At 45.6% G+C, this 121896-nt stretch overlaps 2 protein-coding genes across 3 annotated transcripts; both read right to left on the bottom strand.

Moving 5' to 3' along the window:
• Positions 1 to 18972: 18972 nt before the first annotated feature.
• Positions 18973 to 31338, bottom strand: LOC126953094 (MHC class I polypeptide-related sequence B-like). The gene is made up of 6 exons (XM_050788451.1): positions 31234 to 31338; positions 23190 to 23432; positions 22642 to 22920; positions 21785 to 22063; positions 21546 to 21686; positions 18973 to 19211 (listed from the first exon to the last, which is right to left on the bottom strand). The coding sequence occupies exons 1-6, from the start codon at positions 31322 to 31324 to the stop codon at positions 19084 to 19086; spliced, it is 1161 nt and encodes a 386-aa protein (XP_050644408.1). The 5' UTR covers positions 31325 to 31338; the 3' UTR covers positions 18973 to 19083.
• Positions 18973 to 117947, bottom strand: LOC126953096 (MHC class I polypeptide-related sequence B-like). Of its 2 annotated transcripts, XR_007725127.1 has the most exons (7): positions 117545 to 117947; positions 109924 to 110178; positions 109376 to 109654; positions 108510 to 108788; positions 108258 to 108407; positions 105244 to 105384; positions 18973 to 19070 (listed from the first exon to the last, which is right to left on the bottom strand). XR_007725127.1 is itself a non-coding variant. In XM_050788455.1 (6 exons), exons 1-6 carry the CDS (start codon positions 117612 to 117614, stop codon positions 105317 to 105319), a joined length of 1101 nt encoding a protein of 366 aa, XP_050644412.1. In that variant the 5' UTR covers positions 117615 to 117947; the 3' UTR covers positions 105091 to 105316. The 2 variants fall into 2 exon arrangements, 1 of the variants encoding a protein (XP_050644412.1); XM_050788455.1 differs by lacking the exon at positions 18973 to 19070 and having other exon boundaries at positions 105091 to 105384.
• Between the last annotated feature and the right edge of the window lie 3949 nt (positions 117948 to 121896).

Genomic DNA, 121896 nt, shown 5'->3' with positions numbered 1-121896 from the left:
GCTTATTTCACTTAACATAATGTCTTCCAGGTTCATCCATGTTGTCACAAATGACAGACTTTTGTTTTTCAAGGCTGAATAGTATTCCATTTTTTATATATACCACATTTTCTTTATCTATTCATCCATTGATGGACACTTAGGTAGATTCCATATCTTGGCTATTGAGAATAATGCAGCAGCCCAGTGCAGTGTCTTGTGCCTATAATCCCAGCTAATTGGGAGGCTGAGACTTGAGGCCAGGAGTTCAAGACAACCCTGGGCAAAATAGAGAGACTCTGTCTCTAAAGAAAAAAGAAAAAAAGAATAACGATGCAATGAACATGGGAGTGCAAATATCTCAACATACTGATTTTGTATCCTTTGGATATATACCCATTAGTGGGATTGCTGGATCATGTGGTATTTCATTTTTAAAATTTTTGCAGAACCTCCATATCGTTTCCCACAATAGCTACGCTAATCACCACTCTCTCTTGATTACTGTGGCTTTATAGGAAGTCTTGAAGTCAGGTAGTGGTGGTACTTTGACTTTATTTTTCTTCTGTATTGTGCTGGCTAGGTCTTTTGCCTCACCATATAAAGTTTGAATCAGTTTGTTAATATCCACAAAATAACTTACTGAGGTTTTTTTATTGAGATTGCATTCATTCTACAGATCAAGTTGGAAAGAACAGATATATTAACAATATTGAGCCTTCGTGACTATGAACATGGAACTTCTCTCCATTTGTTTAGTTCTTTGATTTCTTTTGTTGGAGTTTTGTAGTTTTCTTCATATAGATCTTGCACATATTTTGTTAGATTTGTACCTAAGTGTTTCATTTTTAGGGGTGCTAACGTAAGTGGTATTGTGTTTTAAATGGCAAATTCTGGGCCAGGAGTGGTGGCTCACGCCTGTAATTCCAGCACTTTGGGAGGCCGAGGCAGGTGGATCAGGAGGTCAAAAGTTCGAGATCAGCCTGGACAACATGGTGAAACCCCGTCTCTACTAAAAATACAATAATTAGCTGGGCATGTTGGGACACGCCTGTATCCCAGCTACTTAGGAGGCTGAGGCAGGAGAATTGCTTGAACACGGGAGGCGGAGGTTGCAGTGAGCTGAGATGGCGCCACTGCACTCTAGCCTGGGCGACAGAGCAAGACTCCATCTTGAACAAAAAAAAAATTAAATGGCAAATTCTACATGTTCATTGCTGATACATAGAAAAGTGATTGGCGGCCGGGCGCGGTGGCTCAAGCCTGTAATCCCAGCACTTTGGGAGGCTAAGACGGGTAGATCACGAGGTCAGGAGATCGAGACCATCCTGGCTAACACGGTGAAACCCCGTCTCTACTAAAAAATACAAAAAAACTAGCCGGGCGAGGTGGGGGGCGCCTGTAGTCCCAGCTACTCAGGAGGCTGAGGCAGGAGAATGACGTGAACCCGGGAGGCGGAGCTTGCAGTGAGCTGAGATCCGGCCACTGCACTCCAGCCTGGGTGACAGAGCAAGACTCTATCTCAAAAAAAAAAAAAAAAAAAAAGAAAAGTGATTGGCTTTTACATATAAACTTTATATCCTGCAACTTTGCTATAATTGCTTGTTAGTTCCAGGAGTTTTTTATGTGTGGATTCTTTTTGATTTTCTACATAGACAATCATATCATCTGTGAACAAAGACAGTTTTGTTTCTCGTTCCAAATTTGTATGCCTTTTAGTTCCTTTTCTTGTCTTACTGCATTAGCTAGGACTTCCAGTACAATGTTGAAAAGCTGTGTTGAGAGGGTCATTCCTGCCTTGTCCTGATCTCAGCAGGCAAGCTTTTAGTTTCTCACCATTAAGTGTGATGTTAGCTGTGGATGTTTTGTGGATGTTGTTTATCAAGTTGAGTAAGGTCTTCTCTATTCCTAGCTTCCTAAGAGATTTTTTTTTTTTAAATCATCATGAATGAGTGTTGGATGTTGTCAATTGCTTTTTCTACCTCTGTTGATATGATCATGTGATTTTCTTCTTTAGCCAGTTGACATAATGGATTACATTGATTGATTTTCAAATGTTGAAGTAACTTTGCATACCTAGGATAAATTCCACTTAGTCATGGTGTATTGTTCTTTTCATACATTGTGGATTTGATTTGCTAGCATTTTGCTGAGGATTTTTGCATCTATGTTCATGAGAGATATTGGTCCGTGGTTTTCTTTTTTTGTAAAGTCTTCATCTGATTTTGGTATTTGGCAAATGCTGGCCTCATGGAATTAGTTAGAAAGTATTCCCTCATGGAATCCCGGCCTCATGAAATGAGATAGAAAGTGTCTGTCTTGGCTTTGCAGACGCCACCCCCAGGAGCCCTGTACTATCAACCATGGTCAACCCCACCGTGTCCTTCGACATCGCCGTCAATGGCGAGTCCTTGGGCTGCATCTCCTTCAAGCTGTTTGCAGATAAGTTTCCAAAGACAGCAGAAAACTTTCATGCTCTTAGCACTGGAGAGAAAGGATTTAGTTATAAAAGTTCCTCCTTTCACAGAATTATTTCAGGGTTTATGTGTCAGGGTGGTGATTTCACATGCCATAATGGCACTGGTGGCAAGTCCATCTATGGAGAGAAATTTGATGACGAGAACTTCATCCTAAAGCAGACAGGTCCTGGCATCTTGTACATGGCAAATGCTGGACCCAACACAAATGATTCCCAGTTTTTTTTTTTTTTTTTTTCTTTTTTTTTGAGATGGAGTCTCACTCTGTCACCCAGGCTGGAGTGCAGTGGCAGGATCTTGGCTCACTACAACCTCCACCTCCCGGGTTCAAGCAATTCTCCTGCCTCAGCCTCCTGAGTAGCTGGGATTACAGGCATGCGCCACCACACCTGGCTAATTTTTGTATTTTTAGTAGAGACGGAGTTTCACCATGTTGGTCAGGCTGGTCTCGAACTCCTGACCTCAGGTGATCTGCCTGCCTCGGCCTCCCAAAGTGCTGAGATTACAGGTGTGAGTCACCAGGCCCGGGCGATTCCCAGTTTTTCATCTGCACTGCCAAGACTGAGTGGTTGGATGGCAAGCACGTGGTCTTTGGCAAGGTGAAAGATGGCATGAATACTGTGGAGGCCATGGAGTGCTTTGGGTCCAGAATGGCAAGACCATCAAGAAGATCACCATTGCTGACTGTGAACAACTTGGCTAAGTTTGACTTGTGTTTGTTTTTTTGGGTTTTTTTGAGACTGAGTTTCGTTCTTGTTGCCAGACTGGAGTGCAATGGCACCATCTCGGCTCACTGAAACCTCTGCTTCCTGAGTTCAGGCGATTCTCCTGCCTCAGCCTCCCGAGTAGCTGGGATTACAGGCATGAGCCACCACACCCAGTTAATTTTGTACTTTTAGTAGAGATGGGGTTTCTTCATGTTGGTCAGGCTGGTCTCGAACTCCTGACCTCAGGTGATCCCATCTGCGTCAGCCTCCCAAAGTGCTGGGATTACAGGTGTGAGCCACCACGCCTGGCCTGACTTGTGTTTTATCTTAACCACTAGACCATTCCTTCCGTAACTCAGGAGAGCACCCTCCACCCATCTGCTTGTAGTAGCCTAGAAACTTTGTGCTCTCGCTGCAGTTCCCTTTGGGTTCCATGTTTTCCTTGTTCCCTTCCATGCCTAGCTGGATTGCAGCATTAAGTTTATGATTATGAAATTAAAACTAAATAACAACAGCAGCAAAAGAAAGTATGGCTTCTGGAAGAGATTATAGAAAATTGGTATAATTTTTTTCCTTAAATGTTTGGTAGAATTTATCAGTAAACCCATTTGCGGGCTGATGTTTTCTGTTTCTGAATGTTATTAATTATTGATTTAATTTATTTAATATATGTCTATTCATTTCACTTTTTATATTAAAAATTGTTTTATAGAGACAAGGTCTCACCATGTTGCCCAGGCTTCTCTCAAACTCCCGGGTTTAAGGAATCCTTCTGTCCTGGCTTCCCAAAAGGCTGGGATTACAGGCATGAGCTACTGTGCCTAGCTTAATTTCACTTTAAATTCAATTTGTTTTGAATAATAATAGATTTAACTTTGGGAGGCTGAGGTGGGCGGATCACCTGAGGTCAGGAGTTTGGGACCACCCTGGTCAACATGGTGAAACCCCATCCCTACTAATAATACAAAAAGTAGCTGGGCATGGTGGCAGGCACCTGTAATCCCAGTTACTCGGGAGGCTGAGGCAGGAAAGTCACCTGAATCCAGGAGGTGGAGGTTTCAGTGAGCTGAGATCGCGCCATTGCACTCCAGCCTGGGTGACAGAGCAAGACTCCATCTCAAAAACAAAACAAAACAAAACAAAACAAAAAATAACAATAACAATAATAGATTTAAAGAGTTGCAAAGCTAGAACACAGAGTTTCCATAAACTCCAGCTTTCCTTAATGTTAACATCTAACAAAATTATGTCAAGACTAAGAAACTAAGAAATTAACATTGCTATAATACTATTTGCTAAACTGTAGACTTTATTTGGACTTCACCTGTTTTTCCAGGGCCCATTAATGCATTTAGCTTTTGAGTCTCTCTAGTCTTTCTGATCTGTGAGTTTCTCAGTCTTTACCTATTTTCATGACCTTGAAAGTTTCGAAGAATACTGGACAGATAATTTGTAGAATGTCCCTCACTTTGGGTTTGTCTGATGCTTCCTTATGATGATTAGATTGGGGTTATGGGATTAAGGGAAGAATACTATAGAGGGGGAGTGTCCTCATCACATCATTTCTGGGGTGCAAGATGTTAACATGACTGATTGCTTGGTTAAGGTAGTGTCTGCTACATTTTTCCACTGTAAAGTTATTGTTTTTCCCTTTTCATACTCTAGTCTTTGGAAGCAAGTCGGTAAGTCCAGCCTGTATTCAAGGTGAGAGAAATAAAATTCCGTCTCCTGGAATGGAGATTCTTGTAATATATTTTTTGAAATTCTTCTGTAAGGAAGATTTGTTTCTTCTTCCCTATTTATTTATTTAATTATTTTTGATTAAATAAATCAGTGTGGAATGAATATTTATTTATATTTTGGGTTATAATCCAATACTATTGTACTTTGTTGCTCAGATTATTCCAGTTTTGTCTTTCAGGTTGACTCCTGTGTCCCTCTGACATGCCCTTATTTTTTGGTGGTGAGGGCTGGGAGATGGGTGGGGGTTACTTTCCGGCATTACAAGATGTTCCAGGCTCATCTTATGTTTTTGCTATCCCAGCCCTAGAATCAGCTGTTTCTCTAAGGAGCCCTGCCTCCTTTTATCGGAGAATGACGTATCATAACCAAGGTCTGGGCAATGGGTGCTTATTTCACTCTTCTAAGGAGGATACAGAGGTCCCAAGACCTGTCTGAGACCTGCCTGAGCTCACACAGGCACATAAATGGCTCTCACTTCAGCACCACTTTAGAGCTGATTCAGCTGGGCGCAGTGGCTCACACCTGTAATCCCAGAACTTTGGGAGGCTGAGGCGGGCAGATCACCTAAAGTCAGGAGTTTGAGACCAGCCTGGCCAACATGGTGAAACCCCATCTCTGCTGAGAAATACAAAAATTAGCTGGGTGTAGTGGTGCATGCCTGTAATCCCAGCTACTTGGGAGCCTGAGACAAGAGAATTGCTTGAGTCGGGGAGGCAGAGGTTGCAGTGAGCTGAGATCACACTACTGCACCCCAGCCTGGGTGACAGAGCAAGACTCTGTCTCAAAAAAAAAAAAAAAAAAAAAAAAAGAAAGAAAAAAGAGCTGATTCAGCGCAGACTTTGACATCCCCGACTTAATGACCAATTCTCCATGCAGGTCTTTATTTCTTAAAGCTTCTGTTTTTCAGTATGCAGGGCTTAGACCCTAATAATTTTATTCCCTAATATTTGGAGACTTTCCTAAAAGAAACATTTAACATTTTGGTAACATGATTCACTTACAGAATTGACCAGAATAGGCAAGAGGAAGAAGACGGTGGAGGAAGGAGTCACATTGTTCTTTCCTGTGGAGTATGTCCCAATTCCTGCTGCTCCTTCCACGTCCCTGGGCCTGGCAGCAGGATGGCACTCTTTGACCATGACAGAAAAATGGTGATTTGGAAACACCTGCCTTTTCTGTCTCCCCAGCCTTCCATTTCAGTGCCCATTCTCCCTCCCAACCCAGGCCCGTGAGCTTTTCCTTCTCCTAGCCTCTCACCTAGTGCTGGCTCCTCAGAGGGAAGTGAACCATCACCCCCTGGAGGGTGGAACTGGGGAGAGAGAGGTCAGAGCCTGGGGCTGGGGCAGAAGCTGCAGCAGGAAGGAAGGAGGTTAGAGAGACAGATGAGGGGTGAGATGTGAGTGCTCAGAGGGAGAATGAGGACATCCCCAGCATCTCCATAGAGGAGGGAGGAAGGGGCCTTGAGTGCTGAGGCAGAGAGGGGGGCAGGGTCTGGATGGGATGCCCCTCCCTCAGCCCCTGGTCCTCTGACAACACCTCACCTAGTCACACTGAGGGGCTTCTCTAGGCCCAGGGGCACCTGCAGGCAGGTGTATCTCATGCCTTCTCTGGGAGGGTCCCCCACAGCTGCCCAGCCCTGGTATGTCTCATCTCCCTGGGTCTGGTCCCCTTGAGCCTTGAGTCCAGAGTTGGCTCCTTCCCTTCCTACAGCCAGGTCAGAGTGAGGTTGGCAAGTGAGAAGCCAGGTGCTCTGCATGGCAAGGTGTGGTTGCCCTCAGGGTCCTCCTTGTCAGTGGCCACAACTCTGGGGAAGTCTGGGAGGCACCGGGTGCAGGAGAGAGAGAACAGAGAGGTGGAGTGAGGGTGGGACACACTTCAGCCTCCCCCTCCTCTCCTCATCTTCCTCCACATGCCAGTGCATTTCCCTCCCCAACTCCAGAACTTCTAACAGCCACAGCAGGAAAGGGAGACCCAAATCCCCATCACTCTGCCACAGTCTCTGTGAGTGTGGCCACCTCCATTTCTACTGCAGCTTTAGGGTCTGCCCCAGGGCAGAGTCCTGGGTATGCTTACAGCGGGATACTGGAAGGTTCTTCCTTCAAATATCTGCATAGCTGTTTCCTCCTCAGGTCTGCTCACATGGCCCCTCCACGAGGCCCACCCTGACCATCCTATATGTATGTATGTATGTATGTATGTATTTATTTATTTATTTATTGAGACAGGGTCTCACTCTGTCACCCAGGCTGGAGTGCAGTGGTGTGATCTCGGCTCACTACAACCTCCGCCTCCCAGGTTCAAGTGATTCTCCTGCCTCAGCCTCTTGAGTAGCTGGGATTACAGGTGCGCATCACCACTCCCAGCTAATTTTTGTATTTTTAGAAGAGATGGGGTTTCACCATGTTGATCAGGCTGGTCTCAAACTCCTGACCTCGTGATCCGCCTGTCTTGGCCTCCCAAAGTGCTGGGATTACAGGCATGTGCCACCGTGACTGGCCCAATTTTTGTATTTTTAGTAGAGATGGGGTTTTGCCATGTTGGCCAGGCTGATCTTGAACTCCTGACCTCAGGGAATCTGCCCACCTAGGCCTCCCAAAGTGCTGGGATTACAGGCATGAGCCCCCGCACTCGGCCCTGACCATACTATTTAAAAATGCCACCTGTGTGACTTTGCATTAATTCTCTACTTTGTATTATTGTTTTTCTTATCTCCTATCTCTTTCTAAGTATGCAAATGTCTTTTTCCAAAGATGGCTTCACCAATGTCTTCGATCCCACATGCTCTTTAGCAATGTGACCTTGCCATCCTCTATCAAGACCTGAGCCTAATCCCCCTACTCCCTGACTCTTGGATCTGAGACTGGTTTTGGTGACTAGAACATGGGGATCATGATACTGCCTGACTTCTGAGGTTCTTACAAAAGATCCCTTGTGGTTCTGACTAGATATCTTGAAACACCCCCTCTGAAGCCCAGGGATGGAGCAGGGAGCAACCTAGCCACGTGGAGCAGTAGGTGGAGGAGAACTCAGACAACCGAGTTAACAGCCCCAGTAAGCCTCTTGAATGCTCTGGGCCCCTCAGGCTCCAGATGATGGCAGCTTTTGCCTATGTCACATGGAGCAGAAGAGCTGCCTGGCTGAGCCCAGTCAACCCAGAGAAAGAGAGAACATATAAAGTCTGTTGTTTTATTTTAAGATTTTTTTACTGGAACACATCCATGTAACCCACTACTGTTATTATGCTTTTATTTATTGTCTGTCTTTCAGATTGTAAGCATCAGGGAGCAGGTGTTTGTCTTTTATTGATTAAATGATCACCAGGCCTAGAACCATGCCTAGCACAGAGGCACTCACTAAATATTTGTTAAGGCATGATTAATGCCGGGCGCGGTGGCTCACGCCTGTAATCCCAGCACTTTGGGAGGCCGAGGCGGGCGGATCATAAGGTCAGGAGATCGAGACCATGGTGAAACCCCGTCTCTACTAAAAATACAAAAAATTAGCCGGGCGCAGTGGCAGGCGCCTCTAGTCCCAGCCACTCAAGAGGCTGAGGCAGGAGAATGGCGTGAACCTGGGAGGCGGAGCGTGCAGTGAGCCGAGATAGCGCCACTGCACTCCAGCCTGGGCGACAGAGCGAGACTCTGTCTCAAAAAAAAAAAAAAAAAAAAAAGCATGATTAAATGCTGTGATCTTAAAGCTGGGTCTGAGACTGGAAAGGGGGAGTTACTGGTATTTGGTTTTGGGGATTGCCTTAGTCATCTTGCACTGTAACTGAACTCAGGTCTGGCTACTTGCTGCTTGCAAATTCAGATAACAAGCAGGAGGGCTGGTAGTAAGAAAGTAACTTTATTAACCAAAACTAGTAGTGGGGAAGTGGCCAAATTCCCATCCAAAGTAAATACTTCAAATTTCTAGGGAGAAGGCCAAGGTTTATAAAGGGGGACTTGGTGTGACTGGCTTGCAGGGAAGGGGTAAGGAGGTGTGAGGTCTACGTGACTTGTTTGATGGCTTATCTATTGAGTGGTCCGATTGGCACCATTGTGGGCAGAACTAGGTTGTAAATTGACCATTGTCTCAAAGCAATCTCCTGGTGGGGGAGAGTTCTGGAGGTTCCTGGTTTGTTTTAAGGTTTGGTCCCTAGAACTTCTTCTTGTTTTTTTGTTTTTTTTTTTTTTTTCTGAGACAGAATTTCACTCTTGTTGCCCAGGCTGAAGTGCAGTGGTGTGATCTCACCTCACTACAACCTTCGCCTCCCGGGTTCAAGCGAGTCTCTTGCCTCGGCCTCCTGAGTAGCTGGGATTATAGGCACCCACCACCACACCCAGCTAATTTTTGTATTTTTAGTAGAGATGGTGTTTCACCATTTTGGCCAGGCTGGTTTTGAACTCCTGACCTCAGGTGATCCACCCACCTTGGCCTCCCAAAGTGATGGGATTATAGGTATGAGCCTGCTGGTCCCTGGAACTTCTAAGCCCACACATAGGTAAGCTTGCAGTGTAGGGAGTGTCTGGGAGAGAGAAGGTAAAGGTTATAATTGCATTCTTAAAGAGCTAAGTAAGAGGCGAACACACAGGGAAAAAGAAAAAAGGTAAAGATAATTTTAAGGAAAATGGGGTACTCAGTTACAGGGCTGCCATAACAGAACACAACAGATGGGTGGCTTAAATGACAAAAATTCGTTTCTCACAAATCTTGTGGCTGGAAGTCTGAGATCAGGGTGCCAGCAGATTCAGTTCGGGGTGAAGTCCCTCTTCCTGCCTGGGAAACAGCGGCCTTCTTGCCATATCCTCATGTGGTGAAGAGAATGAGAGCTCCAGTCTCCTCCTTTTCTTATAAGGACACTAATCCCATCATGGGGTCAATCTCTTGACCTCATCTGAATCTAATAACCTCCCAAAGGTCCACCTCTTAATACCATCATGCTGGGAATTAGAGCTTTGACATATGAATTTGACACACGAACATTCATTCAATAACAAAATCTTAAGATCAAAGTACTGGAAAATTTCGTTTCCGGTTAGTGGGGGCTCTTTTCCTGGTTTGTAGATGACCATCTTCTCACTATGTCCTCCTATGGCCTTTCCTCCGTGTGCTTGCAGAAAGAGAGACATTTCTATGTCTTCCTCTTAGAAACACCAGTCCCAGCAGATTAGGGCCCCACCCTGTGACCTTATTTAACTTTATCTTATTTATTTATTTATTTGTTTATTTGAGACAGGGTCTCGCTCTGTCACCTAGGCTGGAGTGCAGTGGCACGATCTCGGCTCACAGCAACCTCGGCCTCCCGGGTTCAAGCGATTCCCCTGCCTCAGCCTCCCGAGGAGCTGGGACTACAGGCACGTGCCACCATGCCCAGCTAATTTTTTTTTATTTTTAGTAGAGACAGGGTTTCACCATGCTGGCCAGGGTGATCTCGAACTTCTGACCTTATGATCTGCCTGCCTCAAAAGATCGGTTTGCCAGCCACAAATTCCTAGTTTGATGTTGGTTCTTCCCTCAGCTTGTGAATGCCAGTGTCTCTTCTGGCTACTGGGGCTGACAGGGAGAGACATCAGCTACACTCCAATCCAGTTGCATTTTAAATGATCTGTTGGCCGGGCCTCGTGACTCACATCTGTAATCCCAGCACTATGGGAGGCCGAGGCGGATGGATCATTCGAGGTCAAGAGTTTGAGACCAGCCTGACCAACAAGGTGAAACCCTGTCTCTACTAAAAATACAAAAATGAGCCAGGCGTGGTGGTGTGCACCTGTCATCCCAGCTACTTGGGAGGCTGAGGCAGAATTGCTCGAACCTGGGAGGCAGATGTTGCAGTGAGCCGAGATGGCACCATTGCACTCCTGCCTGGGCAATAGAGCAAGACTCCATCTAAAAAAAAAAAAAATTAGGCCGGGCGCGGTGGCTCAAGCCTGTAATCCCAGCACTTTGGGAGGCCGAGACGGGCGGATCACGAGGTCAGGAGATCAAGACCATCCTGGGTAACACGGTGAAACCCCGTCTCTACTAAAAAAAAAACTAGCCGGGCGACGTGGCTGGCGCCTGTAGTCCCAGCTACTCGGGAGGCTGAAGCAGGAGAATGGCGTAAACCCGGGAGGCGGAGCTTGCAGTGAGCTGAGATCCGGCCACTGCACTCCAGCCTGGGCAACAGAGCCAGACTCCGTCTCAAAAAAAAAAAAAAAAAAAAAAAAAAAAAAAAAATAAATAATGATCTGTTTCTTTTTATTTTATTTTTATTTTTTTGAGATAGAGTCTTGCTCTGTTGCCCATGCTGGAGTGCAGTGGTGCGATCTCGGCTCACCGCAAGCTCTGCCTCCTGGGTTCAAACTATTTTTCTGCCTCAGTCTCCCGAGTAGCTAGGACTACGGGTTCAAGCGATTTTCCTGCCTCAGTCTCCTGAGTAGTGGGGACTACAGGTGCGCACCCCCACGCCCAGCAGATTTTTTTGTATTTTTAGTAGAGACTGGGTTTCACCGTGTTGGCCAGGATGTTCTCAATCTCCTGATCTCGTGATCCGCCCACATCGGCCTCCCAAAGTGCTGGGATTACAGGCGTGAGCCACCGCGCCCGGCCAGATCTGTGTTTCTTCTATGGCCACTTTAAAGATCACTGTTTGTCTTTACCATCTGAAGTTCCAGTGCGGTCTGAGTTGATGTGAATCTCCTTTCATTCATGGGGCTGTGTATATCTTTACTTAATTGTTTGCCATATCTCCTTATGGAATGCCGCCTTGTAATTACTTACCTTTCATCTTCTAGGAGTTTAATTAGACTAATGTTAAATCTCATTCAGCCACCATATAATTATAATAGGCAGAATAATGGCCCCACAAATATATTCAAACTCTAAGCTCCGGAACTTTTGGATGTGTGATCTTACACAACAAGATGAACTGCAGATATTGTTAAGGGTATGGACACTGAGAGGCGAGACTGCCCTGGATTATTATTATTATTATTATTTTGAGACAGAGTCTCGCTCTGTTGCCCAGGCTGGAGTACGGTGGTACGATCTTGGCGCACTGCAAGCTCCATCTCCCAGGTTCACGCCATTCTCCTGCCTCAGCCTCCTGAGTAGCTGGGACCACAGGCGCCTGCCAAGACGCCCAGCTAATTTTCTGTATTTTTAGTAGAGACAAGGTTTTACCGTGTTAGCCAGGATGGTCTTGATCTCCTGACCTCGTGATCCACCCGCCTCGGCCTCCCAAAGTGCTGGGATTACAGGCGTGAGCCACCGCGCCCGGCCATTGTCCTGGATTATTTAGGTGGGCTCAACCTGATCAGGAATTCTTTTTTTCTTTTTTCTTTTCGACTTTTTAGGTTCAAGGGATACATATTCAGGTTTGTTACATGGGTAAATTGTGTATCATGGGTGTTTGGTGTGCAGATAATTTTGTTACTCAGGTAATCAGCACTATACTGGATAGGTAGTTTTTTTTTAATCTTCCCCCTCCTCCCACCCTCTACCCTCAAGGATGCTCCAGTGTCTATTGTTCCCTTCTTTGGGTCCATGTGTACTCAAGGTTTAGCTCCCACTTATAGGTAAGAATATGTGGTACTTGGTTTTCTGTTTCTACATTAATTTGCTTAGAATAATGGTCTCCAGCTTCATCCACGTTGCTGTGAAGGACATGATTTTGTTCTTGTTTTTTGGCTGGGTAGCATTCCATGGTGTATATGTACCACATTTTTCTTTATCCGTTCCACTGTTGATGGGCGTCTAGGTTGATTCCTTGTCTTTGCTATTGTGAATAGTGCTGCACTGATCACGAATTCTGCGGAGTCTGCTCTGTCGCCCATGGAGTGCAGTGGCGCGATCTCGGCTCTGCAAGCTTTCATTTTTTCAGCCTTTTTTACAGGCGCCCACAACCGCGCCCGGCTTTTTTTTTTTTTAGTAGAGACGGGTTTCAGTGGTCTCGATCTCCTGACTGTGATCCGCCCGCCTCCCTCCCAAAGTGCTGGGATTACAGTGCCACCGTGCCCGGCCTTGATCACGAATCTCGAGACGGAGTCTCGCTCTGTCACCCAGGCTGGAGTGCAGTGGCCGGATCTCAGCTCACTGCAAGCTCCGCCTCCCGGGTTCACGCCATTCTCCTGCCTCAGCCTCCCAAGTAGCTGAGACTACAGGCGTCCGCCACACGCCCGGCTAGTTTTTTGTATTTTTTTTTTTAGTAGAGACGGGGTTTCACCATGTTAGCCAGGATATCTGTCTCGTGATCCACCTGGCCTCCCACTGGGATTACAGGCTTGAGCACGAATTCTTAAAAGTAGAGATAACTGAAGAAATGTAGGTCAGGTGTAGTGTTGGATTTCATCTACAGTGATTTCTACATCTAGTGAACTATGATGATCTCTTTCTGAATTATTGAATTAAGTGTTAAAATGCATTAAAAGATTTAAAGTTTAAATATTCTTGCATTCTCGGGATTCATAACTTGGTCAAGATATTTGTTTATAGCACACTGATGGACACAGTCTACTTTTTTCTCATCTATTTTTCATCTAATTATTAATAGTGATTTTCCTATCATGTTTCTTTATTATTTGTTCTCTGACTTTAGAATTAACATTATTCATATCTGATAAAGTGAGTTGTCTAGCTTTTCATATTTTGCCCCATTCTCTTGAATATATATATATTTTTTGAGACTGAGTCTGGCTCTGTCGCCCAGGCTGGAGTGCAGTGGCCGGATCTCAGCTCACTGCAAGCTCCGCCTCCCGGGTTTACGCCATTCTCCTGCCTCAGCCTCCCGAGTAGCTGGGACTACAGGCGCCCGCCACTTCGCCCGGCTAGTTTTTTGTATTTTTTTTTTTAGTAGATACGGGGTTTCACCGTGTTAACCAGGATGGTCTCGATCTCCTGACCTCGTGATCCACCCGTCTCGGCCTCCCAAAGTGCTGGGATTACAGGCTTGAGCCACCGCACCTGGCCTCTCTTGAATATTTTAAATAAGTCCAATAACCTTCTTTGAAGGTTTAGTAGGACTTCCCTGTGAAACAATCTGGATATAGTTGGGCAGAAATACAATTTTTACAACTGTTTTAACTTCTTTACTTGCAATAAGTCTTTTCCATCAACATTTTTTTTTTTTAAATAATTTCAAGATTGTTTACATCTCTACTATAGCTGCAGTGGCATATTTATCTGTCGTAACACTGTCTTGCTCTTAATTAGCATTGTCTGTTTTTTTTTTCTCTGTTCAAAGAAACAGCTGCTTTTACCAGGCTAGGTCCTCAGCAGTGGCAGCTGCCAGGTCAGCCCTGGTGAGTGGCGACTCAATTGCTGTGCCCATGCAGTGTCCATCGCAGCCACCATGGCCACTTCATGCACGAACTCCATGAGCAAGCCCTGTGCGACTGAGTGGCATCGTCCATCAAGCCATCTCGCCCAACTGGTTACAGGGAGCCCCAGCCCTTGGAGACCCTCTGGTGGGCATCTACATGCAACCTCTATCTTCACACGCTCTTCCCATGGAAAGAGGTGAATGCACACTTCTCTCTTCTACCCCCCAATTTTCCAACTTTATTTTCCCCAAGTTCCAGACTGGCCAGGCAACCCGCGAGCCACTGCCCATGACTCATTCATTCATGCACTGCTGGGGCGTCATTTCTACCCTCCACCTCCTGTGGTCCTGTTTGAGTTTTGATTCCTAGTTCCTGGCTGGACAGCCATTTCCAAAGCTGTTCTGGTGTCAGCTCCCAAGCCGACTGCTCTTGTGGTAGATTCTCCTTTTTATATCTGAGTCACAGGTGTTTATTTCCTGGAATTAAAAAAAAATTTCACTGGTATTTCCAATGCAGCATTTCTAAGGACTTGGAGTAGGAGAAATTCTATTAGCTTAGAGAGAATTGTTTCAAAACACCAGAAATGTAAACTTGAATGAAAGACATCATGCGGGCCGGGCACGGTGGCTCAAGCCTGTAATCCCAGCACTTTGGGAGGCCGAGACGGGCGGATCACGAGGTCAGGAGATCGAGACCAGCCTGGCTAACACGGTGAAACCCCGTCTCTACTAAAAATACAAAAAACTAGCCGGGCGAGGTGGCGGGCGCCTGTAGTCCCAGCTATTTGGGAGGCTGAGGCAGGAGAATGGCGTAAACCTGGGAGGCAGAGCTTGTAGTGAGCTGAGATCTGGCCACTGCACTCCAGCCTGGGTGACAGAGCGAGACTCTGTCTCAAAAAAAAAAAAAAAAAAGACATCATGCGGCCGGGCGCGGTGGCTCAAGCCTGTAATCCCAGCACTTTGGGAGGCCGAGGCGGGCGGATCACGAGGTCAGGAGATCGAGACCATCCTGGCTAACCCAGTGAAACCCCGTCTCTACTGAAAAATACAAAAAACAAAAACAAAAACAAAAAACTAGCCGGGCGAGGTGGCGGGCGCCTGTAGTCCCAGCTGCTCGGGAGGCTGAGGCAGGAGAATGGCGTGAACCCGGGAGGCGGAGCTTGCAGTGAGCTGAGATCCGGCCACTGCACTCCAGCCTGGGCAAGAGTGAGACTCCGTCTCAAAAAAAAAAAAAAAAAAAAAAGAAGACATCATGCATGGAGGAAGGGGGACAAATCACAGGTGAGCAGTGGGTTTTGACCAAGTAAAATCTCAGATAAACAACACCTTCATCAAGCAACATCATGTCCACCCTCCAAGAAACACCTTGGAATCCTACTCACTCATAAACCACCCTCCCCCACCCTACAGTAGCCACTGTATTGATTTGTAACACAGTAGATTAGTTCTGTCGGTTCTGATCGAATGAAATTAAAAGTTGTTTTCATGTGGTCGGGCTCATCATCTTTGTTGGGCTCATCATCTTGCTATGTGTGGTCATAGCCTATTCTCTCCCATGGCCGTCAAGTGCTCCACTTTATTTATTTACTTATTTTGAGACGGAGTTTCACTCTTGTCGCCCAGGCTGCAGTGCAATGGTGCGATCTCGGCTCACTGCAACCCCCGCCTCCCGGGTTCAAGCAATTCGTCTACCTCCGCCTCCCGAGTAGCTGGGATTACAGGCATGAGCCGCGTCCGGCCAAGGATAAATCTCTTATTTCAGAAATTATTCAGCTAGTAAATGAGGAAGGAATGAGAGACTGAGACTATAATTCTTTTGCAACCCATAACGAATTAACAGATTTAGCCATTGAAAAGCAATGGCAATTAAAAGTAGAGTAAAAGTGCCGGTCGCGGTGGCTCACGCCTATAATCCCAGCACTTTGGGAGGCCGAGGCGGGCGGATCACGAGGTCAGGAGATTGAAACCATCCTGGCTAATACGGTGAAACCCTGTCTGTACTAAAAATACAAAAAATTAGTTGGGCGTGGCGGGCGCCTGTGGTCCCAGCTACTCGGGAGGCTGAGGCGGAAGAGTGGCGTGAACCCGGGAGGCGGAGCTTGCAGTGAGCTGTGATCGCGCCACTGCACTCCAGCCTGGGCGACAGAGACTCCATCTAAAAAAAAAAAAAAAAAAAAAGAAAGAAAGAAAAAAGTAAAGTATAAATAATCAGTACTAAGTTCTTCCTCTTGATGGAAGAATACAATGGAGTGCCATAAAGTATTCAAGAAGAAAATCAAGTCTGCCTATAAGCAAATATCTGCAGCCAAGTACCAATTTATAGAAAGTACAGATAAAACCGGTCCATATTAAACTATGCCTTGGGATGGAGACAGCAAAATGCAAACTATGGAAAACTCAACCAGGACAATATAAATTTCAAGGAGGAGCATAGAGAGAAAAAGAGAACAGGCCAGGCTGCGGTTGCTCACGCCTGTAATCCCAGCCCTTTGGGAGGCCGAGGCAGGCAGATCATGAGGTCAGGAGATTGAGACCATCCTGGCTAACACGGTGAAACCCCGTTTCTACTAAAAATACAAAAAAATTAGCTGGGCATGGTGGCACGCGCCTGTAGTCCCAGATTCTCGGGAGGCTGAGGCAGGCGAATCGCTTGAATCCAGGAGGCGGAGGTTGCAGTGAGCCGAGATCGCGCCACTGCACTCCGGCCTGGGTGACAGATTGAGACTCCATCTTAAAAAAAAAAAAAAAAGAAAAAAAAGAGAACAAAATTTATATATCCCAAGGTAAAACTAAACTACAATTTCAGATGATGAAAATATAAAATAGAACAAAGAAGCGATGATCATAAAGGTCAGGCTGTGATTTTATGCAGAGGAGGGAAGCCTTTATCACTGAGTTGGGGCAAATGATGGGGTTTCTGGGCTGGTTGACAAACTTCTGTATCTCTGGTGGTTGAAGGGTATTTATCTTTTATTATTATTATTAAAGGGAAACATTTTCAGACAGTTTTTCTTTTTGAGTAACTTTTATTTTATGACAAAAAGCTAATGAAGAATAAAATAATTTATAGGTCATGATTACTGTTTTGCACAAAGCCTACTCTCCACGCCCCTCTGCAGACACTGAGTTCCCAAAACAAGTGGCAGCCCCAGGACCCCCTGGTAGGGCCACCTCACTTCCGGGTGTGTTCATGTCACTGAAGGCAGTGTCCCAGGTCTATTCCTTGATGCCTGGAAGAACCTGATAGGACACAGTTGAGGGGAAGCCTTCTCTGTCACCTGCAGGTTCTTGGCTGTCACTGTAGAGGGAGCGGGTCCTCACCTCTCCCACAGGCCGGTCACAGCCAGAACCTCCTCTCCGCATGGGGAGTCAGGCTTGGTCCTTTCCCTGAACACAGTGACAAAGATCTCTGTGTCATCACAAGAGGCTCCAGCTCTTCAGAGCAGATGTTCCCCCACAAGGTCAGCCCCTGAATGTTGGTGAAAGATGTCCCACCTCCATCCCTTCCCAGTCCTTTCTGTTCTGCTATGAATCTGTCAGTCATTGGGAACTAGCAGGGAAAGGGAAAGAGGAGGGGAGATGGCTTTGATGCTGGCTCAGGGCATTGAGACACACCTCTTCTTCTTCTCTCTGAACCTCACACTTTATCCGCTCCCAGACGCATGAAATAAAACACAGACCAGAAATGTCTATTTAAAGAGTAAACATCTATGGTATAAAATTATGCACATATAATATTAGACACAGAGTAATGCATAACAGTGTGACGGGGTGAGGGGACCTCAAGGTGACAAGAAAGCTGGTCTGGAGTCATCACCAAGATACTCACAAAGCTTACCTATGATAACCTAATTACTACACATGTAATATATTAAAATATATTAAAACGTAAGAAAATAGGATAGGCATGGTGGCCAATATAATAAAATATATTAAAATACAATAAAATAGGCCAGGCACGGTGGCTCATGCTTGTAATCCCAGCACTTTGGGAGGCTGAAGCAGGTGCATCACCTGAGGTCAGAAGTTTGAGACTAGGCTGGCCAATTTGGCAAAACCCCGTCTCTACAAAAAATACAAAAATTAGCTGAGTGTGGTGGTGCCTGTCTGTAATCCCAGCTATTCGGGAGGCTGAGGTATGAGAACTGCTTGAACCTGGGAGGCAAAGGTTGCAGTGAGCTGAGATCAAGTCAGTGAGCTGCAGTCTGGGTGACAGAGATTCCGTCTCAAAATAAAAAAAAACAAAAAAACAAAACACACACACACACAACAGAAATAATGATACCAATTAATATGGCACTGTTAAGGGCCCCACAACCCTGTACTGGACTGAACGAAAGATGAACGTGGGAATAAAGACAAAGACAAAAGAGTATATTTGGAACAAGGGGTCAGGGGGCTCCTTGCTTCTCGCGAACAAGGGCTCCCTGATCTTCCACAGCCCTTCGTATTTATTGGTATAGGAGATAGCGAGAAGAGGGGTGGAAGGAGTCAGCTGCTGGGTCCAGAGTAGGCTTGCAAGACTGCATTCCTCGAACAATAGGCTCTAGATGACCCAGTAGATAACCTCAATGAGCACCATGGAGTGATTGTCCTCAGCAAACCTTCTGTCGGCAGGAGGCAGGAGCAGTCCTGAGTTTGCCCACATCCTGCATTCATGATAAGCGGTTTGCTGTTTGATCATATAGCCTCCAAAGGAATGTTGAGTTGGTCATGATCTCTTTGCCGCTCTCTATATGGCAGAGATGCAAACACCTCATATCCACTAACACTTTGCAGCATCCAATAACAATAAATAAGTGCTGATATTTTCTCTGTTTCATAGGTCAGGAAACAGAGGGAAAGTGCTGGTGAGATCCAGACAGGGAGTTGAATCCCGGCCGCCTGTTTGTAGAATCTAGGCACCCTCAGTAGAGCCAGTGGACCCAGGAGCTGACATCAGAGGCTGAGATCCGAGCTGTGTGGCATCCCTGTGGTCTCCCGTCCCAACCGGGTGTTGATCCAGGGTCTGCAGGCTCACGAGCTCTGGAGAAAAGAGGGAAACGGGTAAATGCTCCACTGGGTGCAGTGTTCTGTTTATTCCCTGAGGACTTTTCTCTCTTCAGTTGCTCCAAAACCAGATTCACCCTTTCTCTGAGGGAAGATGAGGCCCCCACTTTTTTCTTCCTCCCTCCCTGCTTTTCCCAGCTCCTGCCAGTTCCCTCCCATCACTCCATCAACATCAGCCCCTGCCCTGCCCACCACCCATCGTTGAAAGGGCCACAAGACTAAAGGACAAGACCCAAGAGGGAACCTCTCATCACTCCATCAACATCAGCCCCTGCCCTTGCCCACCACCCATCGTGCACGGAGTGAAAGGGCCACAAGACTAAAGGACAAGACCCAAGAGGGAACCCAGTACCTTCCCCTCCTCTCAGACCTGACCAGTCCTGTTACAGCGAGAGGCCTCCCCAAAGAGAGGTCCTGACCCTTGCTCTCAGTCCCCAGGCCCTTCTCTCCTGCAGAGGCACCTGCACACCAGGGCAGGCCCTGCCCACTGTGGGCTCTGCCCTCTATCTGCAGCTCAGTGCTCCTCCTCTCCCAGCCCTGAGCAGACAGCTCCTAACTGGGAATCCCATCAGGAAGGCTGGGGGGCCCAGCAGGCCCAGCATGGAAAGACGTGGCTGCCAGAGAATCCGCACCTGACGTGACCCTGGGACCCCACCTTGCTCGAGAAGGCCTGGCCTCTCCTGACCCTCAGCACCCACCGAGGCCTGTGACCTGCTCTTGAGTCACCACTGCTCCTGCCTGGTCCACTTACTCCACCCCAGGGCTGCTGCTTGGTGAGGCTGCGAGGCCTTCCTGCTCTGTCCCTAGCAGGGATTCCACCTAGGCCACTGCCCTTGCAATCTAAAAGGGATTTTCTCCATGTGAAGTAGGGGAGTCCCCTTAGCCTGAGGCTGCCTCCGCCCACCCTCTGCACCTGGGAACTGCCACTGCCACAGCCACCATCTCCCACACAGATTCTCCTGGAGAGGGGGCTCCAAATTTGAGTTCCTGTTTTATTTAATATGCTTTACAACAGCAGTATTAGAGGAAATCCTATTAAGATTATAGAGCTGAAATTATGAACATTTTTATTGGACATCAACATTGAAAGCAGGAATTTTGAGCAATTGGCACGTGAATTTCATACCCTTTTCCTGGCCAAAACCCCAGTGACCTACGAGGAAACCATTCCTGCCCACAGGAAAGCAGAACCGACAATCCCTCTACGGGAGACACTGCAGGTGAGAGCAGGAGCGACCACAGACCTGCGCTGCCCCTGCTGTGGGTGCCTCCTGGACGGGGCCCTCTTGCTGCAGGGCAGGGATGAACCTTCCCATCTGCTCAGGCCTGAGGGGCCGACTGATAGTGCAATTAGGTTCAAGGATGAGAAACCAGCGCCCCTACCGCTAGACACACAGAAGTGGGGAAATGACAGAGACTCAGGTCTCCTGGACACCCCAGCCTCTCATTGTCCCCTGCATGGCCTGTTTTTGCAGAAACACAAAACTTCCTGCTGTCTCTTTTCATCTCCCATCAAACAACCTGACTGGGGGAGAAAAGATTCTGACCGTCCCTTACTCCAAATTTACCAGGCAGTGACTACCTTGAGAAAGGGAAGTTGGCTCAGGGAGGGCAAGGTGAGGCCACAGAGCACAGAACAAAGCCCCCAAAAGATGGTGCCTGGGGACTGTGTCCCTCAGGGACTGGAGAACAAAACACTCGGAGGTGGGATGAAAACAGGGACCACAGCTGCCCTGATGAGGGGCTGGGCCCCGCTCCTCAAATGGCCCAGGAACATCTGCTTATCTATTCATCCATGTCATCTGCAAGGAAACTCTAGGAGGCCAGGTGGTGGGAACCTGGAAAGTGCCTCCTGGAGGAGGCACATAGGGGAGGCACTGCCTCTCCTTGGATTCCTCTCCAGTTTCTGGCCCTCCCCAGATCACAGCTGCCTTTACTATTTGCTCCCTCTGAGGCCATGATCATCCATCAGCATGTGATTCCCAACTCACCCCACCTGGACGCACTCTCGTGAGCCTGAGAGACAGAGAGGCCGGGACGGGGACAGAGCAGGCGCTGCAGCCCTCCCTGCTGCCCACTCCACCTGCAGCAGGAGGAGGCCACAGCTGGACGTTCGAGGGCCTTTCCCCAGTCCTGGCTTGGGAAGGACTTACGGGTGTAGATGGGAATGTGGCTCCCATTCCCCTCCCAAATACCCAACTTCCATCCCCTGTTCCAGCCTTGTCACCTACATCCTATCAGGAGCAATGAGGGGACCCTGCTGCCCAGACAGGAGCCTTGTCATCTCCAGAAACTGCCTCCTTTTCTCACCTGGACCCTCTGCCGCTGATGTTTTCTTCTTCTTGCAACAATGAACACAGATAATAATAAATGCTGTAACGACAGCAACAGCAACAGCAACAAGAACATACAGAAGGTTTAGCCGTTCACTCTGAAGCACCGGTGGCTTCCCTGAAAAAAGGGACTTGTTATACACTGGGCAGAGAACTACAGCCTTCCCTGTTGTCCCTACCCTGGCCTGACCCTCTCCAGGGTCACCCCAGCCTCACCAGAGGGCACAGGGTGAGTGCTGTGATTCCCGCTGTGTTCCATGTAGCAGGCGAACCTCTGCTCCTCTCCTTGGCGAATCCTGGTGGCCACCCAGGTCTGGTAGGTTCCATTCCAATCAGGCAGGACATCCCCCCACTGCTGGGCGTCATGGCTCAAAGATACTCCATCCTGACGCCAGGTCAGTGTGATATTCCCAGGATAGAAGCCGGAAGCCCTGCATGTCACGGTGATGTTGCCCTCTGAGGCCTCGCCGTGGGTGACGTTCACCATGGGGGGCACTGGAGAAGAAAGGGCAGAGCCAGTGAAGCCCTGCTCCCCACAAAGGGAGATGCGGGGAACAGGTCTGCTCCTCTCCACTGTTCCCACTCTGGCTGAATCCCTCACAGATCCCGGACCTTCTGTAAGTCTGTCCTCAACCTGTGGCCAAATTACTCCAGGCTAGCTGGAGGATGGGCCTTGGGACTGTGGCCTCAGGCTCTGGGATCCCCACATTGATGCTGAGGAGGGGGATGTCGAGGTGGACTCCTGGGTCATGGGGCCAGGAGGGAACTCTCCAGGATGGGCAGGCTGGGAGGCAGAGGGGGCAGCCCTGGCCCTGAGGGCTTCCTCTCCTGCCTAACTCCCACCCCAGGCTCAGGCTTCTGTCGCAGGGCCCGCCGCTTTCCCAGATTACAACACTGGATGGTTCAGTCCCTGACCCACTGTCTTTATCCAGTGGCTCTAACGATAGAGGAAATCAGACACAATATGAAATGCTAATCATAGCACAGGGAGGGTTTCCCTGGAAAGAGTTGGGAGGTGGAGGCAACTCTAGCAGAATTGGAGGGAGAGGAGAGCCCCTGGCCAGGGTTGGTACCTGTTCTCCTGACGGCCACCCTGGATTTCTGATATCGCCGTAGTTTCTTCAGGCAGTCTGCCCGCATAGCGCGATAGTGTGTGTTGGTCTTCATGGTATCTTCCTTCCAGAAATTCATAGCCAAGGTCTGAGCTCTGGAGGACTGGGCCACTGTCCATTTCTGAGTCTCCAGGTTTAGGGAGAGGAAGAGCTCGCCATCGTAGTAGAAATGCCAGAAGCCCCCGGTGCTGCCGTCTTCATAGATCTCACAGATCTTAATCTTCTGGAGGGAATGCAAACCTGCCCCCACCCAGCAGTGACTTCTCCATTCCCGAAACCGTCACCTTTCTACTCAGGTGAGGAACTCAGCCCAGCAGGGACACCTCCCTGGCCCTCCTCCATGCCTCCCTGTGTGGGCTGAGTGCCGACTCACCTCCCTGCTGAGCCCCACTGACCTACTCCTCACCCCCACCCCCAGCCAGAACCAGCAGGAAGAGACGGGTCCTGCTCTCTGCCTCCAACTCTCTTGGAGAAGGCCTCCCATTACTCTTGCCCCTGCCCGCACTCACCTCCTTTCTGGCCCTCAATATGAGTCAGAGTCCTCCTGAGGTCCTGCGCATTCTCTGTCAAGTCCTCGGTCTCTTGGTCTCCCAGGACTGCTTCTGCCCACTGTCCCTGGGGCCTTGCCCTGCGCGTCTCCCTGTCATAGCGCACGAAGAGCTGACCATCCAGATGTCCCTCAGCAAGAAACTCTGACTGCACAGATCCATCCCGGGACAGCACCGTGACGTTGTAACGAAGACTGTGGAGCTCTGGGGAAGAGGAAATCACAGATGAAACTTCTTCCTGGAAATAACTTAACATCGATGTTTAACACACAGGTCTGCTGTCCCAAGCTTCCTGAGGAGGCAGGAAATGCACACGGGCAAAGGGACAAGAACGAGGATTTCAGATACAAGGAAAACTGTGAGGGTGGGAGGACAGAGGAGGGGACTGACGAACAGAAGAAGGGGGAATGGAGATGGCAAACTTGTAGGCCAGGTGCCAGGACTGGGTGGCCACAAGCCCCCTAAGGGAATAGGGGCCATGGGGTGAGGCTGCCCTGAAGGGGCAAGGGAAGGCAGCGGTGGAAGGAAGGTCTTGCCAGAGGGGACGGGGGGAATGGGAAGGGACTCAGGCTCAGGGGGACCCATGTCCAGTGTGGCTGTGGTGCACAGGTGAGGGTGAGATGGAGGCAAGGGGAGCTGCCTCGAGAAAAGACTCATCATGGGCATGGCGGGGACAAGGGAGGGGGTGGTCATGAGGCACAAGGGTAGGAAGGTTGTAGCCCCAGGGAAGCTTATAGTGGGGTCAGTATCCCAGAGGGGAGCAATGGTGTGGGCTTGGGTCCAAAGTGGAGGAGTGGCATGACAAGGCCCCAGGACAGCAATTGGACGGACCAGCTAGTGTCCACCGGGGTGAGCAGGTGACAGGTCTCAAAGAGTCAGTCCATCTTTTCAGCAAATAGTGTTGGGGGCACTGGATGTTCAAATAAAATAAAATTGGACCCTTAATTTGTACTATATACAAAAGTTAACTCAAAATGAATCAAAGACCTAAACTCTACACTCAAGAACTAAAACTTAAAAATATCTTAGAAAAAAACATTGGGGATAATTTTCATGACACAGTATTTGACAGTGCTTTCATGGATATGACGCCAAGGCACAGATAGAATAGAAAGAACTGACAAACTGGACTCACGAATATTCAAAACATCTGTGCATCAAAGGGCACAATCAGAGTGAAAAAGCAATCAACCTCTGAAATGAAATAAATATTGCAAGTCATATATCTGATAAGATATTAGCTTCCAGAAGGCCAGGCGCGGTGGCTCATGCCTGTAATCCCAGCACTTTGGGAGGCCGAGGCAGGCGGATCACGAGGTCAGGAGATCAAGACCATCCTGGCTAACATGGTGAAATTCCGTCTCTACTAGAAAAAATACAAAAAAAGTAGCTGGGCATGGTGGTGGGCACCTGTAGTCCCAGCTACTTGGGAGGCCGAGGCAGGAGAATGGCGTGAACCGAGGAGGCAGAGTTTGCAGTGAGCTGAGATGGCGCCACTGCACTCCAGCCTGGGTGACAGAGGGAGACTCTGTCTCAAAAAAAAAAAAAAAAAAAAATTAGCCGGGCATGGTGGCAGGAGCCTGTAGTCCCAGCTACTAGGGAGGCTGAAGCAGGAGAATGGCGTGAACCTGGAAGGCAGAGCTTGTAGTGAGCCGAGATCGTGCCACTGCACTCCAGCCTGGGCGACAGAGCAAGACTCCGTCTCAAAAAAGAAACCAAGAAATTAGTTTTCAGAATATATAGAATATAAAAAAGTCTGACAAAAACAACAAAACAGTCAACCCACTCAAAAATGGGCAAAGTAGCCATGAGAAGCTATGTGGGGGAGAAAAATAGGCAAAAGACTTGAATGGCCAATTCTTCAAAGAAAATATACAAATGATCAATAAACACATGAAAAGATGCTCAATATCAGTAGTTACTAGGAAAATACAAATCAAAACCACAATGAGATAATGAGATACTACCTCAAACCAATCAGGATGGCTATTATCTCTCTCACACACACACACACACACACACAACACACACACACACACACACACACAAATAGCAAGTTTGGCAAGGAGGTAGAGAAACTGAAGCCCCTGTATACTGCTTCTGGAAATATAAAATGGCACACCTGCAATGGAAAACACTATGGTGATGCCTCTAAAAATTAAAACATGAAATACTGTATGGTCCAACAATTCTATTTCTGGATATATACCCAAAAGAAATAAATATATACCCAAGAGAAATGAAATATTTGCCAATATCCAAAAGGTAGAAATAACCCAAGTGTCCACTGTCTGAGGAATGGATAACCAAGACGTGGTACATACATATCATGAGTATTATTCATCATTAAAAGGAATGAAATTCTGACCCATACTACAACCTGGATGAACCTCAAAATATTATAAGTGAAATAAGCCAGAAACAAAAAGACAAACATTACATGATTCTACTTAAATGAGGTACCTAGAGTGTCAAATTCATAGAAACAAAAAGTAGAATGGTGGTTACCAGGGGCCAGAGGTAGCGAGGAATGCGGAGTTACCGATTAATGGGTACAGAGTTTTGGGTTGCACAAAAATGTGAATGTAGCTAATGCCACCGAGTATACACTTAAAAGTGGTTAAAACAGTAAAATTTATGTAATGTATACTTTACCACAATTAAACATTTAAAGAACAAGAAATACCAGTCCTATTCAAATTGTTCTGAAAAATAGAGGAGGAAGGAATACTTCCAAACTCATTTTACAAAGCCAGGAATATCCTGATACCAAAACCAGGCAAAGACACATCAAAAAAAGAAAACTACAGGCCTATATCCCTGGTGAACACTGAGGCAAATATTGTCAATGAAATACTAGCAAACCAAATTCAACAATACATTAACAAGATCATTCTTCATGATCAAGTGGAATGTATTCCAAGTATGCATCTACAAATTAATCAATGTAATAAATCATATCAACAGAATAAAGGACAAAAGCCATATCACCATTTCAACTGATACTGAAAAAGCATGATAAATTTAACATTCCTTCATGATAAAAACTCTAAAAACACTGAGTATACAATGAAAAGACCTCAATATAATAAAAGTCATATATGACAAACTCACAGCTAGTAACATACTGAATGGGGGAAAACTGAGAGCCTTTTCTCTAAGATCTGGAACAAGACAAGGATGACTACTTTCACTACAGTTATTCAACACAATACTGCAAGTCCTAGCTAGAGCAATCAGACAGGAGAAGGAAATAAAGGGCATCAAAATTGGAAAAGAAGAAGTCAGATTATCCTTGTTTGTACATCATGTGGTCTGATATTTGGAAAAACCTAAAGACTCCACCAAAAACCTAATAGAACTGAAGAACAAATTCAGTAAAGTTGCAGGATACAACATCAACATGAAGAATCAGTAGCATTTCTATGTGCTAACAGCAAATAATCTGAAAAAGAAATCAAGAAACTAATCCCATTTAGCTACAAATAAAATAAAATACCTAGGAATAAACTGTGGGGAAAAGAAAGAGATTAGCCTGTTACTGTGTCTATATAGAAAGAAGTAGACATAAGAGACTCCATTTTGTTCTGTATTTGAGATGCTGTTAATCTGTGATCCTACCCCCAACCTTGTCCTTGCAAGAGACATGTGCTGTGGTGACTCAAGGTTTAATGGATTTTGGGCTGTGCAGGATGTGTCTTTGTTAAACAAATGCCTGAAGGCAGCTTGCTGGTTGAAAGTCATCACCATTCTCTTAATTTCAACTACCCAGGGACACGTACACGGCCAAAGGTCGCAGGGACCTCTGCCTAGGAAAGCTAGGTATTGTCCAAGGTTTCTCCCCATGTGATAGGCTGAAACAATGCTGCTAAAAGGTTTATGGAGATGTTTGCATATGCATCTCAAGGCACAGCATTTTCCTTTAAACTTATTCACGTCACAGAGATTTTTGTTCTTATGTCTTACTGCTGATTTCCTCCCTACAATGATCCTATTGTCCTGCCACTCCCTTATCTTTAAGATGGTAAAGATAATTATCAATAAATACTAAGGGAACTCAGAGACCGGTGCCGGTGTGGGTCCTCTGTAAGCTGAGCGCCGGTCCCTTGGGCCCCGTTTTTCTTTCTCTATACTTTGTCTCTGTGTCTTATTTCTGGTGTGGAGGGGCAGGCCACCCCTTCAATAAACTTAACTGAAGAAGTGAAAGATCTCTCCAATAAAAACCATAAAACACTGATGCGGAGCCGGGCGCGGTGGCTCAAGCCTGTAATGCCAGCACTTTGGGAGGCCGAGACGGGCGGATCACGAAGTCAGGAGATCGAGACCATCCTGGCTAACACGGTGAAACCCCGTCTCTACTAAAAAAAAAATACAAAAAACTAGCCGGGCGCGGTGGCGGGTGCCTGTAGTCCCAGGTACTTGGGAGGCTGAGGCAGGAGAATGGCGTGAACCCGGGAGATGGAGCTTGCAGTGAGCTGAGATCCGGCCACTGCACTCCAGCCTGGGCGACAGAGCGAGACTCTGTCTCAGAAAAAACAAACAAACAAACAAAAAAAACAAAACACTGATGCAAAAAACTGAAGAGGACACAATAAAATGGAAAAGGCATTCCATGTTCATGACCTGGAATAATCAATTTTTTTTTTTTCTGAGACGGAGTTTTGCTCCCGTTGCCTGGACTGGAGTGCAATGGCGCGATCTCAACTCACCGAGACCTCTGCCTCCTGGGTTCAAGCGGTTCTCCTGCCTCAGCTTTCCTGAGTAGCTGGGATTACAGGCATATGCTACCATGCTCGGCTAATTTTGTATGTTTAGTAGAGGCGGGTTTTCTCCATGTTGATCAGGCTGGTCTTGAACTCTCGACCTCAAGTGATCTACCCGCCTCGGCCCCCCAAAGTGCTGGGATTACAAGTGTGAGCCACTGCGCCCAGCCAGAATAATCAATTTTGTTAAAATATCCATCCTACCCAAAGCAATCTATAAATTCAATGCAATTCCTATCAAAACACCAATGACATTCTTCACAGAAATAGAAAAACAATTCTAAAATATATATGGAATCACAAAAAACCCAGAATAGATAAAGCTACCCTGAGCAAAAAGAACAAAACTACAGGAATCACATTATTTGACTTCAAATTATACTACAGAGCTACAGTAATCAAAACAGCATGGTAGTGGCATAAAAACAGACACACAGACCAATGAAACAGAATAGAGAACCCAGAAACAAATCCATACATCTACAGTGAACTCATTTCTAACAAAGGTACCCATAACACATACTGGGCAAAGGAGAGTCTCTTCAATAAATGATTCTGGGGAAACTGGATATCCACATGCAGAAGAATGAAACTAGACCCTATCTCTCACCATATACAAAAATCAAATCAAAAAGGATTAAAGACGTAAATCTATGACCTCAAACTAAGAAACTATAGTATCTAATAATCCAATTTAAAAATAAGCAAAAGATCTGAATAATCATTTCTCAAAAGAAGACATACAAATGGCAAACAGGTATATGAAAAAGTCCTCAACATCATGCGTCATCAGATGAAGGCAAATCAAATCATCCCACCCTTATCCAGAAGACAGGCAATAAGGTGGCGAGGATGTAGCAAAAGGGAACCCTTGTACACTGTTGGTGGGAATGTAAACTAGTACGACCACTATGGGAAACAATGTGGAGGTTCTTCCAAAAACTAAAAATATAATAGAACTGTCATATGCTCCACACTCCCACTGTTAGGCATATACCCAAAAGAAAGGAAATCGGTGTATTAAACAGTTGCCTACATTTCCATGTTTATTGCAGCACTATTCAAAACAGCCAAGATCTGCAAGCAACCTAAGTGTCCATCAACAGACGAATGAAGAAAGAAAATGTGGCGTACGTGTGTACGTGGAGTACTATTCAGCCATAGTGTCATTTGCAAAGAACTGGAGGTCATTATGTGAAGTGAAATAAGCCAGGCCCAGACAGACAAACTTTGCATGTTCTCACTTATTTGTGAGAGCCAAAAATTAAAGCAGTTGATCTCATGGGGAGAGGCAATAGAATGATGATTACCAGAGGCTGAGAAGGGTAGTGGGGAGTGGGGGAGTGGGATGGTTAATGGGTACAAAAATATAGTTAGAACGAATAAGATCTAGTAGATAGCACAGCAGGGTGGGTACAGTCAACAATAATTTATTGTACATTTAAAAATAACTGAAAGAGCATAATGGGTTTGTAGCACAAAGAAAGGATAAATGCTTGTTGTGATAGATACTGCATTTACCCTGATGTGATTATTACATATTGTAGGCCTGTGTTAAAATATCCCAGGTACCCCATAAATAAATACATAATATCTACTACATACCCAAACAAAAGTTAAAAATTAAAAACAAAGTAAGGGGTGGGAGTGCTGGCCAGAGAGAGAAAACCAAGGTAGAGGGAGAGATTCTCAGCCTGAGGAAGGGCCTGCCAAAAGGAGTAGTGCTGGAGGGGGAACAGTGGCACCCCAAGGGCAGGCAAAACAGATTTTAGATATGTGATGTAGGGAGTGAGAGCCCACTGGGGTCAAGGAACCAAAAGAAAAGAATGAAGGTCAAGGAGCAGTTGGCCCAACAGCCTGTTTTAGGTCTGGGTTGGGGAGGGGAGATGGGCAGAGCAAGAACTGGAGGGCGGCATGACCATGGGGCAGGAGTAACTGTGGGAGAACTTGAGGTAGGGTGAGGACAGGAGGGGAGGGTGGGACTTGGGAAAGATGAGAACTTGCTGAGGGCCCAAGGCAGCTGGGCAAGAAGTGGGAGCAGTGCAAGGTCCCAAGGTGGAGAGGGGCGGAGGGACCCGGGAGGGATGGTTCAGCACCTGTGGGCTGGAGGGTGGGGTCCTCAAGAAGGTGAGGCTGAGGATGAAGAAGTGGGGAAGGGGCCACCGTGAGGCAGAGTCCAGAGGAGGCACCTGCGCTAGAGAGGAGGGGGCATCTGCACTGCCCTGTGCCCTGCCTAAGGCCCAACTGCCATTAGCACCAGGGCTCCCCTTGGGTGGTCTGGAGGGGAGTGGGATGGAGGGAAGACCCCCAGAAAAAAGGCAGCACCAGAAAGTTAGGGTCAGGGACAGTTGGGAGTGGGAGGCATAGGGGCAGCACTGGGTGAAGGCTGCTTGTAGGAAAGGCCCATAAGGGAGGCAGGAGGGACCTTCGGTGGCGGGGGCAGGGGATGAGGGCAGAGGACACCCTAGAAATGGATCAGAGAACAGCACACAGGAAGGGGTAGCAGGGAGCTGGGAGGGCAACAGCACCCAGCGGGCCTTGAGATGGGCAGGGAGGAGGTAGGAGGGAATCTGGTGTCCTTAGATCATTGGTCATTAGTAGGAGTGGGATGCGAGAGAGGAGAGGACTCCCGGAAGCCGGAGGCGAGGGGAGAATGAGCTGGGGATGAGAGAAGTCGCAGGAAGAATCCTCTGTCCGGAGCCTGCAGACTCCAAACCCCCACAGTACCCACAACAGCAGGAAGCACCAGCTCCGGGTCCCAAGAAAGGAGGGCTCCAAATCCAGGAGCTGTGGCCCAGGAGCTGAGAACACGTCAGCTCCGGGAGAGGACAGGACTTCAGGGACCTGAGAGCCGCCCCGAGCACCGGGGGTTGTGGCTGCCTCAGTGGCCGAGCTGGAAGAGCCCTCGAATGCCATTCACAGGAGCAGCCCCGGAGGCAGCCCGGGAACCCATGGGCCTCAGAAGGACTGGTTTGTCCGAAAAGTGAGAGGAAGCGGAGGAGAGGCGAGGAGAGCAAGCGCAGGAGGAGATCAGAATAGGCAGGTGATGCGGGATCCCGAGGACTGAAAAGAGACGGGAAAGCAGGCTGAAGTGTGGCGGCAACGGCCGCGTCCGGCTCCCCGCACCACCGACAGCGCACCTGAGCCCCGCCCTGACACACAGCGCTCGCCGCGACCCACCCGACCCCCCGAAACGCCCCGCTGCTCCCGCTCCGCCGAGGACCGCCAGGAACGCCACTCACCAGCAGCGGCTCCCGGACGTGTAAAAGAGAATATGCTGGCCAGAAACAGCAAGACCCAGCCCAGAAACAGCAAGACCCGGCCCAGTCCCATGGCCCCGACGTCCCCACCCTCTCAGCGGCTCAAGCAGAGGCGAACTGAGCTAAGCCCGGGGGGAAAGCGCGGCGGAAACCTAATCACCTGGCCCGGCCCCGACCGCTCATCCAATGAAACTGGGGCCCGGAACTTAGGACCAATCAGGAGCGGAGAGGGCGGGGCCACGCTCGGAAGAGAAAATTCCAGTGGGCTGGAGACTTGGGGAGATTTAGAAGGCGGGACTTGGCTCCCAGAAAAGGGGAGCACGCGGGAGCGCAGCCTAAAGCAGGGACGAGCTTCGAGTAGCTGAGAGAACAGCTCCAACTTCATGAGCACGGCCAGGGCCCTGCCCGCCCTCCCGGCATCGCGACCACCCATCCCCACACCCCCACCCCTAGGAGCGCGGGCCTCACCAAGCCCCATTCGCCGGCCGCCCCATCAGATCGGCTCTCGCTGGCTTGTTCCTTCCGGGACGGACAATGCGTGGCTATTCTCCCAACACACTCCCTTAACCGCGCACAGCGTCACTGGCCAGATTTGCAGACCTGTTTCCAGATCTCAGCCACCTCTGTCTCTCAAAAGTACCTGCCCCAGTAGAACAGCTCAGACCACAAACTCTCTTAGACGTTTCAGCTTTATAATCTCCTTCTCCTCCCTTTGACTCAAAGCCAGGCCCCCCTTTCACCCCTTTATATCCTTTAAGTGTCTGAGGTCTCCCAGGGCCGCCTCTCTATTCAGTCCCTGGTTGATCACAGGGCCAACGAGGAGGCTCCCCATGGTTCACTACACCAAGCTCTCTCCAGACTCCCTTTTCCAGCCTGTTTTAGGACATCTGTACCTCTGGGACCATAGTCCCCTCCAATGTGGCAGATCTACAAGGACTCTCTACACATCTCCCACCACATCATCCTCTCTTCCTCCTCAGTTTCTCTTAAAAACATCACCATCCTTGGTCCTTTCTGATTTCCTCTTTCCCCTTCATCTCCGGGAATCAAAGTCAGCTCCTCCAACCCTATTTCAATCCCACAGCCACAATGTTAGTCTGGGCTTTCCCCTCCCTTCAGCCTAGATTACTGCACAGGCTTCCTAAACACTGTGCCTGCCTCAGTTACAACCAGAGTGCTCCAAGCTACCCACAGCGCCCCATCTGCTGAATGTCACACATGATGGATGCTTCTACTCTATCATGGAAACCACAGCTGCCACAACCTGCTGTCTGGCACCACCCCCATTTCTCTGGTGACATCTCCCCAGGGTTGCAGTAAAAGTGGGCTCTGGGATCTCCTCACCCTATCCCACCAGAATGCCACTTCTCAAGCAGTTTCCCTCTTCCAGGTTACTGTCACCTCTGACTTGGAACCCATCAGACCACACCATAGCCTTAAAATCTTCCCAATTAGGCTGGTCTGAGTGCAGTGGTGTTTACAACTAATTGATCACAACTAGTTACAGATGTCTTTGTTTCTTCTTCACTCCCAGTGTTTCACTTGACTAGCCTTTAAAAGAAAAAGAAAAGAAAAAAGAAAAAAAGGAAAAAAATCTTCCAGGGTAGATAGTGGTGACAGTGGCACAACCTTGTGATTATGCTAAAAGACACTGAGCTGTACACTTTAAAAGGATAAATTGTGTGGCATATGAATTCTCAATTCTCAATAGTAAGAATGCTGTCCGGAAAGCCTCTTTCTACTAAGAGAATTGCCTTGTCCCCAAAGTGCATCTCTTAGTCGCTGGGACATCTAGGCAGTGGTCTTCAAACCTAGCCACTGCATAGAACCACCTGGAGTTTTCAATATCCATGTTCCCAAGCCACAGCCACAACCTAGGTTGTTAAATCAGTAAACCTAGGTTGGACCTAAATCTTAGTATCTTTTAAAGTTCCCTACGTGTTTCCAATGTATAGTCGTTTTAGAACTACAGATTTAGCCCGTGGTTTGAACTTTCCTAATAGTACTACTCACTGTGCCCTGCCTTGAATCTTTTTTTATTTATTTTATTTTTTTATTCCAACTGTCACCCAGTTGGAAAGCAGGGGCGTGATTATAGCTCACTGCAGCCTTGAATGCCTGGGCTCAAGCAATCCTCCCACCACAGCCTCTTGAGTAGCTGGGACTACAGGCGAGTGCCACCACACCCAGCTGTCATCTACCATCTTCTACCCTGTGAACCCTCCAAGATCAGGAAATGTGCCCATTTCTTCTTTGTCAGCCTCACAAACTTTTTTTGTTTTTAAGTTAAACTATACCTGTCATTACTAACTATTCCCCCATGATCCCTAGCCTATACTTTTCTGTGGATTAAAATGTAGCATATTTGAGAGTTTTAACAATTTCTTAGTTTTCCCATTCACATTCACTGATAATTTATTTTGATCCTCATAATTTATTGAGCACAGCAGGGACTGGAGTCCTTTCCCCGCTTCAGAGAGATTATTTTCACTGCTAAAGATCGTAAGCCTAGTGAGAGACAGAGAGGGAGATGGACCCAGCCCTTCCCTCCACAGTGTCTACCCTCCCTCCAGGACCTTCTCCCTGTGCCAGCTCCAGCAAAGCATCTCATTCAGCTCACCGCCAAAAAAGACTTAATAATTCAATAATAATAATAAATATGCAAGGTTTGTTCTAAGGCATTTAGAAGTGGTTTCAGGGAGACATGAAGCCAGTCCTCTCCGGGGCTGGGGGAGGCCAAGATGGTCTCAAGCTCCAGGGGAGTTGCTTCTTAGTGCCCAGGCCTGGGCATCCCTCTCCCACCAAGTCCCCCAGGTCTTCTGTCCAAAGCCCTCCCCCTCCACCCCACCACCAGCCCCGTCTGCTCTGCCCCGTCTGCTCTGTTGTGAGGGAGAAGACTACTACGTTTTCTCCCTCAGCACTTGCCTTATACCCCATGCACTCAGGAGCACAGAGGCGATTTCCTTCTTGCAGACTTTAGGTGCCACTGCAGGGTCCGGAAAAGAAAGAGAAACGGCCCAGCGCGGTCGCTCCCATAACCCAGGGCGGGGCTGCGCTCCGGCCCCGAAAGCTTTTTTTTTTTTTCCGACAGAGTTTTCCTTCCTGTTGCTCAGGCTGGAGTGCAATGGCGCGATCTCGGCTCACCGCAACCTCCGTCTCCTAGGTTTAAGCGATTCTCCTGCCTCAGCCTCCCTACTAGCTTGGATTACAGGCATTCACCACCATGCCCGGTTAATTTTGTATTTTTAGTGGAGACGGGGTTTCCCCATGTTGGTCAGGCTGGTCTCGAGCTCCCGACCTCAGGTGATCCGCCGGCCTCGGCCTCCCAGAGTGCTGGGATTACAGGCGAGAGCCACCGCGCCCGGCCTTGCCCGCAAGCGTTTTGAATTCTGCGGCCCGGAGTTCACTGCGAGGACTGGGATCACCCGTCACCCCGCCCTGGTCTACGGAAAACGAAACGTGTTCACTGATATAGAAACGGAATAACGGCGCTGCGGGCTGGGGAGGGCAGAGCTGCCTTCAGGCTTCTGGTCTCCAGCTGCGGGTCACTCTCACCTGCCGCTGTGAAATGCAGACCCGCGGGGCAGGAATTCCGAGTCCGGGCTGGAGCGCGATCTGGAATCTGAGTCGCTTGAAACAGCACTGCGGTGGATTCGGAGCCGGGTGAGTAGGGAAATGCGCCTCAGTTCCTCCCACGGGCCGCCCACGGATTCCAGGATCCGAAAACGCTTCCTGCTGCTCCGTCTCCCCGGGAAGGCAGCGCCCGCCTCTGGGCAGTTCTGATGGAAACGGTCTCCACCGCCCGCAGGAAAACCCACAACTAAGGGGCCAGGAAAAAGCCTCTCGGGGTCCTGCCACTTCAGTGAGGATCCTGATTTACGCCCCGAGTGTGGCCTCCATCAAAGACTGGAGTGACCTTCACTGAAATGATACAAGGGGCCCAGGTCGCTGCGGCTCTCAGAATGCGGTGACAGCGCCGCCTCGCGTCCCTTCCCTGACCTGCCCCCGGCGGACGCGGACACGTTTGTTGGCCTGGAGGCTGGAATACACCGGAAATCAAATGCAGAGAATGCAGAAAAGAGGGAAGGATAGGGGGACGCGTTGAGGAAAGGAGGGAAGAGATAGGAAGAAAAGGGGAGAGAAAAAGTCAAGGAGAGATTTATTTATGTGTTTATTTTTGAGACGGAGTCTCGCTCTGTCGCCCAGGCTGAAGTGTAGTTGCGGGATCTCACTGCAAGCTCCGCCTCCCGGGTTCACGAGTAGCTGGGACTACAGGCGCCCGCCACCACGCCCGACTAATTTTTTGTGTTTTAGTAGAGACGGGGTTTCACTGTTAGCCAGAATGGTCTCGATCTCCTGACCTCGTGATCTGCCCACCTCGGCCTCCCAAAGTGCTGGGATTACAGGCGTGAGCCACCGCGCCCGGCCGGAGAGATAAAATTTAAAAGACGCAGTTTCATTATTTCTTTTTTTTGCTCTTTATCTAGTTTTACTTATGAACATTTTTACAATAGCTTTCTCTCTCTGTGAATCTGTAAACATACTGCTATTATTGTTATTTCAGGGCCTGTGGAGGTAAGTTGCAGAGAGCATGACCCTCTACCTCTAGATGTGTCAGGGTGTGTCTCCTGGGCACAAGAACAAGGTTTTTGTTTTGTTTTGTTTCACATAAGCAAAGTACAAGCCTCAAAGAGGATAATATTTTTAAATCATCTTATTGGGGCATACTTTGCATGCAATAAACTGCATCTATTTAAAATGTTCAACTTGATGAATTTTAGCTGTTGCACACACCCACATCTCCTTTACCACAGTGAAGATAAAGAAGATTTCAGTCGTCTCCCAAAGAACAGCTACATGATAAAATTCTGTGCTGTCATTAAAAAGAGTAAGAGCCATTTTAAGTATTGCTATGAAAAGATATGCCAAGCATACTTTTAACCTTTTTTAAAAGGTTAAGGAGGCTGGGCACAGTGGCTCATGCCTGTAATCCCAGCACTTTGGGAGGCTATGGCGGGCATATAACCTGAGGTCGGAAGTTCAAGATCAGCCTGGCCAACATGGTGAAACCCTGTCTCTACTGAAAATACAAACATTAGCCAGGCGTGGTGGCGGGTGCCTGTAGTTCCAGCTGTTTGGGAGGCTGAGGCAGGAGAATCGCTTGAATCTGGGAGGCAGAGGTTAGAGTGAGCTGAGATCATGCCACTGCACTCCAGCCTGGGCGAAAATGCCACTAATACCACTTACATAATATTAATATATATTTTAAGTAGGGGAAAACCTGGAAGATTCCTCACGAAAGTTTTGACAGTGACTGCAGAGACTGGGATAACTTTGTGACTTTCATTTCCTCTTAGATGTTGTGCTGGGGTCTGACCGGCAGACCCAGGCTGCACGATGGATGAATAACGTACTCAAGACACCGATATTCAGTGAAAGAGTGCGCCGGGGGCCGGGCCACTCACAGAAAGGGTTGTGGCAGCTGCATACCTTCACTAGCTGACCCTGTGGGCCTTTATTCAGCATAGATTTAATGACAAAGGCTTTGAGTCAACATATCTGTGGGTAATTAATCTGGTCGCCATCCCCCCGGAGAGAGCAGTACTACAAATGATCAAAGGTTGGTCTTAGGACCACATGAGTAAACATGCTCTTTAGATAAACTCCCTTACATGTCTTTGTACCTACTCGAAGCTATTAACTCAAGGTAAGAGGATTAGGCTGCTTTCAGCCATAACCCTATCCTGAGGCTTTTGCAAAACTTTCTGCCTTCCAAGAAGGTTTGTATCTATTACCTATAACTTTATCTTTATAATTATTCCCACCACCTGACCAATCCCCTACAATGTTGAAATTTTATCTTTTAGTATAAACTTGGATTTGGGTGGATTGCAGTGGTTCATGACTATAATCCCAGTTCTTTGGGAATCAGATGCAGAAGGATTGCTTAAGCCCAGGAGTTTCAGGCTGCAGAGAGCTCTGATTGTGCCATTGCACTCCAGCCTGGGTGACAGGAGGAGACCCTGTCCCCAAAACAGAAAAATAAATAAAAATTTAAAATAATAAAAATTATAAACTTGGATTTATGTGGAGGTTAAGGAAGAGAATATTTCAGTTTGAAAATATGAAGCTAAGCCCCACAACGAAATAGTTACAGAGTTTTAAAAACCAAAATGTTCATTAAAACCCACCACCAGAAACTCTCTTTCAAGAGGATCCTTCATATTTTCATGGCATTGAATCTTTCTTAAAGTGCCTTTGAAAGAGATGTTTACAATGGAATAGAGAGACGTGTAACAATATTTACAAAAGGGGTTGGCTGTAATAAAAAGGAAAACACAAATGAGTGTGGACACAGGGGACCCTTCCATTTATTCTCAAAGCACGTTTGAAAACTGCGTTGCCATAGCGTTCTTGGGTGGAGACAAAGCCGAGGCAGATCTTGTTCCTGGAGTATTGATTTGATTTTGGAACCGGTCAAAGGCTTTCAGAAATCAGGCTGACTTTCAGATCTAAAGTCTCAAGAGTGTTCGTTCTAGCAGTGAGCCTGTGGCAAGAATCTAGCCCATCTGGGCGATGCTCGCTCTGCTTCCACCTAGTGGCAGTGGTTGGAAGGACAGGGCACAGTGATACTGCATTGGTAGGTCTGAAGCCAAGATGAAACCGCCTTTGCAAAATTTTAACTAAGGAAATGATGACAGTGAAAGGTATCAGACCTAAGTGACCCCATCTTGCTTCTAACCGCTAAACTGCCCTTGTTCATTTCTAGGCATAGGCTGAACTAGCCTTGGGAAGGAATTTAGTTTATAGTTTAAAAGGAAACTGTTCTTGTAAAACGAAGAAAGGCCACCGGCCATTAAGTTAGGATGAGAGGGGCTGGAATTCTGAATATTACCAGCCATTATTCCGGAGGTCATAAGATTTGCAACTTATCCTGTTACTCTTGAAGGTAACATCACTATTGTGAACCTCAGAGCAGCCTTTTGAGATGTCTTTTCAGGTTTTTGCATTTCTAACAACTGGAGGGCCCGATCTGGACCTGCCAATCAGTCCTGTGGCCCCGACTCAGGAACTGACTCAGCCTGAGAGAATAGCCTCCACTCACTATGATTTCATACCGGAGCCAACCAATCAGCTCTCCCGATTCACTGGCCCCTCCATCCACCAAATTATCCTTAAAAACTGATCAGAGTTTTCAGGGAGACTGATTTGAGTAATAAAACTCTAGTCTCCCGCACGGAGGGCTCTGTATGAATTACTTTCTCTATTGCAATTATCCTGTCTTGGTAAATCGGTTTTGTCTAGGTAGCGGGCAAGATGAACCCACTGGATAGTTACAAAGGGAGTCCAGGCCAGTGTGCAGGATGCGCTTTGCTGTAGTGGGGTCCTGGTAGCAGAGGAAAGGCTAGGACACTCAGGGAATAAAGGGCAGAGGAAGAAGGAGCACAAGGGAGGACCCAAAGCCTCCAGATCTCTCCTTCCTTCCCTCCCTGTTAGGGTTGGAGAGGACCAGCACTGTCCCAGGAGGGGCGGCCAGTGGGGTGCAGAAAACACCCTGGTTGCAAAGGGGTGTCACGTGCCCCCCACAAGGATCCTGGCTGTCAGCTGCTACTGATGAGTTCAAACTAGGAGACTCACGCGTGTCCTCTGCAAAGTAGACTCTTATCTCCCACTCCGGCTGGTTTCCCAAATCCATTCTTATAAAGCACAAAAACCAAGAGCCAAATTCTGCCTGACTTTTCTGACAGCTGGAAGGTCCTCCCCCTCCCTATTCCTCACATGCTCCCTTCTTGCCCTGCCCCCTACACTTTGCCTCCACTTCCTCATCCTTTTTGCTCTCTGGACCCTGCTCCTAAGTATCTCCCGCCTTCTTCAGAGGACTTCCCCTCATGGAGTACAGATTCCTCCACCTCCAGGAAAAAGAGACAACGGCCATTGAGAGGGACCTGAGAAATGCCTGTGACCCCACCCCGAGGTCACCCTCTCCCTTAGCGCTGACTCTGGCTGTGTGTGTGTATGTATTTTGCTTTGTTTTGTTTTGTTTGTTTGTTTTTGAGACAGGGTCTCACTCTAATGGTCAAGCTAGAGCAGTGTCCCGATCACAGCCCCTTGCAGGCTTCAACTCCTGGACTCAGGTAATCCTCCCGCCTCAGCTTCTCGAGTAGCTGGGACTACAGATTGGAGCCACTACTGTGTGTGTGTGTGTGTGTATGCATGTACATCTATTTTTTCTTTTTTTTTTTTTTTTTGTAGAGACTGGGTCTTGCTTTGTTACCCAGGCTGGTCTTGAATTTCTGGCTTCAAGCACTTCTCATGCCTCAGCCTCCCAAAGTGCTGAGATTATAGGCATAAACCACAATGCCTGGCTCCTGTGTGTGTACATACAAAGTCAAAGTGCTAAACCTGGTGCCTAGAAAACATCCCCACTTTGGCATTGCTTGCAAGAGTCGGTATTTTGTGCACCTGTGATTTTATTTCAGGAGCTGGGACAATTATATTCATCAGAACAGCACAGTGTCAAGACCCTCACCCCCAGAAAGCTTACGGGACACTTTTATGGAGGAGAGTGAGATTGGAGGAGCCCTTGACTCCAAGTCTCCTGATCCTTCTTACACAAAGAGATGCTGAAAAAAAGTGCAGGACATTTCATTTCCTCCTGGAACCAGACAGGGAAGCCAGAGCCACCATGGATGTCAAATTCCAGCAAGGAAACACCAGTATAGCAAAATCTCCACGTCACATTTTAAAGCTCACACAATGGCTCAAAGAGAACCAACATCAAAAACCCGAATTCCTAGCTCAGGTGAGATCACCGAAGTTGCCTGTGAGGTTTCGTGGAACTGCAGGTAGAAAGGGCATCTTTATTGAGAGCTGCAGCCCAGTTGCTCCTGCATCTTGGGGCCCCTTGAAAGGACCCCCTCCCTTCAACAGCACGTCGTGAGGCCATTTCCGGGGAGAAATGTAGACTCTCCTTGGACTCCTGAGGTTTTTACACTTACTTGCTGACTCTGTGGACTTTGACTTCATCATTAAACATCTTATAATGATGTAATTTCCTTTGACTGTAAGTGTAGAACAGGATGCTGTTCCTGAATCAGGAAACAAGGGACTAGTGACCTGCACTGTCATCCCCCTCCGTGGTGCTCAGATGTAATGAAATCATGAGGCAACAAACCTATGGCTAGGTAAACAGAGAACTCCATTTCAGCAAATGTTTCAGATGTTCCTGCTTGCCTGGTAATGTTCTAGCCTTACCCCAGCCTTAATCTTTTAAAATGTATATTTTCCCTGGTGTTGATTTTAAAATAATTTGTATGTATTTATTACACTGGGTTTGTTGCAGTAAGCCACCTTGAAGGTTGCTGTAGAATTAAAGTAAGCAAATAAATGTGTGGTTCTCCATGGAGTTACTAACTCTAAAAAAAAAAAAAAAAAAAAAAGTCCAAATGTCCATTCCCAACTCAGCTTCAAGGAAAGTCCCCTCTAGAGTTCACAGGGTAGAAATTCCTCTTGATGGCAGCTTCAGAAGGTAAGAAAGGAACTCTTCCTCCACAATGCCTGACCCATCTTTGGGTTTTAGGCATTGGCCGACTGATAAAGGCAACACTGAGAGTACGAAGCATGTATAGTGTCTCACATGTGTCCGTATGAAGAGACCACCAAACAGGCTTTGTGTGAGCAACAAGGCTGTTTATTTCACCTGGGTGCAGGCGGGCTGAGTTCGAAAAAGGAGTCAGCAAAGGGTGGTGGATTATCATTAGTTCTTATAGGTTTTGGGATAGACAGTGGAGTTAAGAGCAATGTTTTGGAGGCAGAGGGTGGATCTCACAAAGTACATTCTCAAGGGTGGGGAGAATTACAAAGAACCTTCTTAAGGGTGGGGGAGACTACAAAGTACACTGATCAGTTAGGGTGGGGCAGAAACAAATCACAATGGTGGAATGTCATCAGTTAAGGCTATTTTCACTTCTGTGGATCTTCAGTTGCTTCAGGCCATCTGGATGTATACGTGCAGGTCACGGGGGATATGATGGCTTAGCTTGGGCTCAGAGGCCTGACATATAGATGACCGATTGTCATGTAATATGAATCTCACCACACCTGAGAGAGTGGGATAGATTCTCTCATTTTCATAGTTTGGGCATCAGAGTCCCTGAGAGCCTGAATGCCTGACATGGATTCTCCAAGAATGTTGGCCTTGAGACTCTAAAGGGCCCCAGGTCTCTTGTGAAGCCCCCTGTGCATGCACCACACCCGCAGAGGCCCCACACCCACCACACCCGCAGAGGCTCCACAACAGCGGGAAGAGCACCCAGGGTCAGAGCCCAGGCAAGTTCACACTTAGGGACCATCCACATCCAGGGCGTGCAGAGGAGGGGCCAAGGTGAGAGCCCAATCCCTGCCTAGGCTGTGGTGACAGGTGGGCTGCATGGGAGTCCCGGTGCTCCTGGAGCTATCATTCTTTACCTCCTGAAGACCCCGGACCTGCACATACCAAAACTCTGCATTTCTGGTGGAGCGGTCTTCTCTTTTGAGATGTAAACACTACTTCTCGGGCCGGGCGTGGTGGCTCAAGCCTGTAATCCCAGCACTTTGGGAGGCCGAGACGGGCGGATCACAAGGTCAGGAGATCGAGACCATCCTAACATGGGCCAACATGGTGAAACCCCGTCTCCACTAAAAAATACAAAAAACTAGCCGGGCGAGGTGGCAGGCGGCTGTAGTCCCAGCTACTCGGGAGGCTGAGGCAGGAGAATGGTGTAAACCCAGGAGGTGGAGCTTGCAGTGAGCTGAGATCGGGCCACTGCACTCCAGCCTGGGCAACAGAGCGAGACTCCGTCTCAAAAAAAAAAAAAAAAAAAAAAAAAAAATTAAAAAATTAGAAACACTACTTCTCGAATCTTAAAGCCAGCCATTGCCACTCCTAAGGGATAAGCCTCTAACTCCACTGAAATTAGCCTCAGAATTTCAGCTGAGGATTTGGAGCCACAGGCAGGAAGTCTGTGGGGTTTGTGCCTGGCTGATCTGGAAGGTGGTCCTGAAAGGTAGTGTGTGACTAAGTGGGCTCTGTGGGGCACGGATGTCCCTGAAGAGAGGAGGATGAGACAGATGGGAAGGTTCAAAAGTGAACTTTAGTGGGCCCTGTGCCCAGCACCAGGATTTGGAAAATCTTCTCCCAGCCACTTTTGGCCTGTGGGTTTTCATTCTGCTTTCCTGTCTGCCAGGCCATTGCAGGCAATCCCTTCATTTGGCAAACATTTATCAAATACCTACTGCGTGCCGGGCATTGTTTTAAGAGGAGCTGGGACTGAGGTAAGAGGAAATAAACCCTCCTTGCCTTCAAGGTGTGCCCAGTCTTGCTCAGGTAGAGATCAGTAAGGAAATTATAACACAAATTGAGAGAGGAAAAAGGAAGAAACTGGTCAGGTGGGCAGTTATGGTGGGTCCTCAGTTGAATTATTTCAAACAAAAGAACAGCCTGCAGGCACAGAAAAGGGAACTTGCACAGGGGGGCTTGCCTAAGACATGCCCACAGCTGCACAAATAAGAAAGGCTACACAGGAAACTTGCCCAGACATGCCCGCAGTGGAAAATTCTGTTCCCCAATACATGGGCAGTAAGGGAAACAAAGCAATGTGGAGTCAAGCTAAGGGTCCACATGGGCACTAGGAGGATGGGGTGGAGCTACCATAAATTCGTGCCTTATTCAAATGAGACACCCAGCCCTCATCAGCCTTTGCATTCAACTGTAAAAATGGCAACCCTCTTCCAAGCCCCCTCTCTGCAGGGGAGAGCTTTCTTTTTTTGCTTATTAAACTTTTGCTCCAACCTCACTCTTTGTATCCACGCTCCTTAATTCTCTTGGTGGTGAGACAAAGAACCCCAGGTAACACCTCACAAGAAGACACTGAGAGGCTGCTACATTGTGGTGCATTGGCAAGACTAACAAACTGGCTAGTGAGACATGCACACTTGCTTGGTAGACATATATGTAGATCTTCAGCTCTGACTAATGAAGGAATACCAAAAATCTCATAAAAGAAAAGAATATTATTTGAACTTTGTTTTGTGGTGTAAGTGGGAGCACCACAGACACCCAGGATAGGAGAGCTTTGCTCAGAATCCAGGAAGTGAACATCTTCCTCTGGGCCAGGCCAAGAATGAGAATAAGCGGATCAAGGAGCCTGGTGCTTCCTGGCAGAAAGGTTGTCTAACATCTGATTATCCAGAAGTCACAGTTATTCAATATTGAGACTTGAAACAAAGAGTGAGAGACAGAGAGAGAGAGAGAGAGAGAGAGAGAGAGAGAAAAGAGAGAGAGATCTGATTTGAAAAGCAGAATTCTGCTGGGGGCTTGTTAAAATGGAGAGTTTCTGATACAGTAGGTCCAGGCCAGGCCCTGAAGATTGCATATCTAAGTTCCCAGGTGATGCCAGTGCTGCTTCCCCCAGGACCACACTTTGCGAACCACCACCCTAAGGCAATGCGTGTTGATTTCTAATATCAGAAGAGGGCTGGGAGTGGGCTGGGAGGCAGAAGTGTAGGATCAATGAGACCACACCTGACCCATCCTGGACAGCTCCCCACCCCAAGCTTGCAGCATTTGATTTCCTTGGAGTCCCGGGAATATCAGACACCCAAGAAGGGACCAAATGTGGAGTCACAGAGTGATTCAAAGGCTCGGCTTCATACAGCACCTGGCAATCCCGCCACTCCACAACTGGTCCCCATACTCCCAGTGACACTGACCCCCCACTCCTCATGACACTGACCTCCAGACCTTCCTTGACTGTCCTTAGCTGGTTGGGCCTGGGATGTGACCCTAGGAGCTCTGAGTGTACCTTCTGATTCAAAGATAGGGTGACCTCGTATGACAAGTACTCAGATGGGCCTTTAATAGGACCTTGAACATTTGGCAAATGGCTTCAGTCATGTGTCCTTGAGAATTCCAGTGTTTTCTAGATATCACATCCATGAGCCCATATAAACACTAGAGGGCGTTGTGAACATACCGAAGCTGTAATTGTTGCACTGGATCCCCTAGAATGCCTTTCCCACTTAGACCAAGATTTGAACAAAATTTCCTTCACCAAACAAATTGCATTTAATTAATCATGCTGTTATTTTACGTTGTGTTGGAAAAAAGACAGATGTAAGGAAAAATAATGCAATTAAAAAGAAAACAACATACTGAATTAAAATGGTAGTAAACCTCCTTGTTAAAGGAATAATATAATATTTAGAAAATTTTTAAAATTTATTTTAATAAAGGTAAAAAAATTCTATTAGTTTTTAAAAGGTTTTGCATTTTGAATTTTCTTGGGTTTGTTTGGTCTCCCTAGGAATTATCTTTTATTTCTTGATATAGTTCAAAATTCAAAATTTAAAATGTTCAGAAGGTAAAATGTCTCTCTCTTAACCCTGTCTCATCCCCAACAGGCAACCAGGGATATCAACTTCTTGTTTATTCTTCCAAATATATTTTATGCATATGCAAGCAAATATAAATGTGTACATATATATCTTTGTCCCTTTTCACACAAATTTTAGCAGACTCTATATGTTATTCTACACCTTGCTTTATTTCTTCTTAATAATGTATCATAGAGACCATCCCGTGAGGGAATATGTCTTTTTTCTTTTGTGTAAAATGTTTGTAGACTCCACCGTGTAGATATGCAGTGCTTGTTTGGGTTTTCTTAGGAAGGTAGGGAGGCCTCCTTATGTTACCCAGAGTGGAGTAGAGTGGCTATTCACAGGTGAGTGCTACTGTGCCCAGCTTGCAATGCTTTTTTAACCAGTCCCCTAGTGACAGACATCTGGATTATTTTTTCTTTTATTTTTCATTTTCTTTCTTTCTTCTTTCCTTTTTGCTTTTACAAACAGGGTTGCAACATCTAATTCTGAATACAGTCATTTTTCAGGAATGCAGGGGTAGTTTTGGACACATTTCTAGAAGTGGGACTGCTGGGTGTATGCATTTTTAACTTAGACAGAAATCGCCATACTGCCTTTCCTGAAAACATTTCCAGTTTGCAGGCCCATCCGCAATATATCAGGGTACCTGTTTTGGTACCATTATCTTTTTGATTATAGAAATACGTAGAGATATATATTTGGGAGCCATCTGTGTCTAGACAATATTTAAAATCCTGGGAGTGGAGGACACTAGAGTGGTTGGGAGGCAGTAAACCCCAGAGTGCTCCAGCATCTACAACAAAAGGAGCCACTGAAGGGGGACTGAGGATGAGCAGTCAGTTGGGGAGGAAGAGAACTTGACCTGTAAAATATCAAATAAGATTTTAGAGGTGGAGTTGATACAACCTCTTCAGAGAACAATTTGACATCCTATAACATCATGTGGTAAAAGCACAGTAATCCCGTTCCTCCATCCATATCTTGGGGAACTCACACAGGGGACCAGAGAGAGATGACCCAGGATGTTCATCGTGGCAGTGTCTGTACCAGAAACAAGCTAAAGGTCTGTGGACAGGAGAAGAGATAAATTGTGGGATATTCCTCCCATGAATACTATCCAGCACTGAAAACAAATGAACTGTTTCTGTGGGTGTGGATTCACCTCATAGACCATGTTAAATGAAAAAGCAAGCCACAGAATGATGCATTCAACAAAAAACAATTTATACAAAGTCTAAAATCATGTCAAACAAAGGGATTTAAAAAACTTTGTAACATTATAAAGGCATTCACCAAATTCAAGACATCGCTCACTTCTCACTGGCAGTCCTTGCTTTACTCAGTACAGTATCAACTGAAACACATACATAACAGAACTGTGGAAAATCAGGGCTATCTACATATATTTCTATTATTTTCTATGTATACTACATATAGCCAATAATATTAAAATGTTACAAATGGACAAACCTGGGTAGTGGCTTCACAAAGATTTCTTTTAATTCTCCATTCTTCTAGCTAGAGCTACTTCATAATAACTAGCAGCAACATGGATGGAACTGGAGGTCAGTATGTTAAGTGAAATAGACCAGGCAAAGAAGGACAAATATCACATGTTCTCACTCACATGTGAGAACTGAAAAAAAGTTGATTTTATTGAGGTAGAGTAGAATAATAGTTACCAGAGGCTGGGAAACGTGTGTGGGGGGACCTGGGAGATAAAAGGAGGTAGCTTAATGGGTACAAAGATACAGTTAAATAGAAGGAATAAATTCTAATATTCGATAGCACAGCAGGCTGGCTATGGTTACAACAACGTATTGTATATTTCACAATAGCTAGAAGAGTGGATTTGAAATTCACCCAACACAAATAAATGGCACATGCTTGAGGTGATGAATATCCTAAATATCCCGACTCGATCATTTCACATTCTACACACGCATGAAAATATTAGTGTACCCCAAAATATGTACAAATATTATGTGCCAGTAATTTTTTTATTAAAAAACCAACAAGCGCAATACAATAAAGGATATCTTAAGATAATATAAAAATTATTTGTGTGATAATAATTTGGCAAATATTTCCTGTTTATTAACATCAATTTTTTTCTCCTGTAAGTATAAGGAGAATAATACCTACATAGCATCAGAAGTGGTTGCTTTCCTGAGAGAGAATTATTTTCCCAGTTAAAAGTAGAGAATCAGAATCACTATAGTAAATAGCACTCTGGAGAACTACATAGCACTGGGTCTTGCTGCCCTGGGGCAGCCAGGCTCAGGGAGGGCTCACCTTCCAGGGAAAACTAAACTTTGGCTTCCTTGTTTTGGTGGTGTTCTTACTGCAAGACCAACATTTCAAAATATCAACAGAGTCCAGCCAAAGGGTTGTATTCTCTTTTATTTCTTACAAAAGGCACTGCCAAGGATGGCACAGACTGTTATGGGCTAAACTGTGTCCCTCTACACATATTTTGAGGCCTATGTTGACAAGATAGAGGGAGAAGATGGCCATGTATCAGCCAAACAGAGAGGCCTCAGGAGCAATCAGCCCTGCAATACATTTGATCTTGGACCTGTAGCCTCCAGAACTGGGAGATGATACATTTCTATTGTTTAACTTACCCAGTCTGTGCCACTTTATTATGGAAGTCTTAGCAAATTAAAACAGAGATATCATCTTTTCTACCCTGCCCTGCATATGGAAATGAGATTATTCAAGAGTATGAATTATGTAGGATTCCAAAGCATAGAACAGATAGATTGAAAATTGACAAGGGAAAGTGATGTAGAGTTTGGGCGATGTAGGCTGGTTTCCAGACCTCTGTGGTCCCATGGTCACCACACGGAGGTGGAGATGTTCTCATTCCTTTTCATTTTCACTCAGAGCAAAACATGTGGGTCCACACTGGTATATGATCAGAAGATATACTTAACTGATTTGAGATATTGAGAGAGAAAGTCTTGCTGTACTTTTATAGAAAGATGAATGATAATTATCATCACTAAAGGGGATTTTAGGCAGGGCGTTGCTGGCATTATGTTTTCCTCCTACTTTTAAGATGCATGTTCCTAAACAGCCCTGTCTAGGAGTAAATGCCATCACTTAAATTTTTCTCTGCCTGTCAACCCATTGGTCCTCACTTCATTTCAGTAAGGTTACCGGAATGTCTGTGTTTATCCAGGGTTCACAGATGAATTTAAAAGTCCCTAGTGGTAGAGAGCTTCTCCTGAGGTCACACAGCAACCGAGTGTGGTGGAGCAATGACAGGCACATGGCAACCTTGGTCCGTACTCCAGTTCTCTAGGTGCCATGAGAATTGCAACCTTTGGTTCATTTTCTATGTTTTTTTTTTTTTTTTTTTTTTTTTCTGAATGAGTGAAGGAAAATGCATGTTGAGAACAAAGTGCCAGAGACCTAAGTCTGTTCCTTAAACCTACAGGGTTGGGGCCTGGAGAGAGAGAGTCTGCCACTGATCCTCTGAATTCCAGCTCCTGTTGTCAGTCATGTAGCTGAAAGTAGGAAGAAGCTTTCTCTTCTGCACTTGGAACAACAGGATAAAGATGACAGAGAGCCCCACATCTACCATGGAAAAGACAATGGTCCCTCCCACTCCCTGAATCATGCCAAGTTTTCTAATGACATGTGTTTTCCTGCAACATGTCACTATATCTCCTTCCTTCAAGCACCAGTTTTCACAGTACAAGCACAGCAACAGCACAAAGGAATGAATACTGAGCCTGAAGCTCTGATGGATGCTCTGAGTTGAGACTTTATTTTATACTTAGGTACCTGTGAGTCATTGCAGAATTTTGCCTGACTCCACCATGACCCAATTTGATCAAGGTATATCTGCTATGGGACCTCTCTAGTTCCTCATCAGAAATTACAGTGAATAACATGTCCAGCTCCTGGGGTGCCTGATGGCAATGAGTGGCAGCTCCTCTTGGGGCAACACTTTGGGGGCGACCAAGGCCTCATAGACTTTATTACTGCTGGGCTACATGGCCCAAGGCTCCTGGGCACAATGGATCAGTGGTCTTGGATTCACCTCTGACATTTAAGGACATTTGTTCTTGGGCTTTCACAAGTGGTCTCTGATTGGGATGGAAGGAAGGGATGCAGGGACACAAAATCTCTGACGGCCTAGGGACCACCGCCCCATACCGCCCCACTCCCCGGCCCTCACTTCCACTCAGAGACTACATGGCCGTTCCACTGAGTTCCTGAGGACATGGCCAACATGGGTAACAACACAGGGAAGTGCCTTAGACTGAGTTCCGTGGGAGGCTGGCTGGTGCCCTCTGGACCATTTACCTACACCTGTTGGGATTTCTCTAGAGTGAAATGCTCCAGAGGCAGTCATACCATAAGCTTGGATCCTCCAGCCATTGTGTGTGGGGGTGTTAGCCGTGGCTAAATGAGCACCGAATTCTAGAGAGACCAGGAGACCGTCTAAGTTCTGAATCCTGAGTCTTGAACCCTGGAAGTGGGCTTCCGGCCGGGGAGCCGGTGGCACTGCCTCTGATCCACAAAAGCAGCTCCGCAGCTCAAGATGCTCTTCTGGATTTCTGCCTCTCCTGGTTCCTGGCCAGGCAAATCTTCACTGCTTTGTTAGCCCATCCATTTGCTCAACCAGATTTTTCCAATATGTGTGTTTTCCTCCTTTTCCCATTGTACTCAGTGGAAGGAATGGTCTAAATTACCTAATCAGCAATTCCTGGAAACCAAGCCACCATGTACATACAAGCTTATACGTTAATGTCACATACAAGAAAGAAAATGCAGAGATACCAGTAGTGGCCACCTAAGCAGTGTAACATGGAGGTAATAAAAACAAATTGTTGGATAGTATCTATCTATGCCATGATTAAAATACATATCAATAAATTACAACTTCTAAGAAAATAATCTCTATATGTAATATATGACTGTGACTCTGAGAGACAAACCTCAGAGTATTGTCTGAAGACACTTCCCATCACCTTCACCTCCTGAGCCAGATGGTGTGAAATGAGAAGCAGAGATTTGAAATGTGTGGCAAGCCTCTCTGCAAGGCAGTAGAGTAACATTCTACATGAGCAAATGAAAACAATCTCACAAATGACATTGGATGTACGGTGTGGGATGTGTGTCCTTATTATAACGGAGTTAATCCTTTAAGTAGGTAATCTTTTTACAAGAATTGGATTCTAAATGACTTATTAGCTGTCAATTAGCCAGGAATTGTTCCCTTTACTAAAAGAGAGACCCTGCCATGAACCAGCATTTCCCAGGTGGAGGTCTCTGGCAGACACGAACTTCTAACAGGGTAAATGACCTGTTTCTTTAGTCAGGGAAAACTGACTTTCATACGTGGTCTCTGGTTGAGGGATCCCATTTTGAGTGGGGGATTTGCTGAGTCACTTCTCCCTGTTCCTGCTGGGGCTGGGGATGGTGAACCGAATGAAGACACAAACTCTGAGAGGGAACCAGGCAGACAGGCAGACTGACAGGGAGGGCACTGCCTGGTCTAGTTACCATTTACACCCAGTCAGAAGAGGTGAAGGGTGAGAGAGGAGGCTGCTGGGAACCAGAATATTGGCAGCCAGGAAGGCCGAGAAAGTGCAGACTGACAACACAGGCCAGAGGCTGGAGCCCCCAGGAGGGAGCTGTGTTGTTCCGTCTGAGCCCCACGGTGCAGGAGAGGGTCCTTTTCACCAGGGAACTTCAGCCTTCAGGATGATTTCTGAACTCTGCTCTCCACTGATCCTCCATCAGGACTTCAGACAGCAAGATGAGGTACCCAGGACCCTAGGAATCTGATTTTCATATCCCCTGAATTACCTTTACTAAAAATATCATCCCTGTGTTTTGTTTATTTCTTATAACATATAAAACATTAAACCAAACCATTGTACAGAATTTATTAATATGTAGATATGAGGTGTCTGGTGACAGATCCTCCAAGTTATTTATATTAGAGGAAGAAAGGGATCTGGCCCCATTCACAGATGAGAACGACAGGGTCGCAACACTCAGGACCATGATACTGGGTGCTCCCAACCCTGAAGGGAAGCGCCTCACTGCACACAGACGGCCAGGAGAGCGATCACAGGGTCCTGCGCTATCTCCTCCTCCTCCTCTCCTGGGTCCTGGGTTTCACTTCCAAATCTCAGCTAGTAGCAATATTAACTTGGTATTCAAGACCCTTGTGGACCCTCTTCACCACAGCATCTCATCGGGTTTCTTTCCTCATACGAATTCCAGCAGGGGTGTATTCTAGAAATATCACCACGGAAAGGGTGGCAGAGGCAGCTCATCTCTAACCCCTCGAATAGAGAGGATAGAACCACAGTCCTGTGCCTCACCCATCCCATGGTCCTGCCTCGAATACAGTCTCCTCCTGCAGGCTGCTGGGTCCTCTTTATTGTCATTCTCCAGAAGGTGACAGGGTCCCAGACAGACGTGCTCACAGCCTCCTTGGGGCCTGATGCCAACAGGAGTTGAGGCCAGGCAGCAGCTTTGGGCTGTAGGGATCTTCGGATTTGAAGGTAGGGGATGGTGATGGGCTGTCCATAATGCTCTGGGTTTCAAGGCTGAGAATGGCTGAGCTGAATCTGGTCATGACCATGTTCTCCACAGTTCGAGAGCTGCCTTGTGCAGACCAGCAAGACACAGATTGTTTTCAGTCCCCTTATATTTCTGTGGACCCTGACTTTTCTTCCCCCAGCTGCTGTCCTCCCAAGCATAGCTCCGGGAGGATGTAGGGAGAGGAACCCATTCTCCTGATGTTCCAGAACCCCTTGCATGTAATCCCAATATCCAGGCCTGGGGTCTCCTTCTTTGGATCAAACTTTCTTTTCTTGGAATGAAAGGCTTACAGGGTCTCCCTCCCAGATAGCCACTGTGACTCACTCACCCTAACTAGATGTCTAGCTCTATAGCTATCTTCTGTGTATTGTTTTCTGAAGATGCGATAAAGTATTATAAACCATTAATAAAACGTGGAGGTTAGGTTCTCTTTTTGGATTCTGAGGATCTGCTGTGTTGGGGAGAGAAGGGAAGGTGGAGAGGCAGGTGCTGAGTGGTGTGCAGCCTCGCTCTGTGCTCAGTAAGGCTCCCGCTGTGGTCATTTCTTGTGTATTTGTCTGGATCCCTCCATGTGCTGGGATTTGTGCCTGGTCTTTAGGGGCAGGTGCTGCTCCAGGTCGGAGGCCTCACACATCTCCAGACTGAGCCTTTCTCCAAGTCCATGGAGGTCAAGGGCTGAGAATGGCCAGTCCCACTCCTGCCTTGAGTTTCACTTTATTTGGCATATTTTTATATGTTGATCTGATCCTTCTCACAAGGGCTGTATATGAGCATTATTTCATAGGAGAGCCGCTATCATCCCCGCGTGCCATGCTCTGTCCCTGACACCAGCATCCTGTGTGCTTTGTTGTTGTTCACTATAGACCTGGGACAGTCTCTGCACGGGGGGCTTCTCAGATGACACAGACTGATGGTTCCCACCTTTGCCTTCTTTCCTGCTCCATTTCCACAATACTTCTATTTTTTTCTTTTATTATACTAAGTCAGATTTTCAAGTTAAGGGCTAGGGACAATGGCTCACTCCTGTAATCCTAGCACTTTGAAAGGCCAAGGCAGGGGGATTGCTTGAGGCCAGGAGTTGAAGACCAGCCTGGGCAACATAGCAAGACCCTGTCTCTAGGAAACAAATTGAATTAACACCATGAATAGATGTGTTATTGCCATGTCATAAATAAATTCTTGACACTTCTTCTGTGAGGCAGTCAGGGTCCTGGCAGGAAAGAGATGACAAAGAAGGAAGACACATTACAGAGGTGCTGGCAGGGCTAAGAAAACCACAAGGGGTGCTGAAGCTCCCTGGGATGATCAGTGGCAGGAAACTGTTTCCATCTCTGAGCTTGAAAAAACAAGGAAGAGGGAGCAGTTTCCAGAACCCAGGGAAATCTGTGGCTTTCACTAGGGGCAGCCCCGCATGCCTGTGGCTGTAGGTAGAGGGCGGCAATGATTACAGAACCACAGACCTGTCCAGAGGGAGTTAAGGAAATGAAAACCCTGAGTTACTTCTCCTGCCATGCTCCCATCTCCTGCAGACGCCTGTTCTCATCCACACTCAGCAGAAGCCAGGTGGTGCAGGAGCACAGGCCACGCTGTCTGTTGTGGTCGCCTCCCAGTGCAGGGGGCAGGATGGAGGAGAGTGAACCACAGCTCTGTGGAGGGGAAGCAGAGAATAACGCACTCACCTGCTTACGGTGTTCACATTCCTCAGGGAATTTACTTAAATAAACCAGAGTTTGTTTTAATCCAAAAGTATGACTTTAAAAAGAAGTATCTCACTTATAAATGCTTAGCAGGTAGTAAAATTGAGTATTACCTCACTCTCCTTCTCTTTCCCCACATGAGACTATATAACTCATAAATGAATAACTTGAATTTTTTTTTTTTTTTTTTTTTTTTTTGAGACGGAGTCTCGCTCTGTCGCCCAGGCTGGATTGCAGTGGCCGGATCTCAGCTCACTGCAAGCTCCGCCTCCCGGGTTCACGCCATTCTCCTGCCTCAGCCTCCCGAGTAGCTGGGACTACAGGCGCCCGCCACCTCGCCTGGCTATTTTTTTGTATTTTTTTAGTAGAGACGGGGTTTCACCGTGTTAGCCAGGATGGTCTCGATCTCCTGACCTCGTGATCCACCCGTCTCGGCCTCCCAAAGTGCTGGGATTACAGGCTTGAGCCACCGCGCCCGGCCCGAATAACTTGAATTATTATTGTTTTTTAAAATAACTTGAATTATTTGGGTGTAAGCCATAAAAGCAGAGTCTGGCTCAGATCAGCAAAGGGAAGATTTTGGGCAGCTGGGGGTTCAGTTCACAGAATCACAGATAGTTTCAAAGTACCAGGACAGCACTGAGGCAGCAAGACCTGACCAGTCTCATTGGACTAGACCATGGAGTGAAAGAATTGTCACTGATCAGGCCGGGCGCGGTGGCTCAAGCCTGTAATCCCAGCACTTTGGGAGGCCGAGACGGGCGGATCACGAGGTCAGGAGATCGAGACCATCCTGGCTAACATGGTGAAACGCCGTCTCTACTAAAACATACAAAAAACTAGCCGGGCGAGGTGGCAGGCGCCTGTAGTCCCAGCTACGCGGGAGGCTGAGGCAGGAGAATGGCGTGAACCTGGGAGGCGGAGCTTGCAGTGAGCTGAGATCCGGCCACTGCACTCTAGCCTGGGTGACAAAGCAAGACTCCGTCTCAAAAAAAAAAAAAAAAAAAAAAAAAAAAAGAATTGTCACTGATCCTTGTATCTTGTCGCTGCTGATGCTTTAAATTCTGAGACAGTTTACCCAAATATCTTAGTTTAGATTTCATGCATTTCTTATTTTCTTGTGATTTAGTTTCAGGGATAGACTCAATATCTTCCCTTAAGGGAAGCTCCTTTCCTCTGTTTATCTTGCTAAAATAGGGTGAAGGGGAAGAGTCTTTCAAGTTCCTATGGACCCATATACATCGTGACATCAATCTAAATGCTCTCATCCAGTGGTATGGTTTGGCTGTGTCCCCCTTCAAATCTCAACTTGAATGGTATCTCCCAGAATTCCCACATGCTGTGGGAGGGACCCAGGGGGAGTTAACTGAATCCTTGGGGCCAGTCTTTCCCGTGGTATTCTTGTGATAGTGAGTGAGTGAGTCTCATGAGATCTGATGGGTTTATCAGGGGTTTCTGCCTTTGTTTCCGCCTCATTTTCTTTTGCCACTGCCATGTAGGAAGTGCCTTTCACCTCCCACCATGGTTCTCCCTAGCCATGTGGAGCTGTAAATCCAATTAAACCTCTTTTTCTTCCCAGTATGTCTTTATCAGCAGCATGAAAATGGGTCATTGGGAGGGGCTATTTCCCCCACCACCAGTGGCACTGTGGGAGCTCTTCTGCACCCACATTCCAACTCAAACCCATTAAAAGGCAAATCAGAGAGCTGGGCTAAGGCATTTCCCTTCCCCACACTACAGGAATCCTAGTTGCGTTTCCCTTCTCTTTGATACACTTAAACCTAGATGGTCACCAAGCTGCTGTGTGGTCAAATTTTGGAGAGAAAGGAAAGCAGGGAGGAGTGAGGACCCTGGGACCCCGACTGCTGCCTGTGGGCACCCACACACTCGTGCTTCACTCTGACACTTACACACGTGTACACACACTCCAATTCCCACTTGTGCACACATGCACACACCTGTGCAGACACACACACACACACACACACTCAAGTCAGCACTGGAGCATGACAGTTACCGACACCCTCGTACCCACGTGCCATTCTCAGGGATTTGTGCAGCTGGAGGCGGGAGCTCCTGAGGAGGCACCACCAGGAACCACCTCCAGGGGGAGGGTTGAGTGAATGGGGTCCTGCCAAGGCACTGGCTGATGGGATGATACCTACAGGATACACTATCAGGGACAGACGTTTGCTCCAAGGCCATCTCCCTTCCATCTCCTCTTCCAGCTCAGGCTCATAGCCCTCACCTGAGGCCCCGCTAGAAAGGCAGAAGGCATTCTCCCACACAGAGCACACAGCTCCTTCCCTGCATCAGAGCCCTCAGTGGCACCATCAAGTTGGACAGATATAGTCAGGCAAGGTGGGGGGTCACTGCAGGGGACAAGAAGGTCCTGTCCTGGAATCTGCAGCCAAACACCTTTGGCCACAGACTGAAGGCTGCTCTGTCAGCTTCCCTACTTTTGAGGTTTTGGGACTTGGACTGATCCACCACTGGCTTTCTTGCACCTCAGCTTGCAGACGGTCTGTCGTGGGACTTCACTTTGTGATCGTGTGAGTAAATTCTCCTTAATAAACTCCCTTACATTGTACATGCGTCCTATTAGTTCTGTCCCTCTAGAGAACCCTGATTCATACAGTGGGTGAGGCAGGGAGCTGCGTGAGCTGCCCAACAGCCACCAGGAGCCATTCTCTCCAGGCTTTGGCCTCACTTCAGTGCCAGGCCCTGCCACAGCCCTTGCCCCCATCCTACTCTGCCATGCCCAGCTCCCTCCCAGCCTGGCCCTAGACAGAATCCAGAACAACTCCTGTTCCTGACCTGAAAAATGTTCTTGCCAGTTTAGGCAGAACTTGCTTTAGAGCACTGGTGTCCAACCCACCACAGGTCTTGTATCTGTTTCTCTTGGCACTGTGTCTTTTCTCACTTATTCTTCTGAAACTCTGCAAGGGAGGAATTATATCACTGGATATCCTTGTTAGTTTTCTGTCTCGTTGATCTGTCTAATAATGACAGTGGGGTGTTAAAGCCTCCCATTATTATTGTGCGGTAGTCTAAGTCTCTTTGTAGGTCTCTAAGGACTTGCTTTATGAATCTGGGTGCTCCTGTATTGGGTGCATATATATTTAGTATAGTTAGCTCTTCTTGTTGAATTGATCCCTTTGCCATTAGTAATGGCCTTCTTTGTCTCTTTTGATCTTTGTTGGTTTAAAGTCTGTTTTATCAGAGGTAGGATTGCAATCTCTGCTTTTTTTTTTTTTTTTTTTTTTTTTGCTTTCCATTTGCTTGGTGGATCTTCCTCCATCCCTTTATTTTGAGCCTGTGTGTGTCTTTACATGTGAGATGGGTCTCCTGAACACAGAACACCAATGGGTCTTGATTCTTTATCCAATTTGCCAGTCTGTATTTTTTAATTGGGGCATTTAGCCCATTTACATTTAAGGTTAATATAGTTATGTGTGAATTTGATCTTGTCATTATGATGCTAGCTGGTTATTTCGCCCATTAATTGATGCAGTTTCTTCATAATGTCGAAGGTCTTCACAGTTTGGCATGTTTTTACAGTGGCTGGTACTGGTTATTCTTTAGTTTAGCACATGTTTAGTGCTTCCTGTAGGAGTTCTTATAAGGCAGGCCTGGTGGTGACAAACTCTCTCAGCATTTGCTTGTCTGTAAAGGATTTTATTTCTCCTTCACTTATGAAGCTTAGATTGGCTGGGCACGAAATTCTGGGTTGAAAATTCTTTCCTTTAAGAATCTTGAATAGTGGCCCCCACTCTCTTCTGGCTTGTAGGGTTTCTGCCGAGAGATCCACTGTTAGTCTGATGGGCTTCCCTTTGTGGGTAACTCGACCACTGCCTACACTGCACCTGCCCCCATAAGCTGCAGGAGGCTGGAGAGCAGCACACAGCACACTGACTACTCTCTCCAACTTCATGACCCAAACCTCATGGGGAGCCCCTACCATGGCCAGCAATCACCCTCTCCACGCATGGTTCACCCTCAGCCTCCTGCTGGCCTGGGTGACTCTCACACACCTTCTCTCTGCTCACACATTCAACCCTCTATCTGCATTCTTACTTCAGCTAATGACCTTGCTTCCTACTTCACTGAGAAAACTGAACACACTAGAAGACAACTTCACAGATTCCATCTGCTCTTGCATTTGCAGCTGCGCTGCATACTGGGCCTTCTACCACGTGGATAGTTGTTGTGGGTTAACCTTCCTGCTCCCAGCCAGAGCCAGTCCCTCTACTGGTGTCCCAAACATCATCCCTTCTCATTTACTTAAAGGTATCAGTTCATCAGTTCATACCTTTTTCTCTTTTTTATCATCACCCTTTGTCCTTTCTCCCCACTGGATCATTGTGGCAGTCTTGAGAATGCACATCCCAGCCCCTCACCTAGAGGAAGCACAACTGATAATGCTCCAGCTGTTGCAGTCTGAAATCTGTTGCTACATTTGCTCTGAGACCACACTTGCCATAGGCTTCTTTAATTCAGTAATTGAGGGAAGAGGGGAAACTAAGACAGGAATGTTCCTCCTCTAAAGGCCCACTGAGGGTCCAGGGCTCACCCTTACTGAACTTCTCCTAACCTGCACTGGGTCTAGGATGCTTCCAGCCAAACTTCCTTCCCTCTCTCCTTCACTGGGGTTTAAACTCACATTGTAGTCTGGCCGGGCACAGTGGCTCACGCCTGTAATCCCAGTACTTTGGGAGTCCGAGGTGGGGAGATTAATTGAGGTCAGGAGTTTGAAACCAGCCTGGCTAACATGGTGAAAACCCACCTCTACTAAAAATACAAAAATTTGCCAGGTGTGGTGGTGTGTGCCTGTAATCCCAGCTACTTGGGAGGCCGAGGCATGAGAATCACTTGAACACAGGAGGTGGATGTTGCAGTGAGCTGAGATCGCTTAAAAAATAAAAACAAAAATAAAAGAGAAAGCCACTTGTGTCACAGTCTTATGGCTTTCCCAGTCTTTTCTGTCTTGCTCCCCAATTTCTTTCATGACTATTTCCCCTAATAAATCCTGGCACATTTAATTCTGTATTGCAGTCTGCTCCTCAGGGGATGCTAACCAACACAACTGGCTTCAGGAGTGGTCAATAAACACAGGCAAAAACGGGGATTGGGGCTGAGCTTGCCCACTGCCTGGCAGGCCGAGGATGCCATCCGCATTGGTGGGGGACACAGAAAGTCCACGGCACAAGGTGCAGCTGAAGCTGCTGCGGATCTCCCCAGCACTGACCTGAGAAGATGCCCTGGTTACCGGGTGCTAGGTGGGGTGATAGAAGCCTCTACACAATAATGACAGGGTGGGAGGGAGAACCTACAACAGGGAAGTTGGCTGGTTACTGCTCGGCTGTGTTGATGCCCTGTAAAAGGAGAATGAGAATCTAAGGGATTCTAACAGCTGTCACTGGCTACGTGTGAGGGCCTCTGCAGTGCCTCATGGAGAGGCCCTTATTTCCTGTGGAGAAAGGGTAGAGAGCATGCGATAGTAGCTGAAGACATTATTGTGAGGGTCACAGAACTCCAGAGATGTTTGACATTCAGCCAAGGCAGGCCTGTTGTGGAAAGTCAGGGCCCTGGTGGGGAAAAGTGAGATGCTGCAAACTAGGGCAGCATTATCTGATGGGTGCCCTCCAGGACCCTCTGGGCGTGCAGAGAAGGCCCGTCCTTCTCTAGTAATGGTTCCCACTTCCTATGCTGGGAGACGCTGCAGAAGCCTCCCCCTTACAACGCAGCGGGAATCCCTCTCAGGAGCTTTGCAGGAACCAGCCGGCGTGGCCACATAGGATTCCGGGGAGCACTTCTGGGATTGGAATTTGAGGGCGTTTGATCAAAGGGAGAGAATTTCAAGCTAGATAAATAAAACTCCTTTGACTTGGGAACACTTTCTCAAGGCATGATGTATTAGTCTGTTTTCATGTTGCTGATAAAGACATACCTCAGAATGGGCAATTTACCAAAAGAGGTTTAATGGACTCACAGTTCCATGTGGCTGGTGAGGCCTCACAATCACGGCAGAAGGCAAAAGGCATGTCTCACATGGCAGCAGATAAGAGAAGAATGAGAAGCAAGCGAAAGGGGTTTCTCCTTATAAAACCATCAGATCTCATGAGACTTACCCACTACCATGAGAACAGCATGGGAAAATTCTGCCCCCATGATTTAATTACCTTCCACAGAGTCCCTCCCACAACACGTGGAAATTTGAGATGAGATTTGGGTGAGGACACAGCCAAACCATATTACATGGGTTTTTCAAAGACCCCAGGGCATGGGGCAAACCCACTGCTGGGGTGATCCATGTAGACTGCAAAAAAATGATGCTGGACTCTCACAAACTAGACCAGACTTAGTTGCCCTGGAACACGTAGAGGATGGAATAATGAGGCTGAGGGAATTTGGCATGTGGGATGGAGACACTGGGTGAGGCCAGAAGGCTCACAAACCATGTGCTTTATAAGAGGACCCAGGGGCCCCACCTTCACCAGAGCCTCAGGAACGTGCTGGCGACAGGAACCTGCATCACTAACAAGTTTCGTTGTGCTGTTCTCTGAAGGCTGGGGGTGATGGTAGGAAAGGTTGTCTCAGAGTTGGGCTCATGAATATCTGTGGGTAGAGTGTGGCTCTGAAGAGATAGAGAATGAAGTGATGGCAGTGACCTGCAACAGCCAGAGGACACAGTTACCATGGCAACCCCAGAGGAGCAGCCGAGGGGGCTTGACCTGCCCGGAGTTGTGGGGAAGGTTAATAGAGGGTGGTGTTCCAGGGTCAGAACAGATGGGCAGCCAGCAAGAGTGCTGCTTGATATCTATGATAAGAAAGCAAGAATTGAGCAGGAGGGTGAGGGTGTTTGACCCAATACAAAATCATGATCCATTCTCAATGCCTAGATCTCAGCCAAGCTTCAGATTCAGACCCCAGTGACGGAGGAGGTGTCCATATTCCTAGGAGGGAGGACTGTGCAATCCCGTGGCAAGTATATGCTGGGTCAATTCCCTGAGCCGTTCTGCAAAGGGACCTACAGCCATTTACTTTAGAGACTGTACCCTGGGAAAGGGAAATAGGGAGAACCTGGGCGGGTCTGACTTTGGGTGTGAGATGACATTGATGCCCAGAGGCCCACAGCACCATCATGACCCCCATCACATTGGGGACTAAGGAGGCCACAAAATAAACCTGGACACATTATGGCTCATGATGGAATCACTGAGTCCATAGACCCAGCCCTAGTTATGTCCCCATTCTCCTAGTGCATATTTGACACTGATGCCCTGGCGGCTGGAGTCACCCCCACACTGGCTCCCTAGTCTGTGGAGTAAGGGCTCTCATTGTGCTGAAGGCCAAAGGGAAATCTCTGAAACCGCCTCCATTCTGGCCAAATCACAAATGATCATGTGTCCCAGGGTGAATCTTGTGGAGGGCACTGCAAGTGTTGTGGGATTAGCACCAAAATTAGAGAGCTGAAGGATGTGGGGTGGTGTTGGGTTGCCTATTCTCTCCATGTAATCTAGCAAATAAGCCTGATGCGGCCTAAGGAATGAATGGGACTCCTCCAGACGTAACTAAGTAGGAGTCCTGTTTGCAGCTAGCATGCCTATATATATAACGATATATGCGGCTAGATATATCTGGTAGAGCAGATTAATAAGGCCTCAGGCACACAGTGTGCAGCTGGGGATTTGGTGAGTGCATTCCTTTCCATTCCAATTAGAAGTGGATATAGGCCGGGCGTGGTGCTCATGTCTGTAATCCCAGCACTTCGGGAGGCAGAGGAGGGCAGATCACCTGAGGCTGGGAGTTTGAGACCAGTCTGACCAACATGGAGAAAATCCCTCTCTATTAAAAATACAAAATTAGCCGGGCGTGGTGGCGCATGCCTGTAATCCCAGTACTTGGGAGGCTGAGGCAGGAGAACCACCTGAACCTGGGAGGTGGAGGTTTGCGGTGAGCCGAGATTGTGCCATCGCACTCCAGCCTGGGCAAAAAGAGCAAAACTCCGTCAAAAAAAAAAAAAAAAAAAAAATTCCAAAAAGAACCAGCAACAAAATATTAGCCAGGCATGGTGGCGTGAGCCTGTAATCCAACCTGGGTGACAGAGCAAGACTCTGTAAAAAAAAAAAAAAAAAAAAAAAAAAAAAAAAAAGTGGATATAAGTGATTTATGTGGGATCCACAACACATTTATTTATAGTTTGCCTCTGTAATTCCCCAGTCCTCTATAGTACGGTCTTAAGAGATCTGGAGAACCTGGACATCCTATAGAATGTTAAATTTCTTTATTTCATTGACAACATCATGTTGACTGGGATGGATGAGCAAGAGGAAAAAAGTACACTGGAGGCTTTGGTAAAACATCTTCTCTCCAGAGGGTGAAGATAACCTAACAGAGATTCAGAAATGGCCACTGCAGTGAAGTTTTACGGCTCCAGTGTTTAGGGGCATCCAGGTGTGTCCCCTCCAAAGTAAATGACAAACTGCTGCATCTCGCATCCTCATGCAAGGAAGCAAGCACACTGCCTGGTGAGCCTGTTTGAGTTCTGACATCAAATTCCACATGTAGATATATTGCTTTGGCCCACACTCTAAGTGACATAGAAGGATGCCAGCTTTGAGTGGAGCCTCCACAGGAAAGGACACTGCAGTAGATCCAGGCCATGCTGCAGCCGCCATCCCTCAGACCCCCTGGTGCTGAAAGGGCCAGTGGTGGGGTAAGATTTGGGATGGAACCAAACCAAGCACCAGCAGGGGAGTCACAACGGAGGGCCTGGGATTCTGGAGTAAGGCCACGCCATTCACAGCAGAGACATATACCCCATCCAAAGCAGAGCAATATGTTAGAAGCAACTTTTGGCATGTTATAGACCCTGATGAGATAGAATGCTTGACCATAGGACACAAACGATCATGTGATTCCAAGTGCCCCTACAAATCAGCATCTGTGTAACTCATGAAGTCATACATTGGACATGCCCGAGAGCATCCATCATGAGATGGAAATGTTTCATGTGAGTTGAGCCTGAATCCCATGTTAACATCCACAGAAAACACCCAAACCTGAAATGGCCTTGAACCACCAAGCAGAAGCATTGAAATTAGCCAGCCTTCCCCATGGGTCAGCCAGGCCGGGTAGGATGGGTACATAAATGGAGCAAACACAGTGGCAGGGCTGAGGCTACCTATGGGTCCAACAGTACTGACTCCCTCCTACCAAGGCAGATCCAGATGCTGCTACCTCTAAATGTCCTACTCATCAGCATTTGAGGCCAATGATGTTACCTGGCAGGGCTCTATATTTTCAGGTGACCAACCAGACCCTAAGTGAGGAGTTGACTACATTGCACTCCTTCCATCCTGGAAGGGCCAGAGGTTCATCTTCACAGGGATAGGCACCTATTCTATAGGTGGGTTTTCCTATCCTGCTCTCAAACCTTCAGCCAGCACCGCTCTCTGGGGGCTGTGGATATTCCTGATCCACAGGCTTGGCATTGCTGTCCATGCAGTATCTTCATGGGGACCCACTTGACAGGGAAGGAGGTGCAGTGTGGCCATAGCTGTGGGACCCACTGGTCCTATCACCATCTGCACCAACCAAGGGCTGCTGGCCATAAAGAATGCTGAAAAGAGCTTCTATAGGCACAGCTCAGCGCCAGCTTGCAGGAAGCTCTCTGCAGGTGGGAGGGTGCCATCTTTCAGGACATGGTGCATTTTAAAAATCAAAGACATCTCTACGGTTCTGTGATCTCAGTAGGAAGAACACGTGGGTCCAGATACCAAGGGGTAGACGTGGATGTGGCTCCATATCCCATTCCTTCAACTCACCTACTGTGGGATTTTGCACTTCTCCTCTCCCAAAACCATGCTCTGCAGGGAAGAAGGTCCTGGATTCTAAAGGAAAGTACTCTTAAAAGGGGACAAATGAGTGCCCACCGAACTACACATTACAGCTGCCACAGGGGAATTTTGGACAGTGTGTGCCCAGAGACCAGCAGGTGAGAAGAGGAGTCCCCTTCTCAGAGGAGTTCGTGTGGAAACCAGGGATCCCCTTGGGGCCTCCTGGTTCCGCTTGTCCCTTTGTAAGTGTGAAGAGAATGATCCACCAACCCAGACTGAGAGGGTTTAACTTCCAAAAGCCCAAACCCCTCAGGAAGGAAGTTTTGAGCTGCATTTCCCAAGGCCTCGTTCCTGTGCTCTGACATCCTCAAGCTTCCTGCGGGTTGTTCCCACCAGTGAGGGTCACACCAGGGACACGAAAGCAGGACCATTCCTGGGACACAGAGGACTCCTTTGATGGCCAACGGTGGCTGCAGGACTCTTCCATGGCCTTGCTCAACTCTCCTTAGATTGCCTGTGTTCTAGAATGCATCCAAAACACCTTTTCACCTTCTGCCCATCACTTGGGGTCACACTTGCATCTCAGTCTGTTGCCTTTCCCAGGGTTTGCTGGCTCCCTTCCCACATTGTCTAACAGGTGCCTCCCCTAATAAAATGCTGCAACTTTCATCCCATGGTGGCATCTGCTTCTTGGAGGACTTGGACCAACAAAATCCTTTCCATCTGCACACCGGTGACCTCTTACTTATTCCAAATTGTAAACTCCTTTTGTTTATTTAACTTCTCCCACCTGCAGTGGCTCCAGTTTCAAGTTGTTTTACATTTAAGTTGTTTTAAGTCACTAAACTTGGGAGACGTCTGTTACACAGCAACAGACAACTAATGTAGCTCTCTTATGTCTCCACGATTCTAGAGTGGCTATCTATGTGTGTTTTATTTCCTCTGTTTTGATGGCCGGATCTCAGCTCACTGCAAGCTCCGCCCCGGGTACATTCTCCTGGTCATTTCCCGAGTTCTGGGACTACAGGCGCCCGCCACCTCGCCTGGCTAGTTTTTTGTATTTTTTTAGTAGAGATGGGGTTTCACCGTGTTAGCCAGGATTCTCTCTCCCGACCTCTGATCCGCCCGTCTTCCCAAAGTGCATTACAGGCTTGAGCCACCGTGCCCGGCCTTTATTTTCCTTCTATTTTGTCTTTGGTGTTTCCAGTTCCTCTACATCTATTCTCTTCTTGATTTCAGTTTGTCTTTTTGTCTTTGTTGCTTCTTTTCCTTCCCTTAGTTTTTTCTTCTGTCCCTCTCCCTCTCTCTTTCTTTTCTGTTTGAAACCTCCCTCCTTCCTTCCCTTCCTTCCTTCCATCCTCCCTCACTTCCTCCATATTTCCTTTTTATTATGAAACATTCCTAAGATGTAAAATAATCCTATGTGGTAATGCTCTAAGGAAGCATTTTCTGAATCTATGTTATAAGTACAATGCCACTGTATATGGGATACCAGTAAAGAGCAGGACGTTATTAACAGAGTCTGAATAAAAAATACCCATTTTAATTCTGCAGTCAAGACAGTGGCTTTTAACTCTTAATTCCTCACCTTTAAGCCAGTGTTTTCAGAAGACATCATCAACATCAGCTCTTCCACTGATGTAAAAGTTTCACTGTAAAAGTTTGAGTTGGTGCAATCAGTTTGAAAATCAAATTTTCATTATCTAGTATGGGTAAAGTCCATGCAACAGATCATCCAACCATCCCACTCCTGATCATGTACTCGGAACCTTCTTGCCTATGTGTCCAGGAGACATGCACACTAATGTTTATGACAAAAACTGGAGTCAACCACATATACATGAATAGAAAAGCAGCAAAATGATCGTATAACAATAAAATGTAAAGCTTCAGCAGTCTAAAAATGAATGGATGACAGCCGCCCACACCAAAGAGGACTCCTGCACAGAATGTGCATCCTGGAAACATAAATGCAGTATGAATTTACAGTACAGGAAGTTCCCAAACTGGCAAAACTAACTCATATTTTGTTTGGGGATATATAAACTTATTGTACACATTTCTATAAAAATACAAAGAAATAATAATCACAAGACTCAGGATGGAGGCTCTTTCTGGGGGATGGAATTGGGCAGCAGCCCAGGGTGGTCTCACAGGTTCTGTGTCTTATGCCAGTGCTGGGTGCCCAGTTAGTTACTTGATTATGACTTCTTAATTGGAACAAAGCCATAGCCAATAGTAAGGAGGCATGTGACAGAGAGGATCAGGATTTCATGAAAATGGCCTTGGCTAGAAATAGGTCATTTGATCCTTGGCTCACTGGCATCTCTCTAGATTTTCTGGTATACAATGTTCAATCTGATGTGCAAGCCAATTTCATCTTGCAAAGGATTTGATGTGTTATATATCACCACACATACACCTAAATTAAACTTTTACAGAATTGGAAATGCACATAAACCCAACAGAAAAAGGTTATATAGGAATAACCAGTGAGGGAACAGCAAATGACTGGAAAACACGATAGGGCTGCTTAAAAAAAAACTTCAGAAGCACATATTGAGGGAGTTACATAAAAACTAATAAATGTTAGAGATTCTCTACCCAGAAATATTTCCAAACACAAGAAAATATAAATATTAATATAAAACATCAGTGTGCACCCAGATCTTATGAGATCTTACAAACTTGGGTGTTTCAGTCCTAGTAAGAGACAATGCCGAGGGGAGATGTTTGAATAATCATTTCACCATCACACAATGCCACTCCGATAATCTAGAGTATGAACGGGGACAGGCAAAAGCTTCACGTAATATCATACTCTCAAGGGAATGGGTGGAAAGATGTTATTTACTAGTCCCTGGTACATTCAGCCACTCTGTCTACCAGGTACCAGATAAAGTTCTCATCTTGGATCACTGCTCCAAGAATTAAAATTTGTCATTCTTTTCCCACCCCTCACACTCCAGCACTTGAACTCTCTTACTACATCAGAATTCCACACTGTTGATAAAAAGAGTCAAACTCGTAACATATTTGAAGAGATTTATTCTGAACCAAATATGAGTGACCACAGCCCGTGACACAGCCCTCAGGAGACACTGAGAACATGTGCTCACCGTGGTTGGGGCACAGGTTGGTTTTATACATTTTAGGAAGATAAGAGACATCAATGAAATACATTTAAGATATACATTGGTTTGGTCCAGAAAAACAGGACAACTTGATTCAGGGTTGGGGAGGAGGAGCTTCTAGGTTTTAGGTAGATTTTAAAATGTTCTGATTGGCAATTGGCTGTTATCAATAGAAAGGAATGTCTGGGTTATGATAAGAGGTTGTGGAGACCAAAGTTTATCATGCCGATGATGCCTCCAGGTGGCAGGCTTCAGAGAGAATAATTCTGAAAGGGAAGAGACCATAATGAAGAATGTTCAGTGCCCCCTTGCCATCATGGCCTGAATTGGTCTTTCAGGTTAAATTTTGAGTGCCGCGGGTGAGGATAGTGTCCATTAAGAAGATGTTTGGGGTTGGGTTGGGGGTCTTTGAAGTTTATTTTTGCTTTATGACACTTAAAGTCTTGAGAGGAGACAGAAACCACTTCCCTCCCTGGAACAGAACAGTGCTCCAGTCACCCTGGCAGTTGGTCATGGACATGAGGCTTAGGCTCCACCAGTCAGACGACCACCTACGGGACCCCGACCCAGGACGAGGCTGTGACTGTGCAGAACGCATTTTAGTAAAGATGACTGAGTGACAGTGGTGATGTCCAGTTTCCAGGTGCAGCAGTGACATCTGTCCTAGTCTCAGGGCCCAGTGTCCAGCACCAGGGTGTCAGAGGTGTGAGCAGTGGCGTCTGTGCTCAGCAGCAGGGGCAGTTGTTTCTAGGAGGGACCTAGGGTGGACTGTGGATTCTGTCTCTGGGACAAATAAAAATGTAAAAATTTTACAGGTAAAATTTTTAATTTTTATAATTTTTGGTGATGCAGTTAAATTTTAATACACTCATATTTCATTGATTCAATCAACACAAATTAAATTAGTGCCTATGATGAACCAAGTGTGCCCTCATATGCTCATGTGCCTGACATTCTAGAAGCTTCACAAGACTGAGATGGAGCCACTGGAGTTTTTTTTTTTTTTTTTTTTTTTTTTTTTTTTTTTTTTTTTTTTGAGACGGAGTCTTGCTCTGTCGCCCAGGCTGGAGTGCAGTGGCACGATCTCGGCTCACTGCAAGCTCCGCCTCCCGGGTTCACGCCATTCTGCTGCCTCCGCCTCCTGAGTAGCTGGGACTACAGGCGCCCGCGACCACGCCCGGCTAATTTTTTTTGTATTTTTAGTAGAGACGGGGTTTCACCGTGTTCACCAGGATGGTCTCGATCTCCTGACCTCGTGATCCGCCCGCCTCGGCCTCCCAAAGTGCTGGGATTACAGGCGTAAGCCACTGCGCCTGGCCTACTGGAGTGTTTTATGTGAAGAAATAACACACTCCGTGACAGAGCAGGAGCATCACTATCTCTGATAAGCCCCTCATTCTAAAGTTCACCTTAATAAAAAACCGCCTAAATCCAAAGGGCATCAGCCTAACGGCTAAGGTCAGCACGACCATAAGCCACAAATAACATCTTCAACCAGAAACATTCCAAAGTCCTCCTGGACCAGAGACATGCTAGCTTCGAGAAAACGCCCCTCCGGCTGGCCGGGAAGATGTCTGCCCCAAGAGAAACTCACCTCCCCCAGAAACATTCCAACCCTGCCATAAAACTGAGGGGGATCACCTCCCCACAACACTTTTCTACCTTCCAGCACTTTCTTTCCTTAATCTGCTTATAGTGTATCTATCGTCTGCCTCTTTCCACTGGAACACATGCTCCACAAGGCCAAATATTTTTCTGAGTTTACTTCATTTATGTTCCCCAGATGCAGAACCACTCTGTCCTACGTCTGTCAGACAACAAAGGTCAGCTGAATGAATGATCACTTTAGAGGACCTCCCTATTCTAAAGGCAATAGCTTTATTAACATAGCCTTAGGCCAAATGCTGTTTTTTGTGACAGCTACAGCACAAGGTCCCCTCTCTGCCTTGATCTCTTGTATCTCCATCTCTTGATGGAGAATCATTTGTGTAAAAATGTAAAAATAAGATCATTTCTGCCTTGATTGTAATTGTAATCTGTAATTAAATATATGTGCAGATTTACCCCGCCGGTCGGGCCCCTCGCTCCTTCCCGCAGAGGCCGTTTCCCTCCCGACCCCGCACTCACCTGCGCAGATCTGGGTCAGGGCCAGGACCCCCGAGAGCAGCAGGAAGAGGGTTCGGGTCGCCATGAACCTTAAGGTTGGCGTCTGGGGAGAATGAGTCCCGATGGGCCGGCGAGGACTTTAAAACCAGGAACCACGGCGACGCTGATTGGCTGATCTAGGAACCCAACACCCAATGGAAGTGAGAACTGGGGCCGCGTCATGAGTATCCAGGAAAAAGGACCTGACACAGGTTGGGAAAGTTAGGGGAGAGAGAGGGGAGTTGGGTCCCAAGGCTGAGCCGCCCCACCCCAGACACCGCCCTCGGGGCCTGAAACCCAGAAAGCCAAGTCCCCGGGCCCTGGGACTTGGCTCTTACCCGCTTCTTTTATATCAAAGGCTCTGTCTCGATGTCTTCCCGAATCTTGGCCCCGGAGCTATCTGAGAAACCAGGGAAAAACCCTCGGCATGGGCTCAGTCCGTCTCCCGTCACTTTTCATCCCAGAATCCCCCTCCCTGAACTGGACTTCCTGCCTCCCACTCCTTGCCTGTCCCCTTGGACTCTTCTAGAAGAGAACTCACCCAGGAAGCTTGATGCCACAGAGTGAGCTTGTCCTGGGAATGGAGGTGCAAAGACAAGGGTTATTTTTTCTTTAAATCTGAAAAAGTTGTGCACCTGGGGATTTATTTATGTAGTCTTTTGTCTTTGCAGGTATTTGTTTAGGAACAAAAGAAAGGCAGTTTTTCCATGACTCAGATTAATCTGGAGCAAATCCCTGGAATACTGATCAGCAGTCCCCTTTGACCCCTGCAGCAGCCTTGGGCACTGTGACTTTTTCTCTCAGGCCTTGTTCTCTTCCTCACACTCAGTGTGTGGGGGGGTCTGATTCCCGCTCTTCTGAGTCCCTCGGCCTCCACTCAGGTCAGGACCAGAAGTCGCTGTTCCCCCCTCAGAGACTAGAACTTTCCAAGGAATAGGAGATTATCCCAGGTGCCTGTGTCCAGGCTGATGTCTGGGTTCTGTGCTCCCTTCCCCACCCCAGGTGTCCCGTCCATTCTCAGGATGGTCACGTGAGTGCTGCTGGAGTGTCCCATGAGGAGTACAAAGTGTCTGAATTTTCTGACTCTACATTTTTATTTGACCAGAGAAAGAATCCACAGTCCACCCTAGTTCCCTCCTAGAAACAGCGATATCTGCCTTACAGAAAGAGATAAGCACAGAAGCCTCTGTCTCTATGGAGATGGGGTGCACCATCCTCCCAGCACGTGGACATGTGGATGTGCTCACCAATTGGGAAGCTCTCCAAAACCCACTGTCTAGAGGTATCTATGGAATTTTCATTGTGTAGGCAAGATTGATTAAATCATTGGCCATTGATGACTGAGCTCAACTTCCAGCCCCCTTTTCTTTCCCAGAGGATGGGGGTGGCAGTGAAAGTTCCAATCCTCTAATCACAGCTGGTGTTTCTGGCAAGCAGCCCCCATCCTGAAGCTATCTAGGAGCCCCTCACCCCATAGTCATCTCATTGCCATATTAAAGTCATGCTTATCACTGAGGGGACTGCAAGCGTTTTAGGACCTGCCTGTCAGGGAACAGGAGCAAAGATCAAATATATTTATTGGACCACAGATCACTTCCTGCCTTTAACCACATTATCTCTTCTTATAATTTCTATTTATTTATTTATTATTTTATTTTAGAGACAATGTCTTGCTCTGTTGCCCAGGGTAGAATGCAGTGGCACAATCATAGCTTACTGTAACCTCAAATTCTTGGACTCAAGTGATCCTTCCGCCTCAGTCTCCTGAGTAGCTGGCACTACAGGTGCACACCACCATGCCTGACTAGTTTTTAAATATTTTGTAGAAATGCAGTCTCATTATGTGCCCCAGGCCGTTCTCAAACTCTTGGCCTCAAAAGCAATCTTCCTACCATGGCCTCTCAAAGTGGTGAAATTATAAATGTGAGCCCCTTTGCTTGGCTAACCACAGATCTCCTATAGCAGAAGAATCATAACAGTAAAAATATACTGGTGCATTACCAGAGTCCTGTTTAGTCATTATCAATTAGCCCATTGCCGTTCAAAAATAGCAATGGTCTCAGCAACATATGGCTGCAACCTTGCAGACACCTGGTAAAAATGAGATAAAAGACAATTCATCATTCGTTTATACCTCTTTTGAGGAGTTCATGTTATATTGGATTTTCCTCATTACATACCCCTTTTATTCATTCATTTCACCTCAGCTACTATTCTTCCTCTTCTGCATTTATACCAAATATTTCTCGTTTTGGAAGGGACATTAGATTCTCCTGCTGTGCTGGCCTTGCCTGCAGGGAGCTATACGTGCTATTAACAATGAGTGTCTTCCATCAGTCCATTTCAGTTCACAGAGGTTAGGGTTATGCAGGCAGAGAACTGGTTGGCTATCTGGCTTCCAGGCAATACAGTTTCATTTAATGTTAGCTCCAACTTTGCCAGATGCAGTGAAGGCATGTCTACTTCTCCAGGCCCTTAGGAAGTCTTGCATAATGGTTTTTAAAGATGTTAACAAATTCTTGCGTAGGAATAATTCCTGTTTCTGGACTTTTATTTGCATCCCTAGTCCTGAGACCACCGCGTCGGGTATGAGAAAAGCAAGTTGAGGTAAAGTATAGTCATCAATCTAGTGTCTTCCGGCCTTGGGAAGGATTGTATGTGGAGTCACACCAGCACCTTTCCCCGATCCAGCAGGGAAAAAGAGGACACTCTCTAGTGGGGACACTCCTTTGTCCACACTCATATCAAGTGTGAGCACACTCATGAAGGTGTGTAAGCCCGCCCTTCATGCTTATGTCTCCCTACTCCTGATTTATACACTCAGTGTTTCAACTATTTTAATTCTCTCTGAAACTCTTCTTCTGAGGAAGAAATTTCTTTGACCATTGTTGAACATTGTGGGCAAATGTGTTTCCTGGTGTAATGTGGCTCAGTGGTCCACATGGTGGCAATACCTGCCATTCATGTTTTTTTCTTGTCTCTGTTTGTCTCTGTCTCTTTTCTTGTTAAAGAGAATACTTTTTTTTCCTTCTTTTGAGACAGAGTCTTGTTCTGTCACCCAGGGTGGAGAATAGGGGCGCCATCTTGGCTCACTGCAGCCTCTACCTCCCAGGTTCAAGCTTTTCCCCTGCCTCAGTTTTCTGAGTAGCTGGAATTACAGGCACACACCACTATGCCTGGCTAATTGCTGTAGTTTTAGTTGAGACAGGGTTTCGCCGTGTTGGCCAGGCTGGTCTCAAACTCCTGACCTCAAGTGATCCATCCGCCTTGGCCTCCCAAAGTGCTGGGATTACAGGTGTGAGCCACTGCACCCAGTCTTGTTAAAAAGAACAGTTCTTATGAGTGTTATGTGCCTGTGAGGTCGGGGATGCAAGAGGAATATGTCTTGATTCAGCCCATCTCTGGATGGCTGCAGCCCCAGTGTCTACTTATTTCATAGACCCCAGTGATCTTCACAAGCAAATGTAAATTTTTTTGAGATGTGGTCTTGATATGTTTCCCAGGCTAGACTCAAATATTTCTCAGGCTGAACTCAAATGCCTGTACTCAAGATATCCTTCTGCCTCAGACACTCTCATAGCTGGAATTACAGGTGCACCTGGCAAGCACTTAGAGATAAATGCTTGTTGATTTCAATCACCTTCCAAACCTGGAGGGGAGTTATTCTGATGGGTATTGAATAGCACTGAGGGGATGATACTAAACCATTCATGAGAAATCACCCTATGATCGAGTCACCTCCTGCCAGACCCCAACTCCAACATGGGGAATTACATCTTGACATGAGATTTGGATGGGGACAACATCCAATCTATATCAGGCATCAACATGTCTTATGTTAATGCACCCCTCAAATTACCATAGTGATTTCCATAGGACTGTGTCTCATATGGGCATTCTTTTCATAGGCCAGTTTTCCGTTGCTTTCTTCATTAATTATATGGCCAGTCCATCAGTCACTGCCCATAAGTCAGTAAAAACTAAAACATGGTAGCTTTTATCATTGTTCAATTCTTCCATCACTGCTAAGAAAACACCCTGCAATTCAGTCCACAAGGGCTGTTCTGTTTTTATCTTCTTTGATCAAAGGGGTGGACTTCCAAACGGGGTGTTGTCCATTCATCTTACAAATGCTATACACAAACCAACCAGCTCTTTATGGGTCAGGTGACTGATACTGCAGTTCAAATCCCAGGACAGAATTCCATCTTGCTTGGGGAAGATCAGTATTTTGTTCAATTTACACCTTCAATGAACTGAATGAAGCCTGTCCACATTACAGAGGTCAATCTACTTTACTCAAAGTATAGCAATTTATATGTTAATCATATCCAAGAAACATCCTAAAAAAATCATCCAGAATAATGCTTGACCACCTATCTGGGCACCAGGTCCAGGTGACAAAATTATTTGTGACATTCTTCAATACAATAATATTCTAAGGAAATTCGCCTTTGTAAAACAAGGAATAAACAATTGTTTCTGAAAATTTATTCTGAAAATTTTCATGAAAAACCAATCATCAACAAACTCTCCCTACAGATTGTTTCCCAAGTTCACTTTATGGTTGTGAGTGATAGTAACATGTATTTGTTCAAAACCAGAGGAGAGAAAATTGAAAAAGCAGAAAACAAACACAAAAAACAAAAAACACAAAACGTAAGAATAGTAATAAAGATGACCGTAGTTATTTCATTGGAAACAATGCAAATGAGGAGACAGACAACCAACATCTCTAAAGTTCTGAAAGGAAAATGCTGTCAAACTAGATTCTATTTCCAGAAAAAAAAACTTTTAAAAACATATATGTATATATGTATAATTTTAATTGACAAATAATAATACATTCATGAGGTACTGTGTGATATACTGATATATATATACCATGTGTAATGATTACATCAAGCTACTTAACGGACTCTAAAGATATCTATCAAAAAATACGGGGATTTTAGACTTATAGGGAGTGAAAAAATACATAACCAGGAGACATGAACTGTAATAAGTAGTTCAGTCCTTCAGGCAAAAAGGATGATACCAAATGCAAATATGTAATGAAGAGCACCAGAAATGGTAAGCATGTGGGTAGATACGTAAGACTTTTTCATAATTTTTAAATCTTATTAAAAGACAATTGTAATGCCTTCACCAAAAATGGTAGAGAACTCCAAAAACACACTCCCCCACTAAAGCAACTGTTAATCTGGAAAAAAATAACAAAATTAAGTTTTTCTGTACTCTGGAGCCTATAAATTTTTTTTTTTTTTTTACAACAACCGAAGTAGTGCTTAATGAAAAAGGAACTCTAGATTTTAGTAAGAGAGCATGGTGCCACTATTCCTTAGCCACCTACTCACTCCCAACCCTACACCCTCAGCTATGAGGCAGCCATGGGGATGGTGGCCCACATTCCTGGTGTAGTTTCCTGATGCCAGAAGAGGCAAAATGAACTTTCTTTTCAAATAATTGTGTTTGTGTCCTTTGACATGTATGATAGCCCCCAAAAAGATCAGCTTAGAGGCTGGTCTTTGCTTCACTCCTCTTGGAACTTTATTAAGATTGGAATGGTCTCCATAGCTATGTTTGTCAAAAGCATTTAAAGGCAAATACTAGTCACAGATGCCTGGGGCATGGAATGACGAATGGGTTAATAGCAGACAGACTGAAAAGCCTAGGAAGGTAGAGGCTGGAGATGGAGATACATAAGGCAATATGGCTTTCAAAATATCCCACATATACTGAGGAAATCAGAATGCCACATACACGGCCAGGGCCAAACACATTCTTTAAAAAGACCTGAGATGACCTTAGGCTTTTACCTATGGGTGATCTTTAGCCTCCAAGTAAGCAGCCAATGAAGGTTAAGGTGGACGTCTAAACTGCCTGGTTAAGTGTCGAAGGAGTATCCCAACTCAGAGTCCATCTGCAAAGTCTGGGAGGCATTATTTATTTATTTTTTGGCTCCAGCTGTTTAAGGAAACTTCTGTAAAATCACTGGCTGACCATGAAGCTAATAGAATAGATTTTAGTGGTCACACATGACAAAGAAAAAGCTTAAAAAATAGTGTAGAAAAGTCACTAAGAAACAACTCCATCCACAAGTGGCAACAAGAAACTCTGGGGAGTGGAAAGAATATAGTATCCAGAGTTACTAGATTGTTGTATTCAAAGTGTTCAGTTTTCAACAAAAATTCTTGAGGTATTTAGAAGTTTAAGAAAATGGCCCATTCACAGAAAAAAATACATCAGCAGAAGCTGTCCCTAAGGAAGCCAAGTCATTAGATTTACCAGACAAAGACTTTAAACCAATAGTTTTAAATATGCTCAAATAAATAAAAAAGACCATGGACTATATATACTATATATATATACACACACATATATGAACCAGAAGAACAATATCTCACAAAATAAAGACTGTCATTACAAATATAATAAGGAAACTGCAATTCTAGAAGGGAAAAGTATTATTACTGAAAAAAATTCATTAGAGATGTTCGATAGCAGACTTGAACAGATAGAAGAAAGAATCAGCAAACTTGAAGCCAAGTCATCTTAAATTGTAGACTGTGAGGAATACAAATGAAAAAAAGGATAAAAAAATTAGTGAACAGAGCCTAAGGGACTTGTGGGACACCATCATGCTTACTAATATATGCAGAGTTTAATGGGCAGAAGAACCAGCAAATTGAAGATAGGCCAATTAAGATTATGTAATCTGAAGAGCAGGAAGAAAAAAAAATAAAGCAAAATGATCAGAGGCTATGACACCTCTCTACAGCATCAAGTGGACTGACAGATGCATAATGGGAGTTCCCAAAGTAGAGGAGAGATAGAAAGAGACAGTAAAAATATGGGGTAACGTTGGGAGCAAGCCCCCCAAAATCTGGCAATAAACTGGCCCCAAAACTGGTCATAAACAAAATCTCTGCAGCACCGTAACATGTTCATAATGGCTCTAACGCCCACACTGGAAGGTTGTGAGTTTACCGGAATGAGGGCAAGGAACACCTGGCCTGCCCAGGGTGGAAAACCGCTTAAAGGCATTCTGAAGCCACAAACAATAGCATGAGCGATCTGTGCCTTAACGACATGCTCCTGCTGCAGTTAACTAGCCCGACCTATTCCTTTAATTTGGCCCATCCCTTCGTTTCCCATAGGGATACTTTTAGTTAATTTAATATCTATAGAAACAATGCTAATGATGAGTTTGCTGTTAATAAATCCGTGGGTAAATCTCTGTTTGGGGCTCTCAGCTCTGAAGGCTGTGAGACCCCTGATTTCCCACTTCACACCTCTATATTTCTTTGTGTGTGTCTTTAATTCCTCTAGCGTTGCTGGGTTAGGGTCTCCCTGACTGAGCTGGTCCTGGCAGGGTAACATAAGAGGTGAAACCTTGCCAAACTTGATAAAAATCTGTGAATCTACACATTCAAGAACTTCAATGAATGAACTCCAAGTGGAATGAACTCAAAGACATCCAAACCAAGATACGTTATAACCAAACTGTTGAAATAGAGGCAGAGAGAACTTGGACAGCAGCAGGTGACAAATAATGCATCATGTACAAGGGATCCTCATTGAGATTAACAGCCAATTTCATACCAGAAAACACCGAGGAAAGTCAGAGTGGTATGACATGTTTAAAGTGCTACAAAAAGAAAGCTGTCAACCAAGAGTTCTATATCCAGAAAACTTATTCTTCAAAAATGAAAATATGCAGTTTTACAAGATGAAAAGAGTTCTGGAGATTGGTTTGCAAAACAGTGTGAATGTTCTTAGCACTACTGAACACTACCACTACAAATGGTTAAGATGGTAAATTTTATGTTATGGGCATTTTATCACAATTAATAAGTTAAAATAAATGAAGGAGAAATTGAGATATTTCCAGTTAATTAACAGCTAACTGAGAGATTCCATTGCCAGTAGATTTTTCCTATAAGAAATACTAATGTGAGTCATTCAGATTAAAATGAAAGGGTACTAGACAACAGCTCAGAGACACATGAAGAAATTATATGTAAAGAACCCCAGTAAAGGTGTTAATACAACTCAATGTGTTAAACTATACACTCTTCATCTAATGAAACTGGGACACCTGGATGTCCACATTCTAGAGGATGAAGTTGGGGAGCTGGAAGTGGTGACTCCACCTGCAATCTCAGCATTTTGAGAGGCTGAGACAGGAGAATTGCTTGGACCCAGGAGTTCAAGGCTACCATGAGCTCTGATTGCCCCACTGCATTCTAGCCTGGGTGACACAGACACTGTGTCTGCAAAAGAAAAAAAAAAAAAACTGAAACCCTACCTCACAGCATATGCATAAATCAACACAAAATGGATTAGAGACATACATGTAAGGGTTAAATTATAAAACTCCTAGAAGAAAATACAGAGGACTGTATTTTAATAATTTTTTCTGTTTGTCTATCCCTGAACAAATACTTCACTCTTTTTTTTTTTTTTGAGACGGAGTCTTGCTCTGTCACCCAGGCTGGAGTGCAGTGGCGCGATCTCTGCTCACTGCAAGCTCCGCCTCCTGGGTTCACGCCATTCTCCTGCCTCAGCCTCCCGAGTAGCTGGACTACAGGTGCCTGCCACTGTGCCCGGCTAATTTTTTGTAGTTTTAGTAGAGATGGGGTTTCACTGTGGTCTCGATCTCCTGACCTCGTGATCTACCCTCCTCGGCCTCCCAAAGTGCTGGGATTACAGGCGTGAGCCACTGCGCCCGGTCACATCAACACTTTTAAATTCATGCTCCAATAAAATCACAAGCATTTTTTTTGCTGGCTCACACCTGCCCTCCTTCATCCAGCTGACTGATGTATTTGCTGAAGTCTTGCCATGTTCTGCACTGGGTACTGAGCATTGGCATCTAAACAGGAACAGATCCCTGTGATGCACTCACATGGGGCCCTTTACCGTCCCTTCCCTGGCTGTGAGACATCCTCATCTCCCTGAGGCTCTTCCTTCTGGTTACTGGGAAAAGTCCCCGGCCCACCTCCCTACTGACACCTGAGAGACTCCAACATTCTGGAACATCACTATCTTCGAATCGAGCACTGATTTTCAGCATTTATCCTGTGTCCACCACTTGAGTACTAAATACCCTTTCGATGATTTTCTCATTTAGAAGTGAAGCTGCTAGAAAAGAATGTGGTTGTAACTTCAGGCGTGTTGTTTAAGAGAATTCTAAAAATTAGGAAAATTCATGGAAAGGGCCTTTTCTGCTTTCTTTCAGAGCACTTCATGTTCATCTTCTCATCTGTGGTTGATAGATGGAAAAGTGGTTTCCATATCCACTGACTTATTGCAAGTAGTGGAAACACCTGCTCAGTGAACAAGTACTTTGTAAAATGCCCTCAGAACTTCACACATCAGAAAGACATGTGTGTCTCCCTGCTGAATCCTGGAGCTGCCAATATACTGCATGTTAATTCCTCACTGACCTTACTCAAGCCCTCTGGAAGAGGATGGTGCTCCTAAAAATGTCCCAGTGGCATGGGACAGCAAATTCCTCTGTGCTCACTGCAAGCAAGCAAACAATTCAACTTTTCAATCCCATTGAGTATCTGAAAATGAACTGTGTTTTCAGTGTATTCCCCTACAGACAGTACACTGCAGAGGAAACCTGTTCAAATCCACAAAATGATTTTGAGTCAAGAAGCTAAATGTGAGGTCCTTCAAGAAAGAAAAGTTAAGAGATTCCCTGACCTTAAATTTCATGTTGCACTTGTAAGATGGAGCTGTTAGCATCTGTCCCTATCCCTGGGTACCCAGCAGAATGTGCTGTCTTTTGGGACTCAGGGAGATAGTCACCCACACCAGGGGCACCAAATAAATCCCTAGGAGGGACCCCGTGGTCCACCAAGGAGCCTCCTCAAGTAACTTCTTCCCAAAAAAAACCTTGAAGTCCTAGAAATCAACTAAGAAAAAGGATATTCATGTCTCTGATTAAAAAAATAATGAGGCCAGGCGTGGTGGCTCAAGCCTGTAATCCCAGCACTTTGGGAGGCCGAGACAGGTGGATCACAAGGTCAGGAGATCGAGACCATCCTGGCTAACACGGTGAAATCCCGTCTCTACTAAAAAATACAAAAAACTAGCCAGGCGAGGTGGTGGGTGCCTGTAGTCCCAGCTACTCGGGAGGCTGAGGCAGGAGAATGGCCTAAACCCTAGAGGTGGAGCTTGCAGTGAGCTGAGATCTGGCCGCTGCACTCCAGCTTGGGCGACAGAACAAGACTCCGTCTCAAAAAATAAAAATAAAAATAAAAAAAATAAAAAAAAATGAAATGCCAACAGTCTGGCACCCAATAGGGAAGCTATGAGACTACGTTTTCTGCATGTGGAGAAGACATATCTAATGGAGAAATGGAAACTTGCCTCAAAAGTGTTAGGCCACAGTGAGAGAATGTGGTTGTCACCACCACCACCCACTGCCCACTCACTCAGTAAACCCTCCCCATTTTAACAAAGGCACCAATGATGAGAAACACTTAGCACCTTCCGCTACTGTAGTAAGCCTATTATAATGTCATCTTCTGTGGTTGATTTTTTTCACTTAAGGGTGGCCTCTGAGCTTGTGATGGGAGAGGTTGCTGTGAAGGTTTCTGACATTCCCTGGAGACATTTTCCCCATTGTCTTGGTGATTAACATTGAGCTCCCCCTTACTGATGCAAATTTCTACAGCGGACTTGAATTTCTCTCCAGAAAATGGGTTTTTATTTTCTGTTGCATCATCAAGATGCAAATTTTTCAAACTTTTATTCTCTGCTTCCTCTTGAACACTTTGCTGCTTAGAAATTTCTTCTGGCAGATACACTAAATCATCTCTTTCAAGTTCAAAGTTCCACGTATCTCTAGGGCAGGAGCAAAATGCTGCCAGTCTCATTGCTAAAGCATAAATCACCTTTATTTCTGCTCCCAACAAGTTTCTCATCTCCATTGGAGGCCACCTCAGCCTGGACTTCATTGTCCATATTACTATCGGCATTTTGGTCAAAACCATTCTACAAGTCTTTAGGAAGTTTCAAGCTTTCCCATATCTTCCTGTCTTCAGAGCCCTCCAAGTCTCTAGGAAGTTCCAAATTTTCCCACATTTCATGTCTTCTTCTGAGCCCTCTAACTTGTCTCAACCTCTGCTTGTTACCCAGTTCTAAAGTCACTTCCACATTCCTGGGTATCTTCATAGTAGCACCCCACTCCTGGTACCAATTTACTGTATTAGTCCATTCTCACACTGCTATGAAGAAATACCCGAGGCTGGGTAATTTATAAACAAGAGATGTTTAATTGACTTACAATTCCACATTGCTGGGGAGGCCTTAGGAAACTTATAATCAAAGCAGAAGGCGCCTTGTCACGTGGCAGCAGGAGAGAGAATGAGTGCAATCGGGAAATGTCAGATGCTTGTAAAAGCATCAGATCTCATGTGAATCACTCACTATCATGAGAACAGCATGGGGGATCTGCCCCCATAATTCAAATTACCTCCTGCCACATTTCTCCCATGACACATGGGAATTATGGGAACTACAATTCAAGATGAGATTTGGGTGGGAACACAGCCAAAGCATATCATTAATGCATTATGAAAGTCGGATTTATACATTCTAGATGTTTTGTGAGGCTGTCTAGAAAGCAGTTTGAGACATTTCCTATAGGAAAAAAACAAATCATCTCTCCAAGATGTTATTGGGTTTAGAGTTTCATGTTTATCACTACTAAAATGGGGCCATCCAACTCAATTATCTAGAAAACTAAGTGTAGGTGAATTATGCTGGATACATTTAGATTTAGCCATCACTCTTCAACAACACTAAGAAATGGAAAAAACAAGGTATTAAGGCAACAGCCTACATGATGAATAAAATAGTACCTCACATCTCAACGCTAATGTTGAATGTCAATAATCTAAATGCTCCACTTAAAAGATACAGATTGGCAGAATTGGTAAAAATCCACCAATCAAGTATCTGCTGTCTTCAAGAGAATGCCTAACACATAAGAACTCACATAAACTGAAGGTAAAGGGGTGGAACTATTCCATGCAAATGGAAGCCAAAGGTGAGCAGAAGTAGCTATTGTTATATCAGACAAGACAGCCTTTAAAGTAACAACAGTTTTAAAAAAAAGACAAAGAGGAACACTATATAATGATAAAAGGATTAGTCTAACAGGAAAGTATCACAACCCTTAACATATATGCACCTAACACTAGGGGTTCCAAATTTATAAAACAATTATTACTAGAGCTAATAAATGAGACAGGTGGCAACACAATAATAGTGGGGGACTTCAATACTTCACTGATAGTACTAGACAGGTCCTCAAGAAAGTCAACAAAGACACAATGGACTTAAACTATACCCTAGAACAAATGGACTTAACAGATACTTACAGAACATTCTACCTAACAACTGCAGAGTATACCTTTTTGTCATTATCACATGGAACATTCTCCAAGATAGACCATATGATAGGTCACAAAATAAGTCTCAATAAATTTAAGAAAATCAAAATTATATCAAGTCCTCTCTCAGACCACAATGGACTGAAACTGGAAAGGAACCCTCAAAACTGTGTGAATACATGGAAGTTAAATAATCTGCTCTTCAATGATCTTTGGGTCAACAATAAAATCAAGATGGAAATTTAAAAATTCTTTGAACTGAATGGTAACAGTGACATAACCTATCAAAACCCTGGAATACAGCAAAAGCAGTACTAAAATGAAAGCCCATAGCATTAAATGCCTATGTGAAAATGTCTGAAAGAGCACAAAAAGACAATCTAAGGTCAAACCTCAAGGAACTAGAGAAACAAGAACAAACCAAACTTAAACCCAGCAAAAGAAATGAAATAACAAAGATCTGAGCAGAACTAAGTAAAATTGAAACATGAAAAAATGATAAATGAAACAAAGCTGGTTCTTTGAAAAGATAAGCAATTGATAGACCATTAGTGAAATTAACTAAGAAAAGACCCAAATGAGCTAAAGTAGAAATGAAACAGGATATATTACAACTGATACCACAGAAATAAAAAAGGTCATTCAAGGCTACCATGAATACCTTTACACACACAAACTAGACAATTTAGAATAGATTGATAAATTCCTGGAAATATACAATCCTCCAGATTAAATCAGGAAAAAACAGAAACTGAACAGACCAATAACAAGTAGCAAGATTGAAAGAGAAATAAAAAAAATTGTCAACCAAAAAAAGTCCAGGACCGGATGAATTCACAGCTGAATTCTATCAGACATTCAAAGAAGAATTGGTACCAATCTTACTGAAACTATTTCAAAAGAAAAAGAGGGAATCCTCCCTAAATTATTCTATGAAGCCAGTATCACTCTAACACCAAAAGCAGGAAACGACATAACCAAAAAAGAAAACTACACACCAATATCCCTGATAAACTTAGATGCAAAAATTCTCAACAGAATACTGGTTAATCCATCCAACAGCATATCAAAAAGATAATACACCATGATCAAGTGGGTTTCATACCAGGGATGCAGGGATGGTTTAACATATGCAAGTCAATAAATGTGATACATCACATAAACAGAATGAAAAACAAAAATAATATTGTTATCTCAATAGATACATATATTAGGGTTCTCTAGAAGAACAGAACTAATAGCACATATACATATGTGTATGCATATGTATATATAGGAGTTTATTAAGTGTTAACTTACACAATCACGAGGTCACACAATAGACTCTCTGCAAGCTGAGGAGAAAGGAGAGCCAATTCGAGTCTCAAAACTGAAGAACTTGGAATCTGATGCTCGAGGGCAGGAAGCATCCAGCACGGGAGAAAGATGTAGGCTGGGAGGGTAGGCCAGTCTCTCTCCTTTTCAAGTTTTTCTTCTTGCTTTATATTTGCTGGCAGCTGATTAGATAATGCCTACCAGATTAAGAATGGATCTGCCTTCCCTGGCCCACTGTCTCAAATGTTAATCTTTTTGGCAATACCCTTACAGACACACCCAGGATTAACACTTTGTATCATTCAATCTCATCAAGCTGACACTGAGTATTAACCATTACAAGTCTACCCCTTGTCAACTTGAACCCATACTCTTCTCCTGAGATCATATATAATCTTCAAACAAAGACAATAATAAGGTCATAATTACACCTAACATAATACAATGATCCTTCATACAACTAGAAACACACCAATCCCCAACCCAAATACTATTACATAAAGTTAATAAAACTGAAATGATGACATGAAGTCAATAAATCCTAAGTCACATGATAAAGGCAAAGGAAATAAAATAAAGGTATTTTCTTAGTCCAAGTGTATACATGCACAAACATGATTTTAGAAAAAGGAGGCAATATTCATGACAATTACAGTCCCTGTTTCTGCAGGTGGTCATGTGGGCATAGCTGGTATTGATGACTACCTTCTTCAACTACCCATTCTCTATTCCCTTTGCCTTCAGCAAGCACCTCAGCAGGTTGTGAACTTTTTCCTGGTGGAGAGTGACCCAAACCTTCATTCCTGAGTGATCTGGGCCATTTGTAGTCCTGCCTAGATTGGGCTGTTGTAGTTTCCCATTGACCCTAATTACAGGGCATGGTAATACTAAGAGACATCCTAATGGATCTTCCAGGCATACTCTTCTTACCTCTGTTGTGGAGTAGTAGACTGATTTCATCTTGATAGTCCGGGTCGATCACCCCAGCCAACACTGTAACTCCCTTCATAGCCTGTTGACTTAAATATAGGAGGAGCCCAAAGTATGCAGGTGGCAATCTTAACTTCCAGTTTAATGAAATCGATATTGTGTCTCCTGGTGGCAGTGTTCTTCCTTCTGGAACTAAGACCTCTAGGCCAGCAGAATGTAATGTTGTGGGAACAGGAAGCAGAAATTTTGCTAGTGGATCACTAGGGGTGATGTTGAGTGGTGCCACTTCCAATCCTTGATTCCTGTACTCATAAATTCTGGCTATGGGAGAAACGCTACCATATATTGGACACTGACTCAGAGCATACACAGCCTTCCTGATAACTTTGCCTCATCCCTACAAAGTATTGTTATCTAGTTGGCATTGTAATTGTAACTTCAAAAGGTCATTCCACCATTCTATCAATCCAGCTGCTTCAGGATGATGGGGAACATGGTAAGACCAGTGAATTCCATGAGCATGAGCCTACTGCTGCACTTCTTTAGCTGTAAAGTGAGTGCCTTGGTTAGAGACAATGCTGTGTGGAATACCATGATGGTGGACAAGGCATTCTGTGACTCCATGATGGTAGTCTTGGCAGAAGCACTGCATGCAGGATTGGCAAACCCATATCCAGAGTAAGTGTCTATTCCAGTGAAAACAAACCTCTGCCCTTTCCATGATGGAAGAAGTCCAATAATCCACCTGTCACCAGGTAGCTGGCTGATCGCCCAAGGAATGGTGTCATATTGAGGGCTCAGTGTTGGTCTTTGCTGTTGGCAAATTGGGCACTCACTCAGAAGTGGCTGTAGTGAGGTCAGCCTTGGTGGGTGAAAGTCTGTGTTGCTGAGCCCATGTATACCCTCCATCCCTGCTGCCATAGCCACTTTGTTCATGGGCCCATTGGGTGATGACAGGAGTGGCTGAGAAAACATGCTGAGTGTCCACAGAATGGGTCATCCTATTTGATTATTAAAATCCTCCTCTGCTTAGATCACCCATTGGTGAGCACTCACATGGGATACAAATATCTCGGTGGGTTTTGACCAGTCAGAGAAGTCCATCCACAAACCTCTTCCCCAAATATCTTTGCCACCAATTTTCCAATCATGCTTCTTCCAAGTCCCTGCCCTCCAGCCAAAACATCGGCTACAGCCCATGAATCAGCATATAATCCCACATCTGGCCATTTCTTTTTCCATGCATAGTGCACAACCAGGTGAACTGCTCAAAGTTCTTCCCACTGGGAAGATTTCCCTTCACTGCTGTCCTTCAGGGATGTCCTAGGAAGGGGCTGTAGTGCTGCAGCTGTCCACTTTTGGGTGATGCCTCCATATCGTGCAGAACAGTTTGTGAACCAGGCTCTATTCTTCTGTTCCTCTGTCAACTGATCATAGGGAACTCTTCATGAGGCCATCGGTGCAGGCTGAGGAAGAGAAAGCAGGGTGGCAGGAGTGGAGACCCTGGGCATCTGAGCCACTTCCTCATGTACCTTACTTGTGCCTTCAGGATCTGCTTGAGCCTGATCATGTATATGCCACTTCCATTTGATGATGGAATGCTGCTGTGCATGACCCACTTTATGGCTAGATGGGTCACAAAGCATCCAGTTCGTGATAGGCAGTTCAGTTGCATGGTGACTTGATGACCCACAGTCAAATGTTCAGTTTCCACCAAAGCCCAGTTACAGGCCAAGAGGTGTCTCTCAAAAGGAGAGTAGTTATCTGCAGAAGATGGCAGGGCCTTGCTCCAAAATCCTGGAGGCCTCTGCTGTGATTCACCTATGGGGGCCTGCTGGAGGCTCCAAACAGCATCCCTATCTGCCACTGACACCTCAAGCACCACTGGACCTGCTGGGTCATATAGTGCAAGGGCAGAGCACAGCAGCCTGGACCTGTTGTAGAGCCTTCTCCTGTTCTGGACCCTACCCAAAACTGGCAGCCTTTCACGTCACTTGATAAATGGGCCAGAGTAACATACCCAAATGAAGAATGTGTTGCCTCCAAAATCCAAATCGGCCCACTAGGCATTGTGCCTCTTTCTTGGTTGTAGGAGGGGCCAAATACAGGAACTTATTCTTTACCTTAGAAGGAATATCTTGACAGGTCCCACACCATTGGAGCCCTAGAATTTTATCGAGGTAGAAGGTCCCTGAATTTTAGTCAGATCTATTTCCCATCCTCTGGCATGCAAATGTTTCATCAATAAGTCCAGTGTGTTTGCTACTTTTTGCTAACCAGATCCAATCAGCATAATGTCATCAAGGTAATGGACCAGTGTGATATCTTGCAGAAGCGAAAAGTGATCAAGGTTTCTTTGAATCAGATTATGACACGAAGCTGGATTGTTGATATACCCCTGAGGTAGGATAGTAAACGCATATTGCTGGCCTTGCCAGCTGAAGGCAAATTGCTTCTTATGAGCCTTATGGACAGGAATGGAGAAAAAGGCATTTGCCAAGTCAAAGGCTGCATACCAGGTACAAGGAGATGTGTTAATTTGCTCAAGCAATGAAACCACATCTGGTACAGCAGCTGCAATTGGAGTTGTCACCACTTGGTTAAGCTTATGATAATCCACTGTCATTCTCCAAGATCTGTCTGTCTTCTGCACAGATCAATTGGGAGAGTTGAATGGGGATGTGGTGGGAATCACCACCCCTGGGTCTTTCAAGTTCTTGATGGTAGCACTAATCTCTGCAATCCCTCCAGGGATGTGATATTGTTGTTGATTTACTATTTTTCCAGGTAAAGACAGCTCCACTGGCTTCCGTGTGGCCTATCCCACCATAATATCCCTCACTCTACCAGTCAGCATGCCAATGTGGGGGTTCTGCCAGCTGCTAACTATTTCTATGCCAATTATGCACTCTGATAGTGGGGAAATGACCACAGGATGAGTCTGGGGATTCATTGTACCCACTGTAAGTCAGAACTGAGCTAAAACTCCATTAATTACCTGATCTCCGTAAGCTCCTACTTTAACTGGAGGGCCACAATGACATTTTGGGTCCCCTGGAATCAACATCACCTCAGAACCAGTGTTCAGTAGTCCCTGAAATATCTGATCATTTTCTTCTCCCCAGTGCACAGTTAACCCTGGGAAAAGGCTGGAGGTCTCCTCACAGAAGGATGGAAGAAGATTCACTGCATAAATTGTCAGTAATGTAGTGGGGTCCTTCTTCAAGGGGACCCAGCCTCCCTTTCATTCAAGGGGTTCTGGGTCTGTAAACTGGCTCAAGTCTGGAAATTGACCGAGGGGCCATGATTCTTTGTTTTTGTACTTCAAATTAGTCTTTTGTCCATTGCACATAGAAATTTTCTGCTTGTATAAATTAATTAGGAATGAAGTAGGCTTCCTATCAATTTAACTCCTAGGAACACCATGATTAATTAACCAATGCCAGAGCTCTACATGAGTCAGACTATTCTGATTGCCACTTTGCCTCTGCTATCCATTACGGTAGCTACACTCACCTTGCCTTTGATGGTTGAGTGCTGCCACTTGGCCCCTACCACCTCGGGATCCAATTATTCCCATTGTATTTAAATTTTGTAGTTGAGTGACTGTGATTCCCACTGTTAGCTCTGACATACAGAGAAGAGCAATTACAGGGCTCTTCAAAGATGCAGGTGCTGCCCTCACAAACCTATTTCACAAGGCATTGGTCAAGGGTATATCTTCTGGACCTTCCTAGCTGGGATGAGTAGGTCTAAAGTGACTAATCCACTCCACCATCCCAATCTCCCTAAGCTTTTGGATTCCTTCCTCTACATTAAACCAAGGAGATCAGGCATTTCCAGCTTGCTCACAGTGGGCCATCTTTTAATCCATATTTCAGCTAACCAAGCAAACAAACTATTAAAACCTTTTTTAACTCCCTGAGTTGCAACATTAAAAGCAGAGTCCTTACTTACTAGGCCCAAATCAATAAATTCAGCCTTATCCAACTCTATGTTCCTTCTACCATTATCCCACACCTGTAATATCCATTCCCATGACTGTTCTCCACATTTCTATTGATATAAATTAGAAAACTGAAACAGTTCTTTTCGAATGTAGTATACCTCCTCATGGGTCACACTCTCAACCTCACCTCTAGGGGCCTGCCGGGACTTTAGTGTAGTTATAGGTCTAGAAGCAAACAGAGGTGTTAGGGGCGGCTCCTGAGGAGAATCAACATTATCTTGCCTGGCAACTGCCTCAGGGCAGGCCATCACTGTTGCCTCACGCAGTGCAGGGTTTGTCTTCTCAGACAAAGGTGGAAAGGTTGATGGCAGCATGGGCTGGGGAGGGGATGTTGCCTGTACTGGGGACGAGAGAAGCTGATTCTTCTAGCAAAAAAGTTTCATCATAGTTTACACACTCAGTGTCCCCAGCTTCATTAGGATCCTCCCACATATCCCCATTCCAAGTTGCAAGGTCTCATTCTTTTCTGATCAATGCCCTCACTTTAACAGTAGACACGTGGTGAGGTTGTGCATGCATCTTTCATTGCAGGTCAGCCACTCACATGAGAAAAGCTTGTGTCTGTCTTTCCACAATTTCAGCTTTTTCTCTACAGGAGATAAGACTCTCACTCATGGGGCAATCTTAGCAGATTTGAGGCTCAGTATCTGCTTCTGAAGCTGGGAGTCAGAATCCCTAGTTAATCATCTTCTTTCATCACTTTGTCCAAGTGAACTTTCATCACTGAACTTGGGAGAAACCAACCAGCTTTATTATGTTCCCTGGTTCTCTACATATGGTCAAAGGTATTAGGTTTAGAGTCACTAAACTTGCTTCTCAGGAGCAGTGAATCAGGAGTGTCAAATGCATTTATTTTGCATAACTCTCTAAACAGTTCATGCCAGGGACTATCAATGTTCTCCATACTATTAGAAGTAGAGTCCTTAGCATTTTTGGGTCTAATCATATTAAGCAACCAACACCAGAAACCCCCAAACCAATGAAAGAACTCCATCCTTAATATTCTGTTCCTCTAGAACCACTCCTGATACCAAAATCTGTATTAGTCAGGGTTCTCTAGAGGGACAGAACTAATAGAATATATATACACATACATAGTAAGTTAGTACTTAATATATAAATTATTATATATATATTATGTTAGTACTTAATGCTAACAGAATAATATAACAGAATAATATAACAGAATAATATATATTATAATGTATTATATGTAATATATATTATATATATATGCTTATTAAGTACTAACTTACACAATCACAGGGTCACATAATAGGCTGTCTGCAAGCTGAGGAGCAAGGAGAGCCAGCCTGATTCCTAAAACGGAAGAACCTGGAGTCTAATGTTTGAGGGGAGGAAGCATCCAGCATGGGAGAAAGCTGTAGGCTGGGAGGCTAGGCCAGTGTCTCTCCTTTTCTTGCTTTTCTGTTTGCTTTATATTTGCTGGCAGCTGATTAGACTGTGCCCACCAGCTTAAGAGTAGATCTGCCTTCCCCAGCCCACTGTCTCAAATGTTAATCTATTTTGGCAACACCCTCACAGACACACCCAGGATCAATACTTTGTGTCCTTCTATTCAAATCAAGTTGACACTTAGTATTAACCATGCATAAAAAACATTTGACAAAAATTTGACAAAATCCAGCATTGCTTTATGATTAAAACCTTCAACAAAGTTGGCATACAAGGAACATACCTGAAGGTAGTAAAAGCCATTTATGACAAACCTACAGCCAACATTATATTGAATGAGGGAAATTAGAAATCATTCCCCGAATAACTGAAACAAGATAAGGATGCCCTCTTTCACCACTTCTATTCAACACTGTACTGGAAGTTCTAGCCAGAGCAATCAGACAAGAGAAAGAAATAAAGGGCATCCAAATTGGCAAAGAGAAAATCAAACTGTTCCTGTTTGCCAAAGATATGATTGTACAGCTAGAAAACCCTAAAGACTCATGTAGACCAATGAAACAGAATAGAGAACCCAGAAATAAAACCAAATACTTACAGTCAACTGATCTCTGACAAAGGAAATGAAAACATAAAGTGGGGAAATAACACCCTATTCAACAAATGCTGCTGGGATAATTGGCAACTCACATGTAGAAGAATGAAATCGGATCTTATGTCTCACTGTGTACAAAAAGTAACTCAAGATGGATCAAAGACTTAAATCTAAGACTGGAAACCATAAAAATTCTAGAAGATAGCACTGAACAAAACCCTTCTAGACATTGGCTTAGGCAATGACTTCATGAGCAAAACCCAAAAGCAAAGGCAACAAAAACAAAAATAAATTCATGGGACCTAACTCAGCTAAAAAGCCTCTGCATAGCAAAAGAAATAATCAGCAGAGTTAACAGACAACCCACAGAGAGGGAGAACATATTCACAAACTATGCATTTGACAAAGGACTGATGTCCAGAATCTACAAGGAACTCAAACAAATCAGCAAGAGGAAAACGAATAATCCCATCAAAAAGAAGCCTAAGTACAGGAATAGAAAATTCTCAAAAGAGGATATACAAATGGCCAGCAAACATACGAAAAAAATGCTCAGCATCCCTAATTATCAGGGAAATGTCAGTGAAAACCACAATGCAATACCACCTTACTTCTGCAATAGTGGCCATAACTGAAAAATAAAAAAAACAATAGGTGTTGGTGTGGATGTGGTAAAAAGGGAACACTTTTACACTGCTGGCAGGAATGTAAACTAGTACAATCACTATAGAAAACAGTATGGCAATTCCTTAGGGAACTAAAAGTAGATTCACAATTTTATCCAGCAATTCTTCTACTGGGTATCTACCAGAGGAAAAGAAGTCATTATATGAAAAAGACACTTGCACACACGTTTATAGCAGCACAATTCACAGTTACAAAAATATAGAACCAGTCCAAATGTCCATTAACCAATGAGTGGATAATGAAAATGTGGTGTGTATATCATGGAAAACTATGCAGCCATAAAAAAGGATGAGTTTATGTCCTTTGTAGAGACATGGATGAAGCTGGAAACCATCATTCTGAGCAAACTATTGCAAGGACAGAAAACCAAACACCACATGTTCTCACTCACAGGTGGGAATTGAACAATGAGAACACCTGGACACAGGGTGGGGAACATCGCACACTGGGGCCTGTCATGGGGCAGGGGGAGTGGGGAGGGATAGCATTAGGAGATATACCTAATGTAAATGACGAGTTAATGGGTGCAGCACACCAACATGGCACATGTATACACATGTAATAAACCTGCACATTGTGCACATGTACCCTAGAACTTAAAGTATAATAAAAAAAACAAAAAACAAAAAACCCAACAATCTATTGATAGATACATCCAATAATGTAAATGAATCTTTTAATCTTTAGGGAGTCATGCTGAGTGGAAAAAAAAAGCCAATATCAAAAGAACACGTACTGCATGATTCCGTTCATATCACTTTCTTGAAATGACAAGTTTAATAGAAGCAGAGAACATATTAGTGGTTGCCGGGGTTAGGCATGGAAGTGGGGAGAGGTCAGTGTGATTATAAAAGGGTAGCATGAGGGCTCCTTGTGGTGGTGGAACTGTTCTGTGTCTTGACCATATCAATGTCAGTGTCCCTTGTGATATTATGCTGTAGTTGTAGCATGCCATTGAAGAATACTGGGTAAAGAATGTGTGACATTTCTCTTTATTATTATCATTATTATTGTTTTATTTGTAAGACACAGGATCTTGCTGTGTTGCCCAGGTTGGTCTCGAGCTCTTGGGCTCAAGTGATCCTGCTGTCTCCACCTCCCAAAGTGCTGGGATTACAGGCGTGAGCCACCACACTTGGCCTCTTTATTCTTTCTTACAGTTACATGTGGATCTATGATTACCTCAAAATAAAAAGTGTAATTTAAAAAAAAAGAAAATGTGGTATGTATATATACACCACAGAACGCTACTCAGCCACAAAAAGAAGTGAAATAATGGCAATTGCAGCAGCCTGAATGACGTTGGAGGCCTTTATTCTAAGTGAAGTAATTCAGGAATTGAAATCCAAATGTCATGTGTTCTCACTTATATGAGAGTGCAAAGGCAAAAGAATGATATAATGAATGTTGGGGACTCAGAGGGTAGGGCCATAGGATGGTGTGGGAGAAAAGACTACACACTGGGTACAGTGTACACTCCTCGGGTGATGGATGCACCAAAATCTCAGAAACCACCGCAAAAGAACTTATCCATGTAACTAAAAACCACCCCCTTCCCCCATATCAAGTTTATCTCTGAATTAGCAAGGTACGTTCCTTGCTTGTCATGACCCATGGTCCTGGGATGTTTATAGCTAAGGAAGCAGTTTGGTAATACCTTCAAGGATAAACTCCTATGACAGCAAAATGTCCAGATACCCCAATATCACATAACAGTATTTGCTTTAAAACTGATTATGTAACTGATACAGGAATTAAAAAGAAATTATTTAGGCAGATAGTGAGAGTAAAGAAGTCCTTGGTAAGGTTTTCCTTTTAATGAAAAGCAGCCCCCAAATCATTTTCTTTTCTAACAAAGAGCAGCCTGTAAAATTGAGCTGCAGACATAGACAAGCAAGCTGGAAGCTTGCATGAGTGAATGCCTGCAGTCGTGCCAATAGGAAAAGGCTACCTGGGACTAGGCAAGTTCAAATGGCAGCTCCATTTTTCCTTTCCAACCATGTGTGCAGTAGGGAGCAGACAACATGGTGTCAGCCAAGTGGAAAGCCTATTTGCATAAGATTAGGGTGGAGTGGCCAGCTTTCCCATGCACTATGTAAACATCACACCTGGTCCAACCAATCTGTGGGCCCTATGTAAATCAGACACCTCTTTCAGCCTGTTTCTAAAATCCACTGCATTCTGCCATGGGCTGGAATTCCCACTTGGGTGCCCCTTCTCTCACAGGAGAGAGAGCTATTCTCCTTTCTCTTTCTTTCTTTTGCCTATGAAACCTCTACTCCTAAACTCACTCCTTGTGTGTGTCTGTGTCCTTAATTTTCTTGGCATGAGGCAATGCACCTTAGGTATCACCCCAGACAAAGGTGTTGCTTTATTTTTGTTGCTCATTTGGGATCCCAAGGTACATTCATCAGAATGGTGAGTATAGAAGCAGACCTCCACTCTGTTTTAGGCTCTTGGCCTCCATTTTGGAATCAAATCAAACCAAATACTGGGTCCCCTTCAGCCATTTAAAAATGGTTAGTGTGGCTCCCAGCATTACAAGACTTGGGATACAGGCTTCCTGGGGAAAACATGGAGAATCCCCGATTACCCATGGGTTGCTGGGCATATTGGCCATGTTTGAACCAGTTTCCTTTCATGTAGGACTTAGACATCACGTGGGGCTGGAAGAAGTCATGCAGCAACTGAGGATTTCTGGTTGGGGCTACCACGTGGTGTTATCAAAGGCTTCTAGACTGACCCCAGCCTCTGACTGCCTGATTGGGTGTTGGCAACAGGATCTCTAACTTTCCTATGATTTCCTCCTTTCTTGTCCATGATCGCCATGTCTCCTATTCTCTCTCTGTATATAATGCTGCAGGAATTTTACAGTTTAGAGAAGTAATCCTGTTAGGCACGCTCAGGAAATGCTGTAGTAACCAGGGATATAGCTCAGGGGAATGTCATTGCGATATTCTAGGAACACATCCCCCCTACCCGCCACAGTGAGCATCTCTGTCTGCCCTTGGTCTGGAGAACACATGACATTTTGAGGTCACTCTCTGCCCTTGGTCTGGAGTGCAATGTCATTTCAAGGTCAACAGCACCAACTAGTGGAATAGAAGTCCTATCCATGAGGCACATTGTTGGTCCTTTGCCAAAAACTCTAACTTCCCAATTCTCCTCCCTTTTTGGATCCCTCTACTAGAAACTAGGTTTTATGCTGCTTCTGTAAATGGGAAATCTCTGCCTTCAACAAGGAGGGAAATGTCCTCCAAAACCAAATTTTAGTCTCAATACTGTCTCATCAGCAGGAAAACCACCATTCAGTCTCTATGTTCTTTTAAGGCACCTATTCTGCCTCCAATTAAAATGGTACCTAAATATTAAGGGGGTTTAAGTCCAGAAGTTAGCTGGAACCATTCTATAAGGGTAAAGGCTTTAGCATGGCCCATAATAGCAGGATATGAAGTTCAATCTAGTATGCCCCTTCTATTAAAGGGGTCTTGCCGAAATGTAACTATTACGTAGTTTTTTCCAAGGCATTTCTTTCTGGGAGCCAGGCAGACCACATAAGTCTATGAAGTCAAAGGGAAATCGCAAGCAGAGGACTGGAGTCCCATGGGTAAGTGTGACTAATCCCAGTCACTTAGTTTTTCTGGTTCCATGGCTGAGGGTCATGCCTTCAACCATGGACAGCACATTAAACAAGGTACCAGGATCCAGACACCAAGGAGGGAAAACAGCAGGGGGGATGCCCCTCTCTTCCCAGCCACCCTAAGTCACACCCAAAGGAAGGAGACTAAAGGGATGCGTTTTTCTTGCTTCTCTTTCTAGATAGGTAACACAGATTCTTCAGCTTGCACACCTCTGGAGTGCATTCTGAAGCACAAGGACTCCTTTGACCATGAGAGTTTTATGAAAAAGCAGCTCATTTTCTTTTGCACAAGAGCATAGCCTTTTTACTAGGCCTTTGTAAGCATTGCACAGTCAACTCAGCTCTTTTAGCAGTCGTATCAGGCAGGCCTATAGAGACTGATTCCCGAAAATTAGAGAAGTAACTTCCAGGGAACCATCTGAGGATACCCCTTATTTGGGGCCCCATCAAATTCCTTTCTCATTAAAGACCTTAGGCAAATAAAGGGAGACTTAGGCCATACCCTGGCCCTACCTGCCTCTCCCATCCACATCGTCATCTCCTCCAGTTCTACCACCCAAACTCCCAGACTTTTCTATGGTATTTTTCCTTAGTTCTTTTAATGTTTTAAAATGGTTCCTATCTCTAGAAGGTTAACTGGAAAAAGTTAACCTCCCCAAACCTTAAATGCTTGATTTAGAATTGAGCTTGGCAGGAAGGGAACCCAGAAGGCTGACATGCTGACAAAAGGGTAATAGTTATTTTACCAGCTTGGCTTTTGGCTTCTCTCTCCCTGTGCAAACCAGTAAAAGGGATAATAAAGATCCCTGTTTAAACACTCTGTAAAGTTTTAATGAAAAAGAATTTGTGAGGTTGGTCTTAAGTTGTAGCCAATCTGGTGTGCTTTTTGTCTCTTTCTGTATTGTGCTTATTTCACACACATGCCTAAACGAAAACATCTCATGGATCCCATAAATACATACACCTACTATGTACTCAAAACAATTTTTAAAAATAATTAAAATTTTTTTTTTTAAAAGAAAAAGGGCCAGGCATGGTGGCTCATGTCTATAATCCAAGCACTTTGTGTGGCCAAGGCAGAAGGATTGCCTGAGGCCAAGAGTTTGAGACCAGTCTGAGACAAAGTGGGCAACAAAGTGAGACCTCATCTCTACAAAAAATGAAAAAATTAGCCAGGCACAGTGACTTGTGCCCGTAGTCCCAGCTACTTGGGAGGCTGAGGTGGGAGGATCCCTTGAGTCAGGAAAGTTGAGGCTGAGTGAGCTGTGACCATGCACTCTGGCCTGAGTGACAGAGCAAGACCTTGTCTCAAAAAAAATTATTTAGCCACTTACCCAACATCTCATAAAATTGTGACTCAAATGAATTATAGACCTAGAGTTTATACTGTAAAATTTCTGAAAGAAAATATAATGGAAAAATTTTGCGACTTTGGGCTAGGCAAAATTGTTACACAAAACACCAAAACCATGAGTCACAAATTTTCAAAAAAATGATAAATTGGACTTATTTTAAATGTAAACTTTAGTGCTAAAAAAATACCATTAAGGCCGGGCACAGTGGCTCACACCTGTAATCCCAACACTTTGGCAGGTCAAGGCAGTTGGATCACCTGAGGTTGGGAGTTCGAGACCAGCCTGACCAACATGGCGAAACCCTGTCTCTACTAAAACTACAAAATTAGCTGGGCATGGTGGTGCATGCCTGTAATCCCAGCTGCTCAGGAGGCTGAGGCAGGAGAATTACTTCAACCCAGGAGGTGGAGGTTGCAGTGAGCCAAGATCATGCCATTGCACTCCAGCCTGGGCAACAAGGGCAAAACTCCATCTCTATATCTATATATCCTCTCTCTCTCTCTCTCTCTCTCTCTCTATATATATATATATATATATATATATATATATTTTTTTTTTTTTTTTTTTTTAAGAAAATGAAAAGGCAAGCCACAGGGAAAATATTTGAAAATTGTATATGTGATAAAGAACTTGTATCCAGAATATGTGACAAGTTTTTGAATTCAATAAGAAGAAAGCCCAATTAAAAATTGGCAGAAGGTACAATATGTCCAACTGATATTTTACAAAAGTACAAAAGAAATTCAATGGAGGAAGGAGAGCCTTTTGAACAAATGGTGCTAGAGCAACTGAACAACCACAGTGAAAAAAAAAACCAACAACCTTGGCCTAACCCTCATACCTTGTGCAAAAAATAACTCAAAGTGGATCACAAGCTTAAATGAAAAACATAATTTTAAAATGACAAATCTTGAGTCAGGCATGGTTGCATAGGCCTGTAATCCCAGCTACCTGAGAGGCTGAGGTGGGAGGATCCTTTGAGCCTGTGCTACATTTTTTTTCAAATAAACAAACAAACAAATAAATATATATTACAACCCTTTTACGAAAACATTGTCAGATTAGGAGAGGACAAAGAGCACTTAGATATAACCCCAAAAGTATAGTCCATAAAAGAAAAAGTTAATAAACTGGATCTTAAGAAAATTTAAAACTTTGCTCTGTGAGACACCCATGAAGAGCATAAAAAGACCAGCTACAAAATAGAAGAGACATGCAAGCAACATATTCTATAAAGAATTGTAGTTAGCATATATGAAGAATTCTTAAAACTCAATAGTAAAAAATAAATCCAAATACAAAATAGGCAATGAGCAAAAGACATGACCACACATTTCACTGAGAAGGATAAACACAGGGCTAATAAGCACTTAAAAATGCTCAACATCATTAGCCATTAGGGAAATACAAATTAAAACCACAGGAGATATCACTATACACCTGTGAGAATGGCTAAAATACAAAATAAAGATAACATTAGATGTTGGCAAGGATGCAAAGAAATCTTATTGTTCATATATTGCTTGTAGGAATGAGAAATGGTACAGTCACTCTGGAAATGAGTATGGCAGTTTTCGGCAAATCTGAACATGCGACTACCATACAACAGGCAATTGTCCTCCTTGGCATTTATCCTGAACAAATACAAACTTATGTTCACAAAAAACCTGTACACAATATTCATAACTGCTCTATTCATAGTAGCCCCACACTGAAAATAATGCAAATGTCTTTTAATGAGATCAGCTAGTTTAACACACAACTCAGTCATCCAAGTGCCCTTCCTCAAGACTACCATCCTCTTTCCATATCCAGTAAGTTTTTTTTTGTACACTTTCCATTTTCTTGAAAAGAACATTAAAAAGACATGTATTTGGGATCAAAATTTAACAAAAGTCATAATTTTTATTGCTCCATCAAAATATTCTTAAGCAAGAATTCAGTTTGACTCCACTGCCTTGATTTTTGTTACGGTGCTGGATGTGTTACCTACCTTGGCATTTGCACCATCCATGGAAAGGTCAACAAAATGTAACAGGCAGATTGCAACCTGGTCTTATTGTGAAAACAGGCAGATTGCAACCTGGTCTTATTGTGAAAACAGATTTCTCTCCTGGATCCTCTGAAAGGCACCCCAAAATCTCAGTAATCTACAGCCACACTTTGAGAACTGCAAAAATTAAGTATATTTCCTAGTGGGATACAACTTCTAGGACCTTTAGATTCAGCTCTCTCTTTCTCTCTTTCCTTCATTCTTCCAACTGATAATTATATAAATGTTCAAATGTGCAAAAAAGCTGAAAGAATAGTGGAATGAAGTTCATCAGTTGTCATTGTGCCATATTTGCTTAATATCTCTTTAGATACATGGAAGCAGATTATGTGATGACGGACAATGGAGACTCAGAGGGGCTGAGGTAGATGAGAGGGAGTGTATGATGGGAGGTTGCTTGGTGGATACAGTGGTGCTTGATGGATACACTGCTCCTGTGATGGATGCACTGAGGGCCTGCCTTCACCACAGTGCAATACATCAATGTAGCAAAATTGCACTCGCGACTCATGAATATATAAAACTTTTAAAAATACAATTTTTGTTAAATAATAAATAAATAAAGGCTGAGCGTGGTGGCTCACATCTGTATTCTCAGCACTTTGGGAGGCCAGGTGGGAGGATCGCTTGGGGCCAGGACTTCTGGATCAGTCTAGGCAACATAGTGAGATGCCATCTCAAATATAATTATAACAAATAAAAAATATATATATATATCTTTTTTTTTTGAGATGGAGTCTTGCTCTGTCACCCAGGGTAGAGTGCAATGGTGCAATCTCGGCTCACTGCAACCTCCACCTCCCGGGTTCAAGTGATTCTCCTGCCTCAGTCTCCCGAGTAGCTGGGACTACAGGCGTCCACCATCATGTCTGGTTAGTTTTTGTATTTTTGTAGAGATGGGGTTTCACCATGTTGGCCAGGCTGGTCTCGAACTCCTGACCTCAGGTGATCCTTCCACCTCGGCCTCCCAAAGTGCTGGGATTACAGGCATGAGCCACCATGCCTGGCCATATATATGTGTCTTTATAGATTCAGTTGTATGTGTTTGTATAGTGTGTGTGTGTGTTTTATGTATGAAGAGAGACAGAATGGACTAAGATTTTTGAGTGAACCATTGTAAACTAGCTTGCTAGACCCATGATACTTCACCATTAAGCACCTCATTGTGCATCTCCTAAGAGTAAAAACCTACATTATCACACCAAAGAAAATAAACAATAATTCCGTATTATCTAAAGCACTTTCATATTCAAATATCTTCACTTCTTCAATCTATTCTTTGTACATTTTTTATAACTTGTTTCCATAAAATATCCACTCATTGCCTTTGATTATGTGTCCTTTAGTTACCTATAATCTACAGCAATCCACTAATCTTTTTTTCTTTTAGAACGGCATGACTTATTGCAGGCCAAATAACTTTAGAATGCTCTCCACACCTAATTTATCATATTATTTCCTCAGAGGCCTTTTACTTTGCTCTTCTGTCTGCTGTGTTTCCTAAAGACCTAGACAGATCTGGGTTAAACATCTGGCAACAATGTTTCCAGGAGGGGCTGTCACCTGCACTTTCATTACATTGGGAGGCACACAAGGCTTTTCAGGGCTCTTTCTGACACCATGATAGCCAAATGCATTTTGATTTCCCAGAGACGCGTACACCTGGGCTGGGAATGCAGCGGGTACAAGTGCGATTTTCTGGCAATAGGAGGTCCTGTCACTCTCCCCATTCCTCACGGGCTTCAGTCCCACACACCCTGAGACTCTGGTCTCCAGACCTGCAGCCATCAGGCCAGGTCCCTCCAGGCCTGAACTCCCTTTGCCTGTTTCCCAGCCCCACTTCGTTTTGTGTCTGTTTCCTCATCCCTTCCCCTGTCCAAGCCCAGCTCCTGAGTGTCTACCTCTCAAACCAGTGTTCTCATCCAGGGGAGATTTTCCCACCAGAGGACAGGAGCTATGTCTGGAGACATTTTTTGTTGTCATAACTGGAGTGAGGAGGAGGTGCTGCTAGTATCTTGTGGGGAATGGCCAGGGATGCTGCTAAACATCCCGCAGTGTACAGGTGAGCCCAATCACCCATGTAACAGAAAATTATCCAGCCCAAATACCTAGAATGCCAAGGGTGAGGAGGCCTGCGAGGACCTTCTCTTCCTTGAGTACAAACTTCCTTGAACTCCAGCAAAGGACAGAGACAAAGACCACTGAGAGATGCCCTGAAAGACATGTGTGGCTCCACCCCAGTCATCCCTCCCTTCCCCAGAGCTCTATCTCTATGTCTGTAGTGCTTAGGCCCTTAGCTGGGATCCAGAAACCAATTCTCCTATGACACTGCATGGAAAAGTGATGTTATGTGCACATGTGGCTTCATTACCAGAGGTCGGACTTTGATATTTATCATATCAGCCAGGGGACCTAGACACAACTGTTCCCCCAACAGGCCACGATCCTCTGCACTAGAGAGAGGGTAGAGATTGAGGGACGCCCTCACTCAAATCTTCTACCACTGCTAATGAAGTACTAAAAAGAGGTACAAGGCAGTGTATCCCCTGTGGGGACCTGGCAGAAAAGCAGGGTCTCCACCATGTCAAATTCTATAGAAAAACATACCATTTTGGCAAAATATCCAAGTCACATTTCTAAGCCCCAGGCAGCAGCTCAAATACAAACAACATAAAAAACTCAAAGTCTTAGTCGAGCTAAGATCATGGAAGCTGGCTGCAAGGGTTTGTGAGACCTGTAGTTAGAGAAAAGGACAACTCCACTTAGAACCGCAGCAGAAGGGCATCACGTGGTTCCCTAAATGAACCCTCTCCTTTCAGCAGGAAATTGTGAGGTATTTTTTTGGGGAAAAAGTAGAATCTCCTTAAATTTCTGAGGTTTACACTTACTACTTATTCGTTGACTTTGTAGATGTCAACTTCACTTTGAATATCCTGTAATTCACTTTTTTACTGTAAGTGGAGAGAATCTGAACTTGTTCTGAAGCAGGAAACCAGGGACTGGTTATGTGAGCTATCACCCCACCCCATGGCTAGCTCCCTTATGCAATAAGCATAAGAGATTGTGAGCCAACAAAATTTGTAGCAAGGAAAACAGTAAACCCTCCATTTCAGTCTATGTTTCAGCTTGTCTAGCAATGATCTAGTCTTGCCTCACTCTTAACATTTTAAAGTTTATAATTCTACTTGATACTGATTTTATAAGAATTCATGTATTTTCATTTCTGTTGTGTTTGTCACTGGAAGCCTCCTCAAAACAACTGTGGAGTAAAGAAAAGGAAATAAATGCATGGTGTACTAGTGCTCAATGCATCTTGCAAATGTGTCAGCCCCACTTCCACAGATGGTGCTTCAACAAATGGTGCTGAGAAACTGGATATCCACATGCAAAAGAATGATGTTGGCCAAAATTCATAGCCTTCCCTACACCATACTCAACAATTAACTCAGAATAGATCAAACAACTAAGCTTAAGAGTCAAACCTGTAAAACCCTTAGAAGAAAACATTGAGGAAAGTCTTGTGAACATTGGATTTGGTACTAGTTTCTTGGCTGGATGACCCAAAGCACAAGCAATTAAAGAAAAATGATAAATTAGACTTCATCAAATTTAAAAACTTTTTTGCAACAAATGACATTATTAAGAGAGTGGAAAGAAAATGCACAGAATGGGTGGGGTTATTTGCCAATCATATATTTGATGAAAAATTAATATTCAAAATACATAACAAACTACAACTCATCAATTAAAAAACCAACACCATTCAAAAATGGGTAATGGACATGAAGAGACATTCACGCCACTGTTCATCACCCACACAATGGGTAGAGTGAGGCTTTCAAATGGGAATTAGAGCACATCGTCACCACCACATCCCAAAGTCACTCCAGCTTCCTCCCTTTTTAGCGCAATGAAACCCCAATGTCTCACCATTTCCTACAAGCCCCTCAACACAGGGCCCCTCTGTCAACTCTGAGCTCATCCCACCCCTCTCAACCCAGCTCACTTGTCTCCATTCACACCAACCTCTTGTCACCGCTCTGTCCTGTCTCTGCCACCTACCCATGCTGTGACTCCCACATGTACCTGCTCCCCAGGGATTCACATGACTCACTCCTCACACGATTCAGGTCTCTTCTCAGATAACCAGTGGTCAAGTTCTCAGAAACGTCTTGCTCAATGACCTTGTCTAAACTACGTCTCCTGCTATTCCCACCATCACCGATCTTCTGGCCTAGGGCATATTTTTCTCAATGGCAATTATTGATAATACTAGGCTTTATTTCCTTACTGTCCATTAGTGTATCAGGGTTCTCCAGAGAGACCCAACCAACCGGATAGATAGATAGATAGATGATAGAAGGAAAGCACCACGGTCACTGAAGAAAGGGCCCTCATGGAAGACGTGTGACAAGAAAGGTCTGCTGTCCCAGGGCCACCATATTTGGAGTGACTCCCATTCTAGGCAGGACTTTTCTTGCTTTTTGTATTCACAGTAGTTCTGAAATTGCAGGATGCTGAAACTGCAATGCTGAAACTCCCTGTGTTGAGGGGCTTGTAGGAAATGGTGATGCAGCACTGGCCATTTATACTGTTTCTTTCTTTACCATTAAATACTGTGCCAAAGAGCACCTTAATACATTTCTTTCCTCTTCCTGGAGACAGGCAAAATAATAGTAGATATGTTGAAACACACAAATGTACTTTAAGCACGTGCTTTCAGAAAAAGCTACTAGAAGATTAAATGCACCAAAATGAGGGGGGGGATACAAAAGTAAAAAGAAAGATTGCATATCCATGTTCATAGCAGTGTTATTCACAACAGGCAAGACATGGAAGCAACCTATATGTCTACCAACAGATGAACAGATCAAGAAAATATGATGATGTACAGACAATGGAATATTATTCAACATTAAAAAGAAGAAAATCTTGCTATATGATACAACATATATGAACCTTGAAGTCATTGCTAAGTGAAATACGCCAATCAAAAAAAAAAAACAACTCCAAATACTGCATAATTCCATTTATATGAGGTGTCTAAAATAGTCAAACTTGATGAACGTGAAAGTAGAATGGTGGTTGCCAGGTAAAACTTCCAGGTAGTGAGGCATTTTTGTGCAATGGGCACAGAGTTTCAGCTTTCAAGGTGAAATATTCTAGAGATCTGTTGCACTACAATGTGCTTACAATTAACACGATTATAGTACTGTATATTTTTCGGTTTTTTTTTTTTTTTTTTTTTTTTTTGGCTGGAGACAAGGTCTCACTACTTTCCCCAAGCTGGACTTGAACTGTAGGCCTCCAGTGATCCTCCTGCCTTAGCCTCCCAAATTGCTGGGATTACAGGCATGAGCCACCACACCTGGCCAATGGTACTGTATTCTTAAAAATAGTTATGATAGTAAATTTTATGTGATGTATTTTTTGCCACAATGAAAAAATGCTTAGCTTTGTTACTAATTTAGAAAGAAACTGCATCAGCTAATTAAAAATATATTAGGATGTGGCCTGTGGTCCTGACTACCCAGGAGGATGAGGTGGGAGGGTCACTCGAGCCTATGAAATCGAGCCTGCAGTAAGCCATGATGGCACCACTGCACTCCAGCCACCACTGCACTCCAGCCTGGCTGACAGAGCAAATTCCCTCTTTCTCTCTCTCTATACACACACACACACACACACACACACACACCCAGAAGAATCAGCATCTCATGAAACTAGAAAGAAAGGCTCATATGCCCCAGCCCTGACATCTTGAATCAGTCTGCATTTGGCAGGACCCCAGGTGGCTCCACCGCATGTAAAGCACTGCCTCATGCAGTGGAGGGAGATCCTAGGATGGTGACTCTGCTCCACAGGGAGAAGCCTCCAGTCCAGATGGGAGCAGCCAGAAGGGCCCAGGAGGGACATTTCCAAGAAGGTAAAGTGGAATATCCAAAGTCTGTAACTTCTTAAAAGAGTAATATAATACGGCTGGGCACGGTGGCTCACCCCTGTAATCCCAGCACTTTGGGAGGCCGAGGCGGGTGAATCACCTGAGGTCGGGAGTTCGAGACCAGCCTGACCAATATGGAGAAACTGTCTCTACTAAAAACACAAAATTAGCCGGGTGTGGTGGTGCATGCCTGTAATCCCAGCTACTCAGGAGGCTGAAGCAGAAGAATCCCTTGAACCTGGGAGGTGGAGGTTGTTGTGAGCCAAGATTGAGCCATTGCATTCCAGCCTGGGCAACATGAGCAAGACTCCATCTCAAAAAAAAAAAAAAAAAAAAAAAAAAAAGGCTAGGTGCAATGTCTCACGCCTGTAATCCAAGCACTTTGGGAGGCCGAGGTGGGTGGATCACGACGTCAAGAGATTGAGATCACTGTGGCCAACATGGTGGAACCCCGTCTCTACTAAAAATACAAAAATTAGCTGGGCATGGTGGTACATGCCTGTAATCCCAGCTACTCAGGAAGCTGAGGCAGGAGAATTGCTTGAACCTGGGAGGTGGAGGTTGTGGTGAGCCGAGATTGCACTACTGCACTCCAGCCTGGACAACAGAGTGAGACTCTGTCTCAAAAAAAAAAAAAAAAGAGTAATACAAATAGAAGAAATATCAACATTAATGAGTGCTATTTATAAAATAAACAAAACAAAGGCAAGTATTAACTACAGGAAGAACAAATGTTCAGGAAGTGAAAAGTGGTCAAGCTGACATATGAGAAAATTAGTCATGGAAAAAGAAACAAGGAATGACTGAACTAAACATAATTACTATAGAAATACATTGGGAAGATGAAAGAATGGGAAGAGTGAAAGGGAACAGGTACAATTAACTACTGCATTCACCACTGTGCTGTGCAACAGATAATGGCTGCAACTGAAAAATCAAGCAGTATTAATGAAGGAATTGTATTTAGACATATGGAAGTAAAAGTTGAAAGACTTAGCAAAAATGTTGAAAATTGTTGCCTCTAGGAAGGCAGAAATTGAGAAGATGCAGAGAGGACTTGTTTCTCTAGAGAAATCCTATGCAAATATTTGATGTTTTAAATCATGGACAATTAAACTTTGATTAATAAAAACTTAAATGAATTTGAAAATTTATACCTAATGAGAACTGAATTCAACAAGTGACAACTGCTAACTAATATAAATAAGACTATTAAATATATAACATAAATGCATAAATGTGTAAATGACATCAACCTGAATAAAAACATAAAATGTCGATGAACACATCTCTATATAAATAAGTAGCACATGAGTGAATTCCCTACTCCAAGCTCCCTTACTAGTTGCTTTGTGAACCCAGGCAGTTGGAGGAAACAGGGCCCAGCTAGGGTCCCTCATCCTTCTCTTGCTTCCAGGCAGGTCCTGCATCCACTCCTGCTGCAAGGAGGGTTCCCATCCCTGCCTTGAGTCTGTTTCACAGGTGTCACCCTGACGCTGTCTGCCATGACCGCCTTACCTGGGTGGGGCTGAGGTTGCCTTGACCAAGAAGTGCATCACCCATCTGTGTGTCCCAACACCAGCAGTCAGGAGGCATCAAGAAACAAGGTGAGGAATAACCCACCTCTTACATGTCCACTTTCCTGGTTCATTTATTCTTCATTAATTCAGTCCACACCTCCCCAGCAGTCACTTTATGCCAGAACCTGACTGGAATTCTTCAAAATCAGAAAACCTCGAAGCTCTCTCTATCCCCTCCCCAGTATCATACTTCAGCTCTGTGTCATCACTGGAAGACTCCAACTCTTCAGGGCAGATGTTCCCTCACACGGTCAGTCCCTGAATGTCGGTGCCAGATGTCCCACCTCCACCCCTCCCTAGTCCTTTCTGTTCTGCTGTGAATCTGTCAGTCATCGGGAACTAGCAGGGAAAGGGGACAAGGAGGGGAGGTTGTTTTCACGCTGCACCAAGGCATTGAGACAGACCTCTCGTTCTCCCTGAGCCTCACACTTTATCCGCTCCCAGACGCATGAAATAAAAGAGACTAGAAATGTCTGTTTAAAGAGTAAACATCTATGGTATAAAATTATGCACACATAATAGTAGACACAGAGTAATGCATAACAGTGTGACGGGGTGAGGGGACCTCAAGGTGACAAGAAAGCTGGTCCTGGGCTGGTCAGGAGGAGTCATTACCAAGACACTCACTCATAAAGCTCACCTACGATAACCTAATTACTACACATGTAATATATTAAAATATCTTAAAATACAATAAAATAGGCCAGGCACAGAGGATAATATAATAAAATAAAATAAATTAAAATGTAATAAAATAGGCTGGGCACGGTGGCTCATGCTTGTAATCCCAGCACTTTGGGAGGCTGAGGCAGGCGGATCACTTGAGGTCGGGAGTTTGAGACCAGCCTGGCCAACATGGCAAAACCTTGTCTCTATGAAAAATGCAAAAATGAGCCGGGTATGGTGGTGCGTGTCTGTAACCCCAGCTACTCGGGAGGCTAAGGCACGAGAAGTGCTTGAACCCGGGAGGTGGAGGCTGCAGTGAGCCAAGATTGTGTCACTGAACTGCAGCCTGGGTGACAGAGTGAAACTCTGTCTCAAAAAAAAAAAAAAAAAAATAAAAACAAAAACAACAGAAATGATGAACCAATTAATATGGTACAGCTGCAAACACCTCATATCTACTAACACTTTGCAGCATCCAACAACAATAAATAAGTGCTGATATTTTCTCTGTTTCATAGGTCAGGAAACAGAGGGAAAGTGCTGGTGAGATCCAGGCAGGGAGTTGAATCCCAGCCACCTGTCTGTAGAGTCTAGGCACCCTCAGCGGAGCCAGTGGACCCAGGAGCTGACATCAGAGGCTGAAATCCGAGCTATGTGGCATCCCTGTGGTCTCCTGTCCCAACCGGGTGTTGATCCAGGGTCCGCAGGCTCACGAGCTCTGGAGAAAAGAGGGAAACGGGTAAATGCTCCACTGGGTGCAGTGTTCTGTTTATTCCCTGAGGACTTTTCTCTCTTCAGTTGCTCCAAAACCAGATTCACCCTTTCTCTGAGGGAAGATGAGGCCCCCACTTTTTTCTTCCTCCCTCCCTGCTTTTCCCAGCTCCTGCCAGTTCCCTCCCATCACTCCATCAACATCAGCCCCTGCCCTTGCCCATCACCCATCGTGCACGGAGTGAAAGGGCCACAAGACTAAAGGACAAGACCCAAGAGGGAACCCAGTGCCCTCCCTTCCTCTCAGACCTGACCAGTCCTGTTACAGCGAGAGGCCTCCCCAAAGAGAGGCCCTGACCCTTGCTCTCAGTCCCCAGGCCCTCCTCTCCTGCAGAGGCACCTGCACACCAGGGCAGGCCCTGCCCACTGTGGGCTCTGCCCTCTATCTGCAGCTCAGTGCTCCTCCCCTCCCAGCCCTGAGCAGATAGCTCCTAACTGGGAACCCCATCAGGAAGGCTGGGGGGTCTAGCAGGCCCAGCATGGAAAGACGTGGCTGCCAGAGAATCCGCACCTGACGTGACCCTGGGACCCCCACCTTGCTTGAGAAGGCCTGGCCTCTCCTGACCCACAGCACCTACCGAGGCCTGTGACCTGCTCTTGAGTCACCACTGCTCCTACCTGGTCCACTTACTCCACCCCAGGGCTGCTGCTTGGTGAGGCTGTGAGGCCTTCCTGCTCTGTCCCTAGCAGGGATTCCACCTAGGCCACTGCCCTTGCAACCTACAAGGGATTTTCTCCATGTGAAGTAGGGGAGTCCCCTTAGCCTGAGGCTGCCTCCGCCCACCCTCTGCACCTGGGAACTGCCACTGCCACAGCCACCATCTCCCACACAGATTCTCCTGGAGAGGGGGCTCCAAATTTGAGTTCCTGTTTCATTTAATATGCTTTACAGTATTACAGGAAATCCTATTAAGATGGCAGAGCTGAAATTATGAACATCCTTATTGGACATCGCAGGAATTTTGTGAAATTTGAGTTCCTGTTTCATATAATATGCTTTACAATATTAGAGGAAATCGTATTAAGATTATAGAGCTAAAATTATGAATACCTTTACTGGACATCAACATTGAAAGCAGGAATTTTGAGAAACTGGCACATGAACTTCATACCCTTTTCCTGGCCAAAACCCCAGTGACCTATGAGAAAACCATTCCTGCCCACAGGGAAGCAGAACTGACATTCCCTCTACGGGAGACACCGCAGGTGAGAGCAGGAGCGACCACAGACCTGCGCTGCCCGTGCTGTGGGTGCCTCCTGGACGGGGCCCTCTTGCTGCAGGGCAGAGGATGAACCTTCCCATCTGCTCAGGCCTGAGGGGCCGACTGACAGCGCAATTAGGATCAAGGATGAGAAACCAGCGCCCCTAACGCTAGACACGCAGAAGTGGGGAAAGATTCAGGTCTCCTGGACACCCCAGCCTCTCACTGTCCCCTGCGCTGCTTCTGTCTTTGCAGAAACACAAAACTTCCTGCTGTCTCTTTTCATCCCCCGCCAAACAACCTGACTGCGGGGAAATGATTCTGACCGTCCCTTACTCCAAACTTACCAGGCAGTGACTACCTTGAGAAAGGGAAATTGGCTCAGGGAGGGCGAGGTGAGGTCACAGAGCACAGAACAAAGCCCCCAAAAGATGGCACCTGGGGACTGTGACCCTCAGGGACTGGAGAAGAAAACACTCGGATGGCCGGGCGCGGTGGCTCACGCCTGTAATCCCAGCACTTTGGGAGGCCGAGGCGGGCGGATCACAAGGTCAGGAGATCGAGACCACGGTGAAACCCCGTCTCTACTAAAAATACAAAAAATTAGCCGGGCGCGGTTGTGGGCGCCTGTAGTCCCAGCTACTGGGGAGGCTGAGGCAGGAGAATGGCGTGAACCCGGGAGGCGGAGCTTGCAGTGAGCTGAGATCGCGCCACTGCACTCCAGCCTGGGCGACAGAGCGAGACTCCGTCTCAAAAAAAAAAAAAAAAAAAAAAAAAAAAACACTCGGAGGTGGGATGAAAACAGGGACCACAGCTGCCCTGATGAGGGGCTGGGCCCCGCTCCTCAAATGGCCCAGGAACATCTGCTTATCTACTCATCCCTGTCATCTGCAAGGAAACTCTAGGAGGCCAGGCAGTAGGAACCTGGAAAGAGTGGGGCCTTGAGTGGCCCAGAGGACACAATACCCCCGAGAAAGCTCCTGGAGGAGGTGCACGGGGAGCTGCAAAGTGGACAGAGATGGCCATGTGTGCTCAGGACCTTCTCTGTTACAAGGGGTCTCCAAAGGGCTACACAGGCAGGGCCCCCAGGCTGGGCCTCACAGGTCTTTTTCTGGGTGTCCACCCCGATGGCTGCAGAAATAGGGGAGAGGGATGCAGAGAGGAAGGGACTAGGGGCACCGCCTCTCCTCAGATTCCTCTCCAGTTTCTGGCCCTCCCCAGATTATAGCCACCTTTACTATTTGCTCCCTCTGAGGCCATGATCATCCAGGCCCTCAGCAATCAGCACGTGATTCCCAGTTCACACCACCTGGATGCGCCCTAGTGAGCCTGAGAGACACAGAGACCAGCATGGGGACAAAGCAGGCACCGCAGCCCTCCCTGCTGCCCACTGCTCACCTGCAGCAGGAGGCCACAGCTGGACATCTGACCCTCGCTTGGGAAGAACTTAGCGGTGTAGATGGAGATGCTGCTCCCATTCCCCTCCCAAATTCCCCAACTTCCATCACCTGTTCCAGAAGCCTTGTCACCAACATGCCTATTTTTGCAGGAACAAGGAGGGGACTCTACTGCCCGGACAGGGGCCTTACCATCTCCAGAAACTGCTCCCTTTTCTCACCTGGACCCTCTGCAGCTGATGTTTTCTTCTTACAACAAAGGACATAGAGAATAATAACAAAAATAGCAGCAGCAGCAGCAACAGCAGCAGCAGCAACACCAAGAACATATGGAATGTCTAGCCATTGACTCTGAAACACCAGCACTTTCCCTGAAAAAAAGTTATAACTTGTTATACACTGAGCAGAGAGCCACAGCCGTCCCTGCTGTCCCTACCGTGGCCTGACCCTCTCCAGGGTCACCCCAGGCTCACCAGAGGGCACAGGGTGAGTGCTGTGATTCCCGCTGTGTTCCATGTAGCAGGCGAACCTCTGCTCCTCGCCTTGGCGAATTCTGGTGGCCACCCAGGTCTGGTAGGTTCCATTCTGATCAGGCAGGATCCCCCCCCACTGCTGGGCGTCGTGGTTCAAAGACACCCCATCCTGACGCCAGGTCAGTGCGATATTCCGGGGATAGAAGCCGGAAGCCCTGCATGTCACGGTGATGTTGCCCTCTGAGGCCTCGCTGTGGGTGACGTTCACCATGGGGGGCGCTGGAGAAGAATGGGCAGAGCCAGTGAAGCCCTGCTCCCCTCTAAGGGAGATGCAGGGAACGGGGCTGCTCCTCTCCACTGTTCTCACTCTGGCTAAAGCCCTCCAGGACCCCTGACCTGCAAGTCTGTCCTCACCCTGGGGCCCAGTTCCTCCAGGCTAGCAGGAGGATGGGCCTTGGGACTGTGGCCTCAAGCTCTGGGATCCCCACATTGATGCTGAGGAGGGGGATGTTGGGGTGGACTCACGGGTCGTGGGGCCAGGAGGGAACTCTCTGGGATGGGCAGGCTGGGAGGCAGAGGGGGCAGCCCTGGCCCTGAAGGCTTCCTCTCCTGCCTGACACCCACCCCAGGCTCAGGCTTCTGTCGCAGGGCCCGCCGCTTTCCCCGATTACAACACTGGAAGGTTCAGTCCCTGACTCACTGTCTTTATCCAGTGGCTCTAACAGGAGAGGCAAATCAGACACAATATGCCAACAGGAAATGCTTGCATCCATAGCACAGGGAGGGTTTCCCTGGACAGAGCTGGGAGGCAGAGGCAACTCTAGCAGAATTGGAGGGAGAGGAGAGCCCCTGGCCAGGGTTGGTACCTGTTCTCCTGACGGCCACCCTGGATTTCTGATATCGCCGTAGTTTCTTCAGGCAGTCTGCCTGCATAGCGCGATAGTGTGTGTTGGTCTTCATGGTATTTTCCTTCCAGAAATTCATAGCCAAGGTCTGAGCTCTGGAGGACTGGGCCACTGTCCATTCCTGAGTCGCCAGGTTTAGGGAGAGGAAGCGCTCACCATCGTAGTAGAAATGCCGGGAGCCCCCGGTGCTGCCATCTTCATAGATCTCACAGTTCTGAATGTCCTGGAGGGAATGCAAGCCTGCCCCCACCCAGCAGTGACTTCTCCATTCCTGAAACCGTCACCTTTCCACTCAGGTGAGGAACTCAGCCCAGCAGGGACACCTCCCTGGCCCTCCTCCATGCCTCCCGGTGTGGGCTGAGTGCTGGCTCACCACCCTGCTGAGCCCCACTGACCTACTCCTCACCCCCACCCCCAGCCAGAACCAGCAGGAAGAGACAGCTCCTGCTCTCTGCCTCCAACTCTCTTGGAGAAGGCCTCCCATTACTCTTGCCCCTGCCCGCACTCACCTCCTTTCTGGCCCTCAATATGAGTCAGAGTCCTCCTGAGGTCCTTCCCGTTCTCTGTCAAGTCCCCAGTCTCTGTGTCCCAGGTCTTAGCTCCCAGGACTGCTTCTGCCCACTGTCCCTGGGGCCTTGCCCTGCGCGTCTCCCTGTCATAGCGCACGAAGAGCTGACTATCCAAATGTCCCTCAGCGAGAAACTCTGATTGCACAGATCCATCCCGGGACAGCACCGTGACGTTGTAACGAAGACTGTGGAGCTCTGGGGAAGAGAAAACCACAGATGAAACTTCTTCCTGGAAATAACTTAACATCGATGTTTAACACACAGGTCTGTCTCAAGCTTCTTGAGGAGGCAGGAAATGCACACGGGCAAAGGGACAAGAACGAGGATTTCAGATACAAGGAAAACTGTGAGGGTGGGAGGACAGAGCAGGGGACTGACGAATGGAAGAAGGGGGAATGGAGATGACAAACTTGTAGGCCAGGTGCCAGGACTGGGTGGCCACAAGCCCCCTAAGGGAATAGGGGCCACGGGGAGAGGCTGCCCTGCAGGGGCAAGGGAGGAGCATGAAGGCAGCGGTGGAAGGAAGGTCTTGCCAGAGGGGATGGTGGGAATGGGAAGGGACTCAGGCTCAGGGGGACCCATGTCCAGTGTGGCTGTGGTGCACAGGTGAGGGTGAGATGGAGGCAAGGGGAGCTGCCTCGAGAAAAGACTCATCATGGGCATGGCGGGGACAAGGGAGGGGGTGGTCATGAGGCACAAGGGGTAGGAAGGTTGTAGCCCCAGGGAAGCTTATAGTGGGGTCAGTATCCCAGAGGGGAGCAATGGTGTGGGCTTGGGTCCAAACTGGAGGAGTGGCATGACAAGGCCCCAGGACAGCAAGTGGGTGGAACAGCTAGTGTCCACTGGGGTGAGCAGGTGACAAAGAGTCAGTTGATCTTTTCAGCAAATAGTTCTGGGGGCACTGGTTGTTCAAATAAAATAAAATTGGACCCTTAATTTGTACTATATACAAAAATTAACTCAAAATGAATCAAAGACCTAAACTCTACACTCAAGAACTAAAACCTAAAAATTTCTTAGAAGCAAACATTGGGGATAATCTTCATGACATAGGATTTGACAGTGCTTTCATGGATATGACGCCAAGGCACAGATAGAAAAGAAAGAACTGACAAACTGGACTCATGAATATTCAAAACATCTGTGCATCAAAGGGCACAATCAGAGTGAAAAAGCAATCAACCCCTGAAATGAAATAAAAATTGCAAGTCATATATCTGATAAGAGATTAGTTTCCAGAATATGTAAAAAAGTCTGACAAAAACAACAAAACAGTCAACCCACTAAAAAATGGGCAAAGTAGCCATGAGAAGCTATGTGGGGGAAAAAATGGGCAGAAGACTTAAATCGCCAATTCTTCAAAGAAAATATACAAATGATCAATAAACACATGAAAAGATGCTCAATATCAGTAGTCACTAGGAAAATGCAAATCAAAACCACAATGAGATAATGAGATACTACCTCAAACCAATCAGGATGGCTATTATCACACACACACACACACACACACAGAGCAAGGTTGGCAGAGAGGTAGAGAAAATGAAGCCCCTGTGTACTGCTTCTATTTCTGGATATATACCCAAAAATAAATAAATATATACCCAAAATAAATAAATATATACCCAAAATAAATAAATATATACCCAAAAATAAATAAATATATACCCAAAAATAAATAAATATATACCCAAAAATAAATAAATATATACCCAAAAATAAATAAATATATACCCAAAAAAATAAATATATACCCAAAAATAAATAAATATATACCCAAAAAAATAAATATATACCCAAAAATAAATAAATATATACCCAAAAATAAATAAATATATACCCAAAAATAAATAAATATATACCCCAAAATAAATAAATATATACCCAAAAATAAATAAATATATACCCAAAAAAAATAAATATATACCCCAAAATAAATATATACCCCAAAATAAATATATACCCAAAAATAAATAAATATATACCCCAAAATAAATAAATATATACCCAAAATAAATAAATATATACCCAAAAATAAATAAATATATACCCAAAATAAATAAATATATACCCAAAAATAAATATATACCCAAAATAAATAAATATATGCCCAAAAATAAATAAATATATACCCCAAAATAAATAAATATATACCCAACATAAATAAATATATACCCCAAAATAAATAAATATATACCCCAAAAATAAATAAATATATACCCCAAAATAAATAAATATATATACCCAAAAATAAATAAATATATACCCAAAATAAATACCCAAAATAGATAAATATATACCCAAAAATAAATAAATATATACCCAAAAGAAATACCCAAAAAATAAATATATACCCAAAAATAAATAAATATATACCCAACAGAAATACCCAAAATAAATAAATATATACCCAAAAGAAATACCCAAAATAGATAAATATATACCCAAAAGAAATACCCAAAATAAATAAATATATACCCAAAAGAAATGAAATATTTGCCAATATCCGAAAGGTAGAAGTAACCCAAGTGTCCACTGTCTGAGGAATGGATAACCCAAATGTGGTACATACCCATCAAATTATCCAAAAAAATGAAATTCTGACCCAACTACAACCTGGAAACTTCGAAAATATTTTAATTGTTTTATTTTTTTTTTTTTTTTTTATTTTTAAGGTAGAAGTAACCCAAGTGTCCCGCCCACTGGAGTGCAGGAATCTCGGCTCAACTGCAAGCTCTGCCTCCTGGTTCACATTCTCATGCCTCATCCTGAGTAGCTGGGACTACAGGCGCCCGCCATCTTTAAAAGTTTTTTGATTTTTTAGTAAGATTTTCACCGAGCCAGGATGGTCCACGACTACAACCTCGTGATCCGCCCTCTCGGCCTCCCAAAATATGGGATTATTATTGTTTTATTTTTTATTTTTTTAGAGATGGAGTTTCCCTCTTATTGCCCAGGCTGGAGTGCAGTGGCCTGATCTCAGCTCAATGCAACCTCCGCTTCCCGGATTCAAGCGATTCTCCTGCCTCAGCCTCCTGAGTAGCTGGGATTACAGGCACCTGCCACCATACCCGGCTAACTTTTAGTATTTTTAGTAGAGATGGGGTTTCACCATGTTGGCCAGGCTGGCCAGGCTGGTTTCGAACTCCGAAACTTGGGTGATCCACCTGCTTCAGCCTCCCAAAATGCTGGAATTACAGGCATGAGCCACTGTGCCCACCGAATCTCAAAAATATTATAAGTGAAATAAGCCAGAAACAAAAAGACAAACAACAAACATTACATGATTCTACTTAAATGAGGTATCTAGAGTGGTCACATTCATAGAAACAAAAAGTAGAATGGTGGTTACCAGGGGCCAGAGGTAGCGAGGAATGCGGAGTTACCGATTAATGGGTACAGAGTTTTGGGTTGCACAAAAATGTGAATGTAGCTAATGCCACTGAGTATACACTTAAAAGTGGTTAAAACAGTAAAATTTATGTAATGTATACTTTACCACAATTAAACATTTAAAGAGCAAGAAATATCAGTCCTATTCAAACTGTTCTGAAAAACAGAGAAGAAGGGAATACTTCCAAACTCATTTTACAAAGCCAGGAATATCCTGATACCAAAACCAGGCAAAGACACATCAAAAAAAGAAAACTGCAGGCCTATATCCCTGATGAACAATGATGCAAAAATTGTCAAGGAAATACTAGCAAACTAAATTCAACAATACATTAAAAAGATCATTCTTTATGATCAAGTGGAATGTATTCCAGGTATGCAAGGATGATTTAACATACACAAATCAATCAATATAATATGTCATATCAACAGAATAAAGGACAAAAGCCATATCACCATTTCAATTGACACTGAAAAAGCATTTGATAAATTCAACATCCCTTCATGATAAAAACTCTCAAAAAACTAAGCATACAAGGAACAGACCTCAATATAATAAAAGTCATATATGACAAACTCACAGCTAGTAACATACTGAATGGGGGAAAACTGAAAGCCTTTTCTCTAAGATCTGGAATAAGACAAGGATGACTAATTTTACCAGTTATGCAACACAGTACTGCAAATCCTAACTACAGCAATCAGACAGGAGAAAGAAATAAAAGGCATCGAAACTGGAAAAGAAGTAGTCAAATTATCATTGTTTGCAGATCTTGTGGTCTGATGCTTGGAAAAAACTAAAGACTCCACCAAAAAACTATTAGAACTGAAGAACAAATTCAGTAAAGTTGCAGGATACAAAATCAACAGTAAAAAATCTGTAGCATTTCTACATGCCAACAGAAAATAATCTGAAAGGGAAATCAAGAAACGAATCCCATTTACAACAGCTACAAATGAAATAAAATACTGAGGAATAAACTTAACTGAAGAAGTGAAAGATTTCTCCAATAAAAACTATAAAACAGTGATGTGGCTGGGTGTGGTGGCTCATGCCTGTAATCCCAGCACTTTGGGAGGCCGAGGCAGGTGGATCACCTGAGGTTGGGAGTTCAAGACCAGCCTGACCAATGTGGAGAAACCCTGTCTCTACTAAAAATACAAAATTAGCCAGGCACAGTGGCACATGCCTGTAATCCCAGCTACTTGGGAGGTTGAGGCAGAAGAATCGCTTGAACCTGGGAGGCGGAGGCTGCGGTGAGCCAAGATCACTCCATTGCATTCTAGCCAGGGCAACAAGAGTGAAACTCCATCTCAAAAACAAAAAACAAAAAACACTTATGCAAAAAATTGAAGAGATATTCCATAAAAAATGGAAAACATACTCTATGTGCATGGATTGGAAGAATCAATTTTGTTAAAATGTCCATACTACCCAAAGCAATCTACAGATTCAGTGCAATCCCTATCAACACACTAATGGCATTCTTCACAGAAATAGTAAAAATAATCCTAAAATGTATATGGAACCACAAAAAAACCAGAATAGATAAAGCTATCCTGAGCAAAATGAACAAAACTAGAGGAATCACATCATCTGAGTTCAAATTATACTACAGAGCTACAGTAACCAAAACAGCATGATACTGGCATAAAAACAGACACATAGACCAATGAAACAGAATAGAGAACCTAGAAACAAATCCATACATCTACAGTAAACTCATTTCCAACAAAGGTACCAAGAACACACACTGGGCAAAGGAGAGTCTCTTCAATAAATGATGCTGGGGAAACTAGACATCCCTATACAGAAGAATGAAACTAGACCCTATCTTTCACCATATACAAAAATCAAATCAAAATGGATTAAAGATGTAAATCTATGACCTCAAACTATGAAACTATAAGAGAAAACACTGGGGAAACTACGATGTTGGACTGGGCAAAGATTTTTTAAGTAATACCCCACAAGCACAGGTAACCAAAGTAAAATTGCATAAATGGGATCATACCAAGTTAGAAAGCTTCTGCACAGCAAAGGAAACAATAAACAAAATGAAGAGACCATCTAAGAATGGGAGAAAATATTTTCAAACTATTCATCTGACAAAGGATCAGTAACTGAAACATATAAGGAGCTCAAACAACTCTATAGAAAAAAAAAATCTAATAATCCAATTTTAAAATGAGCAAAAGATCTGAATAATCATTTCTCAAAAGAAGACATACAAATGGCAAACAGGTATATGAAAAGGTGCTCAACATCATGCGCCATCAGATGAAGGCAAATCAAAACTCTTACGATACAACATCCCACCCCAGATAAACTGGCTTTTATCCAGAAGACAGGCAAATAAGGAATGCTGGTGAGGATGTAGCAAAAGCGAAACCTTGTCCACTGTTGGTGGGAACGTAAACTAGTACGATCACTATGGGAACTAGTACGATCACTATGGGAAACAATGTGCAGAGGTTCTTCCAAAAACTAAAAATATAATAGAACTGTCATATGCTCCAGCACTCCCACTTTTAGGCATATACCCAAAAGAAAGGAAATCGGTATATTAAACAGCTGTCTACATTTCCATGTTTATTGCAGCACTATTCAAAACAGCCAAGATCTGCAAGCAACCTAAGTGTCCATCGCAGACAAATGGATAAAGAAAATGTGGTGTACATGTGTATGTGGAGTACTATTCAGCCATAGTGTCATTTGCAAAGAACTGGAGGTCATTATGTGAAGTGAAATAAGCCAGGCCCAGACAGACACACTTTGCATGTTCTCACTTATTTGTGGCAGCCTAAAATTAAAACAATTGACCTCATGGGGAGAGACAATAGAATGATGATTACCAGAGGCTGAGAAGGGTAGTGGGGAGTGGGGGAGTGGGATGGTTAATGGGTACAAAATATAGTTAGAATGAATAAGATCTAGTAGATAGCACAGCCGGGTGAGTACAGTCAACAACAATTTATTGTACGTTTAAAAATAACTGAAAGAGCATAATGGGATTGTTTGTAGCACAAAGAAAGGATAAATGCTTGTTGTGATAGATACTGCATTTACCCTGATGTGATTATTACATATTGTAGGCCTGTGTTAAAATATCCCAGGTACCCCATAAATATATACATATATATCTACTACATACCCAAACAAAAGTTAAAAATTAAAAACAAAGCAAGGGGTGAGAGTGCTGGCCAGAGAGAGAAAACCAAGGTAGAGGGAGAGATTCTCAGCCTGAGGAAGGGCCTGCCAAAAGGAGTAGTGCTGGAGGGGGAACAGTGGCACTGCAAGCAGGCAAAACAGATTTTAGGTATGTGGTGTAGGGAGTGAGAGCCCACTGGGGTCAAGGAACCAAAAGAAAAGAATGAAGGTCAAGGAACAGTTGGCCCAACGGCCTGTTTTAGGTCTGGGTTGGGGAGGGGAGATGGGCAGAGCAAGAACTGGAGGGCGGCATGACCATGGTGCAGGAGTGACTGTGGGAGAACTTGAGGTAGGGTGAGGACAGGAGGGGAGGGTGGGGCTTGGGAAAGATGAGAACTTGCTGAGGGCCCAAGGCAGCTGGGCAAGAAGTGGGAGCAGTGCAAGGTCCCAAGGTGGAGAGGGGCGGAGGGACCCGGGAGGGATGGTTCAGCACCTGTGGGCTGGAGGATGGGGTCCTCAAGAGGGTGAGGCTGAGGATGAAGGAGTGGGGAAGGGGCCACCGTGAGGCAGAGTCCAGAGCAGGCACCTGCACTAGAGAGGAGGGGGCATTTGCACTGCCCTGTGCCCTGCCTAAGGCCCAACTGCCATTAGCACTAGGGCTCCCCTTGGGTGGCCTGGAGGGGAGTGGGATGGAGGGAAGACCCCCAGAAAAAAGGCAGCACCAGAAAGTTAGGGTCAGGGACAATTGGGAGTAGGAGGCATAGGGGCAGCACTGGGTGAAGGCTGCTTGTAGGAAAGGCCCATAAGGGAGGCAGGAGGGACCTTCGGTGGCGGGGGCAGGGGATGAGGGCAGAGGACACCCTAGAAATGGCGACAACGGCCGCGTCCGGCTCCCCGCACCACCCACAGCGCACCTGAGCCCCGCCCTGACAGCACAGCGCTCGCCGCTACCCACCCGACCCCCCGAAACGCCCCGCTGCTCCCGCTCTGCCGAGGACCACCAGGAACAGCACTCACCAGCAGCGGCTCCCGGACGTGCAAAAGGGAACATGCTGGCCAGAAATAGCAAGACCCGGCCCGGTCCCATGGCCCCGACGTCCCCACCCTCTCAGCGGCTCAAGCAGGGGCTAACTGAGCTAAGCCCGGGGAAATGCGCGGCGGAAACTTAATCACCTGGCCCGGCCCCGACCGCTCATCCAATGAAACTGGGGCCCGGAACTTAGGACCAATCAGGAGCGGAGAGGGCGGGGCCACGCTCGGAAGAGAAAATTCCAGTGGGCTGGAGACCTGGGGAGATTTAGAAGGCGGGACTTGGCGCCCAGAAAAGAGGAGCACGCGGGAGCGCAGCCTAAAGCAGGGACGAGCTTCGAGTAGCTGAGAGTACAGCTCCAACTTCATGAGCACGGCCAGGGCCCTGCCCGCCCTCCCGGCATCGCGACCACCCATCCCCACACCCCCACCCCTAGGAGCGCGGGCCTCACCAAGCCCCATTCGCCGGCCGCCCCATCAGACCGGCTCTCGCTGGCTTGTTCCTTCCGGGACAGACAACGCGTGGCTATTCTCCCAACACACTCCCTTAACCGCGCACAGTGTCACTGGCAATGAGACTAGTGACCAGATTTGCAGACCTGTTTCCAGATCTCAGCCACCTCTGCCTCTCAGAAGCACCTGCCCCAGTAGAACAGCTCAGACCACAAACTCTCTTAGACGTTTCAGCTTTATAATCTCCTCTCCTCCCTTTGACTCAAAGCCAGGCCCCCCCTTTCACCCCCTTATATCCTTTAAGTGTCTGAGGTCTCCCAGGGCCGCCTCTCTATTCAGTCCCTGGGTGATCACAGGGCCAACGAGGCGGCTCCCCATGGTTCACTACACCAAGCTCTTTCCAGACTCCCTTTTCCAGCCTGATTTAGGACATCTGTACCTCTGGGACCATAGTCCCCTTCAATGTGGCAGATCTACAAGGACTCTCTACACATCTCCCACCACATCATCCTCTCTTCCTCCTCAGTTTCTCTTAAGAGCATCACCATCCTTGGTCCCTTCTGATTTCCTCTTTCCCCTTCATCTCCGGGAGTCAAAGTCAGCTCCTCCAACCCTATTTCAATCCCACAGCCACAATGTTAGTCTGGGCTTTCCCCTCCCTTCAGCCTAGATTACTGCACAGGCTTCCTAAACACTGTGCCTGCCTCAGTTACAACCAGAGTGCTCCAAGCCACCCACAGCGCCCCATCTGCTGAATGTCACACATGATGGATGCTTCTACTCTGTCATGGAAACCACAGCTGCCACAACCTGCTGTCTGGCACCACCCCCATTTCTCTGGTGACATCTCCCCAGGGTTGCAGTAAAAGTGGGCTCTGGGATCTCCTCACCCTATCCCACCAGGATGTCGCTTCTCAAGCAGTTTCCCTCTTCCAGGTTACTGTCACCTCTGACTTGGAACCCATCAGACCACACCATAGCCTTAAAATCTTCCCAATTAGGCTGGTCTGAGTGCAGTGGTGTTTACAACTAATTGATTACAATCAGTTATAGATGTCTTTGTTTCTTCTTACTCCCACTGTTTCACTTGACTAGCCTTTAAAAGAAAAAGAAAAGAAAAAAGAAAAAAAGGAAAAAAATCTTCCAGGGTAGATAGTGGTGATGGTGGCACAACCTTGTGATTATGCTAAAAGACACTGAGCTGTACACTTTAAAAGATAAATTGTGTGGCATATGAATTCTCAATTCTCAGTAATAAGAATGCTGTCTGGAAAGCCTCTTTCTACTAAGAGAATTGCCTTGTCCCCAATGTGCATCTCTTAGTCGCTGGGACATCTAGGCAGTGGTTTTCAAACCTAGCCACTGCGTAGAACCACCTGGAGAGTTTTAATATCCGTGTTCCCAGGCCACAGCCACAACCTAGGTTGTTAAATCAGTAAACCTAGGTTGGACCTAAATCTCAGTATCCTTTAAAGTTCCCTACATGTTTCCAATGTATAGTCAAGTCATAGAACTACTGATTTAGCCTGTGGTTTGAACCTTCCTGATAGTACTCACTGTGCCCTGCCTTGAATCTTTTTTAATTTTTTTAAATTTTTTAAAGAGAGGAGTCTTGCTCTGTCACCCAGTTGGAATGCAGGGGCGTGATTATAGCTCACTGCAGCCTTGAATGTCTGGGCTCAAGCAATCCTCCCACCACAGCCTCCTGAGTAGCTGGGACTACAGGCGAGTGCCACCACACCCAGCTGTCACCTACCATCTTCTACCCTATGAACCCTCCAAGATCAGGAAATGTGCCCATTTCTTCTTTGTCAGCCTCACAAACTTTTTTTTTTTAAGTTAAAGTATACCTGTCATTACTAACTAGTCCCCCATGATCCCTAGCCTATACTTTTCTGTGGATTAAAATATAATGTATTTGAGAATTTTAACAATTTCTTAGTTTTCCCATTCACATTCACTGATAATTTATTTTGATCCTCATAATTTAGTGAGCACAGCAGGGACTGGGGTCCTTTCCCCACCTCAGAGAGATTATTTTCACGCTAACGGTCGTAAGCCTAGTGAGAGACAGAGAGGGAGATGGACCCAGCCCTTCCCTCCACAGTGTCTACCCTCCCTCCAGGACCTTCTCCCTGTGCCAGCTCCAGCAAAGCATCTCATTCAGCTCACCGCCAAAAAAGACTTTTAATAGTTCAATAAAAATAATGAATATGCAAGGTTTGTTCTAAGGCATTTAGAAGTGGTTTCAGGGAGACATGAAGCCAGTCCTCTCCGGGGCTAGGGGAGGCCAAGATGGTCTTGAGCTCCAGGGGAGTTGCTTCTTAGTGCCCAGGCCTGGGCGTCCCTCCCCCACCAAGCCTCCCAGGTCTTCTGTCCAAAGCCCTCCCCCTCCACCCCACCACCAGCCCCGTCTGCTCTGCCCCATCAACTACGTTTTCTCCCTCAGCACTTGCCTTATACCCCATGCACTCAGGAGCATAGAGGCGATTTCCTTCTCGCAGACTTTAGGCGCCACTGCAGGGTCCGGAAAAGAAAGAGAAACGGCCCAGCGCGGTCGCTTACATAACCCAGGGCGGGGCTGCGCTCCGCCCCCGAAAGCTTTTCTTTTTTTTTTTTCGACGGAGTTTTCCTTCTTGTTGCCCAGGCTGGAGTGCAATGGCGCGATCTCGGCTCACTGCAACCTCCGCTTCCTAAGTTTAAGCGATTCTCCTGCCTCAGCCTCCCTGCTAGCTGGGATTACAGGCATTCACCACCATTCCCGGCTAATTTTGTATTTTTAGTGGAGACGGGGTTTCCCCATATTGGTCAGGCTGGTCTCGAGCTCCCGACCTCAGGTGATCCGCCGGCCTCGACCTCCCAAAGTGCTGGGATTACAGGCGAGAGCCACAGCGCCCAGCCTTGCCCGCAAGCGTTTTCAAGTCTGCGGCCCGGAGTTCACTGCGAGGACTGGGATCACCCGTCACCCCGCCCTGGTCTACGGAAAACGAAACGTGTTTACTGATATAGAAACGGAATAACGGCGCTGGGGAGGGCGGAGCTGCCTTCAGGCTTCTGGTCTCCAGCTGCGGGTCACTCACACCTGCCGCTGTGAAATGCAGCCCCGCGGGGCAGGAATTCCGAGTCCGGGCTGGAGCGCGATCTGGATTGTGACTCGCTTGAAACAGCAATGCGGCGGATTCGGAGCCGGGTGAGTAGGGAAATGCGCCTCAGTCCCTCCCACGGGCCGCCCACGGATTCCAGGATCCGAAAACGCTTCCTGCTGCTCCACCACCCCTGGAAGGCAGAGGCCGCCTCTGGGCGGTTCTGATGGAAACGGGCTCTACCGCCCGCAGGAAAACCCACAACTAAGGGGCCAGGAAAAAGCCTCTCAGGGTCCCGCCACTTCAGTGAGGATCCTGATTTACGCCCCGAGTGTGGCCTCCATCAAAGACTGGAGTGACCTTCACTGAAATGATACAAGGGGCCCAGGTCGCTGCGGCTCTCAGAATGCGGTGACAGCGCCGCCTTGCGTCCCTTCCCTGACATGCCCCCGGCGGACGCGGACCCGTTTGTTGGCCTGGAGGCTGGAATACACCGGGGATCAAATGCAGAGAATGCAGAAAAGAGGGAAGGATGGGGGGACGCGTTGAGGAAAGGAGGGAAGAGATAGGAAGAAAAGGGGAGAGAAAAAGTCAAGGAGAGATTTTTTTTTTTTTTTTTTTTTTTTTTTTTGAGACGGAGTCTTGCTCTGTCGCCCAGGCTGCAGTGCAGTTGCGGGATCTCACTGCAAGCTCCGCCTCCCGGGTTCACGAGTAGCTGGGACTACAGGCGCCCGCCACCACGCCCGACTAATTTTTTTGTATTTTTAGTAGAGACGGGGTTTCACCGTGTTAGCCAGGATGGTC

This window comes from Macaca thibetana, chromosome 4, assembly GCF_024542745.1.
Source record: "Macaca thibetana thibetana isolate TM-01 chromosome 4, ASM2454274v1, whole genome shotgun sequence".
Lineage (NCBI taxonomy): Eukaryota > Metazoa > Chordata > Mammalia > Primates > Cercopithecidae > Macaca > Macaca thibetana.
Note: the sequence above shows the minus strand (reverse complement) of the source record. Positions and strands in the feature narration are given on the sequence as shown.

Coding starts and splice junctions, on each gene's coding strand:
- LOC126953096 (XM_050788455.1), bottom strand. CDS start 117,614: ATGGGACCGGGCCGGGTCTTGCTATTTCTGGCCAGCATGTTCCCTTTT. Junction 109,655..109,923: donor TATTGAGGGCCAGAAAGGAG/GTGAGTGCGGGC, acceptor GGGTGGGGGCAG/GCTTGCATTCCCTCCAGGAC. Junction 108,789..109,375: donor GGTGGCCGTCAGGAGAACAG/GTACCAACCCTG, acceptor ATTCTTCTCCAG/CGCCCCCCATGGTGAACGTC.
- LOC126953094 (XM_050788451.1), bottom strand. CDS start 31,324: ATGGGACTGGGCCGGGTCTTGCTGTTTCTGGGCTGGGTCTTGCTGTTT. Junction 23,433..31,233: donor ACGTCCGGGAGCCGCTGCTG/GTGAGTGGCGTT, acceptor CCTCTTCCCCAG/AGCTCCACAGTCTTCGTTAC. Junction 19,212..21,545: donor ATCAGCGGCAGAGGGTCCAG/GTGAGAAAAGGA, acceptor TCTTTTCTCCAG/AGCTCGTGAGCCTGCAGACC.